Source organism: Salvelinus namaycush, chromosome 9 (genome assembly GCF_016432855.1).
Source record: "Salvelinus namaycush isolate Seneca chromosome 9, SaNama_1.0, whole genome shotgun sequence".
Classification (NCBI taxonomy): Eukaryota; Metazoa; Chordata; class Actinopteri; order Salmoniformes; family Salmonidae; genus Salvelinus; species Salvelinus namaycush.
Window position 1 is genome coordinate 21,837,862 of NC_052315.1, and position 144,179 is coordinate 21,982,040.

The 144,179-nt window shown below is 42.6% G+C and overlaps 1 protein-coding gene across 2 annotated transcripts; it reads right to left on the reverse strand.

Annotated features, from left to right (window-relative positions):
* Nucleotides 1–10,068: 10,068 nt before the first annotated feature.
* LOC120053817 (NT-3 growth factor receptor-like) lies at nt 10,069–66,561 on the reverse strand. Of its 2 annotated transcripts, none has more exons than XR_005477548.1 (3): nt 59,737–59,831; nt 12,856–12,930; nt 10,069–10,544 (listed from the first exon to the last, which is right to left on the reverse strand). XR_005477548.1 is itself a non-coding variant. In XM_039001078.1 (3 exons), the coding sequence occupies exons 1-3, from the start codon at nt 66,242–66,244 to the stop codon at nt 10,469–10,471; spliced, it is 390 nt and encodes a 129-aa protein (XP_038857006.1). In that variant the 5' UTR covers nt 66,245–66,561; the 3' UTR covers nt 10,069–10,468. The 2 variants fall into 2 exon arrangements, 1 of the variants encoding a protein (XP_038857006.1); XM_039001078.1 differs by lacking the exon at nt 59,737–59,831 and adding an exon at nt 66,006–66,561.
* Nucleotides 66,562–144,179: the final 77,618 nt, after the last annotated feature.

The following is a 144,179-nucleotide window of genomic DNA, read 5'->3' on the forward strand; positions in this document are numbered from 1 at the left end:
ACATATGCTAAGCAGTTGTTGGCCGCTTTTCCTTCACTCTGCGGTCCGACTCATCCCAAACCATCTCAATTTGGTTGAGGTCTGGGGATTGTTGAGGCCAGGTCATCTGATGCAGCACTCCATCCCTCTCCTTCTTGGTAAAATAGCCCTTACACAGCCTGGAGGTGTGTTAGGTCATTGTCCTGTTGAAAAACAAATGATAGTGGGACTAAGTCCAAACCAGATGGGATGGCGTTTCGCTGCAGAATGCTGTCGTAGCCATGCTGGTTAAATAAATCACAGACAGTGTAACCAGCAAAGCACCCCCACACCATAATACCCCCTCCATGCTTTACGGTGGGAAAATACACTTGCAGAGATCATCCAATCACCCACACCGCGTCTCACAAAGACACGGCGGTTGGAATCAAAAATCTTCAATTTGGACTCCAGACCAAAGGACAAATTTCCACCAGTCTAATGTCCATTTCTCGTGTGTCTTGGCCCAAGCAAGTCTCTACTTCTTATTGGTATCCTTTAGTAGTGGTTTCTTCGCAGCAATTCGACCATGAAGGCCTGATTCACACAGTCTCCTCTGATCAGTTGAGGTTGAGATGTGTCTGTTATTTGAACTCTGAAGCATTTATTTGGGCTGCAACTTCTGAGGCTGGTAACTCTAATGAACTTATCCTCTGCAGCAGAGGTAACTCTGGGTCTTCCTTTCCTGTGGAGTTCCTCACGAGAGCCAGATTCATCATTGCGCTTGGTGGTTTTTGAGACTGCACTTGAAGAAACTTTCAAAGTTCTTGAAATTTTCCGTATTGACTGACCTTCATGTCTTAAAGTAATGATGGACTGTCATTTCTCTTTACTTATTTGAGCTGTTCTTGCCATAATATGGACTTGGTCTTTTACCAAATAGGGCTATCTTCTGTATACCCCCCTACCTTTGTCAAAACACGATTGATTGGAAAGAAATTAAGAAGGAAGGAAATTCCACAAATTAACTTTTAAGAAGGCACACGTTAATTTAAATGCATTCCAGGTGACTACTTCATGAAACCGTTTGAGATAATGCCAAGAGTCTGCAAAGCTGTCATCAAGGTAAATTGTGGCTATTTAAAGAATCTCAAATATAAAAAATATTTTGATTTGTTTAACACTTTTTTGGTTACTACATGATTCCATATGTGTTATTTCACAGTTTTGACGTCTTCACTATTATACAATGTAGAAAATAGAAATAATAAAGAAAAACCCTTGAATGAGTAGGTGTTCTGAAACGTTTGATCGGTAGTGTACATACAGTAGGTATACACAAAATACACAAGAGCAGTGATGAATACGACAAAAGATCTGGGACTGCTATACTGTAGTGTGTGATTGACAGCTGAGATTACATACTGGTGAGTCGAGGTAGTAGACTGCTATTAAATTTCTTCCTCACTGTTTACTCTGGGAAAACATTTTAATAACAGAGCTGTCACACAGGAAAAGTGTCACCTTTCTCATGGAAATCACCAACACTCTGCTGCCACTCTGCCCATGCATACAGTCCACTAACCACCTTTAATTCCCTCACTCTTTACAGAAACCACTGCACTTATCAACAACCTGAAATTGGGTTCATTCTGAATATGTACACAGCCAGTGAAGAGTGTACTCATATTAAAGAATACAATGGAATAAATGCATCTGCTTGAAGGCCCAGCCTTGCTTACGAACCACATACAGTACATGCATTAGGTCACCGGGGTCAATAGTATGGTTAAACAGTACAAATACAAACTATATAGATCAATCAAGATGGCGAAACACGCGTATAGGGACAAAGTGGAGGAGTAATTCAGCGGGTCGGACACAAGGCGTATAATGCAGTGGCTCCTAAAGATCACGGATTACAAAAAAGAAAGCCAGCAGTGTCGCTAACAGCTAAGTACTTACGGTCTCCACGGAGGACGTGTGTAAGTCATTCAAACGTATTAACCCTCGTAAGTCTGCTGGCCCAGACGGCATCCAAAGCCGCGCCCTCAGAGCATGTGCAGACCAGCTGGCTGTTGTGTTTTCAGACATTTTCAATCTCTCTAGCTCAGGCCGCTATCCCCACCTGCTTCAAGATGTCCACTACCATCCCTGTGCCCAAGAAAGGGAAAGTAACTGAATTGAATGACTACTGACACATTCGCCATCATGAAGTGCTTCGAGAGGCTAGTCAAAGACCACATCACCTCCTCGACATACTCGGCCCTCTCCAATTTGCTTACCGCCCCTGACAGATCCACGACGCAATCGCCATTGCACTGTCCACTGCCCTCACTCACCTGGACCAAAATGAATGCATATGTGAGGATGCTGTTCATCGACTACAGCTCGGGGTTCAATACCATAGTACCCTCTAAGCTCACCACAAAGCTCATGGCCCTGGGTCTGAACACCTCCCTATGCTATTGGGTCCTGGACTTCTTGACGGGCCGGCCCAAGGTGGTGAAGGTAGGCAACATCACCTCCGCCACACTGACCCTCAACACAGGAGCCCCACAAGGGTGCGTCCTCAGTCCCCTCCTGTACTCAGTCCTCTCCTGTACAGGACCAAGCATGGCCTGTTGAGGAGTGACGGACTCCATCCTAGCTGGAGGGGTGCTCTCATCTTATCTACGAACATAGACAGGGCTCTAACTCCCCTAGCTCCACAATGAGATAGGGTGCAGGCCAGGCAGCAGGCTGTTAGTCAAGCCTGCCAGCTTAGTGGAGTCTGCCACTAGCACAGTCAGTGTAGTCAGCTCAGCTATCCCCATTGAGACCGTTCTGTGCCTCGACCTAGGTTGGGCAAAACTAAACATGGCGGTGTTCGCCTTAGCAATCTTACTGGATTAAAGACCTCCTCCATTCCTGCCATTATTGAAAGAGATTGTGATACCTCACATCTCAAAATAGGGCTACTTAATGTTTGATCCCTCACTTCCAAGGCAGTTATAGTCAATGAACTAATCACTGATCATAATCTTGATGTGATTTGCCTGACTGAAACATGGCTTAAGCCTGATGAATTTACTGTGTAAAATGAGGCCTCACCTCCTGGTTACACTAGTGACCATATCCCCCGCGCATCCCGCAAAGGCGGAGGTGTTGCTAACATTTATGATAGCAAATTTCAATTTACAAAAAAAAATGACGTTTTCGTCTTTTGAGCTTTTAGTCATCAAATCTATGCAGCCTACTCAATCACTTTTTATAGCTACTGTTTACAGGTCTCCTGGGTCATATACAGCGTTCTTCACTGAGTTCCCTGAATTCCTATCGGACCTTGTAGTCATGGCAGATAATATTCAAATTTTGGGTGACTTTAATATTCACATGGAAAAGTCCACAGACCCACTCCAAAAGGCTTCCGGAGCCACCATCGACTCAGTGGGTTTTGTCCTACATGTCTCCGGACCTACTCACTGCCACAGTCATACTCTGGACCTAGTTTTGTCCCGTGGAATAAATGTTGTGGATCTTAACTTTTTAAGGCTAGGGGGCAGTATTCGGAAGTTTGGGTGACTGAGGTGCCTAAAGTAAACTGCCTGTTACTCAGGCCCAGAAGCTAGGATATGCATATGCATGGTAGTAATGGATAGAAAACACTATAAAGTTTCTAAAACTGTTAAAATAATGTCTGTGAGTATAACCGAACTGATTTGGCAGGCGAAACCCCGAGGACAATCCATCCAGGAAAAAAACATTGAGATCATTGGACTTTTCAATGCTTTTCTATTGTAAAGTCTAAGAATTAGGACCCAGATTGCAGTTCCTATGGCTTCCACTAGATGTCAACAGTCTTTAGAAATTGTTTCATGCTTGTTTTTTGAAAAACTAAGAAGTATCCATATTCTTTTGAAGTATCCCTCAGAAGGACTCTATTCTTTTGGCGCACTCCTCGTTCTTTTTCTCCGGTATTTCTCCGGTTGAACACAGTTTATTCCGTCTTAAATTTTATCGATTATTTACATATTAGGGTACCTGAGGTTGGATTAGAAACATTGTTTGAATTGTTTGGGTGAAGTTAAGAGGTAATTTTTTATGTTGGGCGAGATGGAACAGGTGTATTTCTGAATCAAACATGCCAAATAAACTGACATTTTTGGGATATAAAGAAGCACTTTATCGAACAAAATGACCATTCTGGGTAACTGGGACCCTCTGGATTGCAAAAAGATGATTTATTTTATCGCTATTTCTGACTTTCGTTATTCCTCTGCTTGGTTGGAAAATGTTTGTGGCGCGCTCCGGTGAGGGCGCGCACTTTGTTATTTATCTCCGGGAATGAATATACTATTTTCTGTCTTAAATTTGATCGTTTATTTACATATGAGGGTACCTGAGGATTGATTAGGAACGTTATTTGACTTGTTTGGACGAAGTATATTGGTAATGTTTGGGATTCATTTTGTATGCATTTTGAACGAGGGGAAACCGGTGGATTATTGAATGAAGCGCACCAACTAAACTGACTTTTTGGGGATATAAAGAAGGACTTTATTGAACAAAATTACCATTCATTGTGTAACTGGGACCCTTTGGATTGCAAAAAGATGAAGATCTTCAAAGGTAAGTGACTTATTTTATCGCTATTTTTGAGTTTTGTGACACTTGTGCGGGTTATGAATTCATGTTAATGCAGGAAGTGGGTGATGCGCTGTCCTCAGACGATCAAATGCTATGCTTTCGCCGTAAAGTCTATTGTAAATCGAACAAAGCGGTTTGATTACGAAGATTCTAAGCTAAAGAATGATGTATAACACTAGGATTTTTATGAATGTTTAATATTACTACTTTTGTTTTTTGAATTTTGCGCTCCGCAATTTCAGCGGATGTTGTCGAGGCGGGACACTCGCGTCCCAATGATCCGAAAGAGGTTAATGTTTTTCCACATAATCCTGGACTATCGGACAACCATTTTATTACGTTTGCAATCGCAACAAATAATCTGCTCAGACCCCAACCAAGGATCATCAAAAGCTGTGCTATAAATTCTCGGACAACCCAAAGATTCCTAGATGACCTACCAGACTCCCTCCGCCTATCTAAGGACGTCAGAGTACAAAAATCAGTTAAACACCTAACTGAGGAACTCAATTTAACTTTGCGCAATACCCTAGATGCAGTCGCACCCACCCCTAAAAACCAAAAACATTTGTCATAAGAAACTAGCTCCCTGGTATACAGAAAATACCCGAGCTCTGAAGCAAGCTTCCAGAAAATTGGAACGGAAATGGCGCCACACCAAACTGGAAGTCTTCCGACTAGCTTGGAAAAACAGTACCGTGCAATATCGAAGAGCACTCACTGCTGCTCAATCATCCTATTTTTCCAACTTAATTGAGGAAAACAAGAACAATCCCTAATTTATTATTGATACTGTCGCAAAGCTAACTAAAAAGCAGCATTCCCCAAAAGAGGATGGCTTTCACTTCAGCTGTGATAAATTCAAGAACTTATTTGAGGAAAAGATCATGATCATTAGAAAGCAAATTACGGACTCCTCTTTAAATCTGCGTATTCCTCCAAAGCTCAGTTGTCCTGAGTCTGCACAGCTCTGCCAGGACCTAGGATCAAGGGAGACACTCAAGTGTTTTAGTACTATATCTCTTGACACAATGATGAAAATAATCATGGCCTCTAAACCTTCAAGCTGCATACTGGACCCTATTCCAACTAAACTACTGAAAGAGCTGCTTCCTGTGCTTGGCCCTCCTATGTTAAACATAATAAACGGCTCTCTATCCACCGGATGTGTACCAAACTCACTAAAAGTGGCAGTAATAAAGCCTCTCTTGAAAAAGCCTAACTTTGACCCAGCAAAAATAAAAAACTAATCGGCCTATATCGAATCTCCCATTCCTCTCAAAAAAAAAAAAAAAAATGTTGCACAGCAACTCACTGCCTTCCTGAAGACAATCAATGTATACAAAATGCTTCAGTCTGGTTTTAGACCCCATCATAGCACTGAGACTGCCCTCGTGACGGTGGTAAATGACCCTTTAATGGCGTCAGACCAAAGCATCTGTCCTTGTGCTTCTAGACTGCATTTGACACCATCGATCACCACATTCTTTTGGAGAGATTGGAAACCCAAATTGGTCTACACGGACAAGTTCTGGCCTGGTTTAGATCTTATCTGTCGGAAAGATATCAGTTTGTCTCTTTGAATGGTTTGTCCTCTGACAAATCAACTGTACATTTCGGTGTTCCTCAAGGTTCCGTTTTAGGACCACTATTGTTTTCACTATATATTTTACCTCTTGGGGATGTCATTCGAAAACATAATGTTAACTTTCACTGCTATGCGGATGACACACAGCTGTACATTTCAATGAAACATGGTGAAGCCCCAAAATTGCCCTTGCTGGAAGCCTGTGTTTCAGACAGAAGGAAGTAGATGGCTGCAAATGTTCTACTTTTAAACTCGGACAAAACAGAGATGCTTGTTCTAGGTCCCAAGAAACAAAGAGATCTTCTGTTGAATCTGACAATTAATCTTGATGGTTGTACAGTCGTCTCAAATAAAACTGTGAAGGACCTCGGCGTTACTCTTGACCCTGATCTCTCTTTTGACGAACATATCAAGACTGTTTCAAGGACAGCTTTTTTCCATCTACGTAACAATGCAAAAATCAGAAACTTTCTGTCCAAAAATGATGCAGAAAAATGAATCCATGCTTTTGTCACTTCTAGGTTAGACTACTGCAATGCTCTACTTTCCGGCTACCCAGATAAAGCACAAAATAAACTTCTGTTAGTGCTAAACATGGCTGCACAAAGAATGTGATCATATTACTCCAGTGCTAGCCTCTCTACACTGGCTTCCCGTTAAGGCAAGGGCTGATTTCAAGGTTTTACTGCTAACCTACAAAGCATTACATGGGCTTGCGCCTACCTATCTTTCTGATTTGGTCCTGCCGTACATACCTACACGTACGCTACGGTCACAAAACGCAGGCCTCCTAACAGTCCCTAGAATTTCTAAGCAAACAGCTGGAGGCAGGGCTTTCTCCTATAGAGCTCAATTTTTATGGAACGGTCTGCCTACCCATGTGAGAGACACAGACTCGGTCTCAACCTTTAAGTCTTTATTGAAGACTCATCTCTTCAGTAGGTCCTATGATTGAGTGTATTCTGGCCCAGGATTGTGAAGCTGAACGGAAAGGCTCTGGAGCAACAAACCACCCTTGCCGTCTCTGCCTGGCCGGTTCCCCTCTCTCCACTGGGATTCTCTGCTTCTAACCCTATTACAGGGGCTGAGTCACGGGCTTACTGGTGCTATTCCATGCCGTCCCTAAGAGGGCTGCGTCACTTGAGTTGGTTGAGTCACTGATGTGATCTTCCTGTCTGGGTTGGCGCCCCCCCTTGGGTTGTGCTGTGGCGATCTTTGTGGGCTATACTCGACCTTGTCTCAGGATGGTAAGTTGGTGGTTGAAGATATCCCTCTAGTGGTGTGGGGGCTGTGTTTTGGCAAAGTGGGTGGGGTTATATCCTGCCTGTGTCTCCCGACCCCTCCTGTCTCAGCCTCCAGTATATATGCTGCAGTAGTTTACGTCTGTCACGTTCCTGACCTTATTTCCTTTGTTTAGTCTTTGTTTAGTTGGTCAGGACGTGAGCTGGGTGGGCATTCTATGTTTTGTGTTTCTATGTTGGGTTTGTGTTTGGCCTAATATGGTTCTCAATCAGAGGCAGGTGTTTGTCATTGTCTCTGATTGGGAACCATATTAAGGTAGCCTGTTTGCACTGTTGGTTTGTGGGTGATTGTGTTCTGTCTTTGTGTTCTGCACCAGATAGGACTGTTCACGTTCTTATTCTTTATTAAACATGTTGAACACTAGCCGCGCTGCGTTTTGGTCCTCTCTTTCATCCCAGGAAGAAAGCCGTTACAGTGTCGGGGGCTTGGGTCAATCTGTTATATCTGGAGTATTTCTCCTGTCTTATCTGGTGACCTGTGTGAATTTAAGTATGCTCTCTCTAACTCTTTCTTTCTCTCTCTCGGAGGACCTGAGCCCTAGGACCATGCCTCAGGACTACCTGGCCTGATGACTCCTTGCTGACCCCAGTCCACCTGGCCGTGCGGCTGCTCCAGTTTCAACTGTTCTGCCTGCGGCTATGGAACCCTGACCTGTTCACCGGACGTGCTACCTGTTCCAGACCTGCTGTTTTCAACTCTCTAGAGACAGCAGGAGTGGTAGAGATACTCTGAATGATCGGCTATGAAAAGCCAACTGACATTTACTCCTGAGGTGCTGACCTGTTGCACCCTCGACAACCACTGTGATTATTATTATTTGACCCTGCTGGTCATCTATGAACATTTGAACATCTTGGCCATGTTCTGTTATAATCTCCACCCGGCACAGCCAGAAGAGGACTGGCCACCCCTCATAGCCTGGTTCCTCTCTAGGTTTCTTCCTAGGTTTTGGCCTTTCTAGGGAGTTTTTCCTAGCCACCGTGCTTCTACACCTGCATTGCTTGCTGTTTGGGGTTATAGGCTGGGTTTCTGTACAGCACTTTGAGATATCAGCTGATGTAAGAAGGGCTTTATAAATACATTTGATTTGATTTGATTTACTCCATGCATACATGCGTTGGTCCAGTAATTAAAAGATTGCTGGATTGAATCCCCGAGCTGAGAAGGTAAAAATCTGTCATTCTGCCCCTGAGCAAGGCAGTTAACCCACTGTTCCCCGGGGCCGAAGACGTGGATGTCGATTATGGCAGCCCCCCGCACCTCTCTGATTCAGAGGTTAAATGCGGAAGACACAGTTCAGTTGAATACATTCAGTTGGACAACTAACTAGGTATCCCCCTTTCCCTTTCCCTTTCCCTTTCCCTTCCCACAACTGCGTGGCCTCACACAGTTCCAACGCCATCATCAAGTTAGCTGATGACACGACAATAGTAGGGCTGATTACCAACAACGACGAGACGGCCTACAAGGAGGAGGTAGGCACTCTGACGGCGTGGTTCAAGGTAAACAACCTCTCCCTCAACATCAGAAAAACAAAGGAGCTGATTGTGGACTTCAGGAGGAACCAGGCTGGGCATGCCCCCATCCTCATCAATGGACGTTGAGACGTTCAAAAACTTCAAGTTCCTGGGCGTACACATCTCCTCGGAGCTGAAATAGTCAAACCACACGGACACCATGGTGAAGAAGGCATGACAGCAACTCTTCAATCTCAGGATGCTGAAGAAATTCGGCCTGTCCCCGAAGGCCCTCACAGTGTTCTACAGGAGCACCATCGAGAGCATACTGTCAGGATGCATCACAGCCTGGTACGGCAACTCCACCGCCGCGGACTGGAAGGCGCTACAGAGTGTGGTATACTCCGCCGAACGTACCATTGGATACACACTGCCTACCCTCCAATACACCTACAACACCAGGTGTCGCAGGAAGGCCAAGAAGTTCACCAGAAACCCCAGCCACCTGAGTAATGGCCTGTTCTCCTCATTTCCATCACTCAGATGCGGGCAGTACAGGAACATCATGGCAAAAACTGTAAGACTGGCCAATAGCTTCCACCCCCATACCAACAGACCATCAGGCAGCTGAATAGACCCGACGGACTTCCTATCCCCCCGTGCCTCTCCCCCGATGAACATTTCCCCTCTCCCACCTCCAGGGGGGGGGGGGGGGGGGGGTTTACCCTGCCCCGCTCCAATGGACATTATCATGCTGAATAGTCACCACTAGTAAGCCACCTGCGCCCCCACCCCAATGGACATTTACCATTGTACAGTTGTTAATATGTATATATTCAAATTTGTTTTATTATCTATTTTTATTATATTTTTGTATTTTTATTTCACTTTGTGTTGCATTGGTGGAGCTTGAAGCTTAAGAATTTCACTGTACCATATAATTACATCTGCAACCCTGTACATGTGACTATTAAACTCTCTAATCTAATCATTATGAACAGACACAGCAAACATAACATGGTGAACCTGTGTGTGTTCAGCCATATGTGAAGCACCAGGAAGAAGACTGCAGAAGGAACATGCTTATTTCCTTCAAGAGGAGATTCATCTGGGTGAATTATGTATGTAAGGATAATGTATGCCTGGGATGGGACAGGGTCACAGGGAGAGAGCTAGAATGGTTTGTGGGTCTCATGTGGAACAGTATGCCGGCATATAAACAATCAGGATTACAGTGTAAATGGCTGCTCTGTCATGACGCTCCCAAGCTTGTGCTAAACTAAACTCTGCTTGCTTTGGTAAATATGTGGCATAGTCAATCTGAATATTTCACTGTTGAATGAAGATCAGTCAGTCAGTGTGCACAGTCAGACGGCGGTGAACTGTGAACAATGCAGTCTGCCAAAAATAATTGTAAAAAAGGAAGGGGGAGAATCCACACGATGAGGGGATGAATGGCAGATGTGATGTATGTTCTCATTTGTGTTTACCAGTCAGCCTAGAGAGAGAGAGAATGAGGTAACAGTAACACCACTCACATGTAGCGCAGGTGGGGGTTCTGGGAGAAGGCTCTGGCCTGGATACCTCGCAGGTTGCCGTTCATGATTGTTCTGGAAGAGACAAACAGTGACACACACACGTAAGGCATGTAAACAGTTTACTGAAAGTTACACATATGGAAATAATTATACACAGGCATGAGCTCGTGTCAATGTACATTCGTGAGATGTTTAGCATAAAGGGGAAAAAACTATTCCCTCGAAGTTACTATTGTTGATACTAACAGATGTTTCCTCCTACGTTTACAGATAAAGTAAGCATGAAGAAAAATAAAATGCTATTCCACAATTATAACCACCAACATATTCCTGCCAGTGTGTCCATGGAAACCAGGGTTTTTCAGTGTGGCGTGGCTACACCCACACTAAGGAGTAGGCACACAGGTTGCACAAGCTTCACAAAAACAGCAATTGTCTGCTGATTGGTCGAAGATAGGTTTTCATAAATGCATCATTTACAGTTAATCATGGGCTGTGAAAGTGTGAGTGTGTGAGGGAATATTTTTAGCTCTTAACTGAATTTTACACCGGCCAAGCTAACCAGTCAGATCATTGCCAGATCCGCTACCGGACAAGCTAACCAGTCAGATCATTGCCAGGCCCGCTACCGGTCAAGCTAACCAGTCAGATCATTGCCAGGTCCGCTACCGGTCAAGCTAACCATTCCGATCATTGCCAGGTCCGCTACCGGCCAAGCTAACCAGTCAGATCATTGCCAGGTCCGCTACCGGTCAAGCTAACCAGTCAGATCATTGCCAGGTCTGCTACCGGTCAAGCTAACCAGTCAGATCATTGCCAGGCCCGCATTTGGCGACATTTGAGTGAAGAGGGAAGCATTCTAAAAGCCATCTAATCTTATCTTCCAACCTGTCTCCCCTGCTCCTCTCCCTCCACACGGGGCATCATTATAGTCAGAATAGTATCAAGAGCCTGCATCTTCTCTCTCTCTCCTTAGCTGAGATCAATTATGTATATTGAATGCATTTGTATTATAGGCATCTGCAAGCTGTTTATTTGCATTGAGCACTCAGCTATTTTCATTAGAATCCATCTGAGAGAATGATTACATCAGAACAGTCCTGATGGCATCATACAGTATGGCTAACAGTGATGTGAAACTGTAACACTGGGTGTTTGGTAAGCATAAATAGGCATGTTAAGACATTTATTCCCCCATATTGAATTTAGCTTAAACAAAGGCAGCCCAGTGGGTAATACAGTGTGGTCAATGTCAGACACATCAGGACCTGGGAGTGAAGGATTTAACAAGGCCAACACATGCGTATGTGTCACATGTCCCCCTGTGGCTTGTACTTAAATATTAATCAGCGAGGTGGGCTGGCTGAGGCTCTGAGGCCTGTATTGCTGACCCAGCGGGTGCCCAGAGTAGCTCCTGCTCCGGTCTGCCTGTGTAGCACACTACCTGGTGAGTCATCCCTATCATCTAGCCCTGGCTGCTGCTGGAGGAGAGGGAGGGAGGGAGGGAGCAGAGGAGCCAGAGCCCACTCCAGGTGAGCCTGATGTTAATGAGAGGAGCTGTTAATCAGCCTTGTTCAACTGCTTTGGGTGTCCCCTAATAGGACCAGTGTTTAGACTGGGGGAGGCTGAAGGAGTTTGAGGGAGGCTGAGGGACACTGGTGGAAGCTCAGGCAGACTGGGGGAAACTGGGTGAGCCTGGAGGAGACTGGGGGAAACTGGGGGAGACTGGGGAAGGATGGGTGAGATAATAGGAGAGCCTGAAGAAGAGGGGAGGTGGGGGGATAACTGGGGGAGGATGGGAGAGAGACTTTCAGGATACCATCTCCTTCCCAGAGGGAAGTGTTCCCCACAGGTCCAGAGGGACCAGGATGTCTGGCCAGGATGTCGGAGGGTGGGCAGTAGGCATGGGGGGAAGGAATCAGCAAAGCAGGGAGGAAGAAAAGAGACTTATTGTAGTGTTTAGCTTAGGCTAGGGTGTTTAGGGATGTAATTACATTTCCTGGCCGCTATTCCAGCGTTCTTTGATCAGTGTAAAACGGGCCGTAGGGAGGCCCTGTTGTTTGAGGCTGGCTGCAGTGCATTAAAATAAACACGCCTGCAACATAAGCAACTGCTAGTGGTCAATAGTTCTGATAGAGTATGTGTGCCAACCAGACCTGGTGCCATGTCACTGGGTGGTGGGATAAGGATCATTGTATACCATTAAATATGTCTTGCATATAGCACGTTTCAGGCCAAGAAACAGCCCATGGTCTCACATCCATATGGTATACTATCATAACTGGATCAACACTGGGCTCACTCTGGGCTCTGCAGCAACCACAGATCACCATCAGTATGTAAATAGTTTATGTTCCTGCTCTCTTCCCAGGTTGATACTCACAGTCTCTGAAGTCCAGTGTACAGCTCCATGTCCACATCTTTCAGTGTCTGCAGGCCAGTCCAGTTCTCAATGTGTCTGGAACACAGGGAAAGAACAGAAGACAGTCAGTTTAAAAATCTACTTTTAACCTATATGTTTATTCTGTGAATTTATGTGGATTTTATCTCTCGTATTTGTCAGATGTACAGTTCAGCTCAGTTGTAAAGTACATCCTTCCAGTCCCATCTGAGGAAGCTACAAGGCAATACTGTAAATAAAGTAAATTAATATAGTCTCGTAAAGATACTATATTTACAAAAGTATGTGGACACCCCTTCAAACTAGTGGATTCGGCTATTTTAGCCACACCCGTTGCAGACAGGTGTATGAAATTGAGCACACTTCCATGCAATATCCTTAGACAAACATTGGTAGTAGTATGGCCTTACTGAAGAGCTCAGTGACTTTCAACGTGGCACCGTCATAGGATGCCACCTTTCCAACAAGTCAGTTTGTCAAATTTCTGCACTGCTAGAGCTTTCCCGGTCAACTGTAAGTGCTGTTAATGTGAAGTGGAAACGTCTCGGAGCAACAACGGCTCAGCCAGAAAATGGTAGGCCACACAAGCTCACAGAACGGGACCTCCAAGTAGGCTGAAGCGAGTAGCCCGTAAAAATCACCTATCCTCGTTTGCAACACTCACTACCGAGTTCCAAACTGCCTCTGGAAGCAACGTCAGCTCAAGAACTCTGTTTCCAAGGCCGGGCAGCCTCACACAAACCTAAGATCACCATGTGCTATGCCAAGCGTCAGCTGGAGTGGTGTAAAGCTTGCCGCCATTGGACTCTGGAGCAGTGAAAATGCGTTTTCTCGAGTGATGAATCACGCTTCACCATCTGGCAGTCCGACAGACAAATCTGTGTTTGGCGGATGCCAGGAGAACGCTACCTGCCCGAATGCATAGTGCCAACTGTAAAGGTTGGTGGAGGAGGAATAGTGGTCTGGGGCTGTTCTTCATGGTTCAGGCTAGTTCCAGTGAGGGAAATCTTAATGCTACAGCATACAATTACATTCTACACGATTCTGTGCTTCCAACTTGTGGCAACAGTTTGGGGATGGCCCTTTCCTGTTTCAGCATGACAATGCCCCCCGTGCACAAAGCGAGGTCCATACAGAAATGGTTTGTCGAGATCAGTGTGGAAGAACTTGACTGGCCTACACAGAGCCCTAACCCCAACCCCATCGAACACCTTTGGAATTGGAATTGGAACGCCAACTGCAAGCCAGGCCTAATCGCCCAAAATCAATGGCCGACCTCACTAATGCTCTGGTGGTTGAATGGAAGCAAGTCCCCGCAGCAATGTTGGAAGCAAGTCCCCGCAGCACCATCTAGTGGAAAGCCTTCCCAGAAGAGTGGAGGCTGTTATAGCAGCATAGGGGGGACCAACTCCATTTTAATGCCTGTGATTTTGGAATGAAATGTTCAACGAGCAAGTGTTCATATACTTTTGGTCATGTAGTGTATGTGGTATACACTGTCTGGTAGAATAATTTTCCTGGGATGTCCCCCAGTGCAAGCACATTCACATGATTTACTGCTGGCTTAAATGAGCTACAATGCAATAACATCCTGTGTAATGAGGGGACGTTTAATGAAAGCGAATGGCTGGAGGTCCCCAGAGCATCTCCACAACACTGAACTAAAATCACTCTGGGTGCTCCATGCTGACTATTGATGCTCTCGAACTGTACTAAAACTGAAACTCAGCATTATTCAGTGTCCACTAGTTACCCAAGCCACAAAGTCAAAATTGAATAAATCGTACAAATATTATTTTTAAGGTTAGGGTTAGGCATAAGATTAGCAGTGTGTTTAAGGTTAGATTTACAGTTAGGGTTAGGTTTAAAATCACATTTTAAGAAGATAAATTGTGGAAATAGGCGGGTTTATGACTTTGTGATTGTGGTAACTAGTGACGACCACATTCTGGTAAGAGCAAGACACTTCCTTAAAAGGTAGTTGTTACCTTTGGGCCTGGTGAAATTGCAATGCCTTATTATTTATGTATTGTGGGCAATTAACTTGGTGAGTAACTTTATGAGTTAACGTTAAAAGACTCACCACAGTGTCACCACCAGTGTCATGATTCTAATTCCATCTGTCTCCTACTTTTACTTCTCTCACTTCAAACTCTCACGTCCATTATCTCATTCCCATCTATCTGTTCAATTACTCTGACTTTCATCCTTTCTTCTCATATACACTCTTTTATATTTGTCTCTACCCTCATAAAAAAGGGATTTCAAAAGGGTTCTGCGGCTGTCCCCATAGGAGAACCCTTTTTTGTTCCAGGGAGAACCCTTTTTGGTTCCAGGTAGAACTCTTTTGGGTTTCATGTAGAACCCTCTGTGTACAAACACATAAAAACATTTTTCACAAAACCGCTCAACACAGGAGCACACACATCCATCAGCACTCAAGCTGCTGTACAACATGTATTGCTGATCGCTGAGCTCAGGAAATTACAGCCAGCCTCTTTTGGCATCAAATTTTGAAATTGGCCTCAAATATTTACATCATCCATACAAATTTAAAATGTAACCCATCTCTGGTCTGTTTCGAATCAGTGCAATGTTCCCTTGGTTCAGACCAGGAAGACCATCTTGATCTCTCTGCTTCTCTTTCCATGTGATGCGTACATGTGAAACAACATCCTGAGCAGCTGCTAAGAAATGCCTCAGAACCCTGACTGTTTAGCATGCATGAACAGGTCCATAAATATGAGAGAAATCAGATGGCAGGTGAAATGTGAGATTTTGTCCAGGTGGCAGGGAGGTTATGTGCACGGTTGGGGCCACATGAAGCTAAAACGGGACCAGTGAACACTGGACAGTATAGCTGACCTGAGACTGGAATCTGCTGTGGGTGTTATGCACTGAAATTGTGCATGTGTACTACATGTAGCCTACACTACAGTATGTATTATGTAAACAACAGTTTATAAGCATAAAGTCACACATTACTGTATACACACACATACAGCACATACTGTGTATCGACTGATGGACAGGAAAGCAGATACTGTCTTATTCAAGGAGAATATAAAAGGACATGTAGATGGCAGTAAGTGGAGAGTTAACATTGCAAAGTACAAAACTATGGCAATCCATTTGACATTCCTACTTGCTTAAAATGCAAATGTATGAGACAACGTGATGAACAACAGCTATGGTGCATAATGTATCACTCAGATTTGGAGAAAAAAATCTTCTATAGTTATATTCATGGGCATTTTTTCTGGCAATTCATCTTAAAGACAAAATACTAAGACTATCCCGCTCACATCTTGTTAAAACAGCGTTATGTAACCTAGCAACTCTGCTTTCCAAAGCAGTAAAGTGGGTCGTCATTTGGGGAGGCAATGTAGAACAACAAATCCCCTCGACAGAGCAACGATGGACTCAACATGTAAAACAAAACCAAAAGCTATTATTCTTATTATTTGGTGGGTGCTTATATTTCTCCAATTTCACACATGTACAAGTGTGTATTAATATGCGTGTGAATTGGAAATGTGTTTTTTGCATATCCCAACTCCCCCTGAGAGGAGAAGAGAGGGAAACCGCCTCACACAAACCTGAATCATTCAATACCCAGAGATTCAATTCTTAAGTAAAAAATTAGTTGTGGAAATTCTGATTGATTGGCTGAGTTTATTTTAAACTCTGCATGAGGCCTATCCTCAGTGGTGTAAAGTAACTAAGTAAAAATAATTTTAAGTACTACTTAAGTTGTTTTTTGGGGGTATCTATATTTTACTTTGCTATTTATATTTTTGGCAAATTTTACTCCACTAGATTCCTAAAGAAAATGCATTATGAACATTTTACATTTTCCCTGACATCCAAAAGTACTCATTCCATTTTGAATGCTTAGCAGGAAGTGAAATGGTCCAATTCACACACTTATCTAGAGAACAACCATGGTCATCCCTACTGCCTCTGATCTGGCAGACTCACTAAACACATATGCTTAATTTGTAAATTATGTTGTGTGTTGAAGTGCGCCCCTGGCTATCCGTAAATAAAAAAACATGAAAATTGCGCTGATTGCGTAATATAAAGAATTTTAAATGATTTACAGCGTTTGTTTTACTTTTGATACTTAAGTATATTTTACCAATTACATTTACTTTTGAAACTTAAGTATATTTAAAACCAAATACTTTTAGACTTTTACTCATGTAGTATTTTACTGGGTGATTTTCACTTTTACTTGAGTCATTTTCTATTAAGGTATCTTTACTTTTACTCAAGTATGAAAATGTTGTACTTTTTACGCCACTGCCTGTCCTCCAGGGCCTAATTGAATGATTGACTGATTGAGTGATTCACCAATTAGCTGTCTAAAGGGGCTGTAATGAGACTGCAAGGGGCTACAGAGAGGGAGTGGTCGGAGAACTGCAGAGGAAGAGAGGGACATTAACACACACCTACTGTACAGAGAGTATAGAGTACCAACTATCTATAGAGTGGAGTGGATCATAAAACAAAGTATATGTTTATCAAACGTCAAACCAACATCACTTTGTTTGGTATTTTGGAGCAGTAGAGTACAGTGTAGGAGCTGCAGTGAGGGGGGGTTGGATTGGGTTGACAACTACAGAGCACCCCCCCTTTCCTCCTCTGTTGTATATGACTGGGAGCTAGTGTTAACCAGGAGTGCTCGGATAATGTAGGCTAACAGCTTTTACATTTTTTGTAGTTAACAGGTGCTTTGCATGTTTCCAAACCAAAAATCACCCCGTGAGCAAATTGAACACTGCTACTTATAACTTTGTATAATAAAGCGTCCTCACTTTAAAAATATTCAGACTGAAATCCGTCTTTGCCCCATAAATATAAAATATTGCAGATTTATTTTAGTGTAGGCCTACCTCTAGTGCCGAGAGCCCACTGAGCCACAGCAGGAGTGATGCACTGAACCAAGACCCGCCAATGACAAAGTGAGAATTCATCAGTTGAATACATTCTGGTTCTCATGCCTTATACAGTATTCATAGAATAAATTGTTTCCTTAAGTCTCTTCCTTGGAACAACAATATAATGATTTTCTTTCTTTCCTATGCTTTTGCAAATGACTTTAAAATACACTGAAGGATTAGCACTGATACATGGGTTACAGTTTATAGAAAAATATGCTTGATTAGTTGCTCAAAAAGTTGTCAGGTACTGTAGATGTAGGAAGAGAATTCAATGCCACTGTCAATCAGTTTGGCACAACAAGTGAAGTGATCAGAACCAAATGGTTGAACCGGAAAGCCTATTTCTGCAAAAACTTTATCCCCTGACAACAGTATGCTTAGACACTGCGACCCATCTTCTGATGGTGAGGAATACAGTATGGCACTCAGGCAGCACTGAATGTCTGCAGGTCTGATGGTGAGGAATACAGTTTAACACTCAGGCAGCACAGAATGTCTGCAGGTCTGATGGTGAGGAATACAGTTTAACACTCAGGCAGCACAGAATGTCTGCAGGTCTGATGGTGAGGAATACAGTTTAACACTCAGGCAGCACTGAATGTCTGCAGGTCTGATGGTGAGGAATACAGTTTAACACTCAGGCAGCACTGAATGTCTGCAGGTCTGATGGTGAGGAATACAGTTTAACACTCAGGCAGCACTGAATGTCTGCAGGTCTGATGGTGAGGAATACAGTTTAACACTCAGGCAGCACTGAATGTCTGCAGGTTTGATGGTGAGGAATACAGTTTAACACTCAGGCAGCACTGAATGTCTGCAGGTCTGATGGTGAGGAATACAGTTTAACACTCAGGCAGCACAGAATGTCTGCAGGTCTGATGGTGAGGAATACAGTTTAACACTCAGGCAGCACTGAATGTCTGCAGGTTTGATGGTGAGGAATACAGTTTAACACTCAGGCAGCACTGAATGTCTGCAGGTTTGATGGTGAGGAATACAGTTTAACACTCAGGCAGCACTTAACACTCAGGCAGCACTGAATGTCTGCAGGTCTGATGGTGAGGAATACAGTTTAACACTCAGGCAGCACTGAATGTCTGCAGGTCTGATGGTGAGGAATACAGTTTAACACTCAGGCAGCACTGAATGTCTGCAGGTCTGATGGTGAGGAATACAGTTTAACACTCAGGCAGCACTGAATGTCTGCAGGTCTGATGGTGAGGAATACAGTTTAACACTCAGGCAGCACTGAATGTCTGCAGGTCTGATGGTGAGGAATACAGTTTAACACTCAGGCAGCACAGAATGTCTGCAGGTCTGATGGTGAGGAATACAGTTTAACACTCAGGCAGCACTGAATGTCTGCAGGTCTGATGGTGAGGAATACAGTTTAACACTCAGGCAGCACTGAATGTCTGCAGGTCTGATGGTGAGGAATACAGTTTAACACTCAGGCAGCACTGAATGTCTGCAGGTCTGATGGTGAAGAATACAGTTTAACACTCAGGCAGCACAGAATGTCTGCAGGTCTGATGGTGAGGAATACAGTTTAACACTCAGGCAGCACTGAATGTCTGCAGGTCTGATGGTGAGGAATACAGTATAACACTCAGGCAGCACTGAATGTCTGCAGGTTTGATGGTGAGGAATACAGTATAACACTCAGGCAGCACTGAATGTCTGCAGGTCTGATGGTGAGGAATACAGTATAACACTCAGGCAGCACTGAATGTCTGCAGGTCTGATGGTGAGGAATACAGTATAACACTCAGGCAGCACTGAATGTCTGCAGGTTTGATGGTGAGGAATACAGTTTAACACTCAGGCAGTACTGAATGTCTGCAGGTTTGATGGTGAGGAATACAGTTTAACACTCAGGCAGCACTTAACACTCAGGCAGCACTGAATGTCTGCAGGTCTGATGGTGAGGAATACAGTATAACACTCAGGCAGCACTGAATGTCTGCAGGTTTGATGGTGAGGAATACAGTTTAACACTCAGGCAGCACTGAATGTCTGCAGGTCTGATGGTGAGGAATACAGTTTAACACTCAGGCAGCACTGAATGTCTGCAGGTCTGATGGTGAGGAATACAGTATAACACTCAGGCAGCACTGAATGTCTGCAGGTCTGATGGTGAGGAATACAGTTTAACACTCAGGCAGCACTGAATGTCTGCAGGTCTGATGGTGAGGAATACAGCATAACACTCAGGCAGCACTGAATGTCTGCAGGTTTGATGGTGCCACCCACGGTGACAGACTCATTTAAAGCATGGAGAAGCACAGTGCCTATTCTCTGAAGCCTGCGGCTATCTGTGTGACTGGGGCGACGACCCAGCTGGAGGATGGGATTTTTACCCTTTGCCTGCGTCTCAAATGGCACCTTATTCCCCATCTAGCGCACTACCCATTGTGCTCTGGTCAAATATAGCACACTAAATAGGGAGCCATTTTGGATGCTCATTCTCTCTCCTGATCTTGGCAGTGGGTTAGACTTTCAACCACTAACGCTGTTGTGCTGCAGAGAGAGACAAAAGCAGAAATCAGCATGAGACCCACCTACATAAACATACCAGAAGGAGGTTGAAAAAAAAAAAATCCTACCTTCTCAGCAGTTTACCTCTGTGAACATTGGAACAAACCCCTTCAGTTTTATTGAGACTGTCAGCTGACTCCATCACAGCGTCATTACTCCATTCTATCACCACCATGTGCGAGGAGGGCAACTTCACAACTACCTCATCGCTTGAAATGGAGTAGAAACAAATGTATACAGTAATAACAAAAAGGATATTTGCATCTTGCTTTTATCGCTGCACTGCAATGTCAATTTCTTCTACACGGTTGTATAGTACCGTACCTACTACCTACTTATTTATTTATTGATTCCATTCTTTTGCTTATGGATTTGTGTGTATTGTTGTAAATTGTTAGATTACACAAGCATTTCGCTACACCCGCAATAACATCTGCTAAATATGTGTATGTGACCAATAAAATTGGATTTGATTTGATTCCACAAGTCATTTAAGCCTACCTACTTGTATAAGTAGTGAAATACAGGATGTACTGTGTAAGTAATGATACAACAATATATCCTTAGCTAACATGGATTTTGTGTCATGTCACATTAAAATGAGAATCCAAAATCAATCATTTACATATCATGACCACCATGTTTGACTGTTACTGATTTAACCCTATCAGTGTGAAGGCACATGGGAGAGGGGGCTTATTGAACTACTGATCAGGTGACAACCACATAACACAGTGTCCATTGTTAACAATGAGCTAAATCAAATAGGACACAGTCTTTAACATGTAGTGGATGAGCAGATGAACAGTGTCACACCCTGATCTGTTTCACCTGTCCCTGTGATTGTCTCCACACCCTCCAGGTGTCGCTTATTTTCCCCAGTGTATTTATCCCTGTGTTTCCTGTCTCTCTGTGCCAGTTCATCTTGTCTGTTTCAAGTCAACCAGTGTGTTTTTCCCATGCGCCTGCTTTTGCTATTCTCCCTTTTGCTAGTCCTCCCGGGGTTGATCCTTGCCTGTTTTCTGGACTGTACCCGCGTGCCTGACCAGTCTGCCTGCCCTGACCTCGAGCCTGCCTGCCACTCTGTACCTTCTGGACTCTGATCTGGTTTTGACCTTTTGCCTGTCCACGACTATTCTGACAGCGCATTTTTAAGTTGATTGACCGCCATTTAGCTTAGGCTATTTGATTGGATAAACCTGCATGATGTAAAAATGTCTATTACATTGTCATAAATTTTTATCTCCAGCCAGTAGCCTACAGCAAAGTCTACATACTCTTTCTACCATATCCTATATCTGCAACATGATTTATGTTCGATTATTTTCTTGACAGAACGTTAGTGGAGCGCTGCAGAGATGCGTCTCTCCAACAGGACCCTGGAGAGGCACGCTGGGACTTCACAAGTAAAATATTTTGCGCCCCTGCCTTTGACAAAGGGGGCACTGCTTATCAAAGGCAGCATCAACGCTCACCTAAAAAGCCCATATGCCACTGGTTGAGAGAAATTGTCATGGTCTGGGCAGAATTATGTGAGGTTTTATGTGTTGTTGGTGTAGGTCCGTCTTGGGTAGTTTATCTCGAAAAATGCCGCCCCGGTCAATCTGCCTAATGAACGGGCCGGATGTGGGAAAAAACATCTGCTTTCTTTTTTCCCCCATAGAAATAACAGCATTCTCCATGCACTGTAATTTACAACTTGATAAGACCTATTGATAAGAGCTATGTAAATTTGTCATTTGTTTGGATAAGGGAATTGTAAATATAAATGACACTTGTTTTAGATATATTTTACCTTATAATCGTTGGAGACAAATGTGAAACCAGTCATATGGCAGTAAAATGAAGAATATCAACATATCAACTTTCTCACAGTACAATTTATGAAATGCTGTGCCATTATGCAAAATTTTAATTGTAGCCTTTTAACTTGCAGGGATGGGAACTCTCGAATGTTTAGTTATAGGCTACCCCGACATTCACTGTTTCCTATGTCTATCATGTTAAATATTAGCCATTATCAGCATAGACTGTCAGAAGGCCTAATAACAAACACATATTCAACTGCCAATTTACTGTTAGTTCCCTTCAGTTGGTATAGACTACATTATCATTCCATTTAATTACATTGTTTTGTTTACCTTCATTTGCTTCCTCTGTAAACGCCATCACGGCCATGTGGTTGTTGCTGAGGTTCATTAGTAACGGTTGATAATATATAAAAAATGTAAAAAGTAAGCTAATTAAATCGCTATGGAGCAATACTTGGCTGTGTCATCACAGTTCCATGGTTAGTGCAGGCAATAGAGGTTATAGTCTACTATTGTACAGTCGTGGGCAAAAGTTTTGAGAATGACACAAATATTAATTTTCACAAAGTCTGCTACCTCAGTTTATATGATGGCAATTCGCATATACTCCAGAATGTTATGAAGAGTGATCAGATGAATTGCAAAGTCCCTCTTTGCCATGCAAATGAACTGAATCCCCAAAAAACATTTCCACTGCATTTCAGCCCTGCCACAAAAGGACCAGCTGACATCATGTCAGTGATTCTCTCGTTAACACAGGTGTGAGTGTTGACGAGGACAAGGCTGGAGATCACTCTGTCATGCTGATTGAGTTCGAAAAACAGACTGGAAGCTTCAACAGGAGGGTGGTGCTTGGAATCATTGTTCTTCCTCTGTCAGCCATGGTTACCTGCAAGGAAACACGTGCCGTCATCATTGCTTTGCACAAAAAGGGCTTCACAGGCAAGGATATTGCTGCCAGTAAGATTGCACCTAAATCAACCATTTATCGGATCATCAAGAACTTCAAGGAGAGCGGTTCAATTGTTGTGAAGAAGGCTGCAGGGCGCCGAAGAAAGTCCAGCAAGTGCCAGGACCGTCGCCTAAAGTTGATTCAACTGCGGGATCGGTGCACCACCAGTACAGAGCTTGCTCAGGAATGGCAGCAGGCAGGTGTGAGTGCATCTGCACGCACAGTGAGGCGAAGACTTTTGGAGGATAGCCTGGTGTCAAGAAAGGCAGCAAAGAAGCCACTTCTCTCCAGGAAAAACATCAGGGACAGACTGATATTCTGTAAAAGGTACAGGGATTGGACTGCTGAGGACTGGGGTAAAGTCATTTTCTCTGATGAATCCCCTTTCCGATTGTTTGCGGCATCCGGAAAAAAGCTTGTCCGGAGAAGACAAGTTGAGCGCTACTATCAGTCCTGTGTCATGCCAACAGTAAAGCATCCTGGGACCATTCATGTGTGGGGTTGCTTCTCAGCCAAGGGAGTGGGCTCACTCACAATTTTGCCTAAGAACACAGCCATGAATAAAGAATGGTACCAACACACCCTCCGAGAGCAACTTCTCCCAACCATCCAGGAACAGTTTGGTGACGAACAATGCCTTTTTCAGCATGATGGAGCACCTTGCCATAAGGCAAAAGTGATAACTAAGTGGCTTGGGGAACAAAACGTTGATATTTTGGGTCCATGGCCAGGAAACTCCCCAGACCTTAATCCCATTGAGAACTTGTGGTCAATCCTCAAGAGGCGGGTGGACAAACAAAAACCCACAAATTCTGACAAACTCCAAGCATTGATTATGCAAGAATTGGCTGCCATCAGTCAGGATGTGGCCCAGAAGTTAATTGACAGCATGCCAGAGCGGATTGCAGAGGTCTTGAAAAAGAAGGGTCAACACTGCAAATATTGACTCTTTGCATCAACTTCATGTAATTGTCAATAAAAGCCTTTGACACTTATGAAATTCTTGTAATTATACTTCAGTATTCCATAGTAACATCTGACAAAAATATCTAAAGACACTGAGGCAGCAGACTTTGTGAAAATTAATATTTGTGTCATTCTCAAAATTTTTGGCCAAGACTGTACACTATTCTCCCTATTATCATTATATGTACACTAATCTTCCAACATTACCATGGCTTAAAGAACTGAATGTGACAATTTTCAGAATTAATCAAACATCAAAACACTGAGTGTACAAAACATTGAACACCTGCTCTTTCCATGACATAGACTGACCAGCTGAATGCAGGTGAAAGATATGATCCCTTATTGATGGAACTCAATATTAGGAAGGTGTTTTTAATGTTTTGTGCACTCAGTATATATTTTTCGTGCATAAAGGCTCTCCAAACCAGATATATAGAAAATTATGTGGACACCCCTTCAAAATAGTGGATTCGGCTATTTCAGCCACACCTGTTGCTGACAGGTGTATACAGCCATGCAATCTCCATTGCCAAACATTGGCAGTAGAATGGCCTTACTGAAGATTTTAGTGACTTTCAACGTGGCACCGTCATAGGATGCCACCTTTCCAACAAGTCAGTTCGTCAAATTTCTGCCCTGCTAGAGCTGTCCCGGTCAACTGTAATTGGTGTTATTGTGAAGTGGAAACATCTAGGAGCAACAATGGCTCAGCAGCGAAGTGGTAGGCCACACAAACTCACAGAACTGGACTGCCAAGTGCATAGTGTGTAAAAATCGTCTGTCCTCAGCAGGGTTGGAGAGTAACGGATTACATGTACATGTAAGGGATTACAAAAAAACAGTAACTGTAATCTGTTACGTTACCAGCTAAAATATCGTAATCAGATTACAGATATTTATAAAAATTATTACTTAGAGGATTACTTTTAAATTCAGAAAGGATGTTTGTGAGAAAAAAAAATCTGTCAATTCTCAATGATAATCAAATTAGCATTAAACAAAGGCGCAAGTTTAAGCTTGTTCCACCTGAGCGAGTCTGACTACAAGTCAGAGACCACTATGATGACACACCAAATGTGTCTGATGGATCATGGGAAAAGAGCAGGAATAGGCTTTTGTAGGCTACAGTCTTGTCTGTATTGTCTGCTATGTCTTCCAATGGTTGGCATCCAAAGATTATCCAACTTGAATAAACGCTTGGAGGTAAGGATGACAGCAGTGGTGTAGTCAACGGCGATACGGATATCACTTAATATTGATATCTACATAGCGCGTTGATGTGAATCACACTGCTGCTCTCTCATTTAGCTATTTGTGCCTTATGGATTGTGGTTATTGTGGATGGCTGTTCACACATCTAAATGTGTATTTGAACCCAATAATTCAAGAGGTTTAAGCTGCCTATCAATCACTGTTTTTGAAATGAGGGGATAGTCTCATCTTTCCATAGAAGGGTCATAATACTTTTTGTGACATAGGCGGATGCGTTTGATTGAAATTCATCCAATGCAAAAAACATATCTCTAGTTTAAACTGACAGATTTTTCTGGGGATGTTTTAATTATTCTAATTAGATTTCCACATGGACATCAACTTTAGGGGGTACACCGTATTTAAAGGGATGGCTTAAGATACAGTGGAGCAAAAAAGTATTTAGTCAGCCACCAATTGTGCAAGTTCTCCCACTTAAAAAGATGAGAGAGGCCTGTAATTGTCATCATAGGTACACTTCAACTATGACAGACAAAATGAGAAAAAAAATCCAGAAAATCACATTGTAGGATTTTTAATGAATTTATTTGCAAATTATGGTGGAAAATAAGTAAAAACGCTGTTTTGTTAGAATATGCATACAGTAATTTATATTTTAAAATGTACCAGACACGTACACATTGAGTGATCTGTTGAATATAAAAAGCTATTTGGATTAGTTTATGCATTGTGGGAAAATGGAGTGGGGAATAAAGCTCCACAGACCCATTATAAAGTTGTAATACCTTAGAAAACACACAACATGGAAAAATATCTGTGACTCCACTAATAACTGCATCTTAATTAATTATACAAAATCACTGTTACTGTTCCGAAACCTATTTTGCAGTGGCATTTAATGTAAATCAACTAAAAGATTATTATTTATACTCAAAGCTAGCTTCTAGGTAAAGTAGAACAGTTAAGAACAGGGATGGGCAACTGGCAGCCCACCTTTTGTAGGCCCGCACACCAGTAAAAAATGTAATAAATTGATCATCAGTTGTCATATTAAAAACTGCAAACATTTGTCTCCACCCTATGGCAAAATGTGTAGAACTGCAGGTAATTTGCTGTAAAACCACACATTTGTCTCTCTGTCCCATGGAAAAATGAATAGAATAGCATGAAATTAGTTATCAAATAGCAAAATCTTCTCTCCACCCCATAGCAATGTGTATAATTGCAGAAAACTTGCTTTAAAATGGCAACATTTTCTCTATGCCCCATTGCAAAATGTGCAGAAATGCAGGAAATGTGGTCTTTGCGGTTCGAGAGGGGGGCCGTTAAAATTGGATGTGGGTACGCAGACCCACGAGTCACTGCAGCCCCTCATGGTGAGTTCTGTTTTTTGTGGCCCCCACCCCTATCAAAGTTGCCCATCCCTGGTTTAGAAACACCGAAAACTAAAACGTTATAATAAGGGCGAGTGTTTTCAATTCTTGAATCTTACTCACTAAACCCAATGTACTGTGTAGTTTGATAACTCCACACAATTCCGGTGCAATAAAACAACATATTAGCCCACTTTAATTTTCAAATCTCTTTGAAATAATCCTGTCAGAATGTAAAGTGAGTGTGTGTAGTGTGTGTAGTGTGTGTGTGTGTGTGTGTGTGTGTGTGTGTGTGTGTGTGTGTGTGTGTGTGTGTGTGTGTGTGTGTGTGTGTGTGTGTGTGTGTGTGTGTGTGTGTGTGTGTGCGCGCATGTCTGTGGTTGTCAGACAGCAGTAATTACCTAGCTGCATGGTTCAGGGGCCAGGACAACAGGTCTGGCATGGATGAAGGTGTGTATAACACCCTGCTAGAATCGGATTAAACCATCACCCTTCCTCATTCCCCCGTCTTCTAGTCAGCAGTTCTGCAAATATTTTAACTGCAGCTCTCAAAGCGTCAGTCAGATTGGCTTATAGCATGCTGCATGGAGCTGCTGGATTTTTCAATGAACTGGGGATCACTCCTGGCACATGTCCAGAAGTGCTGCACTGCCTGCATACTGATGGCTGAACTGCCAATCTACTCTGCCACTCCTCTTAACTGGCGCAATGATAACCGGATTCAAAGGCCTCTCATCTGGAAGCCATGATAAACAGTTTGGTGGTAGAGATGCAAGCCAAGCTGAGCCAAGCCCCCTTTCCAGCATGGCTGATGAGACATACACATAGTTTTTAGCAGTAAGATTTGCATCAAACAGTACTCTCCAGAGGGTGGTGCGGTCTGCACAATGCATCGCCGGGGGCAAACTACCTGCCCTCCAGGACACCAACACCACCCGATGTCACAGGAAGGCCAAAAAGATCATGAAGGACAACAACCACCCGAGCCACTGCCTGTTCACCCCGCTACCATCCAGAAGGCGTCGTCAGTACAGGTGCATCAAAGCTGGGACTGAGAGACTGAAAAACAGCTTCTATCTCAAGGCCATCAGAATGTTAAACAGCCATCACTAACACAGAGAGGCCATATTCAATGCGTGTTGAGCGTTCGTAAATTCGGCAGTTATTCTGCTCTCTGGCACACTGAGACGAGAGCGCTCTGATATCGGAGTAGATGGTCAGAGCGAATTTACGGATGCACCATTGGACTAAGAAAATAAACTTTATGACACCGTCAAGAAGCATTATGACCATCATAATCATATAAGCCACGTACATGCCCTTATGATAGTCATCAGTCAAGAAGAGGGTGTGTTGTCCTGCTCCTAAAATATGATCCTACATTCATACCAGTCATCAATGTGTGCGCAAATTCAATGATAATTTAATATGGTAAACATAACATTTTGAGGACAACACAGTGCCACCGACATGGCCCGCTACTTAAGACTGTGGGCTCTCCTTCTCCGTGGCCGACGTGAGCAAAATATTTACACGTGTTAGCCGGCATCCCTAGCCACGTCCTCAGAGCATGCGCAGACCAGCTGACTGGTGTGTTTACAGACATATTCAATCAATCCCTATCCCAGTCTGCTGTCTCCACATGCTTCAAGATGGCCACCATTGTTCCTGTTCCCAAGAAAGCTAACTGAACTAAATGACTATCGCCCCGTAGCACTCACTTGAAGGTAGGAAACAGCATCTCCACTCCGCTGATCCTCAACACTGGGGCCCCACAAGGGTGCGTTCTCAGCCCTCTCCTGTACTCCCTGTTCACCCATGACTGTGTGGCCATACACGCCTCTAACTCAATCATCAAGTTTTCAGACGACACTACAGTGGTAGGCTTGATTACCAACAATGACGAGACAGCCTACAGGGAGGAGTTGAGGGCACTCGGAGTGTGGTGTCAGGAAAATAACCTCTCACTCAACGTCAACAAAACTACGGAGATGATTGTGGACTTCAGGAAACAGCAGAGGGAGCACCCCCCTATCCACATCGACGGGACAGTAGTGGAGAAGGTGGAAAGTTTTAAGTTCCTCAGCGTACACATCACGGACAAACTGAAATGGTCCACCCACACAGACAGCGTGGTGAAGAAGATGCAACAGTGCCTCGTCAACCTCGGGAGGCTGAAGAAACTTGGCTTGTCACCTAAAACCTTCACAAACTTTTACAGATGCAGATGCACAATTGAGAGGATTGTAGGTTTTGTGGGTGTTTACACTTATGTAGGTATCATAATCAGCCATAAATTACTATTGTAGTATTGCAAGTGTGTTATTTCTCCTCTTAACCTGTCATATTCAGTGGTTTAGTGGAGGCTATAAGCAGGTATACGCCGTATACCCACTTATTTTTCAGTTGGCATTGTGTATACTCACTTCTTAATCCCCACTGATGTGTATCAAAGTAGTGTAGTGGAGGTATACTATACATCGCATCAATTATGTAGTACAATAGAGAAACCATGCAGAAAATAGCGTACTCAAACGCAAAGCATGTGAAATATCACGTGTGCCGCACAAATAGCCTAGTTTCGATGGAATATCATCTTTCAGGTAGGAAGAGCGTTGTTTTAACTTATGACATCTACCAGTAAATGCTAACTAAGGCAACAACGGGTATACAAACCAGCTATTGAAATGGTTTTGGTTGAATCTTTGCGATGCGCAATTCATTCATCATTTCTAGTCTTTCAAAAAAATAAAAATCCCAATTATATATTGACTGCAAAGTAGGCCTGCCAAATTCATATCATGATGATTTGAGTTTTTCAAACTTTCCCATAACATGTAGGCCATTGTACAGTACAGAAACACCACTAGCCAAATGGTCTCTTGCTAGGTGCACAAATGAGTTAAAAGGCAACTAGATCCTCCAAACAATATTGTATTGGTGCAGCGGTCTAAGGCACTGTATCTCTGTGCTAGAAGTGTAACTACAGACCCTGGTTCAATTCCAGTCTGTATCACAACCAGCCATGATTGGGAGTCCCATAGGGCGGCACACAATTGGCCCAGCGTCGTCCGGGTTAGGGTTTGGCCGGGGTAGGCCATCATTATAAATAAGAATTTGTTCTTAACTGACTTACCATATTAAATAAAGGTTCAATAAATTTAAAAAAAGGTCAACGGCATCATGAACTTTACCCAATACCAGGACATTTTAGCCAAAAACCTTGTTGCTTCTGCCAGGAGGCTGAAACTTGTGGATCTTAACCCCAAGCACATATTAAAATCGACAAAGACAATGTTAATCGGCCACAAAAATCAACATTTTACAATGGTCATCTCAGTCTCCGGACTTGAAACCCAATGAAAACCTGTGGTTTGAATGAAAGAGGGCAGTCCATTATCACAGACAAATGATAGCGAGCTTCTGGAACGATTCTGTATAGAGGAATGGTCTAAGATCCCTCCCAATGTGTTCTCCAATTCATTAAACATTTTAGAAAAAGGCTGAGTACCCTTATCCTTGCAAGATGAGGCATTGACAGGTGTTGAAAAAAACAGGAGTGTCAATAATTTTGACTCCTACCTTTTTGAGAAAAAAAGTATTATTATAAACAAAATCTCTTTCTCTGAGCAATTGTATTTGAATAAAATAATATAATTTCTCCATTTATTTACATACAATATAGCTCAGTATTTTAATTATTTATTTTATGCAGTGTCAATATTTTATGCAGTGTCTTTATCAAGGGTGTCAATAATTTCAGATGGCACTGTACCGTCTAATATAGTAGTCTTGTTAATCTTATTGTTAGTAAGAGTGCTCTACATGTTCATCTTAACTTGGAGATGGGCATACTATGCATTGTAAGTTTCTGATTTTTTCAGAATCTACTCCTGTTTATCTAGAAGTTCTGTCCTCTAAATTTACAAGGTGTGAAATTGCCTCAGCATGCATAGAAAGAGCTCCTAACTGTCCCTAATCCTCCACAACTCCACAGCACACAGACAGGGCTGTAATTCAATCAGCCAAAGCTGTATTTACTCTTTATTTACACCATATCAACAAATTTACAATCCACTTTTATTATATCATGCTGTTTAGCATGAATGCTTTGGGAATAGTTACTCTGCCGAAACAATAAAACAGGCAATCACTTGCAGGTCCATGTAAATCGACATACAGTACAAGTATGTTATTTTTATTTAACCTTTATTTAACCAGGTAGGCCAGTTGAGAACAAGTTCTCATTTACAACTGCGACCTGGCCAAGATAAAGCAAAGCAGTGCGACACAAACAACACAGAGTTCCACATGGGATAAACAAACGTACAGCCAATAACATAATAGAAAAATCTAAATACAGTGTGTGCAAATGTAGTACGATTAGGGAGGTAAGGAAATAAATAGGCCATAGTGGCGAATAATTAATAATAATAATTACAATTTAGCATGAACACTGGAGTGATAGATGTGCAGATGATGATGTGCAAGTAGAGATACTGGGGTGTAAAAGAGCAAAAACTAATAACAATATGGGGATGAAGTAATTGGGTGGGCTATTTACAGATGGGTTGTGTACAGGTGCAGTGATCTGTAAGCTGCTCTGACAGCTGATGCTTAAAGTTAGTGAGGGAGATATAAGTCTCCAGCTTTAGTGATTTTTACAAATCGTTCCAGTCATTGGCAGCAGAGTACTGTAAGGAAAGGCGGCCAAAGTAGGAGTTGGCTTTGGGGATGACCAGTGACATATACCTGCTGGAGCGCATGCTACGGGTGGGTGTTGCTATGGTGACTCGTGAGCTGAGATAAGGCGGAGCTTTACCTAGCAAAGACTTATAGATGACCTGGAGCCAGTGGGTTTGGCGACGAATACGAAGCGAGGGCCAGCCAACGAGAGCATACATGTCACAGTGTGGGTAGTATATGGGGCTTTGGTGACAAAACGGATGGCACTGTGATAGACTGATTCCAATTTGCTGAGTAGAGTGTTGGAGGCTATTTTGTAAATGACATCACCGAAGTCAAGGATTGGTAGGATTGTCAGTTTTATGAGGGTATGTTTAGCAGCATGAGTGAAAGAGGCTTTGTTGCGATATAGGAAGCCGATTCTAGATTTAATTTTGGATTGGAGATTCTAAATCTGAGTCTGGAAGGAGAGTTTACAGTCTAACCAGACACCTAGGTATTTGTAGTTGTCCAAATATTCTAAATCAGAACCGTCTGGAGTAGTGATGCTAGTCGGTCGGGAGGGTGCGGGCAGCGATCAGTTGAAAAGCGTGCATTTACTAGCATTTAATTGCAGTTGGAGGCCATGGAAGGAGAGTTGTATGGTATTGAAGCTCGTCTGGAGGTTTGTTAACACAGTGTCCAAAGAAGGGCCAGAAGTATACAGAATGGTGTCGTCTGTGTAGAGTTCGATCAGAGAATCACCAGCAGCAAGAGCGACATCATTGATATATACAGAGAAAAGAGTCAGCCCGAGAATTGAACTCTGTGGCACCCCCATAGAGACTGCCAGAGGTCCGGACAACAGGCCCTCCGATTTGACACATTGAACTCTATCTGAGAAGTAGTTGGTGAACCAGGCGAGGCAGTCATTTGAGAAACCAAGGCTGTTGAGTCTGCCGATAAGAATGTGGTGATTGACAGAGTCGAAAGCCTTGGCCAGGTCGATGAAGATGGCTGCACAGTACTGTCTTTGATCGATGGCGGTTATGATATCGTTTAGGACTTTGATTGTGGCTGAGTTGCACTCATGACCAGCTCGGAAACCAGATTGCATAGCAGAGAAGGTACGGTGGGATTCGAAATGGTCGGTGATCCGTTTGTTAACTTGGCTTTCGAAGACTTTAGAAAGGCAGGGCAGGATGGATATAGGTCTATAACAGTTTGGGACTAGAGTGTCTCCCCCTTTGAAGAGTGGGATGACCGCGGCAGCTTTCCAATCTTTAGGGATCTCAGACAATACGAAAGAGAGGTTGAACAGGCTGGTAATAGGGGTTGCAACAATTGCGGCGGATCATTTTAGAAAGAGAGGGTCTAGCCCAGATTGTCTAGCCCAGCTGATTTGTAGTGGTCCATATTTTGCAGCTCTTTCAAAACATCAGCTATTTGGATTTGGGTGAAGGAGAAGCGGGGGTGGGGGTCTTTGGCAAGTTTCTGCGGGGGGTGCAGGGGTAGGGGTAGCCAGGTGGAAAGCATGGCCAGCCGTAGAAAAATGCTTATTGAAATTCTCGATTATTGTGGATGTATTGTTAGTGACAGTGTTTCCTAGCCTCAGTGCAGTGGGCAGCTGGGAGGAGGTGCTCTTATTCTCCATGGACTTTACAGTGTCCCAAAACCTTTTGGAATTTTTGCTACAGGATGCACATTTCTGTTTGAAAAAGCTAGCCTTTACTTTCCTAGCTGACTGTGTATATTGGTTCCTAACTTCCCTGAAAAGTTGCAAATCGCAGGATCTATTTGATGCTAATGCAGTACGCCACAGGATGTTTTTGTGCATGGTCAAGGGCAGTCAAGTGTGGAGTGAACCAAGGGCTATATCTGTTCTTAGTTCAATTTTTTTTGAATGGGGCATGCTTATTTAAGATGGTGAGGAACTTTTAAAGGACAACCAGGCATCCTCTACTGACGGGATGAGGTCAATATCCTTCCAGGATACCTGAGCCAGTTCAATTAGAAAAGCCTGCTCGCTGAAGTGTTTTAGGGAGCGTTTGACAGTGATGAGAGGTGGTCGTTTGACCGCGGACCCATTATGGACGCAGGCAATGAGGCAGTGATCACCGAGATCCTGGTTGAAGACAGTAGAGGTGTATTTAGAGGGCAGGTTGGTCAGGATGATATCTATGAGGGTGCCCGTGTTTACAGATTTGGGGTTCAACTCTGAAGATAAGTGGGGCCAACTGGGGGCTGAGGGGGGTCTATAGCAAGCAGCAACAGTGAGAGACTTATTTTTGGAAAGGTGGATTTTTAGAAGTAGAAGCTCGAACTATTTGGGCACAGACCTGGATAGCATGACAGAACTCTGCAGACTATCTCTGCAGTAGATTGCGACCACGCCCCCTTTGGCTGTTCTAACTTGGCGGAAAATGTTGTAGTTTGGGATGGCAATTTCAGAAGCCAGGATTCAGACATGGCTAGGACATCAGGGTTGGCGGAGTGTGCTAAAGCAGTGAATAAAACAAACTTAGGGAGGAGGCTTCTGATGTTAACATGCATGAAACCAAGGCTTTTACGGTTACAGAAGTCAACAAATGATAGTGCCTGGGGAATAGGTGTGGTATTGGGGTCTACAGGGCCTGGTTTAACCTCTACATCACCAGAGGAACAGAGGAGGAGTAGGATAAGGGTACGGCTAAAGGCTATAAGAACTGGTCGTCTAATGCGTTGGGAACAGAAAATAAAAGGAGCAGATTTCTGGGCGTGGTAGAATAGATTCAGTGCATAATGTACAGACAAGGATATGGTAGGATGTGAGTACAGTGGAGGTAAACCTAGTGACGATGAGAGAGGTTTCGCCTCTGGTGGGACCAGTTAAGCCAGGTGAGGTCTCCGGATGTGTGATGGGGTGGGACAAAAGAGCTATCTAAGGCAAGGTAAGCAGGACTGAGGGCTCGAAAGTGAAATATACAATAAGGACTAGCCGAGACAGCAGTAGACAAGGCATATTGACATTAGAGAGAGGAATATTGACATTAAAGAGAGGCATAAAGCAGTTACATGTGTTGATCGGGAGAGCTCAGACAACAACGGGTAAATGGCGATGAATGTGCAGAGCGGGTCATTTAGGTACATGCAGGACCTGAGTTCGAGGCTGGGGCCGACAGATAAACATAATGATCACTCAGCTGTGTAGCCGAGTGATCATAGGGTCCAAAGAACAGCAATAGGTGAGTCAAGGAGCCGTTCAGTAGGTCAGTACTACGCTAGGCGAGTGGGAGACACGGCACTTTGAAAGCTAGCGGGCCAAGGCAAGAAGATGGGTCTTTGGCGACGTCGCAACGGAAAAGCCCGTTGAGACCACATCGGACGACCATGTCGGCAGACCAGTCGTGATTGATCGGCGGGGCTCCGCGTCGACAAAAAAGGGTCCAAGCCAATTAGCAAAAGAGGTATTGTAGCCCTAGAATTAGCTGGTATATGGGCCTAGCTCGTGGCTAGCTCAAGGCTAACTGGTGCTTGCTTCGGGACAGAGTTGTTTGCTAGCTGCGATGATCCAGTGTAATGATCCAGAGCGGCAGGAATCCGGTGATGTATGCTCTGGGTTGATATCGCGCTGTGCAGGCTGACATGTATTGTGCGAGCTAAAGCTGGCGGTGTCTGAGCTAAAAGGTGAAGACTGCTTGCCGTGGCTAACAAAGACTAGTAGCTAGTTAGCTGGATAGCTCCTGACGGAGGTTCCAGTTATAAGGAATAAAAATAGCAGATCCGTACCACATTGGGTGAGGCGGGTTGCATTAAAGTATATTTCGTTTATAGATAGAAAGTGAGATTAAAATGTATACGAGAAGAAGAAAAAAAGGTCTATTTACACGGGATAAGACAAAGACAAAAACAACACACAACCGACTGCTACGCCATCATGGAATGAAGTGGTTGGCTGAAGATAGTTGACTGAAAATAGGGTCACGCTTAGGGCTGGCACAATTACCGTATAACTGTGTAACCGACCGTTATCGATGAAGACCGTCGTGAAAAAGATAACCGTCAAAAGATAACCATTATAACCGTAGATGCGGCTGAATCCGTTTCTGCTGTAACATGGACTCTTAACATGATGAAACTGATACTCCTTGCCTTAAACAAGCACATGCAGTCAGAAGAGGAGAACATTTATTTTTGTTTTTGCTATTTGAACGGTTATAACAGTGACCGCGGTCATTTGGCTGACAAATAACCATCATCCAAAATTCCATTACCTTCACAGCACTAGTCACGCTCATGAATTCCATGACCAGGTTACAGCATATCAATGTGCCAGAGTTGATTCATTCTGTCTGCCCTCACAGTCGTGGTGGTTGAATATATTCATACAGCTGACCCAACAGTACAAATGCACTCATTGAAGTACAACTTCAAACACATCCATAGCTACTGTCTCCTCTGGCAGGGATAAAATATGCAATGTCCAAAATAATTTCATCTCAGCAGATACAAAAGGAGTCCTGTCACTGGTCAGTAAAATCCATGTTCCAGAAAATGTTTTATATTAACACTAAACCCAATTATCATTTGGGTCTATGAAATCAAAATATGTGTAAAAGCAGCACTAATTAGTCTTAGCATATGACATTGTTTAATCGTCATTAGAAGAACAATGCCTCCTAAAGCAGTTCAACTAATTGTAATAATGTCAGAGCATTTACTCATTCAGCTTTCTCCTCACGGCACAGAATGATGTAGTCATACAGTCTATGCTGCTGTATGGTTAAGTAATGTGTTTTAATGTGGGACCACATACACTACTAACTGATTGCTCAAGCCTGCAATCTTTCCCATACAGTTTGTTTCAATAGTCTATAATGCTATTTATAATGTTTTATGTGTGTGTGCCATAAAGGTAGTTGATTTGCCTACATTCATCCATGCAACAGACTTAATTTGGCAAAAATATGACAAAAACATCAGCAGAGACTAAAACTATTCAACCGTAACATAAAAAAATCACAAATATTACTGAATTGATTTTGATTAACAACTGTGTTAAAACTGACGAGACAGAACAAACCTCCACAGGCCCACAGTAATCTGAACACACTCTGCCAGGTGGCAGCTCTCATCTCATCCAATCCACACATTCATAGTCTGATCCAACTGGACCACTACCCCTGGTAACTAGCCACTTATTTTCATATCATCCAAATGCAGAAAAAACACTGGCAGAGGAAAGCCAGTTTAATGCAAATATCTTTGTTTTCCAACCTCTAAATTGGGCCTGGTGGGAAAAACTGCACTGATGCAATGAGTACCCCATCATCAGTTGAAATGTGTGGGGTTCTTGGGAGATGGGTAGAGCTATGACACATTATATACATTATATAATTAATGTGTAGCTACTAGCTAGCATCCTCTCCATCTGAGCAACTCTACAGAGTACGTATTGTAGCCTAAAGTATGCGTGTGGATTCATGGAAATGATAAACCGCCATGTTGGCCCTCAGAACGTTCTGAGGCAGGCAGTGAGTCAAACTCAAGGCCACTTCAGCCCACCTTTTACCAATCACATCACATCAGGCAATCTGCTGCTGTTACCCACACTCCTCTCCACTCCAAAAACACCTCCACCCCTCCTCATTCTTCAGTCATCCCTCACTAACAATCTCTAACAAGTGATCCATGACTTCGATAACAACCTAAAAAGAGCAAAGTGACATACAGAAAGTGACTATACACTACCAGAACAGATGATACAAAACCACATCCATTTGGGAGGTGAAACCATGACAACGGATGTGTCATGAAAGCACATTGTCTTCAGTGAGAGACAGGAAAACTCCCAAACATCACCATTGCCGATTCAGACACCATGTGATACCTGCACACAAGGAGAGGGCATGTTGAAATACAGTATGTCTGGTTGACTGGCTGACTGACTGGCTGGCTGGCAGGCTGGCCTGGGCGACTGAGAATCACCCTGGGCTGAGGCTGCATCATAAGTCACTACAGTGATTGAAGGTGCCGTCCCAGAGTGAGAACGCTTTTAAATGATTGATTGCACTCTGGACTAACAAGAGGATCTCGTCAGCACTGTAGACTCTTAGGCATGATTGACGTCTCCCCTCCCTGCATCCTCCCCCCCCCTACACACCAACGTGACCCCCACCCCATTAGCTAACACAGTGAATATGCCAGCAGCGTTTTCTCTTGACAGTGCAGGTACTGTAGTCTGCCTCTGTGAAGGTGAGCATAGAGAATCAGAAGATTTCTTATTATCAGGACTCATGCATCACTATTCAAAGGCTACCTGAGCCCTATAAGCTCACTAGATACAGTAACACAGACATCCACACAGGGATTACACACACAAACACACACACATCTATAGTTGGTAACAGCTACAATACAAACAATGGGGATGTAGAATGCTCAAGAACGGCCTGGGTTTAATAAGCAGTGTTATGAGGGCTTCATTATTGAGGAACTCTTCTTCCAGAGGGCATAAGGCATCAGCCTCAGACCATGGCTCTTTGATTTTTAACATGTTTTTAAGCATGCATCACCTTTGTTCATCTGCCTCACAGCCGTCTCAATGTTACCTCTAAAGGAGCACATTGAAGGAGGGGGTATTTCTCCCCTCAAAGGGATTAAACTACTTTGAAAAGGTTCTCTCGAGGTTTGAAAGGAAGGGAGCAGTCTGAGGAAAATAAGACGTACGTGTCTGAGTTATGATGAAAGAATGTTGGAGGATAAAACAACTGGGAGGGATTTCCATTATATTTGGAAGAAGAGCCAATTAGAGACTAATAATGGACAATCTGGCACTGGAAAAGGCCAGTCGACCCTCTCCACCCTCTCCTGGGCATCAGCATAGCATTGTAAGGGAAAAGCCACTTCAGAACACAACTTGAAGTTAGGGCTGGGAGTTGCCAGGGACCTCACGATACTATATTATCACGTGCTTACTTGCCGATACGATATGTATTGCGATTTTCATGATTCTATATGTATTTCGATTTGATACCGTTATTTTATTGTGATTCGATGTTCCAAACATATTGCTCACCATATGTCTGCTGCAGAGGGACAAGAGAGAGTCATGAGAAAGCGCGTTTTGATCAGTCGTGGAAATAAGTGCTGAAAACAAATTGGCTCCCTATTTAAAAAGAAGATGGAGAACAAGCTATGAAGGAAATATTCAGGCGTTTTGGTGCAGGTACGGTAAACTTGAGCAAAAATAATATTGCGATATTGTCAAAACTATACGATATATCGTCAAAAATATTATCCCGATATGTAACTGTGTACATTTCTTTCCACATCACTACAGGAAATATGGTAATATTTCATAGAGCCAACACACTATTGAGAGGTTTCCATAGCGCCACTGTTCTTTTTGTGCAGTGCATTTAACACACCAGCATACACCAGCAGCATTTTATACAAACTGACGGAAATTCAAGATCTGACAGCTCTGTATTTTTAGCGGTGGATAAGTAAGTTGGTGTTCTGATGCACTGACCCCTCCGCCTCACTCAGAGCACATGGGGCTGACGATAACACACAATAGGACAAGGCAAAAACATAATCTACCCTACTCCACCTCTCCACTTCCATCTCGTATGAGACGAGCATGACATGTCTGTCAATACAGCATCCAGAAATAACCCTGGCCTCATGAATAGATGAATAATGCAACAGAGGTCTGCACTCTCTGTACAAAGGCCCACCTGGGAGGGGAGGGGCAGCCACCTGGGAGGGGCTAGAAGGGGAGTGGCAGCTGCCTGGGAGGAGCTGGGAGGGGAAGGGCAGCCGCCTGGGAGGACCTGGGAGAGGCAGTGGCCTGTGAGGGGTGACAAGGATCTGGGCTCTCTCCTTCTCCCTTCAGTCTCTCTGTGCAGACGTGGGACATGTTTCTATCTCCTCCATTAGAGGACTAGGGTTCAGTACCTCAGTGCCTATGCTCAACAAAGTAGAACCTCAGAAGTTCAGGTTAGTCAAGCACTATGAAAGGCAATCGCCCACACAGAACAGCGGAACTCTCAAATGCATTTTGTGTTAAATTGCTTAGATCATAAAAATCATTATGCTGCCTTATTTATAAATCTTTCCAAGGCCTTCGACACTGTTACCGCCACATTTGAATTCAAATGTTTACTGAAATAGGCCTGGATCAGGCTTCTTTTAAGTGTTGTGAGAATGATCTGTCAGACAGGACACAATGTGTGATTTCTGATGGTGTTAAGTCTAGTTTCCTGGATATTATGAAAGGTGTATCGGTATTGGGACCTGTTCTCTTTTCTATTTACATAAATAATATTGGTCCATCTGTTAAAACTTGTAATATTCAGCTGTATGCAGACGATACTGTTATGAACTGTATGCCATTGCCCCAATTGTAGACAAGGTGTTGTTAGAGATCGGACTTTGTTGCCTTACAAAAAGCCCTGGTTGGTTTAAAACTTGTACTTAATGTGGGCAAGACAAAATAGATGTTGTTCTCTAGTTTTCACAACAACAACAAAAATCAGATTGGCTCCATATGTATTCATTGAACGGTTCTCCCATTGATCAGGTTCCCGCCTATAAATATCTGGGTAAATGCCAAATGGATTGACAAGGATTTAACATAGTTTTTTAACTAGCTCATTCACTAAGATTTAAAATGGCCTTATTTTTAAGAAATAGATCTTTCCTCTCCCTAAACAGCAGGAAGCAGATTGTTCAGTCAACTTTCCTTCCAGTTCTTGACTATGGTGACACCATTTACCAGATTGCAGCAGCCACTACTCTTAAACCTTTGGATGCCGTCTACCATAGTGCCCTTTACTTTATCACATGGGACAGTTTTAATACTCATCACTGCATCCTGTATGAAAAGGTTGGCTGGTCCTCATTAAAGTTATGTAGATCACTTCACTATTCCCTTTTTGTTTACAAAGCTCTACTACACAAGCTTCCGACTTACCTAACTTCCTTGTATAAAAACCTGAGTTACCATACCCGTTCACAGGGTTGGTTAACTCTTGAGGTTCCTCGGATCTCCACCGGATTAGGTACATGTATATCCACTTTTAGATTGAATGCAGCTCACTGCTGGAAATCCCATAATTGAACAGAATACTAATCTTCCATTTCAACTTTAAACATGGCAGCGAGTGTGTATGAATGAATTAATTACATTTTATTTTCGTGTCAAATCGCCAATTAGCAATCCCTTATGGGATTAAATGACACAAACAAACATTACAATAATTCACTGTGGTAATTCAATGAACATTCTTCTTCTGGTGTGTATGTGTGTTGCTGCAGGAGTGACTTTGAAGAATTGAACAAGGTAGAGGGATAGATCTGCTGGGGTGTTAGAGCAGTAGGGAGCTCCTCTCTAAAGGTTACTGGTACAGTGTATGCACTGCAGGAAGGGGAGGGAGGAAGTGGCTGTGTGAATTGTTCTGTGCTGCCTGAGATTGAGGGCAGGAGCAGTGTTGAATCCTCCATCCTCTCTCTCAATGGACCTGCTATCAGCATACCTTCCCTCTGGAGTCTGTAAAATAGCTTTTTCCACCAGGCAGGCGCAGCCATGAGCTTGGCTTTAATTCTGTCTGTACAGTACCACAGCCCTACTGTATGACGCTGCAGCTTCTGCTGCCCACACATTTCACATTGCAAAATGCTTGAAAGATGGTACAGATGTAGGATCTTCATTTGAGCCAGTTTGCTACAGTAGGGAAATAATACTGCAGCGACAGGAAATTTGAATTATTATGTGGATTATAATTAATGGACATTTTTGTATGGGGTTGATACATTTGCATCGTTTCCTATGACCTTCCACTTCTGCCTCTATTTGTGTGTCTTTGTGTGACTGTAAAGTCCAATTCTTGACCCACATCATCTGTCGTACACGCATGCACACACACACTGATATACTACATCACTTCAGCGTGTCCTGATACTTTAGTGTTTTCAATTAAGTTATTCTACCAAATGTGAACAGCTTTCCAGGTGATCTTTAATTCATTGGATACTTTTTTTTTGCAATTTGGCGAAGCCTTAAAAGGGTCTGGGGCTTTTGGGTACTCTCCCTCCCTAATCAACAGAAAGGCTAAATCATAACATACATTTCTTCATATATTGATGTATCGGTCGGTCATACATCCAGACTCTCACCCAAATTGATTTTAATGCACTCTAAACCGATCACACACTTGATATGCCATTTCAGATGGTGCCTCGACCACTTGGTTAAACCTGTTAAAGGGAATAGAGGGAAAGCTAACAAAGATTTCATAGCAAATCCTTGCATTTGCACACATTAACAGTCATATTGAATAATGAGAACCTAGTGTAATGTTACTGGTGCTGAGACTGTTATTGCATTATAATGACTCACAGGCTGAAATATAATCACTGCTCTTAAATGTAATAGCATATTTTATTCCTTGGGTTTGAAACATTTAAAAAGTAATTTACATTGGAATCCAATTACCAGTCTCAAACATCCCATTGGGTGACACAGTTGTAATTATTTGAGAAACAGTAACAGTGCAGAGCTCTCAGAGTTGCCAAAGCAATTATGAATGAATTAAAACAAGATATCCCAATTTAAGATAAATATTCATTGTTGATGTGCTGCACCCATATCAATAGTAAAACCTTAATTAGGGTAAATTACTCTTAAATCATACTAAATTGTCACTTAGTGAACGCTACAATGGGAAGAAGTAAAGACAACATGGGAATTTGATTGAGAAAAACAGCTTCACAAACAGACAAGAGTTAAGAATATTGCATAGAGAAAACTCAGACTCACAAATGAAAGCAAATGAACAAAGACCTTTTGAATTGATCAAACCAGGGAAACAAGTACAAAACGGCTTGCTGACTGTGACACCAGCTGTGGTCACACATACAGAACATTAAGATCCGTTTGAAAGTGAGGTATTGTAGCAAAATCAAATGAGACAAATCCACACAAAATAATCTACATGTAGATGTTAGCAAACAACACAGGGATTGCTGTGGTCTGGCTAACAGTAACAAATAGGTTGTTTTGTAGGGTGAGTGTTGGCTGTAAGAGCCATCACCACTCAGGCTCAGACAAAAATAACTGCACTGAACAGAAAATGCTTAGTGAGACTAATTGACAGGGACAAATAGTGAAGCAAAGCAGAGAAAACGAAAACAGTTAGTGGATTTAAACCGCAGTATTCCTGCTCTCATCACTGGAATATTACAATGATCGTGCTAATGAGAACAAATAAGATGTACCTGCTTGGTAAAGATTTCTGTTTGTGTGCCTCACTCTCCTTCCTGTTTAGATGAGGGGGTTGGAGAGCATGGGGGCGGGGAAGGGGCTGGTGAAGGAGCTCTTTATTCATGTAGAGGACATGAAGCTTCTCCAGACTCATTAAAACCCATGTCACGTTGTCTGGGAACACTCTCTACTCACTCCACACCCTCTGTGTGGCCTTTACTTTTCTGGTCCCAGTCTTGCCTGAGAGAGAGAAGCTCTGCTCGCCAGCACCAGCTAATGCATGGTTGTTCTAGCTGTACACAGGTCGGGTAGGCTGCCCTGCTGATTCGTCAAGGCACTGGTTACGTTTTAATACGACCAAGGGATTTTTGGGGTAGGATCAATATAAAACTAACTTGCCAGAATGACTTCTTGGTCTCATTCTGTCAATCTGAAAATGTTTAAGCTCTCCAAACATCATCTGGGCAATGAGACATTCCGTCCTTGGACCTTAGCCATTCTCTTGACCACCAGCCCAAAATGGTTTCCATAAAAGTATTGGCGGTCAAGACGCCGATCTGACAGCTCGAAAACCTTTCATTAACAAGAACAGCTTAGCACCTCCCTTAGAATTAAGGGGGATAAACACTGAACAATCATTTCTTCACAAAACCAACAATAGTGGGGGAAAACAATGCACACATAAATACCTTTGTATCATGTTGTTTATGGCTATCAAACTGCGGGGGGACTTGTTTTACTACTACAGTATATTTCCTTTCCCAAACATTTAAATAAAATGCCATAGGCTCTCGATTAGACTTCTGCCTAGAGTATTATGACCTACGATATGTCTCAAAGTAACAATTCTATCTCAATCTATATCAGCAACCCACCATTCCTAAGAGAGAGACAAGCCCTTGGAAGTCCCCCCCCTCCACAATGTAGAAAGTCAAAGTGAGGAACAAGTAGAGTGCAGCTGAACCAGAGTGTGAGCTGAGCAGGTGCCTCCTGAGATATTCCACTGGCTGTGTGACGCCTTCTCCCTTGTTTACCCCGTTCAGAGGCTCTTGCTGCATATCAATGAGTGTCACGGAGCCTGGGGGCTGTCTGCACAGATACCCACCAAGCTCACTGCCACCTTACTGCTTCAGGTTCAAACAGACGCTATTAGACAGCAGTTGCCATTGATCTTAGCGCACCCTACAGAGGTAGATTCAATCATAAAGTGCCTTAATACTTTTCTAAGAAAAGTACATTTGGGAGGTCAATACAAAAGGATCGTTTTATAGAGATAAAATATACACCGTTGGAACTTTTCTAACTACTGCAGTGTCCTGGAAACTGGCCTATTTTTCCACTTCTGCAAGTGTTGAGGTTTACAGGTCAATGAGGAGGTTATTCAGGGATTTGTTGAAAGATGTATAGAACCATAGAACTGGGGCTAGCAGAATGAAGGCTGTAAACGCCAATCGTCACACGCCCTTCATCTGCCAGCTGCCAACTAAACCAAGAAATGAACTGCTCAGGATCATCCACAGTGCTCTACAGTCTATCAGGCACTTCATCAGCCATGCAATGAATAAAATATCAGCAAGAACCAAGAGAGAGAAGGGGGATAAGGGAGATACTACAACTGCGGAAAGAACTGAAAAATACAACAACAACAACAAAAATATGTAATTTATATAAATTATTTAAATATTGTTTCAATCACCACAACACTTTTTCTTAGAATTAGATCACTAATTCAGTGTCATTGTTATTGAATTAGATTCCCAGATTTTTATTTTCTATTAGAAACCAGAGAGATGAAAGTACATTCAGACTTCCCCCAGACACATGACATGAATATGTCACACCCTGATCTGTTTCACCTGTCTTTGTGATTGTCTCCACCCCACTCCAGGTGTCACCCAACTTCCCCATTATCCCCTGTGTATTTATACCTGTGTTCTCTGTTCGTCTGTTGCCAGTTTGTCTTGTTTGTCAAGTCAACCAGCATTTTTGCCTCAGCTCCTGTTTTTTTCCCCCCAGTCTTTCTTTTTCTCGCCCTCCTGGTTTTGACCCTTGCCTGTCCTGACTCTGAGCCTGTGCCTTTGCTCCACCTCTGGATCATTGACCTCTGCCTACCCTGAGCCTGCCTGCTGTCTGGTACCGTTGCCCTACCTCTGTTTTACTGACCCCTGCCGACCTTGACCTGTCTATTGCCTGCTCCTGTTGGATTATTAAACCATTGTTAATTCGACGTTGTCTCCATCTGGGTCTTAACTTCATACCTGATAGAATAACACACATGATGTCCAGTGACGTGCTCAAGATGGAAGTGGTCCAATGAAGCGGATGCTAAACTACAGGACTGTTTCTCGAGCACAGATTGGAATATGCTCTGGGATTTATCCAATAACATTGATGAGTTTACCACATCAGTCATCGGCTTCATTAATAAGTGCATTAACCACGTCGTCCCCACAGTGACCGTACGTACATATCCCAACCAAAAGCCATAGATTACAGGCAACATCCGCACTGAGCTAAAGCCTAGAGCTGATGCTTTCAAGGAGCGGGACACTAATCCGGACACTTATAAGAAATCACGCTCCGACCTCCAACGAGCCAACAAACGGGCAAAGCGTCAATACCGGACGAAGATCGAATCCTAGTAATCCGTCTCTGACACTCAACAGATGTGGCAGGGCGTGCAAACTATCAGGGATTAAAAAGGGAAACCTAGCAGGGAGCTGCCCAGCGACACGACCCTTTCAAACGAGCTAAATGCCTTCTAGGCTCGCTTCGAGGCAAGCAACACTGAACCATGCATGAGAGCAAAATCTGTTTGGACGACTGTGTGATCTCTCTCTCCGTAGAGATGTAAGCAAGACCTTTTAACATTTGCAAGGCCGTGGGGCCAGACAGAAAACCACAACGCTTACTCAGAGCATGCACTGACCAGCTGGCAAGTGGCTTCACTGACATTTTCAACCCATTCTAACTTCTTTCAAATGGACCACCATAGTCCCTGTGCCCAAGAACGTGAAGGTCACCTGCCTAAGCTCCCCACTATCCAGAACTTCTATACCAAAAAGTGTCTGAAGAAGGCAAAAAATTGTCAGACTCCAGCCACCCAAGCCATAGAATGTTCTCTCTACTACCACTCGGCAAGCAGTACCAGTGCACCAAGTCTGGAACCAGCAGGACCCTGAACAGCTTCTACCTCCAAGCCATATGACTGCTAAACAAGGCTGCTACATAGCCAATCAAATGGCTAACCTGACTACCTGCGTTTACCCTTTTACCCGTTTACCCCCTTTTTTACTTTCTTGCAATAACTCTATGCACACACACTGGACTCTACCCACACACTCACACATCCTTACACTGACACCCCAACACACACACACTGGACTCTACCCACACACTCACACGTTCTTACACTGACACCCCAACACACACACATACACAGTACACACCCAGTACATACGCCCACAATCAAATAATATGCACACACATACACTACATTACCAAAACTGTGTGCTCATCGAACAACTCATTCCAAAATCATGGCCATAAATATGGAGTTTGTCCCCCTTTTGCTGCGCCAGGTAGCCTAGTGGTTAGAGCATTGGACTAGTAACCGAAAGGTTGCAAGATCGAATCCCCGAGCTGACAAGGTAAAAATCTGTTCTGCCCTCACTGTTCCTAATCCGTCATTGAAAATTTGAATTTGTTCTTAACTGACTTGCCAAGTTAAATAAAAGGTAAAAAAAAAAAAAAAAAAATAGTAAACTATGATTCTCCGAATTATATTTTAAGAGGAAGAGGATTATTTTAGGTAGATTCTCTTTTCCGTCTCATCCTCTCACACTGAATGAAGATTACGGTAAGGAATTCTTTCCAAATAATATAAAAAATTGAAAATTAACAAATGTACAGAAAGATCAGTGCGAAGGCCAAATTACAGAAGAAGAACTTCTTGAGGCTATTAAACCCCAGGGCTTGATGGCATACCGGTAGAGGTATATCAAGTATTTTTTTGATATATTTAAAGCTCCATTGTTAGATTGTTTTACCTACTCCTATAGAAATGGTAGTCTGTCAGGTACTCAGCAGGAAGGTCTGATTTCTCTATTATTAAAACAAGATATAAAGACCCAGTATATCTAAAAAACTGGAAGCCCCTTACACTTCAATGTTGTGATGCAAAAATACTAGCAAAATGCATAGCACTCAGAATTAAAAGGGTTTAACCAGGTATTGTTCATCCTGATCAGACAGGTTTTTTACATGGACGATACATTGGAGATAATATACAACAACTACTAGAAATAATAGAACATCATGAAACATATAAGAAGCCAGGAATGGTATTCATAGCGGATTTTGAAAAGGCATTTGATAAAGACTGGATTTTTTTTATAAATGCCTGGATTTTGGGTTAAAATAATGTATAGCAACCTCAGGTGTAAAATAGTAAAAAACGGCTACTTCTCAGGAGAGTTTTGAATTGTCAAGAGGAGTTACCATATCACCATATCTATTCGTTATGGCCATCGAAATGCTAGCTATTAAAATCAGATCAAATAACAACAGAGGATTAGAAATCCAAGGCTTAAAAACAAAGGTGTCCATGTATGCCGATGACTCAAGTTTTATGTTAAGTTCGCAAGCTAGATCCCTGCAATGTCTCATTAAAGATCTAGATAACTTTTCTGTGCTCTCTGGACTAAAACCTAATTATGATAAGTGTACAATATTACGTATTGGATCCTTAAATACAACTTTTACATTACCCTGCAGCTTACCTATAAAATGGGCTGATGATGAAGTAGACATACTCGGTATTCATATCACAAAATATATAAATAAGCTCTCCACGATGACTTTCAATAGAAAACTTGTAAAAATAGACAAGATCCTGCAACCATGGAGAGGTAAATACCTGTCTATTTATGGAAAAATTGCCCTGATTAACTCCTTAGTCATATCTCAGTTTACTCACTTACTTATGGCGCTGCCTACTCCTGATGATTCGTTTTTCAAATCATATGAGCAAAAAATATTTCGCTTTATCTGGGACGCTAAACCAGACAAAATAAAACGAGCCTATCTATATAATGAATATGAATTGGGTGGGTTGAGATTATTAAATATAAAAGCACTAAACCTCTCTCTAAAAGCCTCACTCATTCAAAAGTTTTATTTGAACCCTAAATAGTTCTCAAGTAGATTAATAAGAAAAGCTCATCCATTGTTTAAAAATGGCCTTTTGCCTTTGTGCAGATTGCCATGTCTCATTTTCAATTAATTGAAAATGATACTTTGAAAAAAGTATCTGTCTTTTTCAAACAAGCATTGCAGAGCTGGCTACAATTTCAATTTCATCCCCCTGAAAAGAACAAATATTATGGCTGAACTCAAATGTGCTGGTTGATAAAATACCTGTATTTATGGGAAAGATGTTTGAAAAGGGTTTTTGTTGTTAAATGATATTGTAAATTGTAATGGTAGAGTTATGTCCTTCGTGGAGTTATCAGAATTGTATGGGAAGGTCTGCTCAATCCAATTGATTACAGCATTGCCCCAAAAATGGAGGAGGCGGGTGGCAGCGGGAGGAGGTAGGGAACTGGTCTGTCTGCCCAATATAAAGAATCAAAACTGGCGAAGGAATAAAAATAGCATAAATAGGAAAGTATACCAGTTTCATTTGAGGACCAGGATGTTGACAACTGTGCCATACAGTTTGCAAAATAGTTGAAGAGATTTTTGATGTACCGATTCCATGGTACAGGGTGTATGAGTTTATATATAAATATGAGTTTATATGTGTCTTGATGCTGTATTGTTTGTCCTTCATGTTCTAATGCTTTAATGTTACCCCTTCCTTGTGTTTTTTGTAATAAATAAACATTTAAAAAATAAAATAACAGCCTCCACTTCAGCTTTCCACTAGATGTTGGAACATTGCTGCGGGGAATGGCTTCCATTCAGCCACGAGCATTAGTGTGGTCGGCCATTGATGTTGGACGATTAAGCTTGGCTCGCAGTCGGCATTCCAATTCATCCCAAAAGTGTTCGATGGGGTTGAGGTCATGGCTCTGTGCAGACCAGTCAAATTCTTCCACACCGATCTAGACAAACCATTTCTGTATGGACCCCTCTTTGTGCACAGGGGCATTGTCATGCTGAAACAGGAAAAGGTCTTCCCCAAACTGTTGCCACAAAGTTTGAAGCACAGAATCATCTAGAATGTTATTGTGTGCTGTAGCATTAAGATTTCCATTCACTGGAACTAAGGGGCCTAGCCCGAACCATGAAAAATAGCCCCAGACCATTAATCCTCCTCTTCAAAACTTTACAGTTGACACTATGCATTCGGACAGGTAGCGTTCTTCTGGCAACCGCCAAACCCAGATTCATCCGTCAGACTGCCAGATGGTGCATATTCTTCACTCCAGAGAACACGTTTCCACTGCTCTGATGTACAATGGCGGTGAGCTTTACACCACTCCAGCTGACACTTCAAATCAAATGTATTTATATAGGCCTTCTTAAATCAGCTGATATCTCAAAGTGCTGCACAGAAACCCAGCCTAAAACCCCAAACAGCAAGCAATGCAGGTGTAGAAGCAAGGTGGCTAGGAAAAACTCCCTAAAAAGGCCAAAACCTAGGAAGAAACCTAGAGAGGAACCAGGCTATGAGGGGTGGCCAGTCCTCTTCTGGCTATGCCGGGTGGAGATTATAACAGAACATGGACAAGATGTTAAAATGTTCATAAATGACCAGCATGGTCAAATAATAATAATCACAGTGGTTGTCGAGGGTGCAACAAGTCAGCACCTTGGCATTGCACATGGTGATCTTAGGCTTGTGTGAGGCTGCTTGGCCATGGAAACCCATTTTAAGAGGCTCCCGACAAACAGTAATTCTGCTGACGTTGCTTCCAGAGGAAGTTTGGAACTTGGTAGTGAGTGTTGCAATGGAGGACAGACGATTTTTAAGCGCTACTCGCTTCAGCATTCGGCGCTCCTGTTCTCTGAGCTTGTGTGGCCTACCACTTCGTGGCTGAGCTGTTGTTGCTCCTAGACGTTTCCACTTCACAATAACAGCACTTACAGTTGACCGGGGAAGATCTAGCAGGGCAGAAATTTGAAAGTTGGAAAGGTGGCATCCTATGACGGTGCCATGTTATAAGTCACTGAGCTCTTCAGTAAGGCCATTCTACTGCCAATGATTGTCAATGGATATTGCATGGCTGTGTGCTCGATTGTATACACCTGTCAGCAACGGGTGTGGATGAAAGCCAAATTCACTAATTTGAAGGGGTGTCCCACATACTTTTATATATAAACAGTTGAAGTCGGAAGTTTACATACAGTTAGGTTGGAGTCATTAAAACTAGTTTTTCAACCACTCCACAAATTTCTTGTTAACAAACTATAGTTTTGGCAAGGCGGTTAGGACATTTACTTTGTGCATGACACAAGTAATTTTTCCAACAATTGTTTACAGACAGATTATTTCACTGTATCACAATTCCAGTGGGTCAGAAGTTTATATACACTAAGTTGACTGTGCCTTTAAACAGCTTGGAAAATTTGAGTCAATTGGAGGAGTACCTGTGGATGTATTTCAAGGCCTAACTTCAAACTAAGTGCCTCTTTGCTTGACATTATGGGAAAATCAAAAGAAATCAGCCAAGACTTCAAAATTTTTTGGGGAGACCTCCACAAGTCTGTTTCATCCTTGGGAGCAATTTCCAAAAACCTGAAGCTACCACGGTCATCAGTACAAACATTAGTACGCAAGTATAAACACAATGGGACCACGCAGCCGTGATACCGCTCAGGAAGGAGACGCGTTCTGTCTCCTAGAGATGAACGTACTTTGGTGCGAAAAGTGCAAATCAATCCCAGGACAACAGCGAAGGACCTTGTGAAGATGCTGGAAGGAAACAGGTACAAAAGTATCTATATCAACAGTAAAACGAGTCCTATATCGACATAACCTGAAAGGCCGCTCAGCAAGGAAGAAGCCACTGCTCCAAAACAGCCATAAAAAAAGCCAGACTACGGTTTGCAACTGCACATGGGGACCAAGATCGTACTTTCTGGAGAAATGTCCTCTGGTCTGATGAAACAAAAATAGAACTCTTTGGCCATAATGACCATCGTTATGTTTGGAGGAAAGAGGGGGGTGCTTGCAAGCCGAAGAACACCATCCCAACCGTGAGGGGTGGCGGCAGAATGTTGTGGGGGTGCTTTGCTGCAGGAGGGACTGATGTACTTCACAAAATAGATGGCATCATGAGGTTGGAAAATGATGTGGATATATTGAAGCAACATCTCAAGACATTGGTCAGGAAGTTAAAGCTTGGTCGCAAATGGTTCTTCCAAATGGACAATGACCCCAAGCATACTTCCAAAGTTGTGGCAAAATGGCTTAAGGACAATAAAGTCAAGGTATTGGAGTGGCTATCACATAGCCCTGACCTCAATCCTATAGAAAATGTTTGGGCCAAAGTTAAACAATTTAATGGCAATGCTACCAAATACTAATTGAGAGTATGTAAACTTCTGACCCACTGGGAATGTGATGAAAGAAATACAAGCTGAAATAAATCATTCTCTCTACTATTATTCTGACATTTCACATTCTTAAAATGAAGTGGTGATCCTAACTGACCTAAAACAGGGAATTTTTACTAGGATTAAAAGTCAGGAATTGTGAAAAACCGAGTTTAAATGTATTTGGCTAAGGTGTATGTAAACTTCTGACTTCAACTGTATAGTGTACATCCTGATGCCACACACACTTTCACACGTTCACACTCACCATATATGCTGCTGCTACTAATCTATGCACTGCTGCTACAGCGCGGTCTATTATCTATCCTGTTGCTTAGTCACTTTGCCCCTACCTATATTTACATAGCTACCTCATAACACTGCACATCGACTCGGTACTGGTACTCCCTGTATATAGCTATGTTATTTTTACTCGTTATTGTTATTCATTATTTATTCCTCGCGTCACTATTTGTGTTTTATATTTTTTATCTTTAACTCTGCATTGTTGGAAAAGTAAGTAAGCATTTCACTGTTAGTCTACACTTGTTGTTCAAAAAGCAAATAAAATTTGATTTGATTAAATAGTGGAAATACACTATATATCTATATGTCCCTAAAAACAAATCAGTGAGTTGCAGCAGAAGATGGTGTTTTAGGGGAGAGAAAGGGGTGGATTGATCAATATTTCAAAGCGGTCTGGAAGCCGTGTTCAAAAGGCAGGCTAAGGCTCCTCAGAGAGCGAGGGAGAGAGAGCAAGAGAGAGGGAGAGGGAGAGAGAGAGAGCGAGAGAAAGAGCAGACCGTGTTTGTAGATGGCACGGTGGCAGAGAGGATTGTTACCCACTCATCTATAGTGAAACAAGAATTGGGTAAGGCCAGATTCCATCAACCAACCACAGATAGTTTACAAACTTTACAGTTTAACAAACAACATGAAGATCCATTTAGGACTAGGTGATATGGCCCAAAAATCATATCTCAATTATTTTTTAGTTATGAGCAATTCACGATATACACTACCGTTCAAAAGTTTGGGGTCACTTATAAATGTCCTTGTTTTTGAAAGAAAATCACATTTTTCATCCATTAAAATAACATCAAATTGATCAGAAATACAGTGTAGACATTGTTAATGTTGTAAATGACTATTGTAGCTGGAAACGGCAGATTTTTTTATGGAATATCTACATAGGCGTACAGAGGACCATTGTCAGAAACTATCACTCCTGTGTTCCAATGACACGTTGTGTTAGCTAATCCAAGTGTATCATTTTAAAAGGCTAATTGATCAAGAGAAAACCCTTTTGCAATTATGTTAGCACAGCTGAAAACTGTTGATCTGATTAAAGAAGCAATAAAACTGTCCTTCTTTAGACTTGTTGAGTATCTGGAGCATCAGCATTTGTGGATTCGATTACAGGCTCAAAATGGGAAGAAACAAATAACTTTCTTCTGAAACTCAGTCTATTCTTGTTCTGAGAAATTAAGGCTATTCCATGCGAGAAATTGCCAAGAAACTGAAGATCTCGTACAACGCTGTCTACTACTCTCTTCACAGAACAGCGCAAACTGGCTCTAACTAGAATAGAAAGAGGAGTGGAGGCCCCTGTGCACAACTGAGCAAGAGGACAAGTACATTAGAGTGTGTAGTTTGAGAAACAGACGCCTCACAAGTCCTCAACTGGCAGCTTCATTAAACAGTACCCGCAAAACACCAGTCTCAACTTCAACAGTGAAGAGGTGACTCTGGGATGCTGGCCTTCTAGGCAGAGTTGCAAAGAAAAAGCCATATCTCAGACTGGCCAATAAAAAAAAAAAATTAAGATGGGCAAAATAACACAGACACTGTACAGAGGAACTCTGCCTAGAAGGCCAGCATCCAGGAGTCGCCTCTTCACTGTTGACGTTGAGAAATTTTCAGCCTTTGCCAAACCCCTTCAAAAAAAAAAAAACATTAATTCAGGTGCGAAGTTGTAGGTGAGGGAAATTGCTGATAAATATTCATTTTGGGGGTGCATAAATGTAGTTGTACCTGATCCCAACATTTTCTCACTAAAGCATACTTACCAGAAGACCACTGGAACGTATTCATGTCACTGAGGGAGAGAAGGTAATGTATAACGTTTACATTACGTTAGCCATCAGGGATCCTATGGGAGGGATCCTTTGGGAGGAGAAGAGACACAGTCTGGTACCAGTCACCATGACAGCTGTGAGTTGGGGAGGAGTAAGCACTTTGGGGCTGAGGTCAGGTCAGATGAAGTGAGGAAGAACAGATATCACTAAGGTTCTGTCTAGCAACAGAGATGCATTGACTGTTCAGATATGTAGGAAGAGACTCAGCATAGGAGAAAGGGTTAAATATCAGTGCTTGTGTAAATATGTCGTCGTCTGTACAGCTGTTTGATCCTTTGGGATAAATAAACTTGGTTTAAGCTTTCATAGTGTCCGTCGAGTTCTTACTCTAATAATTAGAACCTAACAAGGTGTTAAGATTATTAGTTCACCTTTATTTAACCAGGTAGGCCAGTTGAGAACAAGTTCTCATTTACAACTGCGACCTGGCCAAGATAAAGCAAAGCAATGTGACACAAACAACACAGAGTTACACATGGAATAAACAAAAATACAGTCAATAACACAATAGAAAGTCTATATACAGTGTGTGCAAATGAAGTAAGATTTGGGAGGTAACGCAATAAATAGGTCATAGTGGCGAAATAATTACAATTTAGCAATTAAACACTTTAGTGATAGATGGTAAGAAAATGTCCAAAACATTATTTAGCCTCCCCTGTGCTTACTACCAGTTGAGTAGAGGAACACAAAACATTGACTCAAAGGGAAGCTCCAAATGGTAAATATTGTTATGTCACTCAAAAATAAATAAATATGGATTATTATAGAAACTGCTTAACGTACTGTTTGGCCCATGAGACTATAGAATAATCTACAACAGGAAATGTACGTGAATTCCCGCAATGACCAAAATCTAGTTTAGAGACCAGGGCCATTTCTACTTGAATGTGGGCCATCTCTACTTGAATGTGCAAGTAGAGATACTGGGGTGCAAAGGAGAAAAAAATATATAAAAAATAAATGTGGGGATGAGGTAGTTGGGTGGGCTATTTACAGATGGGCTATGTACAGGTGCAATGACCTGTAAGCTGCTCTGACAGCTGATGCTTAAAGTTAGTGAGGGAGATATGAGACTCCAGCTTCAGTGATTTTTGCAATTCCTTCCAGTCAATGGTAGCAGAGAACTGGAAGGAAAGGCGGCCAAAGGAGGAGTTGGCTTTGGGGGTGACCAGTGAAATATACTTGCTGGAACACGTGCTACGGGTGGCTGCTGCCATGGTGACCAGTGAACTGAGATAAGGCGGCGCTTTACCTAGCAAAGACATAGATGACCTGGAGCCAGTGGGTTTGGCGACAAATATGAAGCGAGGGCCAGCCAACGCGAGCATACAGGTCGCAGTGGTGGGTAGTATATGGGGCTTTAGTGACAAAATGGATGGCACTGTGATAGACTGCATCCAATTTGCTGAGTAGAGTGTTGGAGGCTATTTTGTAAATGACATCGCCGAAGTCAAGGATCGATAGGATAGTCAGTTTTACGAGGGTATGTTTGGCAGCGTGAGTGAAGGATGCTTTGTTGCGAAATAGGAAGCCGATTCTAGATTTAATTTTGGATTGGAGATTCTTAATGTGAGTCTGGAAGGAGATTCTAACCAGACACCTAGGTATTTGTAGTTGTCTACATATTCTAAGTCAGAACTGTCCAGAGTAGTGATGCTAGACGGGCGGGCAGGTGCGGGCAGCGATCGGTTGAAGAGCATGCATTTAGTTTTAATTGCATTTAAGAGCAGTTGGAGGCCACGGAATGAGAGTTGTATGGCATTGTATTGGGGTTGAGAGTTACCCTTTTAGTCAGGCATGTCATACTTATTCCATGGAGGCCCGAGTGTCTGCAGGGTTTTAGTTTTTCCTTTCAATTAAGACCTAGACAACCAGGTGAGGGGAGATCCTTACTAATTAGTGACCTTAATTCATCAATCAAGTACAACGGAGGAGTGAATACCCTCAGACTCTCGGCCCTCCATGGAATGAGTTTGGCACATGCTTTAAGTCATCAGATGCAATTTCACAGAACATATGTGCATTAATTCTTTACAATAGATAAATGAAGGGTCCAGTCTTTGCTCATGTTCTCCACAGAAGGGGGTGGCAGCAGGCATATGACGCACATACCACTGAGGTTGACGAGTTGAATGAGAATGACATGGATCATGTTAATAAACAGACAGGAATGCAACAACGATTAAACAGGAACTCAATGCATGTATTCTGCACATTGAGAGATTAATAGTTGTATAAATTCAGTAAGAGCTAGTTCTGTAACATGACACAATATGACCTATCCATTATCTACAGTGAACATTGTGTTCTGTACAATTAGATAAGGGGATATTGCGAACTGGAAAACGAACACACATACAGTATCTGGGTTTTTAATAATTAGGCCATCACTGACCATCTGCAATTGATCTGTGCTATTACCTATTTCATAAACAGTGCTGCCCCCGGCATAATGCATATTAGGGGTCACACACATACCACAAAGGGGACAATAGCATAAGGCTCTGTCACGGATCCCTCCGGAACTTTCATCATGTACACCTGGCCCCTATTCCCACTGATTGTATTTGTATATCTGTGCCCTTTGTTCACCATGGTGCTGTCGATTATTGTTAAAATGTCTGTTGGTACGTGTGAGTACCTGTGCTGTGTGTTTTGGGCTTTCATGCCCTTGTGGATTGCACAGATGATTATGGGTCTCGTCCCGTGTGTTAATCATTGTGCGCGTGTGTTATTTATTCAAGGTACTCCTCCCTCTTTTGTTTGGGTTTCAACCCTGTGTTTTTATTGCGTGTTTGTTTGGTCTTCGCCCCCGTGCCTTTACACAGCACGCCGTAATTTGGGCTTAATAAAAAAAACTATTACGCATTCCTGCGTCTGTCTCCCGATCCTTCATGCCATAGTGACAGAATAATCAATCATTAAGGGAGACAGCGGGAATGGCCTGTCCGACGACGCTGCGACTGGTCGGTCCGGTGCCGCCACAACTTCGGCAGCTGCAACTAGGCCGTCCAACGTCGCCACAGCGGGTCCGTCCGACGACGCCACTTCAGCAGCCACAACTGGCCCGTCCGACGCCGCCACAACCGGTCCGTCTGACGCCACTGCTACTGGTTCGTCTGACGACGACGCTACTTCGGCTGCTGCATCGGATTCTGATCGACCCGCACTGCGTTCCAGTTATCGTCCTCGAGGCTGATGTCATTGCGCCACATCATGGGGGGGGGGGGGGGGGGGGGGCACTGTCACGGATCCCTCCGGAACTTTCATTACGCACACCTGTCCCCTATTCCCACTGATTAGTACTTCTATAAGTCTGTCCTTTGGTTTCCATTGGGCTGTCGATTATTGTTACAATGTCCGTTGGTGGGTGTGAGTACCTGTGCTGTGTGTTTTGGGCTTTCGTGCCCTTGTGGATTGCGCAGATGATTACAGGTCTCGTCCCGTGTGTTAATCGTTGTGCGCGTGTGTTATTTATTCAAGGTACTCCTCGCTCTTTTGTTTGGGTTTCAACACTGTGCTTTTGTAACGTGTTTGTTTGGACTTCGGCCCCGTGCCTTTGCACGGCACGCCGTAATTTGGGCTTAATAAAAAAAACTATTACGCAATCCTGCGTCTGTCTCCCGAATCTCTTCATACCAACGTGACAGGCTCTCTCTACACGGGGCCGAAGTCAAATCCATAATATATTTTCACTAGGGGTGGACGACAGGATGAAGGAGTATGCTTTTTGTTGTCAATTTAAAAAGGGGACATAATGGTAGCTAATGTTATTGGAAATCATAATGAGTAATATAAAGGGTCGGTCATGCATGCAGACATTTCCATCCCAGTAGTAATGGTGAACAAAAAGCTTTTTAATCCCTCAAGGTCATCAGGGAGGTTATTGGACTGGCCACTCACTGTCCTAGTTGGCAGAGCATAAAATACAATAGCAACTGTTTCAACCCCAAAATGTATGGACAAGGTAGTTGTCTTTCTTAAAATCATCACATTTGATTTGCTAAAGGCTATGCAACAGTATATAACCAACCTACTGTTCTTGACTGTGATGTTTTCATGTTTACCCAATGTTCACAAAAGGGAGCATACCACATTCATCATAACATTATGTCTGTGTTTTTTTTTACATATGGTTCTGAAACACAAAACCTATTGGACTATATACTGTATCTTTCCCAGTCATCCATGAAGTGGCTTCCTCACCTCGGTGCACATTATGCTATCCACACAGTGTGCTGCTGCTATGCCATGGAGAAGCTAAACGCCTCCAGATTCAAAACATTTGATGTACGCAGTGATTTCTGACTTCATCTTTTCAACTGATAGAGTGACTTTTAATGGAGTACTCGGTTGGTTTTCTGCATGACTGACAAGGTGGCCGTGCAATCAGTGAGTTAACTCCAACACGGATCACTGTGAAGCCAATCCTCAGAGAACAGCACAGGATCATAGATAGCCTAGCAGTAAATATAGATCTGGAAGCAAAGCAGAAGCTGAAGATGTTTATATGCCATTTGATGACAGTTTATTTCCTAGATCCAGCTCTCAGATCTCGTAAAGCGGACCTCAGCAGAGAGACACCCGGTTGGGTTTAAAGATTTGTCCAAAGAGATACGGAGAAATCAGGGTCCAGTAATATACTTCAGCTGAACAAACCCACCCGGATCGATCACTCAACATTCAAGCAGGCAAAGCACAGCCATGTTTACTCAAAGATAAACCATCTTTCAACCAGGTAAGGGGCAGGCATGGGTACTTTGGTACACTGGTACACACTGCCTTTAAAAAGGGCCTCACACAGATGGCACTTCCACATGCAACATGAATCATAAATGATGCACTCCACACTGGGCAGTCACCTCCCCCTCTTACTCACATACTGTATAGTATGCCTCAATCTTTTTGAATTATGTTGAATAAAAATGTGTGAAAACACTGACAGTCCTTCCATCTGTCTGTCTGTACACAACTCCATGTACTGTACTCTATACTCCACTATGGCTGGGAATTGTCAGGGACCTCACGATATGATATTATAACAATACTTTAGGTGCCGATACAATATGTATTACGTTTGTCACAATTCTAAATGTATTGCAATTCGATACTGCGATTTGATGTTTCAAACATATTGCTCACTATACTGTATGTCTACTGCAGAGAGACAAGAGAGAGCATGAGAAAAGGAGTTTTAATTGTTTAGGGAAATAAAAGTGCTGAAAACATGCTGGCTCACTATTTAAAAAGATGGAGAACAAGCCATAGAATTAAAAATACCTGAGTTGTGGCGTAGGTACAGCTGACTAGACCTACAGTAACAAAAAATTATATATCGATATAATATCGTTCAGAAATATCGCAATATGAAACTGTATTGATTCCCCCCCCCCATCTCTATACTCCACTGTGCTTTTAATTAGGTCGGATTTAAACGAGGCCCTCCATCTTCCTTTGAAGCATAGCAGGGGTGTGTGGGAGGAGTGACATCACTCAAAGGTAGCCTCCTTTTCATAGCTTGCCCACGTTTTTGTGAACATGTGCTGGCTCACTCCCACTCTCTTAAGTGTACGATTTCTGAGAGACCATGGAGGGACAGCAAATGGATTTGGCATGGCATATTTCAACATGTCTAATGCTCAAATAACCTTCAAAGACTTCAAAGTACTGGGCTAGTGGTTTTAGGTACAAAATGCAGCCTGACTGCTGACCATGGCCTCTGCATTCCATTATGGAAGATAAAGAATCTACAGAGAACAGCCTTACTAAGTACAGAGAAAAGACAATTAGCCTAATGGATGAAAACAAATAGTCTCTTCTTAGGGTACTAAAATAGGTAAGTTATATAGAGGACAAATATGAGGTGAGGCAGACTGACAGATAATCCTACACACATCCTCCCACACACACACAAATGTGCGCCCAGGGTGCGTAGGGTTGGGCGGTGTCCTGGTTTTCATATCGTCATACCGTCCTTCTCTCATCCCGGGAATTATGCTATTAGTACACAAGGAGTTGCTAAAAATGCAAAAGAAACTCCATTGGACATCTATTACCAGAATGATAACAAAATTAGCACAAACGAATAGCGAATTTCAACAGAGGCTGCTATCTAAATAATGCCAACGAGCGCAAACAAAAATAAACAAATTGCAAAGACAAGCAATCCAGCTCATAAAGCTATATCTGTGTCTGTGTGGAGTCGCTAGGGCAACGGACCTTCCTGCTCTGCTCGGAGAATAGGGGGAGGAGTAGACGGTCGGAGAACGGAAGAAATTACGGAAAGAATTAACGTAAATAAATCTAGATAGCAGGAGTAGCAGCTGTACAGATAACTCATCCAAAGCGCTTTGACTTCTCAAACACGGCAGAAAGCTAACACTATATGATAACCCGTCTCCTTATTAATTCAGCCACTTACTTAGCTAACTAGCAAGTTAAACCAAATACAGAGCTGAACTCACCAGCTCCAGCTTTCTCCGGTTGTGCTTAGTTATATATAAACAAACACATGACTGGCTCAACTATTCTGGGGAACTACGGTGAGCTTCATAATGTGACAGGTGAAATGAAGAACGCATCTGCTTTGTTCCCTAACGTATTGCACAAGTTGACTGCAGGTATTATCTTGATAAGCTACAAATATTAAAATGTATTGTAACGACCCTGGGTTTATAAACACGGATATCGACTCTGCCGCACGAGCATGTTTTTGAGGCACAGACGATAGCGCGCAGGACTTCGGGCTAGAAGGTCGAGGGTTCGAGACCTGCTCCCTGCTGTTTCATTACATTGGTGTCAGAAGTGATCGGACCTTGCATCCACGACAGAGCGTGTGCTTGACCGGTGAGCACGTTCCTGTAAGATGTAGAGTCGCAAGCTAGCGCGAGGACGCGCTCTTTGAAAGGAGGGAGTAGTGTAACGACCCTGGGTTTATAAGCACGGATATCGACTCTGCCGCACGAGCATGCTTTTGAGGCACAGACGATAGCGGGCTGGAAGGTCGAGGGTTCGAGACCTGCTCCCTGCTGTTTCATTACAGTATTGAAAAACTTCAATTAAATAGTTTTGACGGTAGTGAAAAACCACCCGTGGCTATTTCCAAATATCCTGGTATATAAGGCATACCGCCCAAGCCTTAGCAGGAGTAATGAAAGGAAATATAAAATATACAATTTCTGAGACTGCGCGAAAAGGGTGTTACTGATAGCACTGTGATAGGAAGGTCTTTATCTTAAAAGCGAAGCACAAATAAAACACCAACAGCATTCCTATGACAGCAAAAGTACAAAACCGTGTCTTTGCCACTTCCTCTATAGAGAACTTGATGAATTCAATGGATACATACTAATATATGGATATATCATGCATCCACCTGTTGTATGGTGAATGTGAACATTTAAGACTGGTCAAAGAACAAGACCGCTTTAGTCTTGTGTGAGATAAAACAAATGTGCCTCTCAAAGAGAATCATTTCATCCTCATTGTCCATGCAGCAAAACAACACAGCCTAATCCATTTCAAACACACTTGGTTCTAGAGAAATTAAAATGTTCATAAGGATTAGCTCGTTCAAACATGCTCCAGACGCCAGAGCATTCATACCTCACTAACAGTAAAGCCTAAGAAGAAGAAACCTTGGTCACAGAACACTCCAAACAGTATGGCATTACCATGCCACTGGATGATACCCCCCATGCTACATACTAGTCTTCCATTTTCAGGGGGAAATCATGTACTGCCAACAAAGTAAACCTAGGCCTACTGCCTGTCAATTATCTATGTAGGGCATTATTTCTCAAACATAATAACACGTCATCCATGGGGATTTAGTGCAATATTAGATTTAAAGCATTACATACAGTTGAAGTCAGAAGGTTAGTCACCTTAGCCAAATGCATTTAAACTCAGTTTTTCACAATTCCTGACATTGAATCCTTGTAAAAATTCCCTGTCTTAGGTCAGTTAGGATCCCCACTTTATTTTAAGAATGTGAAATGTCAGAATAATAGAGGAGAGAATTAATTATTCCAGCTTTTATTTATTTAATCACATTCCCAGTGGGTCAGAAGTTTACATACACTCAATTAGTATTTGGTAGCATTGCCTTTAAATTGTTTAACTTGGGTAAAACATTTTGGGTAGCCTTCCACAAGCTTCCCACAATAAGTTGGGTGAATTTTGGGCCATTCCTCCTGACAGAGATGGTGTAACTGAGTCAGGTTTGTAGGCCTCCTTGCTCGCACATGCTTTTTCAGGGCTGCCTGCAAACTTTCTATAGGATTGAGGTCAGGGCTTTGTGATGGCCACTCCAATACCTTTACTTTGTTGTCCTTAAGCCATTTTTCCACAACTTTGGAAGTATGCTTGGGGTCAATGTCCATTTGGAAGACCCATTTGCGACCAAGCTTTAACTTCCTGATTTCTTGAGATGTTGCTTCAATATATCCACATAATTCTCCAACCTCATGATGCCATCTATTTTGTGAAGTGCACCAGTTCCTCCTGCAGCAAAGCACCCCCACAACATGATGCCGCCACCCCCGTGCTTCACGGTTGGGATGGTGTTCTTCGGCTTGCAAGCCTCCCCCTTTTTCCTCCAAACATAACAATGGTCATTATGGCCAAACAGTTCTATTTTTGTTTCATCAGACCAGAGGATATTTCTCCAAAAAGTACAGTTGCAAACCGTGTGCAGTTGCAAACCGTAGTCTGGCTTTTTTATGGCGGTTTTGGAGCAGTGGCTTCTTCCTTGCTGAGCGGCCTTTCAGGTTATGTCGATATAGGACTCGTTTTACTGTGGATATAGATACTTTTGTACCTGTTTCCTCCAGCATCTTCACAATGTCATTTGCTGTGGTTCTGGGATTGATTTGCACTTTTCACACCAAAGTACGTTCATCTCTAGAAGACAGAACGCGTCTCCTTCCTGAGCGGTATGACGGCTGCATGGTACCATGGTGTTTGTACAGATGAACGTGGTACCTTCAGGCATTCGGGAATTGCTCCCAAGGATGAACCAGAGGTGTGGAGGTCCACATTTTTTTTCTAAGGTCTTGGCTGATTTCTTTAGATTTTCCCATGATGTCAAGCAAAGAGGCACTGAGTTTGAAGGTAGGCCTTGAAATACATCCACAGGTACTCCTCCAATTGACTCAAATTATGTCAATTAGCCTACCAGAAGCTTCTAAAGCTATGACATCATTTTCTGGAATTTTCCAAGCTGTTTCAAGGCACAGTCAACTTAGTGTATGTAAACTTCTGACCCATTGGAATTGTGATACAGCGAATTATAAGTGAAATAATCTGTCTGTAAACAATTGTTGGAAAAATTACTTGTGTCATGCACAAAGTAGATGTCCTAACCGACTTGCCAAAACTATAGTTTGTTAACAAGAAATTTGTGGAGTGGTTGAAAAACAAGTTTTAATGACTCCAACCTAAGTGTATGTAAACTTCCGACTTCAACTGTATACACTTGGATTCAAATGATGTGGGAAAGTAGCCTATATTTGAGGTAGGCTACATAATTTTACATGATCATTATGTTACACAATACCTGACAGAATTGTTGGCTTTTAGAAATCTGAACTTGTGTGCAGCGAGACAAATGTAGCTATAGTTGAGGCAGACAGCCGTCAAATGTACAATTCATTCAAGGTATATTCAAGGACATCCAGAAGTAGCCTAAAACAAATATTCCAAAGGGAGATAAAAAAAATAAAAAAAATGCTTCTCACAATTTCTTAGGTCTACTCTGAAATCACATTGGTGCATGTGCTGTAACAACTTCTGCATTTCAAGACTGACGATTCTCTTCAAATAGCCTACACGGCCCACTCCCAAGCGAAATGAGTGTGTTGGAGCTGTCCAGTAATAGGGGCTGCTGAATGATTCCTTATAACAGCAACAGCCATGAGATGCGGTTCTCTGCGACAGCGCTCAACAAAAATCATGCCATGAAAAAAAATTATGGATTCCAACATTCTGATAAAGCTGGCACATAAAATAACTTTTGTAATTGTTTCAATCTATCGAATGACAGAGAGTTCTCGTCTTTGTAAAAGAACAACCAGCAGCCCCTCTAGTGGCCTTCTGGAGAGAGTGGAGGCAGCAAGCACAAGAATGAGTTGACCTACAAAGTCAAGACAAACTGACTGGTGTTTTAAAGTGTGCTTATTTATAACCAGGCGGCATAGTTAGGATAATATCGTTGGAATTATGCATGTGTTTGGAACAGGTTTTTTCTGGCCCTTATGCCCACACATGGGATCTACATCCTACACACTAGGCAAATCATCACTTCTCAGGGTATGGACATTTTGTGGATTCAGTTCAAAGCAGAGAGGTTGTCATGGCACCCTCATCCTTGGCAAATCAACAAAGAATCAATAATGAATTGAGGTTTTGTTCTACCAAAATAGTCTCTTCAGCTTGAGATGTAACAGCTGGGATCCAACATCTCTCAGTGTATTGGGTATTGATGATCTTGTTTCTACTACTACTACTATTGTTCCGTTTTCTTTTCAAATCATTTAGAGGTGAATAAAAATGGGTGCAATACAAATTTACTGTGCTATAAGAGCCCTACATGGCTTAACATTTCAGCCGAGAGAGCTAGGAGCAGTGGGGGAGATTGTTCTTTAACAGAACTAATGGCATTTCTAAAAGAAAGTATGTCATCAGTGTCAATGCTCTATTTTTACGAACACATTACTTTTAGAGTCCAAAAATACTTTCCATTGGGAATATAAGAGGGGAAACCTTCTGCCAAGAACATTTCACTTTACTGGGTGGAATATCCTATTAATGTTTTCAATATGAGATACATTCATCAGAATAGGCTCTCTACTGAGTTAGTGACATGGCTAAAAATAGGACAATCAAATCAGAACAAAATCTAACGGGCTGATAACATAAACTTGACAGGGTGGCAACCAAATCTAACTAACAATGATTATTTAGGATTAGCCTAATTTAAACTGTCCGGACTAAAATGGTCAATTGTGTCATGATCAAGAAGCCTTATAATAAAAACTGACATGGCCACACTTGGAGAGTGGATCTAAAAATATAATCTCTGTCTCTTGGTTGATTAATTTCAGTAAACAAAGCACCTTTTCAGACATTTGCAAATGTTATAAATTATTTTGAGTCCGTGAGAGAATGCAAAGCAGTTAAAAAAAAGAATAAAACTGCCTATTCTGAGTTGTGGTTAGCCTACATTTTGTTATGTAGGGTCGTTCCATTTGATTTCAATTGTTTTTTGACCACACCCCTTTTGATTTGAACAAAACTTTCCGTACATGTATGCCCATGGTAGAAGTGGTCAGAAAGTAACTTTTTGGGCCTGAATGCCAAAACATTCAGGAGATAAAGGTGCTCAAAGTTTACCCATTTTGCATACCCCACCATACCATGAGACATCCATGTCTTCGTCCCTGGAAAATATTAATGGTTGAGTTTGATATCGATTAAAAGCTTATAACCAGGGTTGTGAAAATATTTTCTAATTTAATTTTAAAAACATATTTTTTTAACCTTTAAAATCAATCATCATAAAATGGTTAAACTTCAATTTTTTTTCTTTTGCATATGTTGTAGTTTAGATGCTAATTTACATAATCTGAAGGGTTTCTGTTGCGCCCACAATCGTTGAGACACAGCATACTCTTGAATACAGAGTACAGTATGTGTCATTTCAATCAGAGAAATAGAATTCATACAATGGATATATATCTTCAGACCACTGCAATCTAGCTGGTACACCATTGACATTTACATTTTTACTTCCAATTGCTCCCACAAAAATAGCTGCCGGTCCACCCACCATCAAATGTCACCATAGAATGTCTGTTCTATTATTCTGTTCTATTCCATATTTCTATTATTTCAATAGGTTTCCTGTAGTAGATTGACAGTATAATTTAAAACAACTGATATTCCCATTTAAGTCAACAATCTGTGATGACAAAAAAATTACATTGTTATTCAAAAAAAAATATATATATATATTATAAAGTAGTTTGTGAGCTTTTAAATGATATTAAAATCAACAGTTTATATTTTCCAGTGATGAAGACCTGGATGTCTCATGGTATGGTGAGGTATGAAAAATGGGTCAACTTTGAGCACATCCATCTCATGAATGTTTGGCCATTCAGGTCCAAAATGTCACTTTCTGACCACTTCTACCATGGGCAAATATTTATGAAAAGTTTCATTCAAATCAAAAGGGGTGAGGTCAAAAAGGTTTTTGTATTCAAATGGAATGACCGAGCATATCAAATGATATTGCTTCTTGTGGTAGGTATTAATCCAAACCTTTGATTTCTTTAAACTGAATCAAGTCCTGCATGCAGGCTCTTATAAAGGAATAGCAATATTGCTGTTTGGGGGTTATTTACGGGCCAATGCACCAACAGGTCTATTTTTGAAATGACATTGAATTCAGTTCTTATTGATACCGCATTTTACTTGTGGCTGAAGGGCTTTGCAGGGTTAATGTATTCCACGGAGATAACGGTAACGATATAACGTGAAAGGGATGTATAGGTAGCCTATTAAATGTTACACACTCAGCAGAATCACAGTTTTGCATTGCTAAATATATCACGTAAGGAGGTGCGGCAGAAGTAAAACAAATAAATTACAGGGAGAGTAGGCCTACGCTAAGTTGTGACTCACATGGATTCAACATGTGATGGCCACTACAGTGGGCACAACGACTTACATTGAGGTGATGTTCTTGAACACATCTTCGATACTGTTATTTCCATTGTTTCCAGTATCTTGCAGTGCAAGCAGGGGAAAGAATTTTCCATTGTCAGACTTATTGCAATAGATCTCAGTTGGAGAACAGCTGCAGGTTGGCGGGCAGTCCAGCATATTGCTCAAGTAGTCCTGAAAGATGGTCAAAATAAACAATACCCTCCACCAGCAAATTCGTGGTGGAATAAAAAATGAATCCATGACTCAACGTTTATTAGGACAATATCCTTGAGATGTTTTTGAACCTCCAAATCGGAGACCGTCTGAATATGCAATTTTGTGGCGCGGGCGAGTGAATGTATGGAGGTATGTCAAATTGATGCGAATGCGCTAATGTCCATCTATTTCACAGATGAGGAAGAAGGGGAAAAAAATACTCCGTCAAAGTGGAAATGGTTCAAAAGCAGTACTCCAAGCTTGTCCTCCTCTCTAGAATGCATAGTATATGTTACCCTGTATTCATGCTGCCGTTAGCCGCTTAGTTCCAGGTTGTACTAGCACCGCTCCAAGACTCCGAGAGATAGCGCGTTGAAGAAAGTGACGAGAGAGAAAGCGAGGTCCATGCTCCAAGCATTAAGTCCCACCTACAGGGCAGAATGGAAAATGACACACCTGCAACTCAGGATGCAGCTCAAATCAGATCATAACAGCAATTGCACACAGAACGTGGGCTATACTATAGCACAATAACAATAGGCTACACATTTATGGTGATTTATCATTAGGCCTATGGTTGGATGTTCATTTACACATCGGGCGTCCAGGCCACAATGTATCATTTTTAGAGGGCTACGCCTACACAATCAAGTATGGCAACAAAACAAAAACATCTAAAGCCAGTATGATGAAGATTAACTTGAGTTAAATATCCACAAAAATATTTCTCATTGACGAATATCTCATTTACGACTGCATATACAGTGCATTTTGAAAGCTTTCAGACCCTTTGACACATTTTGTTACTTTACAGCCTTATTCTAAAATGGATTAAATATTTTTTTTCCCCTCATTAATCTACACACAATACCCCATAATGAAAAAGCAAAAACAGGTTCAGAAATGTTAGCAAAATTACTAAAAATAAAAAACTGAATTGTGACATTTACATAGTATTCAGATACTTTACTCAGTACTTTGTTGAAACACCTTTGGCAGCGATTACAGCCTCGAGTCTTCTTGGGTATGATGCTACGAGCATGGCACACCTGTATTTGGTGCGTTTCTCCCATTCTTCACTGCAGATCCTCTCAAGCTCTGTCAGGTTGGATGGGGAGAGTCGCCTCACAGATATTTTCAGGTCTCTTCAGAGCTGTTCGATCGGGTTCAGGTCCAGGCTCTGGCTGGGCCACTCAAGGACATTGAGAACTTGTTCTCAACTGGCTTACCTGGTTAAAAAAAGAAAACATTTGTGGAGTGCTGCAGAGATTGTTGTCCTTCTGGAAGTTTCTACCATCTCCACAGAGGAACTCTAGTGAATCTGTCAGATTGACCATCGGGTTCTTGGTTGCCTCCCTGACCAAGGCCCTTCCCCCCCGATTTCTCCGTTTTGCCGGGTGGCCAGCTCTAGGAAGAGTCTTGGTGGTTCCAAATTTCTTCCATTTATGAATGATGGAGGCCACTGAGTTTTTGGGGACCTTTTTTTATTTCACCTTTATTTAACCAGGTAGGCCAGTTGAGAACAAGTACTCATTTACAACTGCGACCTGGCCAAGATAAAGCAAAGCAGTGCGACAAAAACAACAACACAGAGTTACACATGGAATAAACAAAAGTACAGTCAATAACACAATAGAAAAATCTGTATAAGTGTTTGCAAACCTTCAATGCTGCAGACATTTTTTGGTACCCTTTCCTAGATCTGTGCCTCAACACATTCCTGTCTTGGAGCTCTACGGACAATTCCTTCGAACTCATGGCTTCGTTTTTGCTCTGACATGCACTGTCAACTGTGGGACCTTATATAGACAGGTGTGTGCCTTTCCAAATAATGTCCAATCAATTGAATTTACCACAGGTGGACTCCAATCAAGTTGTAGAAACATCTCAAGGATGATCGATGGAAACAGGATGCACCTGAGCTCAATTTCAAGTGAGTTTCATAGCAAAGGGTCTGAATACTTATGTAAATAAGGTAATTCATTTTTTGTTTTGTAAAAAATGTACACTTTGTCATTATGGGGTATTATGTGTAGATTGAAGAGGGGGGGAAAGTATTTCATCCATTTTAGAATAAGGCTGTAATGTAACAAAATGTGGAAAAAGTCAAGTGGTCTTGTAACGATCGTTCTCGCAGCGTTGTTATATGACATACTGATTTATTTAAATGATATACGAAACACGAAAACACTTAAACAAACTACCAAAACAAATAAACGATGTAGACAGACCTGGACTTGAGAACTTACAATAAACGAAGAACGCACGAACAGGAACAGACTACATGAAACACATACGAAACAGTCCCGTGTGGTAGACATACAGACACGAGATACAACCACCCACAACAAACAATGTGAAACAACCTACCTATATATGGTTCTCAATCAGAGGAAAACGACAACCACCTGCCTCTGATTGAGAGCCATACAAGGTCAATTAACACTGACACTTAACATAGAACAAACAACACAGACTGCCCACCCAGCTCACGTCCTGACCCACTAAACACAACTATACAAAAGGAAAACAAGGTCAGGAACGTGACAGGTCTGAATGCACTGCATTAATTAGATACTGACTGTTAGCACCCAAAAGAAAGGCTTCAGATGTGCCAGGTGAACCTGCAACCACAACACTTCAATTACATTTGACATACAATCATCTCTAAGCATTAGAGGGATATGGCTCTGAATATATACAGCAACACATCCCCCATAAGCATTCATGACTCTTCTATGAATTTTATATCCTTGTATTGCTACTGCTGTATCAAATTAATTATCTAAGTGAGTCTCAGAAATGGTTAATATATGAGTCTTATATGATGTTAGCAAGTTATTGATTTCATGATCCTTATTTCTAAGACTACATATATTATTATGGGCTATTTTCAGCCCTTTCCTTATCAGAGATAGAAATAATGTGGAAAAGAGCAAACAAAGCAAGATAAAAAATATACACCACCGTTCAAAAGTTTGGGGTCACTTAGAAATGACCTTGTTTTTGAAAGAAAAGCAAATTTTTTGTCCATTAAAATAACATCAAATTGATCAGAAATACAGTGTTGTCACGTTCGTCATAATGAATGGACCAAGGCGCAGCGTGCGTAGAGTTCCACATATTTTAATAAATCGAAACTCACCAAACAAAACAAACGAGCACAAACGAAACATGACGTTCTGGGCTGCTCACAGGCAGCTACACAAACACAAGATCCCACAAAGCAAAAAGGGGAAATGGCTGCCTAAATATGATCCCCAATCAGAGACAACGATTAACAGCTGCCTCTGATTGGGAACCATACCAGGCCAACATAAACATATAAACACCTAGATGACCCACCCTAGTCATGTAAATGACTATTGCAGCTGGAAACGGCTGATTTTTAATGGAATATCTACATAGGTGTACAGAGGCCCATTATGAGCAACCATCACTCCTGTGTTCCAATGGCATGCCTTTTAAAAGGCTAATTGATCATTAGAAAACCCTTTTGCAATTATGTTAGCACAGCTGAAAACTGTTGTTCTGATTAAACAAGCAATACAACTGGCTTTCTTTAGACTAGTTGAGTATCTGGAGCATCAGCATTTGTGGGTTCGATTACAGGCTCAAAATGGGCAGAAATAAAGCACTTTCTTCTGAAACTCATCAGTCTATTCTTGTTCTGAGAAATTAAGGCTATTCCATGCGAGAAATTGCCAAGAAACTGAAGATCTCATACAACGCTGTGTACTACTCCCTTCACAGAACAACACAAACTGGCGCTAACCAGAGTAGAAAGAGGAGTGGGAGGCCCCTGTGCACAACTGAGCAGGAGGACAAGTACATTAGAGTGTCTAGTTTGAGAAACAGATGCCTCACAAGTCCTCAACTGACAGCTTCATTGCATACCAGAGCTTTCATGCCTGGGATAAGTTATTTTCTGTTCTGGCGTTTCAGAATAGTCCTTGTTGGGGAAGATGTACATTCCTCTCAAGTTCTTGGCTCTTTCCAGAACAGCTACCTTGTCCTTGAACCTAATTAATTCTGCAATTCCATCCCTTGAGATAATCAGATTTTTCTGTCATTCTTATCATGGATTCACAGACAGAACTGATGTCCTCTCTCAATGACATACATATTGCTGTCATCTTGCCGTTGTCCTGTTTAAACTCATCGAGCAGACCCTGGGAGTACTGAAAACTGTTCTTCAGGTCCGGGACCGCTCTGGTTAGGTCGTCCATTCTTTTATTAGTTGACTTCACCAGTATTTGGACACAACTCTTGAATCTATTTTCTTGTTGTAACAACTGCTGGTAGAATTATTTTTGTTTGTTTAAAAGATCCTTCACCTGTGATAGAGAGACACCACTGTCCTCAACGGTACTCCCGCCAGCTTTGGCCTTTATCATGGTAGCAACGTAGGTTACGCTGTTACTCCTCGCAGTTCCAGACAGGGCAGGTCGCAGGGAAGATTGGAAACAACAACAACAAACAGCAGGGATCTAGACAGCCACAAGCTCGGGACAATTCGCTGTCTCAGCCACAATTGCTAACCGCGTCGGGGGCTGCGTTCAAGTCCTCAAGAAAACCCTGCTAGCCTGCTAGCAAAAATAATTATACCAGCAGTTGTTACAACAACAAGAAAATAGATTCAAGAGTTGTGTCCAAATACTGGTGGAGCTAGGCTAGCTGCTACGCCAAGCAGCTCCTCAGACCCGACCTTAGTCGGCAGGATCACTGGACAGATAGTAGCGGTCCCAGCATTAGACTAACTGAGATAGATACACGGGAATGGTGGTTAGTGTGTCTGTCACCAGGGTGGTATACTACAAAGAAAGCTAGATCTACTCAGGTTTTTATAAACCTAGCCAGCTTTTAGAAGTGCCGTCTTTATTATATTACTTATTGTTAATGCCGTCTTTCGTGCCTGAGGTCATAATGACAGATGGCGACATGCTCACCTCTATTGTGCCTTGCTGTGCCTCTACCTCTTTCTTCTGTTTTTTTTCTTCTGGTGCCCACTCCTGGAAGAGAGATTTCATTAGACTCCATTGAACAACAAGGCAGACCCGGTCCAGTATATTACCCTCCAGCAGTCTCTAATGATGGTCACATTGTTGGACCATACACTACTATTTTACAGTCTGATACATTAACTTGTAACAATGGTCACTACATTAGACTAACTCTGACAGTAACAAAGGGGCTGAAGACTGCATCATCCCATATTACGGTATACTCCATTAAGCCTCATTAACTTCCATTAGCCCACTGTGTGTGTGTCAGTGTGTGTGTGTGTGTGTTTTGCACCTGGAACTGAGGCCATTCAGTGTTTTTTTTCCACCAGTGCAGTTTGTCCTGCTCATTGATGGCCATGAGAGTGTTGTGGAGCTCATTATACACACACTGGGAGAGAGAAGGATAGAGGGAGAAAAGGGGGAGAGAGAAAGATAGAAAAGGGGAGGTAGAGAGAGGAGTGAGAAATGATGAGAAATCATAGCATGAAAGAAATTATCAGTGAGAGATGAGATAAAGACCAACCACATCCACACACTCCCTCAAACCTGGTATTTTTTTATACAACTTTTCACATAACACACATTACCGTGGTTGATGAAGCCGTCTGTATCATCAGGTCAGTAACTCGGGTCAAGCAAATTCTAGGTCGTCACTTGTTACCACAGCCACAAAGTCATCATCCCCGCCTACTTCTAAAATGTATCTTCTTAAAAAGTTTGTGATTTTAAACCTGACCCTAACCTTAAATTAAGCACATTTTTGTTATCATGAATTTTTACAATATAGCCTATTTTTACTTTGTAGCTGTGGTAACTAGTGGAAACCCAAATTCTATGGTTTACAGATGTAGACTGGCTGTAGCTCCAGATTGGATTGTTGCTCCTAGTTCACAGAATACACTTGTATGAGCTACGAACTAACTTGCAAATCTGAATTGTAGGCTAACATTAGCTAGATAGCTAGCCAGCTAATGTTAGTTAGCTTGCAGCTAGCTGACCTGCCTTGCTAGCATTATCAAAAACATATTAACATTATCAAGTACATTAATGGGGTAAACCTACTCTGAGAGTGTGTATTAAGGTGTTTGAGAGACTGTTTGTATCCTAATCAACTCATCCAATGTGAGTACATCTGTTGTTGAAGTACAGTAGATCAATAAAGTTACAGTACTCTAGTAGTAGCTACTGTACAGCATAAGCAGTACTCTAGCTGCTTATAATGAAAAGCCTTGTTAGTGCATAGGTCAAATTCGCTTCAGAATTTCCTGTCTCTTTCAGCTTCAGACAAAAGCGAATATTTCACTTAAAACATATTTTTGTTGTATTAATAAATATGGCTCCATTTATTTGAATGTCGAGAAAGGAATGCATCCAAAACGGAGCTTGAATGCAAAATAAAGATGTTTATTAAGTGTAAATCGTCAGCCATTTATTTTAATGAATAGGCTACATTCAAATGCAATGCATACAACTACAAAGTTCAGCACTATGTCACGCCCTGGCCTTAGTATTCTTTGTTTTCTTTATGTTTTTTAGTTAGGTCAGGGTGTGACATGGGGAATGTATGTGTTTTGTAGTGTCTAGGGGTGTTGTATGTGTATGGGGCAGAGTAGAGTGTAGTTGTCTAGTTATGTCTATGGCTGCCTAGATTGGTTCTCAATCAGAGACAGCTGTCATTCATTGTCTCTGATTGGGAGCCATATTTAAGGCAGCCATAGGCAGTAGGCTTTTGTGGGTAGTTGTCTATGTTGTACGTTTGTAGCTTGTGTTTGCACTTACGTCTTTAGCTTCACGTTGGTTTGTTTTGTAATAGTGTTCGTTGCGTGTTTTTCCCTCTTCTAAATAAAGAGATGTATTTTGCACACGCTGCGCCTTGGTCCACTCTCTCTCACGAAGATGATCGTGACACACTATTACAAAATAGCATGATTTAGTATATTTTGAAATGTTTGAATGAATGACTCATGACTGACAACTAAAGGACTGCTTTTAATTATCTTTATGTTCTGTTCAAATAACTTGTTTCATTGTTGAATTGTGGCATAGGAGTCACTGGAAGGATGCATCTGAAAAACAAAATATGTACAAATTACCTCTGTGCATTTATCATCTGTATTTGAAAATTAGGTCTTTAAACATCACATTGATACTTACAATGTAGATTTGTTCAATTTGTCCATTTTCAGAGTAAGTTGAAAGTTACCATCTGGATAATGCAGAGACGGAGAGTCAATGAATACAAAATTCAGACAAGATGAAGAATTAGGTGTTAATGTTCAGGAACATCGAAATTATACTTAACATGCAGATTCCTCAACCTCCAGTTTCCATTTAAGACTCACATGTTGACAGTTACCCTGTGGATAATGCAGAGACAGTGAAACAATTCCAAACAATATGAAGAAATAGGGATTATTAATGTTCATGAACACATTTTCATTTAATTGGAAACTTGCTTGCTAAATGATACTTAGATTGGCTGGGGTCTATCCATAGGCAGTTGAGTCTACAAACCAGAAGGATCCACTGCATTGGAAAATATTATTTTCAGCTAGAAATAATCTAGGTAGCTAGCTAGCTAGACAGTTATAGCTAGCTAGCTATATTTGTGACAGAGAAACCACAAATAGAACAAAGAGCTAGGGTTAGTTATATAAATCTTTGGTGAAACCCAGCCCTCACTATAAAGCTAGCTAGCTAATAACAAGCACCACATTGCTTGGCAAGCATAATTTAACATTGTCTAGCTTTGGCAATGAAGTTATATCTAACACATGCATGACATATTAACTCAGAACTTTAATATCCAAAAACAATTCTTACCTTGGTCAGTCACAGTGCACGTTGTGAAACTAGATGAGTTAGATAGCTCGGTGAAAACTCTTGCTTGCTTGATGAAAACATACAGTATTTTTCCTCTGTCTCTTGCCAGGTGAAAAATATATATTTAAATCAATGTTATGAATATAAAATCAAATTAAATGCCATTATATTTTTGGTGGTGACAGCTGCTCTTCTTCATCTGAAGAAAATTGCCACGGCTGCACTGTCAGATGAAGGTGGGACGGGGCATAGGAACTCTTTTAGAAATAAACATAGCTAGCTAATCTTACTAACGTTAACCTTCATAAGTGGCAGGTAGGCTATACCCTGTGCTTCATTTGTAAATTGGGAGGTGCTGGAACAAAAAGTGAGCGCAAGAGGGGGGTGACCTAGGGATCTCAGAGGTACCAGAATGCATGAGAAAAAAAATCACCCGAATAATAAAGCATTGCATGCATATCATTGCATTTCAAATTAAACTTTATTTGTCACATGCGCCGAATACAACATGTGTAGACCTTACCGTGAAATGCTGACTTACAAGCCCTTAACCAACAGTGCAGTTAAAAAAAAGAGTTAAGAAAATATTTACCAAATAAACTAAAGTAAAAAAATATAAAAGTAACACAATAAAATTACCATAACGAAGCTATATACAGGGGGTACCGGAACTATTTGCATAGTGGCATAGAGCAGTAGAGTAGAGCTACGTATAGAAGTTGCACACATGGAGTTTTTTCTGATGTTGTGCCAAAGCCCCGGGAAAAATTTTGCATTTTCTAAACGCATTTCATGCAATTCTGCTTCATTTTACATGATTGGAGACTTTGGTATAATCTTTTTTAATACCACACAAATGAATGCAATGACAGGCTACTTCGACACTGACACACTGAGAATCTGAGATCAATAAAAACAAAGTTTGTTTTGAATCCATCAATAGCCTAGGCCTAGGTGTGTGGAGACACATACTGTATTGTAGGCTACAATATGAGAATTAAATTATAGTCCTAAAAATACTTTGTAAAACAATTTGTAAAAAAAAACTTTGTAAAACTATTTGTTTTACTTTGTACAACAATATTTGGAAGTTGATCAAATATTTTGGTAGCCTACAGCAAACAGATTAGTGTCTGCTCTTTTCAGCAGGAGCCATTTGCTTTCCAAGCTGTGTTTTCCTGCGATTGTATTTAAAACATTGAGAATTTGTCTGCATGATGTTTACTGACAGATTTGCTGCGTGTTCCCGACTGTAGGCTATGCCTTGTTATTGGGCTAAACACAATCCACAGCAAGGCATTTTTTTCTTAAAGAAGCTATTGATCCTCTGTGGCTAAATTACAGGCCTTCTCATGGTGTAGTAGGCTATTCTAAATTATTTCATTTCTGAACAGTCAGCAGTAATTCTATAACTATGGCAAATTAGAGGTGCCAGCTCCTCCAGAACACTCTGCGCAGCTATGATTCAATAAGGAAAGTGAATCTTATTCTAGTTCCGTGAGAGATACAGGCCCAGCCAGCACAGTGGATTTTTGAGCCAATTCAGGCTGAGAGTCGGGGCACTCGGCTGAGATTCAGACTCGGCCGACGTCATGTGGCCCGAGTCTGGGCAGCCTTAGGCAGTATTACTTATGTCTAGGATGCGGGGATGGAGCTCAGGCTGAATCCGGTGTGAGTTATCTGGCCCAAATGTATTACTTGGGGCTCGGGCCGATTGGGGCTAGTCTCTGGCAGATGATTACACGGGCTACTTTATATAATTAACATTTCATTATTTATTTATTTTCCCATATTTTCTCATTGTTTCTGTGATCAAAAAATACAATTAACATTTATATTAAATTCTTTAAGAGTCCTGTTTAAGTTGTATTATAGTATTTTGACACTTTGAGCAAGGCAATTGATAAGCTTTGTGGATGGAGCCTCCCAAGCTACCCGAGTGGCGCAGCAGTCTAAGACACTGCATCGCAGTGCAGACTGCGTTGCTACAGATGCTAGTTCGATACCCATGCAGGCCGTGACCGGGAGATGCATGAGGCGATGCACAATTGGCCCAGCGTCGTCCGAGTTAGGGGAGGGTTTGGCCGGCTGGGATGGCCTTGTCCCATCGCGCTGTAGCAACTCCTATGGCGTGCCAGGCTTATGCACGCTGACACAATCACCAGGTGTACGGTGTTTCCTCCGACATACATTTTTTGGGGGTGGATGGGTATTATTTGTATGCATAAAATGTATAATAGTAATATTTAAAATTACTACGTTGGGTAATTTTGTATACATTTCTTTACATTTGCATCGGGCCACTTCTGGGAGGATTCTAGTAAGATGCCGGCAAAGTCGACTGAATTCCGATAGATGGAAACCGGCCGACACCCAATTCCAGCCCGATTCAATCAGTTCCGGTACCCCGGAAATGGGCCGCTTCTGGGCCGATTCCTCATTGCTAGCTGGGGAGCTTCTCACACAGACAAGGCCACGTGTTGGTTGCTTACCAAGTCACATAATAACTTATGTAGTTTAATATAGTTTTTAACATGATTTTTTTATGACTACCTCATCTCTGTACCAATTATCTGTAAGGTCACTCAGTTGAGAAGTGATTTTCAAACACAGATTTAACCACAAAGACCAGGGAAGTTTTCCAATACTTCACAAAGAAGGCTATCTTATTGGTAGATGAGAAAAATGTAAAAGCAGACATTGAATATCCCTCTGAATATCCCTTTGGATGGTGTATCAATACACTTACAGTAGTTACTACAAAGATACAGGTGTCCTTCCTAACTCATTTGCCGAAGTTAAAGGAAACCGCTCAGAGATTTCACCATGAGGCCAATGGAGACTATTAAACAGTTAGAGTTTAATGGCAACATTGTAGTTAAGCCTACACAGAATACAAATATTCAAAAACATGTATCCTGTTTGCAACAAGGCACTAAAGTAACACTAAAAAAAAGACAGTAAATGTTCCTGAGAGGCAGAGTTGTAGTTTTGACTTAAAATCGGCTTGAAAATATATGGCAAAACACGAAAACGGTTGTCTAGTAATGATCAACAACCAATTTGAAAGAGCTTGAAGAATTTTTAAAAGAATAATAGTAAAATGTTGCACAATCCAGGTGTGGAAAGCTCTTAGAAAGACTCACAGCTATAATCGCTGCCAAAGGTGATTCTAACATGTATTGACTCAGGGAGTTCAATACTTATCTAATCAAGATAGAGTACCAGTCAAAAGTTTGGACACACCTACTCATTCAAGGGTTTTTCTTTATTTTGAATATTTTCTACATTGTAGAATTATAGTGAAGACATCAAAACTATGAAATTACATGATTCCATTTGTGTTATAACCAAAAAAGTGTTAAACAAATCAACATTTTATATTTTAGATTCTTCAATGTAGCCACCCTTTGCCTTGATGAAAGCTTTGCACACGCTTTTGTGTAGATTGTTGACAAAAATTACAATTAAATCAATTTTAACTCCACTTTATAACACAACAAAATGTAGAAAAAGTCAAGGGGTGTGAATATTTTCTAAAGCCACTGTATATGTAAATATATTTTGAATTCCCAGACCCCTTGACTTTTTCCACATTTTGTTATGTTACAGCCTTATTCTAAAATTGATTAAAACAAATATAACACCCATAACACCCCATAATGACAAAGCAAAAACAGTTTTTTTGCTAATTTTAGCAAATGTATAAAAAAAAACTTAAATACCTTATTTACATAAGTATTCAGACCCTTTGCTATGAGACACAAAATTGAGCTCAGATGCATCCTGTTTCAATTGATCATCCTTGAGATGTTTCTACACCTTGACTGGAGTCCACCTGTGTTAAATTCAAGGAAAGGCACACACCTGTCTTTATAAGGTCCCACAGTTGACAGTGCATGTCAGAGCAAAAACCAAGCTGTGAAGTCGAAGGAATTGTCCACAGAGCTCCAAGACAGGATTGTGTCGAGGCACATATCCAAGGAAGGGTACCAAAAAATTTCTGCCGCATTGAAGGTCCCCAAGAACACAGTGGCCTCTATCATTCTTAAATGGAAGAAGTTTGGAACCAACAAGACCCTTCCTAGAGCTGGCCGCCAGGACAAACTGAGCAATCAGGGGAGAAAGGCTTTGGTCATCAAGATGACCAAGAACCCGATGGTCACTCTGACAGAGCTCTAGAGTTCCTCTGTTGAGATGGGAGAACCTGCAAGAAGGACAGCCATTTCTGCAGCACTCCACCAATCAGGCCATTATGTAGAGTGGCCAGACGGAAACCACTCCTCAGTAAAAGGCACATGACTGACCTCTTGGAGTTTGACAAAAGACACCTAAAGACTCTCAGACCATGAGAAACAAGATTCTCTGGTCTGATGAAACCAAGATTGAACTCTTTGGCCTGAATACCAAGCGTCACGTCTGGAGGAAACCTAGCACCATTCCTACGGTGAAGCATGGTGGTGGCAGCATCATGCTGTGGGGATGTTTTTCAGCGGCAGGGACTGGGAGACTAGTCAGGACTGAGGCAAAGATGAACAGAGCAAAGTACACAGAGATCCTTGATGAAAACCTGCTCCAGGGCTCTCAGGAACTCAGACTGGGGTGAAGGTTACCCTTCCAACAGGACAACGACCCTAAGCACACAGCCAAGACAATGCAGGAGTGGCTTCGGGACAAGTCTCTGAATATCCTTGAGTGGTCCAGCCAGAGCCAGTACTTGAACCAGATCAAACATCCCTGGAGAGTCCTGGAAATATCTGACAGAGCTTGAGTTGATCTGTGGAGAGGAACAAGATAAACTCCCCAAATACAGGTGTGCCAAGCTTGTAGTGACATACTCAAGAAGACTCGAGGCTGTAATCACTGCCAAAGGTGCTTCAACAAAGTACTGACTAAAGGGTATGAATACTTATTTAAATGTGATATTTCCTTCTTTTTTTTGTTGACATTTACAAAAATGTATAAAACCCTGTTTTGGCTTTGTCATTATGGGGTATTGTGTTTAGATTGATAAGGAAAAAAAGCAATTTAATCAATTTTAGAATGAGGTTGTAACATAACAAAATGTGGAAATGCACTGGACACTGAGTATACCAAACATTAGGAACACCTTCATAATATTGAGTTGCCCTCTCCCACACAATCCATGTCTCAATTATCTCAAGGCATAAAAATCCTTCTTTAATCTCCTCTCCATCTACACAGATTGAAGTGGATTTAACAAGTGATATCAATAAGGGATCATAGTTTTCACCTAGATTCGCCTGGTCTATGTCATGGAAAGAGCATGTGTTTTTGTTCTTTTGTTTTGTATACTCAGTGTATGTAGATATATTATAATACATCAGTTTTTCAAATGGGAGGCTACTATACACCTGTCTGTTCCCATCCTTCCAACCCGAAGGCCTAAAACTGATTTAAATACCCTCTGTGCCAAGAAGTGTGCCCTAGTGGAATATACTATCAACACGTGGGTTCAGGTAAATATCCTCACCTTTCTCTTTCTTACATTACCATGTTTCCATAAAATGGCTAAACACATGAATCTGTGCCTGAGCCTGAAACTGAAACAGGTAGCCAGGCTACCAGGAGAGGAAAACCTGACAATAAACACTATTACGAGAATTACAACCTTTTCTCAAAAAGAAACTCCCCTGTTGTGACGGTGGATAGGCCTAAAATCATTCCCAAACTACTACACAAACTCCCCTGGGCGCATGCATCCGAATCCTTTGACCTGTAGAACCAGCAAGAGTTAGCCTACCGTTAAGAAACGATTTTCATGAATACCGGAATGATAACAAAAATTATTAAATTATTCAAGGGCAGGGAAAATATTGACAACAGCATAACTGTAATGAGAAGGGATGTAGCTAAGACATGAATGTTGCCAAATCATGGTCTGCATGGAGATGAGTAGGCTAGCCTACCTGTCGGACCCACTGGTCTGACCATTTGTCAATGGCATTTGCAAAACCAATGTGACGTGTTTGAAAATCCAATGGCCTAAATCAACTAGACATCAAAAACGCTGCAAAACACTCAACAAATTGGTTTCAGTTGGGGGGGTAAAGTCCACATTTTAATTGAATGTCTGAGTGCCTATAACAATATGAACGTGTAGGCTATGTAGTATGTAGAGAAAATGGCGGGAAAATTGACTCATGCATCCATCAATATTGTAGCCTGGCAGGCTACTGAAGAAAGCATTATCGGTCCATGTGGTAGAGGCCAATGAAATCCCATGACTGAAACAGAGTGTAGTCTATTAGAAGGAATCCATTGTCTCCTTTCCTTTCTCCGTCTGGCAGGTAGCCCAGAGGTTAAGAGTGTTAACACTCACACTTGACTCCCCCCCACCCCTTACTAGCTCTGACTTTGCTGATAGCTACTTTATTGAGGAAAAATGTACTTACTATGACTGTGATATGTCGTTGTCCTACCTAGCTATCTTAAGATGAATGCACTAATTGTAAGTCGCTCTGAATAAGAGCATCTGCTATATTACTAAAATGTCATCGAAAGGTCCCTGGTTCGAATCCCCAAGTTAACTAGGTGAAAAATATGTTGATGTGCCCTTGAGCAAGGCATGTAACCTGAATTGCTCCTAGCGTTATTTAACTAGGCAAGTCAGTTAAGAACAAATTCGTATTTACAATGACGTCCTACCCCGGCCAAACCCTAACGACATTTGGCCAATTTTGCGCCGCCCAATAGGGCTCCAAATAACAGCCGGTTGTGATACAGCCTGGAATGGAACCAGGGTCTGTAGTGACACCTCTAGCACTGAGATGCAGTGCCTCAGACCGCTGTGCCACTCAGGAGTTATGCCTAAGAGTGTCTGCTAAAATGTAAAATCTGCACTGATCTGAGACCAGACATTGATGAAAGCAATATAGTTGAGCCTCTCCTGGCATTTAAAAAAAACAACTATTTTAGACTATTGAGATGAATCGGGAAATATAGCCTACTGTAGGTCCAAGTTGTTGTATCACAGCTACACCGAACATTCAGAAGTAAAATTGGGATTTTGTAAGCAATGGAATTGTCCACATAACTTGTTGCCAATTTAAACTGCATGGTCTCTGTCTGGTGTTTGGTGAAACTTGTGTTTATTTTGTTAACTTAGTGCTTTGAACCTGGTTTTAAACTGGATTAGCCAGGGGATGACAATCAATGAAATGTGCAACTGAAATACGTGCTGGCGATAGCAATTTTCTTAATTTATGATTCTCTGTTAAGTGAGAAAATATGCATTTATTTTGTTAAGATGAGATATATTTCAATGCATGTTCCTTGTGCTGACATGGCATGTATGAGCCTTACTTACTGATTTCTGTGACAGAATAAGTTAAAAGAGTGGCATAAATAGCATGACCTAAGCTCTCTGCAGAAAATATCTGTTTAGCAGACTTGGGAATTCAACAGAGATGGCAATTGGCAATTGTAGTTCAACTGTATATTATTTTTGTTTATAATGTCTTTCCCTCTACTTTTTTTGGAGTCCTAAAACAGATAGTTGGTCTATACGTCCTTACATTGGCAAAGATCTGGCTGCTACAATGGGAAAATCTGACCAGGTGCATGTCAAACATGTATTTATTTAACCTTATTTTATCAGGGAGTCATACTGAGACCAAGGTCTCTTTTACAGGGGAGCCCTGAATTACATAAATTGCAGAAAATACACACAATATAAATACAAAATGCAGGTAGAAAGAAAAACATGGTTATAAAAAAAACGAATACATTCATCAGTAATAAGGTCCTCAATCAGCCTTCTGAATTGCCCTAGAAGCATAAATGTAAGAATATTTTGAAGATTGTTCCACAAACAAGGTGCAAGAAAACTAAAAGCTGATTTACCTAACTCTGTAGAGACCAAAGGAATTTCCAGAGTTAACCATCCCTGAGACCATCAAATTGTTGCCCTTAATAAAGCGCAGTGCGCTATGATAAACTGCATCTAAAGGCTTTAATGAAGTGGCCGTTGCATTCATATAGATAATGTCGCCATAGTCTAGGACCAATAGAAACATTGATTGAATAATCTGCTTTCTACTATTTAGCGAGAGGCAGGACCTATTTCTATAGAAGAAGCCCATTTTTATTCTCAGCTTTATAACTAACTCATCAATATGCTTTTTAAAAGGCAGCTTTTCATCTATGCAGATGCCCAGACATTTGTAAGCAGGGACACGATCAATATGGACACCATCCAAAGTATGCTTAAATCATCAGTTCTTTTTATAAGCTTTAGAGAACAACATATACTTAGTTTTACCTGCATTCAATACTAATTTCAGGTCAATAAAGTTTTTCTGTAATAGAATGAAGGCGGACTGTAGTTCAGATAGAGCCTGTTTAACCGTGGAGGCAATAGCATACTCAACAGTATCATCGGCATACAAGTGCAGGTTACAGATTTTTACAAACAAGTCGATATTGTTAATGTAAACAGTAAAAAGTACAGGACCCAGAATCGACCCCTGCGGGACACCTTTCGTAATATCCAGGAAACTTGATTTAGCACCATCAGTAGATACACATTGAGTTCTATCTGTCAAGTAATTTTTAAACCGGTTACATGCAGCCTGGTCAATGAAGAGAGCAGCACAATGTTGCCTTTTATCCATACAGGTAACCACCTCCTTTATAACTAGGGATGCAGCAGAGATAGTGCTATTACCTGGTCTAAAACCCAACGGATGTACATTTAGAATACATTTCAAAGATTAGAAAGATCTTAGCTGAGAATGAATCAAGGATTCTAATATTTTAGCTAGGCAAAAAAAGTTTGCAATTATGGTGATAATTATTTAGGTCACAAGTGTCACCACCTTTGTGAAGGAGGGGTACATGGACCACCTTCCAAACCTTGGGAATAGTACCAGATATAATTGTCAGGGTAAAAATATGGGTTAATGATTCAGCAATCAGGGGGGCAGAGAGCTGCAGCAAAAAATGGATCAAGCATATCAGCCCAATTGGATTTATTTTACATCAATCTTAAGCAAGGCATCTAGCACATCACAGATAGTAAATTGTTGAAATGAAAACAAAGATTCACTATAAGTTGATGGGTTAACTGTCGGGTCAACTAGTGGCTGGCAGAGGGAAGAGCAGTCGATTTACTGACCAGGGTCAATTAAAGCACCGTTTCTCTCAAATAAAAAGCCTGCTGAGATAAAATGATGATTAAAAGCATCCCTTATTCCATTCTTCTCAGTTATGATGCCAGAGTCAGACAGAACTTGTTAAAGAACAATTTGCACTCTTCAGTGCATTTACTGTTTTCCAAAATTTATAAGGATCACCAACTGGCTCAGTGATAAACCTTAAAAAATAGCTTGATTTAGTTTATCTTGATTAAGAAAGCTATCTGTTTCTCAATTGTCTAAAAGATTGCCAGTCCACTACAGAGTCAGTTTTCCTTGCTTTGGCCCGGGCCTGATTTCTCATCTGAATGAGCTCAGATAGCTCAGAAGAAACCAAGGGTTAGCGCTATCGTTGACTCTGAATTGTTTAAAAGGGGCGTGTTTATCTGCCAGAGAAATAAATATGGAGGAGAAATGTTCTGGAAACAACTCAGGGTCAGGAATACAGGAGAGAGTGGCTAAATCAGAGTAAAACATGATGTCATGTAAATCCCTTGAGGAGAAAGGGTAAATCCCTGCAACAAATAAATGTATTCTGGTTTATGGACACATCTACAACCAGGAGCTAAAACTTATTGGGAAAATAAATATTTAAAGATTGGAATGACATGAAATTTGATTTTACATACTGTATATGGCCACTCCTCCCCCTTTCTGTAATCTGTCACATCTAAATACATTATAATCATTTATTTCAATGTCCTAATCAGATACAGAACCATTTAACCATGTTTCCGAGAGAACCAGCATGTACCCAAATATCAATTTGGTTCATTTTGTTATGATACTTTGCACATTTAGGTACATTAGTCTAAGCCTCCTATGAGATTGAACGTCTGAGGGGGTATTCAGCTCATTCCCATAAGAGCTAAAAGGCATAGGGTCATCTGCAGCTATTTGTTGAGTGAGCTGAGACTTTGCCAAATTCCTGGCCAACCACGTGAGAGCTGAGCAGACTGAGCATTTGACAGACCTCCCTCAAGTCGCTGCATGCAGGGGCTGGGGCAGGAGAGCAGTGTTGGCAGAACTCAGTCCACCTTGATGAAGCTCCCGCCAAAGGAGTGGAGCTGCTGCAGGGGATCGGAGTGGCTGCCAATGCTCCATTCTGGGTGTGCACAGTAGACCTCATCCAACATATCTATACTATTTATTTCCCATATTAGATTTAGTCATAATGCCATGCTTATATCCAAAAACAATAATAATGAATCTAATACATTTTGCATGTCCACGCCTAGGTTGACTGTGTGAACTCATACTTGTGTAATGGTCTTGTGTAATGTGATTTGACAAACAGAAAAACATATCTGGTAATGGCAAAGTTACCTCTTTGCTTATATGTATCATCTGCTTGACAGCAGTAATCATGAAGATCAGTGGTCAGAACATAGTCCAAAACACACCATGCTATTTTCACACTAACACATGAACGCATATACACACACATAACTTCCTCTCCACCGAGACTCTGACCTGCCCTCTTGATGCTTATCGTATGAGATATGCAGAGCTCTCTCTCTCCAGACCCGTAGGGCTGAGGCCTGTTTGACAATGTGGGGAATCAGGACCATCTGTCACCATCCGATTGTATGTGTTACACAACAGAGTAATCAGAGACTGCCTGCAAACGTATAGAGTGCATTCAGAAAGTATTCAGACCCCTTGACCTTTTCAACATTTTGTTACTGTAACGATTGTCGTCTGGAGAAGGAACAAAAGTGGGAAAACAGGCTACCTAAATATGGCTCCCAATCAGAGACAACGATAGACAGCTGCCTCTGATTGGGAACCACACCAGGCCAATCACACAGAAACAGAAAACCTAGACCTACAACATAGAATACCCAGACATAGAATACCCACTCACATCACACCCTGACCAAACTAAAAATAGAAACATACAAAGCAATCTACGGTCAGGGCGTGACAGTACCCCCAAAGGTGTGGACTCCGGCCGCAAAACCTGAACCAATAGGGGAGGGTCTGGGTGGGCATTTCACCGCGGTGGTGGCTCTGGTGCGGGACGTGGACCCCGCTCCACCTTAGTCTTGGCCCACTTAGGTGGCGCCTCTGGAACGGGGGCCCTTACCGCCGACCCCGGACCGGGGACCCTCGCAGCGGGCCCCGGACAGGAGGGAGACTCTGGCTGCTCCGGACAGGAGGGAGACTCTGGCTGCTCCGGACAGGAGGGAGACTCTGGCTGCTCCTGACTGAAGCCCGTCGCTGGAGGCTCCGGACTAGAGAGCGTCGCTGGAGGTTCCGGACTAGAGGGCGTCGCTGGAGGCTCCGGACTAGAGGGCGTCGCTGGAGGCTCCGGACTAGAGGGCGACGCTGGAGGCTCCGGACTAGAGGACGTCGCTGGAGGCTCCGGACTAGAGGGAGACGGTGGAGGCTCCGGACTAGAGGGCGTTGCTGGAGGCTCCGGACTGACGTCCTTCGTTGGAGGCCTCGTGCCATAACTCCTCACTGGAGGTTTCGTGCCATGGATCCTCACTAGAGGCTTCGTGCCATGGATCCTCACTGGAGGCTTTGTGCCATGGATCATCACCGGAGGCCTCGTGCCATGGATCATCACCGGAGGCCTCGTGCCATGGATCATCACTGGAGGCTTCGTGCCATGGATCACCACTGGAGGCTTCGTGCCATGGATCATCACTGGAGGCTTCTTGCCATGGATTATCACTGGCGGCTTCTTGCCATGGATTATCACTGGAGGCTTCGTTCCATGGATTATCACTGGAGGCTTCGTGCCATGGATTATCACTGGAGGCTTCGCTCTGGGAGAAGGCACAGGACTTACCAGGCTGGGGAGACATGCAGGAGGCCTTGTCCTTGGCCGAGGCACCGGATACACTGGGTCGTGGAGGCACACTGGAGGTCTCGAGCAAAGAGCCTGCACAACCCGTCCTGGCTGTATGGTGACTTTGGCCCTGCACGTGCGGGGCGCAGGCACAGGACGCACTGGGCTGTGCAGACGTACTGGAGACACAGTGTGCAGAGCTGGCGCAGGATAACCCGGGCCGAGGAGGGCACGGTGTCTCCAGTACGTGTTCATAGCCCGGTACGTTACATCGCAGCTCCTCGCATCTGCCGGGCGAGAGTGGGCATCGAGCCAGGAAGGAGTGTGCCAGCCCTGCTCTCCAGGCCTCTAGTGCGTACTAGAGGCCTGGAGAGCAGTGCTGGCACACTCCTTCCTGGCTCGATGCCCACTCTCGCCCGACAGATGCGAGGAGCTGCGATGTAACGTACCGGGCTATGAACACGTACTGGAGACACCGTGCTCTCCACCGCATAGCACGGTGCCTGACCAGTACGACGCTCGCCACGGTAAGCACGGGGAGTTAGCTCAGGTCTCCTACCTGACTCCGCCAATCTTCCCGTGTGCCCCCCCCCCAAAAAAAAATCTGGGGCTGCCTCTCAGGTTCTTGCCAACCATGTTCCCTCATACCGCCGGTTCCTTTCTCCTGCTGCCTCCGCTCTCCTGGCTGCCTCCACCTGTTCCCATGGAAGGCGATCCCTTCCAGCCAGAATCTCCTCCCATGTGTAAGATCCCTTGCCTTCCAGAATGTCCTCCCATGTCCATTCCTCCTTTTTACCACGCTGCTTGGTCCGTTGTTGGTGGGTGGTTATGTAACGCTTGTCGTCTGGAGAAGGAGAGGAGGACCAAGGTGCAGCGTGGTAAGTGGTCATATTTTTTTATAAAATACGAACACACTTGACAAACAACAAAAACGACAAACGAACAGTCCTGAAAGGTGAAACAAAACACTAAACAGGAAACAACCACCCACAAACAAAAGTGGGAAAACAGGCTACCTAAATATGGCTCCCAATCAGAGACAACGATAGACAGCTGACTCTGATTGGGAACCACACCAGGCCAAACACACAGAAACAGAAAACCTAGACCTACAACATAGAATACCCAGACATAGAATACCCACCCACATCACACCCTGACCAAACTAAAAATAGAAACATACAAAGCAATCTACGGTCAGGGCGTGACAGTTACGTTACAGCCTTATTCCAAAATTGATTAAATAATTGTTTTTCCTCATCAATTTACACACAATAACCAATAATGACAAAGTGAAAACAGGTTTTTAGAAATGTTGCTACTTTACTACAAATAAAAACAGAAATACCTCATTTACATAAGTATTCAGACCCTTTGCTATGAAACTTGAAATTGAGATCAGGTGCATCCTGTTTCCATTGATCATCCTTGAGATGTTGCTACAATTTGATTGGAGTCCACCTGTGATAAATTCAATTGATTGGACATGATTTAAAGAGGCACACACCTGTCTAAAGTTGAAGTTGGAAGTTCACATACAGTTAGGTTGGAGACATTAAAACTTGTTTTTCAGCCACTTCACAAATTTCTTGTTAACAAACTATAGTTTCGGCAAGTCGGTTAGGACATCTACTCTCTGCATGACACAAGTAATTTTTCCAACAACTGTTTACAGACAGATTATTTAACTTAAATGTCAATGTATCACAAATCCAGTGGGTCAGAAGTTTACATACACTAAGTTGACTGTGCCTTTAAACAGCTTGGAAAATTCCAGAAATTTATGTCATGGCTTTAGAAGCTTCTGATAGGCTAATTGACATAATTTGAGTCAATTGGACGTGTACCTGTGGATGTATTTCAAGGCCTACCTTCAGTGCCTCTTTGCTTGACATCATGGGAAAATCAAAAGAAATCAGCCAAGACCACAGAAAAAATATTGTAGACCTCCACAAGTCTGGTTCATCCTTGGGAGCAATTTCCAAACACCTGAAGGTACCACGTTCATCTGTACAAACAATAGTACACAAGTATAAACACCACGGGACCACGCAGCCGTCATACCGCTCAAGAAGGAGATGCATTCTGTCTTCTAGAGATGAACGTACTTTGGTGCGAAAAGTGCAAATCAATCCCAGAACAGCAGCAAATGGCCTTGTGAAGATGCTGGAGGAAACGGGTACAAAAGTATCTGTATCCACAGTAAAACAAGTCCTATATTGACATAACCTGAAAGGCCGCTCAGCAAAGCAGAAGCCACTGCTCCAAAACCGCCATAAAAAAAGTCAGACTACGGTTTGCAACTGCACATGGGGACAAAGATCGTACTTTCTGGAGAAATGTCCTCTGGTCTGATGAAACAAAAATAGAGCTGTTTGGCCATAATGACCATTGTTATGCTTGGAGGAAAAAGGGGGAGGCTTGCAAGCCGAAGAACACCATCCCAACCGTGAAGCACGGGGGTGGCGGCATCATGTTGTGGGGGTGCTTTGCTGCAGGAGGGACTGGTGCATGTCACAAAATAGATGGCATCATGAGGAGGAATATTATGTGGATATATTGAGGCAACATCTCAAGAAATCAGTCAGGAAGTTAAAGCTTGGTTGCAAATGGGTCTTCCAAACGGACAATGACCAAAAGCATACTTCCAAAGTTGTGGCAAAATGGCTTAAGGACAACAAAGTCAAGGTATTGGAGTGGCCATCACAAAGCCCTGACCTCAATCCTATAGAACATTTGTGGACTGAACTAAAAAAGTGTGTGTGAGCAAGGCCTAAAAACCAGCTCTGTCAGGAGGACACCAGCTCTGTCAGCAGGAATGGGCCAAAATTCACCCAACTTATTGTGGGAAGCTTGTGGAAGGCTACCAAAAATGTTTGACCCAAGTTAAACAATTTAAAGGCAATGCTACCAAATACTAATTGAGTGTATGTAAACTTCTGACCCACTGGGAATGTGATGAAAGAAATAAAAGCTGAAATAAATCATTCTCTCTACTATTATTCTGACATTTCACATTCTTAAAATAAAGTGGTGATCCTAATTTACCTAAAACGGGATTTTTACAAGGATTAAATGTCTGGAATTGTGAAAAACTGAGTTTAAATGTATTTGGCTAAGGTGTATGTAAACTTCCGACTTCACCTGTATGGTCCCACAGTTGAAAGTGCATGTCAGAGCCAAAACCAAGCAATGACGTGGAAGAAATTGTCTGTAGAGCTCCAAGACAGGATTGTGTCGAGGTACAGATCTGGGGAAGGGTACCAAAAAATGTCTGCAGCATTGAAGGTCCCCATGAACACAGTGGCCTCCATCGTTCTTAAATGGAAGAAGTTTTGATCCACCAAGACTCTTCCTAGAGCTGGCCACCCGGCCAAACTGAGCAATTAGGGGATAATGGCCTTGGTCAGAGAGGTGACCAAGAACCCGATGGTCACTCTGATAGAGCTCTAGAGTTCCTTTGTGGAGATGGAAGAACCTTCCAGAAGGACAATCATCTCTGCAGCACTCCACCAATCAGGCCATTATGGTCTTTGGCCTGTATGCCAAGCGCCACGTCTGGAGGAAACCTGGCACCATCCCTATGGTGAAGCATGGTGGTGACGTTTTTCAACGGCAGGGACAGGGAGACTAGTCAGGTTTGAGGGAAAGATGAACGGAGCAAAGTACAGAGAGATCCTTGATGAAAACCTGCTCCAGAGCGTTCAGGACCTCAGACTGAGGGGAAGGTTCGCCTTCCAACAGGACAACAACCCTAAGCACACAGCCAAGACAATGATTTTTTATTTTTTTAATCAATTTTAGAATAAGACTGTAACGTAACAAAATGTGGAAAAGGTCAAAGGGTTTGAATACTTTCCGAATGCACTGTACATACATTGCAAGAGTCATTGTCCATTAAAACAGAAAGAGTGAAGCCCGTCTGAATATCAGTCTGTCTGCTATATCTAGATTTCCCCTTATTCCTAAATCAATACTTTTGCATATTGACTGCTACAACCTGCCCTTAAGGACCCCAATGACTGACAAAGTGCTGCAATAATCAAGTGTTTTTCTCCAGATCATTTATTTTTTCTGTTCTCACGGTACCATTAATCGAAATTCAGCTCCAGAAAGGAGCAACCCCTTTGAAGCTAGTTTAAAGCTATTAGCCTGAAGCACTGATGGGAATGTGGCATCATCAAGGAGAGTCATTGTGTAATGAGTGTAATGAGTATTCCAGGTGTAATGAGTATTCCAACCCTTTTCCTGTTAAACAAGGACCTCCTTACTGATGCAACTTATTCCAATAGATTACAATTGTTAATTTCCCAAATGCAGACTCAATGCAGAACCATCTTTGAAGTAGCTCACAAACTGATTACATCCTCTAGTAATGTAACGTTTCATGCTATTCATAGTCCATATGTCATTGAAGTACTGATGAAAAAATAATGTCACAGTAATGATATGACATGCAGAACCGTAGTAATTGTAGATAAGGGCTCACTATCATTAGAAACAGTAGGTGTGCAGTATATAGTATGCTATTAGTATACATACACAGTTATAATATATGTATAGCTGCAAGACCTTTAGCATTGTCCTCTGAACTTGTTTTCTCTTTGCCATTGAAATTTGGTAGGATTTTTAAGACACTTTTGTTGCCTTGATTACCAACTGACCTCATCTACTGCCCTCAATCCCAATTGACCTCATCTACTTCCTGCCTAATTCATGCAGTAACCCATACCAAATTTGATCAGCCTTCTGCCAACTTGGTCTAGGCTTGTGTGTGTGTCTGAATGATGAAGGGAATGAGCTTGCCAATCTCTCTGCCTTTTTAACTTGTCACAGCTATTGATGGCTTGCACAAAAAGCTATAGTCTCTCTTTCTGTCTGTAGTCACAAAAACACCATGTCACCTACATGCCAGTCAATAGCACAATCACGTCTCTTCATGGAAGGAGAAATTAATAGCCAGTCTTTGTCACTGTTCCTTTTTGTCCTTAATTACTTCATTTCTTGGAGTCTCATTCTGCCTGTGGAGTAACTCCACATCATTCATGTGTGTGTTTGAAGCCATGCTGTGTGTCAGAGGCTTTCTAGTATACATCCCATCTCCTCTACAGGTACTACAGTAGCTTGGCACAATGTTAACCTCACAGTCAATCAATGGACAGAAAAACTGATTTGACAACTACACATACTGTTAAAAAAATGGTGGCTTATTACAAATCATAGGATGGATTATTTTGCTTCTGTTCAAAACAGTACTGAACCTCTTTCAACAGTACTGTGCTTGTCTTTTGTAGCTTCCAATTCTGTTATGGAACTAGCCTGTGAGTGTATTACTTTGCCCACATTTTCTCATTTGTGTGGAAAATGGCTGCAATGGAATTTTAGAAAATTAGAATTTCTGACTCAAGGGGAAGCGTTCATTGTTGGACTAGACAATGATTTAGGATAGTGTTTGATCAGTCTAAACTGCATCACTACAGATGCGGCCCTGAAAACCAAAACAGTCTGTGCATCGTTGAGAGAATAAACAGTCTCCCCTCTTGCAGAGTGTGGTCTTGCTTTACCCACTGTCTAATCTCTGTCGAAGTTTACCTGAGCCTCTCGTGCTGCCATGGTGATGACACAAATCAGAAAACAACACAGAAAGGCTGCTGCTTGGAGGGGCTCTTTGGGAAAGGAGAGGAAGCACGATTGCCTGCATGTCACATGAATTAATTTGCAATCACTGAATAAGATATTAAATTAATAAGTTGGCGCCGTAACGTGATGTTCTCTTGTCGTGCTGCCAGGTCTTAAAGTACATCACTGACGGTGGATTACTGCAGCGCAACGCTACAGTGTGGGTGTTGCAGCAGATATATACTACTGCATAACAGAAGCACCTTTAGCACAAAATCACTGGCATGTTAGACATGTTTTCACTGGTGTGTTTTAGACTAGCACAGGAAATTACAGTTTTGATGTCATCTGTTTAATCAACTCAAACCTTATCCACATACATCAACCAATGTTCTAAAGGGATTGTGGACAGACGTTCATGTAGACATAGCTAGATGTCCTCAACCCGCTCAAAACAGGTCAAAACAAAACTCTGATCAGTCAGAAGCATAGGCTACTGTAGCCCACTAATGTTACAAGCGTGATTCAGAAATTAGAGAGATATTTTTAATTGTAGAAGGGATTAACTTGTTCAATTCTAATTAAGGATACTATAGTTATCACGTTTCACATTGAATTTATTAACTATGAAAAGGTAAGATGTGTTTTTATTTTATTTCTGGTGCAGCTCTGCACACACAAGCTTGTTAGCTATCTAGCTAGCTCTGGTCCAACGTTAAGACAACTCTTGGAAGTTCAAAGACATTCAAATGTCCTTCATAGAAGCCACCCCACCATATATATAATTCTGTGGGCCTAATTCATATAATGCATGTCATAACAAGATGCTCTTCAATTCAAGCCTCCTCCACCCTCCTTCGCTGTATAGTGCACAAACAACTTCTAGAGGAATATTTTAAAATCAGACCCTTTGAAGTAATTTAAAATGTAAAACCGTCCCAGATTCAACATCACACAATGTTGGGGTGTGTAGATCAGAATTGGTTGAGAAGTGTGACAGTGGTAGAGACAAGATCACACTTTGTCAGTGGAAGTCCTGTGGGAGAAAACTACTCATTGATGAGAGAGGTCACAGGAGAATGGCAAGAATTGTGCAAGCTAACAGGCTGGCCAGAAACAGACAAATAACGACACGGTATAGAATGGCATCTCGTAACGTACAACTTGTGCATTCTTGTCACGGATGGGCTATTGCATCAGACAACCCCATCGGGTTCCACTCCTATCAGCTAAAAACAAGAAAAAGTGTCTCAAGTGCGCAACCGATCACCAACACTGGGTAATTGTAGTGGAAAAACATTGCCAGTTCGTTTTGTTCATCAAGCTTACAAGCGTTTTTCTCCTTCCTCTTGTCTTTTCTATAGTTCCTGTTTTCTAGTTTTCCCAGTTTTGATCATTCTGCCTGCCCTGACCCCGAGACTGCCTGCCCCCTGTTCTAGTAATAAACTTTTGTTACTTCGACACTGTCTACATCTGGGTCTTCCCTAAAACGTGATAGTACAAACTGGCCATGACCGACCCAGCAGACTCAGACAAGCTCCACAATGCTGTCTCCCTGCATGGAGCCACCATTGGATGACACGAGGAGTTACTGCAATGTCTAATGGAGGGACTCCATAACCTGGCAGTACGCCTTTATCAGGAGTTTGAGACTTTGCTGGAGCAATTCCGCACATTCCCCACTGGGCAGCGAGTCACACCCGTAATCTCCCAGCCTACCCCAGTGTCCCGAGAACCCCGCTTCCCGCCTCTGGACGCTACACTGGAGATTCCGGAACCTGCCGGGCTTCTCTCCCAGTGCTCCCTCATTTTCGAGCTGCAGCCTTCTTCGTTCCCCTCAGACCACTCAAGGATAGCATACATCATAACGCTGATGTCCAGGAAGGCACTCGCCTGGGCTACGGTGGTGTGGGAGCAACAGTCTGCCATCTGCTTCAGTCTAGAGGAGTTTGTGGCGGAAGTTCGGAAGGTGTTTGATTCTCTGTTGTCCGGGAGAGAGGCTGCTACGAGAGCTGCTACGTCAAGACTCCCGTAGTGTGGCAGACTACGTGATGGATTTTTGCATGTTGGTGACTGAGAGTGCCTGGAACCCGGAAGCATTGATCGACATGTTCCTTCACGGATTATCGGAGGTGGTCAAATATGAGCTTGGAACCCGGAAGCTGCCCATGGACCTTGACTCCCTCATAGCCTTGACCATCCAGATCGATTGGCGGCATCGAGAACATAGGAGGGAGAGGGAATCTCTGCCCTGTCGCCCTCGTTCGCCCTCGATTCCCACCTTGCCTCTGAAGAATCCCGGAGAACCCCGAAGTCTACGTGTCCGAGTGAACCCGGCATCACCTGAGATTGACTCTGGCTGAGCGCTTACGCCAACTCCACACCCAGAGCTGTCTATATAGTGGAGTTACGGGACACTTCGTAGCTACCTGCCCATTAAAAAACCAGGCTCATCAGGAAGCGGCGAGTACTCTGGTGGGCCTTATGGAGAACTATTCCTCTTTCCTTACTCGCACCCCTCCGCCATTCTCGCCGAGTACCAGGACCTCCAGGAGCTGTTCAGTATGTCCCGGGCCACTTCGCTTCCATCGCATAGACCCTATGATTGCAGGATTGACCTTCTCCCAGGCATCACTCCACCCTGGGGACGACTGTACTCCGTCGGGTCCGGAGACCAAGTCTATGGAGACCTACATTGAGGATTCTCTATCTGCAGGGTTAATCCGTCCTTCTGCCTCCCCTGCCGGCGCAGGGTTCTTCTTTGTGGCGAAGAAGGTCAAAACTCTGCGCCCGTGTATTGACTACTGGGGCCTCAATGGCATCACAGTGAAGAACCGCTACCCGCTACCACTCATCTCCTCGGTGTTCAAGCTGCTCCAGGGGGCCACTGTGTTCTCCAAGCTGGACCTACTGAACGCCTACCACCTGTTGCGGATACAGGAAGGGGACGAGTGGAAGACTGCCTTCAACACAGCAAGTGGTCACTACGAGTATCTGGTCATGCCATTTGGCCTTATCAAAGCCCCAGCTGTGTTCCAGGCTCTGGTTATTGATGTTCTCCGCTACATGTTGAACCTCGTCTTCTCCCGCTCCGCCCAAGAACACGTGCTCCATGTCCGACAGGTTCTCCAATGCCTCCTGGAGAACCAGCTTTTTGTGAAAGCAGAGACTGCCTGCCGTTCTGTACCTTTTGGACTCTGATCTGGATTACCGACCTCTAACTGCCCCTGACCTATCGTTTTGCCTGCCCCCTGTTCTAGTAATAAACTGTTGTTAATTCAACACTGTCTGCATCTGGATCTTCCATAAAACATGATAGTTTCAGTGTTTGTCTACACCTGTTGTTTACGAAGCATGTGACAAATACAATTTGATATGTTTTGATTTTTAAGTTGCAAAGGAAATAGAGAGGGAGGGAGGTTTTGCTTGGCCACTGTGCCCAGGTTAATGAAACCACATTGTTTACAAAAAGGCATCCAAAAAGTAAATTAATCCATACAGAAGAAGAAGAATTAATAAATATCAATAATTTACTTCCATACATCACCTGTCAAAAGTTTGGACACACATACTCATTCAAGGGTTTTTCTTTATTTGTACTAGTTTCTACATTGTAGAATAATAGTAAAGACATCAAAACTATGAAATAAAAATATGGAATCATGTAGTAATGAAAAAAGTGTTAAACGAATCAAAATGTATTTTATACTTTTGATTCTTCAAAGTAGCCACCCTATGCCTTGATGACAGCTTTGTACACTCTTGGCATTCTCTCAACCAGCTTCATGAGGTAGTCACCTGGAATGCATTTCAGGTGTGCCTTTTTAAAAGTTAATTTGTGGAATTTCTTTCCTCCTTAATGTGTTTCAGCCAATACGTTGTGTTGTGGCAAGGTAGGGGGGTATACAGAAGATAGCCCTGTTTGGTAAAAGAACAAGTCCATATTATGGCAAGAACAGCTCAAATAAGCAAAGAGAAATGACAGTCCATCATTACTTTAAGACATGAAAGTCAGTCAATCCTGTACATTTCAAGAACTTTGAAAGTTTCTTCAAGTGCAGTCGCAAAAACCATCAAGCGCTATGATGAAACTGGCTCTTATGAGGACCGCCACAGGAAAGGAAGACCCAGAGTTACCTCTGCTGCAGAGGATAAGCTCATTAGCGTTACCAGCCTCAGAAATTGCAGCCCAAATAAATGCTTCAGAGTTCAAGTAACAGACATATCTCAACATCAATTGTTCAGTGGAGACTGCATAAATCAGGCCTTCATAGTCAAATTGCTGCAAAGAAACCACTGCTAAAGGACACTAATAAGAAGAGACTTGATTGGGCCAAGAAACACGAGCAATGGACATTAGACCGGTTGAAATCATTCCAAATTTGAGATTTTTGTTTCCAACCGCTGTGACATTGTGAAACGCAAAGTAGATGAATGGATGATCTCCGCATGTGAGGTTCCCACCTTGAAACATGGAAGAGGTATGATGGTGGGGGTGCTTTGCTGGTGACACTATCTGTGATTTATTTAGAATTCAAGGCACACTTAACCATCATGGCTACCACAGCATTCTGCAGCAATACTCCATTCCATCTGGTTTGTGCTTAGTGGGCACAAATTTGTTTTTAAACAGGACAATGACCCAACACACCTCCAGGCTGTGTAAGGGCTATTTGACCAAGAAGGAGAGTGACGGAGTGCTTCATCAGATGACCTGTCATCCACAATCACCCGATCTCAAACCAATTGAGATGGTTTGGGATGAGTTGGACCGCAGAGTGAAGGTAAAGCAGCCAACACGTGCCCAGCATATATGGAACTCCTTCAAGACTGTTGAAAAAACATTCCAGTTGAAGCTGGTTGAGAGATTGCCAAGAGTGTGCAAAGCTATCATCAAGGCAAAGGGTGGTGTCACAACTTCCGCCGAAGTCAGCCCCTCTCCTTGTTCGGGTGGTGTTCGGCGGTCGACGTCACCGGCTTTCTAGTCACCACCGATCCATGTTTCATTTTCGTTTTGTTTTGTCTGTATTACACACACCTGTTTCTAATTCCCATATCATGTTCCTTATTTAACCCTCTGGCATACCTTTCTGTTTTGTCCGTGATTGTTGGTGTCTTAGTGATTGTCGTTGGTGTTAGTTTTTGTATTTTCCTTATTGGAATATTGCCTGTTTGTTTTATTGAGTAAACTCGTTTGTTTTACTCTAAACTGTGTCCTGCGCCTGACTCCGCTACATCTCTGCACCCAATCACTGACAGGTGGCTACTTTGAAGAATCTAAAATCTAAAATATATTTAGATTTGTTTAACACGTTTTTTGGTTACTACATGACTCCATATGTGTTATTTCATAGTTTTGATGTCTTCACTATTATTCTACAATGTAAAATATTATACAAATAAAGAAAATCCCTTGAATGATTAGTTTGTCCAAACTCTTGACTTGTACTGTACATATCAATATTAATATAATCCACAATTTTCTCATAATAGTAGAAACAAGTGTCATTAATCACCCGCAGACGGGTTGATAATAATGGGCTGTTCCACCCTGACAGAGTTCCCATGAATTATTTCACATGATATGATAACGAACGTTAAAAAAAATATGTGTGGGATTGGGGAGTTAATAGATGTTAAACCATTAAAGGAAAGTTCTTTATATTGGGCCACATTTAATGAATTATTAACAACAAAAAAATTGTGACAACTATAATTTCGTAAGATGCTCCATCAGTGCTTGCACTGAGAGAGAGCGGCGATAAAGTAGGATGTATGCACAAGAGTAGGCACAAGAGAAAGACAATGTCCTGCAAAAAAAGATCCCTCTCATCAATATGTCATGGAGTCAGATGTGTGAGAGTTACCTCATTATTGTGTACCCTGCCACAGTGAGTGGAAGTCAGCCAGGTGCTTGGATTTTCCATTGGTGTGTAGTGCATTATGTGTGTTTTGTAGGAGACAAACAGTCCCTCATCAAGCATTTCCCACCATGCCTTCCACCTCACCACTCCTCTGTGCCCTTGGAGGTTGGATGCAAGGTACTAGTGCAAACATCCAGGTTATTTTTTATTTAATCTTTATTTAACCAGGTAGACCAGTTGAGAACAAGTTCTCATTTACAACTGCGACCTGGCCAAGATAAAGCAATGCGACAAAAAACAACAGAGTTACTATCACGATCGTCTTCTTGTGAGAGAGTGGACCAAGGCGCAGCGTGTGCAAAATACATCTTCTTTTATTAAAGAGAGAAAAAACAAGAAACGAACAACTATACACAAACTAACAAAATAACAACACTGACGACCGTGAAGCTATACATATAAATAGTGCTGACACAAACACTACACATAGACAATTACCCACAACAGCTAAAGCCTATGGCTGCCTTAAATATGGCTCCCAATCAGAGACAACAATAACCAGCTGTCTCTAATTGAGAACCAATTCAGGCAACCATAGACTTTCCTAGACACCTACACTGAACACTAAACCATCTACTCTACTTAACCCCCTAAACCATACAACACCCTAGACAATACAAAAACACACAAAGACAACCCACCCCAACTCACGCCCTGACCAACTAAATAAATAAAAGAAAAAGGAACAATAGGTCAGGAACGTGACATAACCCCCCCACTTAAGGTGCGAACTCCGGGCGCACCAGCATAAAGTCTAGGGGAGGGTCTGGGTGGGCGTCTGTCCACGGTGGCGGCTCTGGCATTGGTCGTGGTCCCCACCCCACCATAGTCACTACCCGCTTTCGTAGCCTCCTCCAAATGACCACCCTCCACATTAACCCCACTGGATTAAGGGGCAGCACCGGACTAAGGGGCAGCACCGGACTAAGGGGCAGCACCGGACTAAGGGGCAGCACCGGACTAAGGGGCAGCACCGGACTAAGGGGCAGCACCGGACTAAGGGGCAGCACCGGACTAAGGGGCAGCACCAGGATAAGGGGCAGCACCAGGATAAGGGGCAGCACCAGGATAAGGGGCAGCACCAGGATAAGGGGCAGCTCCGGACTGAGGGACGGATCCTGGCTGGATGGCGGATCCTGGCTGGCTGGCTCTGGCGGGTCCTGGCTGGCTGGCGGATCCTGGCTGGCTGGCTCTGGCGGATCCTGGCTGGATGACGGCTCTGGCGGATCCTGGCTGGATGACGGCTCTGGCGGATCCTGGCTGGATGACGGCTCTGGCGGATCCTGGCTGGACGGCTTATGGCTGGCTGACGGATCTGGCTGCTCATGGCTGGCTGACGGATCTGGCTGCTCATGGCTGGCTGACGGATCTGGCTGCTCATGGCTGGCTGACGGATCTGGCTGCTCATGGCTGGCTGACGGATCTGGCTGCTCATGGCTGGCTGACGGATCTGGCTGCTCATGGCTGGCTGACGGATCTGGCTGCTCATGGCTGGCGGAAGGCTCTGGCTGCTCATGGCTGGCGGAAGGCTCTGGCTGATCCTGTCTGGCGGAAGGCTCTGGCTGATCCGGTCTGGCGGAAGGCTCTGGCTGATCCGGTCTGGCGGAAGGCTCTGGCTGATCCGGTCTGGCGGAAGGCTCTGGCTGATCCGGTCTGGCGGAAGGCTCTGGCTGCTCCTGTCTGGCGGAAGGCTTTGGCTGCTCCTGTCTGGCGGAAGGCTCTAGCGGCTCCTGTCTGGCGGAAGGCTCTAGCGGCTCCTGTCTGGCGGACGGCTCTGAAGGCTCATGGCAGACGGGCGGCTTTGCAGGCTCAGTACAGACGGGCGGCTTTGAATACTCAGTACAGACGGCCAGTTCATGCGGCGCTTGGCAGACGGACAGTTCAGACGGCGTTGGGCAGACGGGCAGTTCAGGCGCCGTTGGGCAGACGGGCAGTTCAGGCGCCGTTGGGCAGACGGGCAGTTCAGGCGCCGTTGGGCAGACGGCAGACTCTGGCCGGCTCAGACGCACCGTAGGCCTGGTGCGTGGTGCCGGAACTGGAGGTACCGGGCTGAGGACACGCATCTCAGGGCTAGTGCGGGGAGAAGGAACAGGGCATGCTGGACCCTGGGGACGCACATTAGGCCTAGTGCGTGGTGCCGGAACTGGTGGTACCGGGCTGAGGACACGCATCTCAGGGCTAGTGCGGGGAGCAGCAACAGGACGCACAGGACTCTGGGGACACACAGGAGGCTTGGTGCGTGGTGTAGGCACTGGTGGTGAAGGGCTGGAGACACGCACCATAGAGCTAGTGCGTGGAGGAGGCACAGGGCTCTGAAGACGCACAGGAAGCCTGGTGCGTGGTGTAGGCACTGGTGGTACTGGGCTGGAGCGGGGAGGTGGCGCCGGAAATACCGGACCGTGCAGGCGTACTGGCTCCCTTGAGCACTGAGCCTGTCCAACCTTACCTGGTTGTATGCTCCCCGTCGCGCGACCAGTGCGGGGAGGTGGAATAACCCGCACCGGGCTATGTAGGCGAACCGGGGACACCATGCGTAAGGCTGGTGCCATGTAAGCCGGCCCGAGGAGACGCACTGGTGGCCAGATGCGTTGGGCCGGCTTCATGACATCCGGCTCAACGCTCAATCTAGCCCGGCCGATACGTGGAGCTGGAATGTACCGAACCGGGCTATGCACGCGTACAGGAGACACCATGCGCTCTACTGCGTAACACGGTGTCTGCCCGTACTCTCGCTCTCCACGGTAAGTACAGGGAGTAGGCGCAGGTCTCCTACCTGACTTCGCCACACTCCCTTTAAGGCCCCCCCCAAGAAATTTTTGGGTTGTACTCACGGGCTTCCAGCCTTGCTTCCGTGCTGCCTCCTCATATCGCCTCCTCTCGGCTTTAGCTGCCTCCAGCTCTTCACGAGGGAGGCGATATTCTCCCGGTTGTGCCCAAGGTCCCTTACCATCCAGTATCTCCTCCCATGTCCATGAATCCTGTGTAGGTGGGTCCTGTTGCCGCTTGACACGCCGCTTGGTCCTAGATTGGTGGGTAATTCTGTCACGATCGTCTTCTTGTGAGAGAGTGGACCAAGGCGCAGCGTGTGCAAAATACATCTTCTTTTATTAAAGAAGAGAGAAAAAACAAGAAACGAACAACTATACACAAACTAACAAAATAACAAACTGACGACCGTGAAGCTATACATATAAATAGTGCTGACACAAACACTACACATAGACAATTACCCACAACAGCTAAAGCCTATGGCTGCCTTAAATATGGTTCCCAATCAGAGACAACAATAACCAGCTGTCTCTAATTGAGAACCAATTCAGGCAACCATAGACTTTCCTAGACACCTACACTGAACACTAAACCATCTACTCTACTTAACCCCCTAAACCATACAACACCCTAGACAATACAAAAACACACAAAGACAACCCACCCCAACTCACGCCCTGACCAACTAAATAAATAAAAGAAAAAGGAACAATAGGTCAGGAACGTGACAGTTACACATGGGATAAACAAAAGTGCAGCCAATAACAATTGAAAAATCTATACAGTGTGTGTAAATGGAGTAATGAGGTAAGGCAATAAAAGGCCATAGTAGCGAAGTAATTACAATTTAGCAAATTAACACTGGAGTGATAGATATGCAGATGATGATGTGCAAGTAGAAATACTGGTGGGCAAAAGAGCAAAAAAAGTAAATAAAAACAATATGGGGATGAGGTAGGTAGTTGAATGGGCTATTTACAGATTGGCTGTGTACAGCTGCAGCTCAGGTAGCTGATGCTTAAAGTTAGTGAGGGAGATATAAGTCTCCAACTTCAGTGATTTTTGCAAATTGTTTCAGTCACTGGCAGCAGCAGAGAACTGGAAGGAAAGGTGACCAAAGAGGTGTTGGCTTTGGGGAAGACCAGTGAGATATACCTGCTGGAGCGCATGCTACGGGTGGGTGTTGTTATGGTGACCAGTGAGCTGAGATAAGGCGGAGCTTTCCCTAGCATTATAGATGACCTGTAGCCAGTGGGTCCGGCGATGAATATGTAGCAAGGACCAGCCGACGAGAGCATACAGGTCACAGTGGTGGGTGGTATATGGGGCTTTGGTGACAAAACGGATGCTACTGTGATAGACTGCATCCAGTTTGCTGAGTAGAGTGTTGGAGGCTATTTTGTAAATGACATTGCCGATGTCGAGGATCGGTAGGATAGTCAGTTTTACGAGGGTATGTTTGGCAGCGTGAGTGAATTAGGCTTTTGTTGCGAAATAGGAAGCCGATTCTAGATTACATTTTGGATTGGAGATTCTTAACACGAGTCTGGAAGGAGAGTTTACAGTCTAGCCAGACACCTAGGTATTTTTAATTGTCCACATATTTTAAGTAAGATCCGTCCAGAGTAGTGATGCTAGTCGGGCGGGAGGGTGCGGGCAGCGATCGGTTGAAGAACATGCATTTAGTTTAACTAGCATTTAAGAGCAGTGGGAGGCCACGGAAGGAGTTTTGTATGGCATTGAATCTCGTTTGGAGGTTTGTTAACACAGTGTCCAAAGAAGGGCCAGATGTATAAAGAATGGTGTCGTCTGCGTAGAGGTGGATCAAGGAATCACCAGCAGCAAGAGCGACATCATGGATATATACAGAGAAAAGGGTCGGCCCGAGAATTGAACCCTTTGGTACACCCATAGAGACTGCCAGAGGTCCGGACAACAGGCCCTCCGATTTGACACACTGAACTCTATCTGAGAAGTAGTTGGTAAACCAGACGAGGCAGTCATTTGAGAAACCATGGCTGTTGAGTCTGCCGATAAGAATTTGGTTATTGACAGAGTCGAAAACCTTGGCCAGGTCGATGAAGACGACTGCACAGTACTGTCTTTTATCGATGGCGGTTATGATATAATTTAGTACCTTGAGCGTGGCTGAGGTGCACCCGTGACCAGCTGGGAAACCGGATTGCACAGCGGAGAAGGTACGGTGGGATTTGAAATAGTCAGTGATCTGTTTGTTACCTTAGCTTTTGAAGACTTTGGAAAGGTAGGGCAGGATGGATATAAGTATAAAGGGAGTGACACTAGACAGTTTGGGTCTAGAGTGTCACCCCCTTTGAAGAGGGGGATTACCGTGGCAGCTTTCCAATCTTTAGGAATCTTGGACGATACGAAAGAGAGGTTGAACAGACTAGTAATATGGGTTGCAACAATGGCGGTGGATAATTTTAGAAAGAGAGGGTCCAGATTGTCTGGCCCAGCTGATTTGTACGGGTACAGGTTTTGCAGCTCTTTCAGAACATCTGCTATCTGGATTTGGGTGAAGGAGAAGGTGGGGAGGCTTGGGAAAGTTGCTGCTGGGGTGCGGAGCCTTTGGCCGAGATTGGAGTAGCCAGGAGAAAAGCATGGCCAGCCGTAGAGAAATGCTTATTGAAATTCTCGATTATCATGGATTTGTCAGTGGTGACATTGTTTCCTAGCCTCAGTGCAGTGGGCAGCTGGAAGGAGGTGCTCTTATTCTCCATGGACTTTACAGTGTCCATGAACTTTTTGGCGTTAGAGCTGCAGGATGCAAATTTCTATTTGACAAAGCTAGCCTTTGCTTTCCTAACTGACTGTGTGTATTGGTTCCTGACTTCCCTGAAAAGTTGCATATCTAGGGCTATATCTGTTCTTAGTTCTACATTTTATGAAAGGGGCATGCTTATTTAAGATGGTGAGGAAATTACTTTTAAAGAACAACCAGGCATCCTCTACTGACGGGATGAGGTCAATATCCTTCCAGGATACCCGGGCCAGGTCGATTAGAAAGGCCTGTTCGCAGAAGTGTTTTAGGGAGCGTATGACAGTGATGAGGGGTGGTCGTTTGACCGCGGACCCATAACGGATGCAGGCAATGAGGCAGTGATCGCTGAGATCCTGGTTGAAGACAGCAGAGGTGTATTTAGAGGGCAGGTTGTTCAGGATGATATCTATGAGGGTGGCCGTGTTTACAGATTTGTTGATCATTTGTGGGAGACGGAGGGCATCTAGCTTAGATTGTAGGATGGCCAGGGTGTTAAGCATATCCCAGTTTAGGTCATCTAGCAGAACGAACTCTGAAGATAGATGGGGGGCAATCAATTCACATATGGTGTCCAGGGCATAGCTGGGAGCTGAGGGGGGTCTATAACAGGTGGCAACAGTGAGATACTTATTTCTGGTGAGATATTCTTTTAAAATTTGAAGCACGAACTGTTTGAGCACAGACCTGGAAAGTATGACAGAACTCTGCAGGCTAACTCCTCCTCCTTTGGCAGTTTTATCTTGATGGAAAATGTTGTAGTTGGGGATGGAAATCTCAGAATTTTCTGTGGCCTTCCGAAAGCCAGGATTCAGACACGGCAAGGACATCAGGGTTGGCAGAGTGTGCTAAAGCAGTGAGTAAAACAAACTTAGGGAGGAGGCTTCTGATGTTAACAAACACAAAACCAAGGCTTTCACGGTTACAGAAGTCAACAAACGAGAGCGCCAGGGAACAGACAGGGCCTGGGTTAACCTCCACATCACCCGAGGAACAGAGGAGGAGTAGGATGAGGGTACGGTTAAAGGCTATCAAAACTGGTCGTCTAGTGCGTTGGGGACAGAGAATAAAAGGAGCAGATTTCTGGGTGTGGTAGAATAGAATCATAATGTACAGACAGGGGTATAGTACGGTGCGGGTACAGTGGAGGTAAACCCAGGCATTGAGTGACGATGAGAGAGGTTGCATCTCTGGAGGCACTATTTATGCTGGGTGAGGTCACCGCATGTGTTGAAGGTGGGACAAAAGAGGTATCTGAGGCATGTTGAGTGGGGCTAGGGGCTCAGCAGTAAAATAAAACAATGATAACTACCCTAAATAACAGTATACAAGACATATTGACATTAGAGAGAGACATAAAGCGAGGCATAAAGCAATCACAGGTGTTGATTGGGAGAGCTAGCTAAGACAACAATGGGTAAGACAACAACAGCTAACCAGCTAAGACAACAACAACAGGTAAAATGGCGATGAATGGGCAGAGAGGGTCAGTTAACTACACACAGGGCCCGAGTTCGAGGTTGGGGCCGACAGATAAACAAAATAAACAAAATGGAGTACCGGCGTAATGAACAGTCCAGCAGGCATCAGCTATGTAGCCAGGTGATCATAGGGTCCAGTGAACAGCAATGGATGAAACAGGGAAGCCGTTAGGTATTACGCTAGCAAGCGGGAGACATGGCGTACATAAAGATAGCAGGCCGGGGCTAGCAGAAGCGTCTTCACTGACGTCCGGCAAAGGCCGGTTGAGGGCACAACGGACGGAATTACGTCGGCAGACCAGTCGTGATGGATTGGCGGGGCTCCGTGTCGACAAGGGGTCCAGGCCAATTGGCAAAAGAGGTGTTGTAGCTGGAGTTATTTTGTGCGCTAGCCAGGAGAGGCTCCTGGCTCGAGGCTAACTGGTGCTAGCTTCGGGACAAGGGCGTTAGCCACTATATCAAATCAAATTTTATTTGTCACATACACATGGTTAGCAGATGTTAATGCGAGTGTAGCGAAATGCTTGTGCTTCTAGTTCCGACAATGCAGTAATAACCAACGAGTAATCTAACCTATCAATTTCACAACAACTACCTTATACACACAAGTGTAAAGGAATGAAGAAAATGTACATAAAAATATATGAATGCGTGATGGTACAGAACGGCATAGGCAAGATGCAGTAGATGGTATCGAGTACAGTAAATACATATGAGCTGAGTAATGTAGGGTATGTAAACATATAAATGTGGCATTGTTTAAAGTGGCTAGTGATACATGTATTACCTCAAGATGGCAAGATATAGCCACTCGGTAGCAGCTAGCTAGCTGCGAAGCATCCTTCGCTCATGCTGCCAGACATACCTGTAAAACTGACCGTCCTACCGATCCTCGACTTCGGAGATGTCATTTACAAAATAGCCTCCAATACCCTACTCAATAAATTGGATGCAGTCTATCACAGTGCCATCCGTTTTGTCACCAAAGCCACATATACTACCCACCACTGCGACCTGTACGCTCTCGTTGGCTGGCCCTCGCTTCATACTCGTAGCCAAACCTACTGGCTCCAGGTCATCTACAAGACGCTGCTAGGTAAAGTCCCCCCTTATCTCAGCTCGCTGGTCACCATAGCAGCACCCACCTGTAGCACGCGCTCCAGCATGTATATCTCTCTGGTCACCACCAAAACCAATTCCTCCTTTGGCCGCCTCTCCTTCCAGTTCTCTGCTGCCAATGACTGGAACGAACTACAAAAATCTCTGAAACTGGAAACACTTATCTCCCTCACTAGCTTTAAGCACCAGCTGTCAGAGCAGCTCACAGATTACTGCACCTGTACTGCACCTGTACATAGCCCATCTATAATTTAGACCAAACAACTACCTCTTCCCCTACTTCCCCCTACTGTATTTATTTATTTATTTAGCTCCTTTGCTCCCCATTATTTCTATTTCTACTTTGCACATTCTTCCACTGCAAATCTACCAAATCTACCATTCCAGTGTTTTACTTGCTATATTGTATTTACTTCACCACCATTGCCTTTTTTTGCTTTTACCTCCCTTATCTCATCTCATTTGCTCACATTGTATATAGACTTATTTTTTGACTGTATTATTGTCTGTATGTTTGTTTTACTCCATGTGTAACTCTGCTTTGCTTGTTTTACTCTATGTGTCGAACTGCTTTGCTTTATCTTGGCCAGGTCGCAATTATAAATGAGAACTTGTTCTCAACTTGCCTACCTGGTTAAATAAAAGTGAAATATTTTTTTTTTAAATGAGGGCCACCATTGTTCCTGTTCCCAAGAAAGCTAAGGTAACTGAGCTAAATGACTACCGCCCTGTAGCACTCACTTCCGTCATCATGAAGTGCTTTGAGAGACTAGTCAAGGACCATATCACCTCCACCCTACCTGACACCCTAGACCCACTCCAATTTGCTTACCTCCCCAAATGGTCCACAGACGACACATCACACTGCACACTGCCATAACCCATCTGGACAAGAGGAATACCTATGTAAGAATGCTGTTAATCGATTACAGCTCAGCATTTAACACCATAGTACCCTCCAAACTCGTCATTAAGCTCGAGACCATGGGTCTCGACCCCGCCCTGTGCAACTGGGTCCTGGACTTCCTGACGGGCCGCCCCCAGGTGGTAAGGGTAGGTAACAACATCTCCACCCCGCTGATCCTCAACACTGGGTCCCCACAAGGGTGCGTTCTCAGCCCTCTCCTGTACTCCCTGTTCACCCAAGACTGCGTGGCCATGCACGCCTCCAACTCAATCATCAAGTTTGCAGACGACACTACAGTGGTAGGCTTGATTACAAACAATGACGAGACGGCCTACAGGGAGGTGAGGGCTCTCGGAGTGTGGTGTCAGGAAAATAACCTCACACTCAATGTCAACAAAACAAAGGAGATGATCGTGGACTTCAGGAAACAGCAGAAGGAGCAGCCCCCTATCTACATTGACGGGACAGTAGTGGAGAGGGTGGAAAGTTTTAAGTTCCTCGGGGTACACATCTCGGACAAACTGAAATGGTCCACCCTCACAGACAGCGTGGTGAAGAAGGCGCAGCAGCGCCTCTTCAACCTCAGGAGGCTGAAGAAATTCAGCTTGTCACCAAAAACACCCAAACTTTTACAGATGCACAATCGAGAGCATCCTGTCGGGCTGTATTACCGCCTGGTACGGCAGCTGCTCCGCCCATAACCGTAAGGCTCTCCAGAGGGTAGTGAGATCTGCACAACGCATCACCGGGTGCAAACTACCTGCCCTCCAGGACACCTACACCACCCGATGTCACAGGAAGGACAAAAAGATCCTCAAGGACAACAACCACCCGAGCCACTGCCTGTTCACCCTGCTATCATCCAGAAGGCGAGGCCAGTACAGGTGCATCAAAACAGGGACCGAGAGACTGAAAAACAGCTTCTATCTCAAGGCCATCAGACTGTTAAACAGCCACCACTAACATTGAGTGGCTGCTGCCAACATACTGACTCAACTCTAGCCACTTTAATAACGGAAAAATTGATGTATTCAATTCTTCACTAGCCACTTTATAATGCTTACATACCTTACATACAAACCTTCATGGTCTTTGTGGTTGAATTTCACTGCTCGACTGAGGAACATTACAATTATCTGTATATGTTGGGTACAGAGATGAGGTAGTCTTTCAAAAAGCTCACACACAGTGGTGCACAATTTTTCATTTTACTAGACAAGTCAGTTAAGAACAAATTCTTATTTTCAATGATGGCCTAGGAACAGTGGGTTAACTGCCTTATTCAGGGGCAGAACGATATATTTTTTTACCTTGTCAGCTCGGGGATTTGATCTTGCAACCTTTTGGTTACTAGTCCAATGCTCTAACCACTAGGCTACCTGCCGCCCAATGGGTATACCTTTAGCAATGGATGCCGATGGCGAGATGTGTCTAGAAGCCTAGCTACGTGAACCAATTACTGGGACGCACCGACTGTATTAGCCGCTGAAGAGTGAGAATTTTGAACTTTTGTGTTTAAGGATCCAAGGAAGCAGCTACTCTTCCTGGGGTCGAGCAACATTAACGCAGTTATATACAATTTTAAATATTACATGAAATTACATTTCATAACCCTTTGCACAACACATCAAGTGTGTTCTCTCAGGCCACTACTCTACTATCACATACAGTATCTACAATGCAAAATCCATGTGTACGTGTGTGAGTGCGTGTCTTATCATTTGTATGTGTGTCTGTATCTCTTCACAGTCCCCGCTGTTCCATAAGATTTATTTTTATTTGTTTTTTAAAATCTGATTTTACTGTTTGCATCAGTTACCTGTAGCTATGGCTCTATGTAGTACTGTGCGCCTCCCAAAGTCTGTTCTTGACTTGGGGATTGTGAAGAGACCTTTGGGGACATGTTTTGTTGGGTATGCATTGATGTCCAAGCTGTGTGCTAGTAATTTAAACAGACAGCTCGGTGCCATGGAACTCTATTCCACTCCTCCAATTTGAGCCATGAGAGATTTACATGCGTATTATTAATGTTAGCTTTTCGTGTACATTTAAGTGACAGCCGTGCTGTCCTGTTCTGAGCCAATTGTACGTTTCCGAGGTCCCTCTTTGTGGCACCTGACCACACGACTGAACTGTAGTCCAGGTGCGACAAAACTAGAGCCTGTAGGATCTGCCTTATTGATATAGTTAATAAAAAGGCAGAGCAATGTTTTATTATGGACAGACTTCTCCCCAACTTAGCTACTGTTGTATCAACATGTTTTGACCTTGGCAGTTTACAATCCAGGGTTGCTCCAAGCAGAACTTGCACAACTTGAGGTGCTTGTCAAAACCACGCAAGTCCAGGATGGGACGCAGCATTCCATTGCTCTTCGGAACTAGGAAATACTGGCTGTACCAACCGCTCCGTACTTCCAACACCGGAACCACCCAAATAGTCTGTTTCCAAAAAAGAGAGGAAATCTTTGCTCTCAAAACAGCCACTAGGACACACCCACGGTGACACGTCACATGCCCGCCACTGGGCGGAGCACACAACCAACCTCCCATACATTGTCATCTGCAGGGGCGGCGCACCAACTTGAGGACTGGGATAATGTGGTTATTTTCTTATGTCCTCTCACACCCACCAACCTTGTGTCCGACTGCGGGGAAGAGACTGATTTATGCTCACATGGGGTGATACCATACTTTCAATACCCTTGGACACTATAGGCCCTTGGGTAGAAGCACAGCACTCACTACTGCAATTCGCTCTGGATAAGAGTGTCCACCAAATTACCAAAATGCAAATGCACAATGTCACCATTGACAGTCAACAAACATGGCCCTGTTTGTCATTCTCAATGGTGCATGACAATATAGCCCTGCATATTAAAAATATCGGGGTCCAGATATTATACCCGAGTGTCCTAGTCATAAAACAGAGTTGGACGGGCGTTCACGTGCATTTTCCCAGCAGGAAGGTCATATTGCTTCCTGCTGGGAAAATGCATTACTTCCCAGCATTACTTGAATGCAGCAAGAAAGCACTGCTACTTCCTGCTTTCGCTTCTCCTCGGAACGCAACTGCATGGACTCCATACCTGAACCAAACATTCCTTTTGGTAAAATTGGCTCGCCCAAAACACATTCCCCCGCTTCGGTAGGCTATTTGTGACAAAGTCAACCAGAGATGATACTGGTCCACCGGAACCAAAAAGGCTAAGGTGGTAAAACTTTCCCCAACCTGGGATACCTCCATTGCGAAGGAGAAAAGAGCCGTATTGCCAGGCCACTGCTCTGCAGCCCAGTGCAATATCCATGGCAGAGACATGAAGCTACCAGAGATAGATCATCCATTTCTTTCTCAGAAGAAAACCCAGAACCAGTCAGACACCACATCCTTTCCAGAATCTGGTTCCCGAAGCAGAGAACCCAGCCAACCCACTAAACAGCCCCTCTCCCCCTGTCTCCGGCAGCCATGAGGCCACTGTAACACCGTTTTTCTTTCAGAGAGAGCCTTCTCCAGTAACCCAAATCTTTTGAAGAAATCAGCATAAAAGAGAGTTTTAACTCAGCGGGTGACACTGGTCACATGAACTGAACAGAGCCAAGGCATCCTGAGCGTGTTTCCACTCCAGGTACATAGGACAGCACTTGTGAGTATCTATCTTAAAACCATATACCCTAGGGCATGGTCGGAGGTCGGCATGGTTTGAGGTTCATGGTCAGCTGGTTAGCCTTTTTGAACTTACCACTTACCCAAGCAAGGAAGCATTAGCTCCAAAAGCAGAGCAGAAAGTGGTTCGCTTTTAGAAAACACATGAACCGATACCAAGACCCCAAACTCGCAACATCTAGGGGGACACGTTTTCAATCCCCACTAAAAGACACCTGCAGCACCAGTCAAAAGTTTGGACACACCTACTCATTCAAGGGGTTTTCTTTATTTGTACTATTTTCTACATTGTAGAATTATAGTGAAGACATAAAAACTATAAATAACACATATGGAATCATGTAGTAAAATGAATAAAGTGTTAAAACAAATAAAAAAACATGTTATATTTGAAATTCTTCAAAGTTGCCACCCTTTGCATTCTCTCAACCAGCTTCACCAGCTTGGGCTATCCTCTACTCTCTTCACTGCCTCAACATAGGAAACTGTATGCCTCATTTGAACTCTGGCAATCTCAACATGTCTCTCTCTCACAGGGCACTTCGGATCCCCAGCTGCATGGACACCCCCATAGTTGACACACAGTGCTATCCCAACTGTACACTCCCTCTGACTGTGCACTCCTGCACATTTCTCACATGGTGGGATCTCCCTTCACAGTGCTGCATGTACTAATCCTTGGCACCTAAACCACCGAAGCTTGAGGGCGCCAGGCTGCCCTGCATCACTCACTCCTATCATCTATTACGCACACCTGCCTTCCCTCGTCACGCGCATCAGTGATATTAGACTCACCTGGACTCACTCATCATCTGTTTATTTCCTCCCCTATATTTGTCAGTTCCCTTGCTCTGTTCCACACTGCTGCATTGATTGTCTTTTTTTTGTGTTACTGGTTTGCTGACGCTGTTACTGTCTCGGTCCATGTCCGTTCTACATTAAATGTTTGACTCCCCGTACCTGCTTCGTCTATCCAGTGTCATTCCATGTGACAACAGGACCGCTCTCCCATCATAATTGATTAGAAACGGATTAATTAGAACTTAATTCGAAGCAAAAGGAGGGATTCAATGAATCAATCGAGTCCATTTAAAATGTAGTTAAGTAGCAATAGATTCAGTAGATTTTGAACAAGACAAAAATTGCTGTTTCAAATTAACACGAGCAAAAATACTTGTTGATCATCTCCTTCACCCTCTCTTTTATGTAGTCTGTACTGCATTTTCTACTCACACATACTTTTTGATTCTTTGCAATAACATTACCACCAAGTGCTTACTATACAGTACTGTTTTTTACGCTAAATGTAAATAGTGAGGCAATAAAAATATATATTTTCAGCCAACATTAATCTCTGCTTATCTTCTCTGCTCTCAAAGATGCAAGAATACACAGAGATCAGGTTTTTCCGGGTTCTGGGTATAAAATGCATACTCTACTAAGTATTCTCCTGCTTTCCCTATGTAGTTAGAGCATGGAGGACAAACAGTTTTTCGAGTGTGTCTGAAATAACCTTGACAACCCCATAGAACACTATTAGCCGAGCCTCTACCACGCCACAAATGAGTTCACTGTATCATAGTCTACACTGAACCCTGCTAGGGGGGCATTCTAGTATCATCTGCTTCCAGATAATCTGTTTATATCCCCAAAACCCTTTGAATACACACCAAAACCACCCCAGCTCTCATGGCTGCTTCCCTGGGCTATATTGGTAGAGTGGCGATTAGTCTTTGTTTGACCAGTTAAAATTGAACATTGGCTGAACTCTCATAGCCTCTTTGGGGAAAGTCCCACAGGATTTATAGCAGTTGTCTGTAACTCAATCAATGTGTTTGTAGTTCAGGGCATCACTTATGTATCTTTTTGGGAGGGCAGAAAAGACACAAGTCACGTTAGATGGGAAAGTTTAAAAAAAGTCCTTCCTAGACAAATTAAAGCTGGAACAGATTGTGTTTCACTGTAATGGCCATTTAATTGGAATCAGCAGTTTGGTTGAATGGCTTTTGTTCAGGGGTAAAATGGGTGTTTAAATTACCCCCTTTGTCTTCTGTCTGTACATCTAAACTTTTTACCATCTTTCTGCTGGTCCAAGTGCATGCTACAGCTAGAGATCCATTAATCCCATCAGTGTGATTGCGGAGGAAAAATAAGCACTCAGTCAGTAGATCAATTAGGTGAGGTGGAGGCTTTGTGATGCTGCTGAACAATCTATGAGAGAGACACAATGTTAGCACCTAAACTCTCTGTAGAAGCCACAGAAAAAAATATATAAAAGAGACAAGTTCCTTCTGGAGATTGTTCTCTGTACTCAAAGAAAGCAGAACAAATACAGAACCCTATATCTCAGGGCATCTTGATTGAGTTAAATGCAGTTAGTATTTTTATACATCACCTTCCTTCCTCCTCCTGCTATTCCTCCCCCTCTCTCTTCTCCCACTTTGTCTCTCTTTCTTTTTTACACGTCACAGACAGAGACCAGAGAAGTAAGGGATACCAGCGGCAACCAGCAGATAGAGATATACTGTGGCGCTCCCTGTCCCACTTGTAACGGAATTCGAAGAGGAGGAGTAGTGATTCGACCAAAGTGCAGCGGGGTGTGAATTCATAATGATTTATTTGACAAGACAAAAAACGAACTAACTTGAATAACTAACAAAATAACAAAACGGAGTAGACAGACCTGGACATGCGAACTTACATAAAACGAAGAAATCACGAACAGGAAAATGACTACACAAAAGAACGAACGTACAAACAAACCGAGACAGTCCCGTGTGGAGCGACAAACACAGACACAGGAGACAACCACCCACAAACAAACAGTGTGAAAACACCTACCTTAATATGATTCTCAATCAGAGGAGATGAAAACCACCTGCCTCTAATTGAGAACCATATCAGGTACCCAAAACCAACATAGAAACAGAAAACATAGACTGCCCACCCAAAACTCACGCCCTGACCAATTAAACACATACCAAACAACAGAAAACAGGTCAGGAACGTGACACCACTAGAGAATGGAACAGAGAGGAGGGGTGTTAATTATCAGTGTGCAGGCAAAGGAAGAACTCTATCTATTAGAACGGCACACTGATGACAGCGTCATTACCGGAAGTTGCGCTTGAGAGCTGAGAAATGTGCCTTTTAATGTACAGTGCCTTGCAAAAGTATTCATCCCCCTTTGTGTTTTTTCTATTTTGTTGCATTACGACCTGTAATTGAAATTGATTTTTATTTGGATTTCATGTAATGGACATACACAAAATAGTCCAAATTGGTGAAGTGAAAAAAAATCTAAAAAATTACAACTGAAAAGTGGTGTGTGCATATGTACCCCCTTTTCTACGAAGCCTCTAAATAAGATCTGGTGCAACCAATTACCTTCAGAAGTCTCATAATTAGTTAAATATAGTCCACTTGTGTGCAATCTAAGTATCACATGATCTCAGTGTATATATACACCTGTTCTGAAAGGCCCCAGAGTCTGCAACACCACTAAGCAAGGGACACCACCAAGCAAGTGGCACCATGAAGACCAAGGAGCTCTCCAAAAAGGTCAGGTACAAAGTTGTGGAGAAGTACAGATCAGGGTTGAGTTATAAAAAAATATCAGAAACTTTGAACATTCCACTGAGCACCATTAAATCCATTATATAAAAATGGAATGAATATGGCACCACAACAAACCTACCAAGAGAGTGCCGCCCACCAAAACTCACGGACCAGGCAAGGAGGGCATTAATCAGAGGCAACAAAGAGACCAAAGATAACCCTGAAGGAGCTGCAAAGCTCCACAGCTGAGATTGGAGTATCTGTCCATAGCACCACTTTAAGATGTACACTCCACAGAGCTGGGCTTTACGGAAAAGTGGTCAGAAAAAAGCCAATGCTTAAAGAAAAAAGTAAGCAAACATGTTTGGTGTTCGCCAAAAGCCATTTGTGGGAGACTCCCCAAACATATGGAGGAAGGTACTCTGGTCAGATGAGACTAAAATTTAGCATTTTGGCCATCAAGGAAAACGCCATGTCTGGCGCAAACCAAACACCTCTCATCATCCCGAGAATACCATCCCCACAGTGAAGCATGGTGGTGGCAGCATCATGCTGTGGGGATGTTTTTCATCAGCAGGGACTGGGAAACTGGAATGATGGAAAAAGGAATGATGGATGGTGCTAAATACATGGAATATTCTTAAGGGGAAACCTGTTTCAGTCTTCCAGAGATTTAAGACTGGGAGGTTTAAGAGGAAACATTTAAATGTCTTGGAATGGCCTAGTCAAAGCCCAGACCTCAATACAATTGAGAATCTGTGCTATGACTTAAAGATTGCTGTACACCAGCAGAACCCATCTGACTTGAAGGAGCTGGAGCAGTTTTGCCTTGAAGAATGGACAAAAATCCCAGTGGCTAGATGTGCCAAGCTTATAGAGACATACCCCATGAGATGTGCAGCTGTAAATGCTGCAAAAGCTGGATCTACAAAGTATTGACTTTGGGGGGGGGGGGGGGGTGAATAGTTATGCACGCTCAAGTTCAGTTTTTTTGTCTTATTTCTTGTTTGTTACACAAGAAAAAATATTTTGCGTCTTCAAAGTGGTAGGCATGTTGTGTAAATCAAATGATATAAACCCCCCCAAAATCTATTTTTATTCCAGGTTGTAAGGCAACAAAACAGGAAAAATGCCAAGGGAGGTAAATACTTTCGTAAGCCATTATATATTCTTACTGGACAGCTTTCGTTAAGGGGTCTGGACTAGAGACCACCAAAATAACTCCCACTGGGCAGACGTCAGTTCAACATCTAGTTTTCATTTACATTAGGTTGAGCTGTCAACTAATGTAAATTAAGCGTGAAATCCAAATATAAATCACCATGTCATTGGTTTTAAATTAAAAGATGGGTGAATAAAAGAAAATTCCCTTACGTTGATTACTTTTTTAGAATCCAATCAGTTTTCCCCATTCTTTTCACGTCAGTTCAACAAACAAAAACATGATGACGTTGAGTCAATGTTGATTCAACCAGTTTTTGCCCAGTGAGCTGTCTATGTGTGTATCATTAGGCCAGATAGTGAGAGACAGTGTCCTTGTATTAGTCTTCAAGTAAAAAATATATTATTTGGCAACTATAGGCATTCTTTCCACCCACCGCACTGGCAAGAATGGTGGCAGGGTGCAAATAGCCTTTCTCTCGCCCTCTTGACAGATGCACTTGAAAACATGTGAATGTGATAGCAAAAGGTGAGAGAGCCTTTCTACGAGCCCCAGACTTCAGGCAAGGTTTTTTGTATCCGTGAATATACAGCATTCATCTTGGGGTTGAGAGGTCTGGGTAGCAGGTAGCACGCTTAATCCCATCCTCTGTCCTAGCAGTAGGCATTTTGCCTCTTGGTAGGCCATCATTGTAAATAAGAAATTGTTCTTAATTGACATGCCTATATAAATAAAAATAAATGTTAAAAATGTATCTAAACCTTATGGTTGAGAGAGGTCCATAACCAGAAACAGACTCCAACTCTTGATGAGGAAAGACCTTTGTGACACTTATCACAGTAGCTGTTATGAACATGGAATACAGTTGGGCAATTATCACAAGGTGAGACATACAGTACATGTAGCCTATTAGCCAATCACTAACAGAATAGATACTCTGCATCGCTTTCTTGTGTCACTGCCTCATTGTCCCACACACTGATATGTCTCTGTACTTTTGCCTCTTTAATTAACAATAGTTTGTTCTCTGTCGTGTACTTACATCTAGTCCTTATAAATGAAGTCTCAGATGGGCATTGTCGTCATTTAGATAATGGCGTTAGCAGCAACTGCCACCAGGAGGTTTCTCCACAATATGTTAATCTTGTTCTGTGGTGTTCTTCTCTAATGGCTCTTCTCTCTGCCTGGTGCAAAGACTGAGTGCAAAGACTCTGAGTGTCAGCTAGTATCATTAGTGGGACCTGAATAATAAAACATGCGTGACATACCCCACCTTATCCATCAGGTGGTGATCCCGATCCCACCACCACTACAGGCAGGATAAGGCATAGCAATTGAACATATAAAGACTCTGAGTCACTCTCAAGGCTGTGTGAGGTGATTATGCTTTGAATGGAGGCCTTTGAAACACAGGTTCTACCTGAGTGGCCTTGGGTTTAGCCAGGGAATGAAGAGGAGAGACATTGTTCATGTTGGCATGAATTTGACTGAAGAAGGGGCTGCAATCAAATCAAAGTTTATTGGTTGCATACACAGATTCACAGATGTTATTGCAGGTGCAGCGAAATCCTTGTGTTTCTAGCTCCAACAGTGCGGTAATACCTACTGTAGCAGTAAAAAAACAAACAATACAACCTTAATACAGAAAATGTGACAACACTGTCAGATAACCTGATATCACTACAGAGCCTCAGTAGATCACCAACATAACATATTTGTTCAATTAAGTGGCTACAAAAAGAGACATTTAATGGCTAAGTTGTGATTGGAGTGAAATTGGCTTATAACCACATATGGTTTATATTCAGAACTCAATTATACATTGAATCTTGTTAAATAAAGTTGTACATGTTGAAGGATGAGATTCCTGCTAACAGTAAATAGAGGAGTAAAACATGACAGAATGGATTTTTGATTAATTTGCAAAGCTGCAAGTCACAGCATAAGCTAGAAATCTGGCTATTGGCTGGGCAGAAGCTGCAGTCCTGGTCAAGGAGCAGTGCTTAGGTCAGCATAATGAAGAGGAAAACTCACATCAGAGGTGCTAGATGGTAAAACCTAAAATAAACAGACAGTATGTACTGTATCTAATTTAACATGACACTGTATATAGGAAATAGTTTGTTATTTACTGCCAAATTACCAAGTTGTAAATTCAGGGTTCCATGCTCTGATGTATACAATATATGGTCTTCTTCCCGATTGGTGGGAGAATGAGCCAATATTACCTCCTAGCCCTGAGGAGAATCAGAAACCATCTGACATGACTTTCATAGTGGCTTTATTTAATCTGAACAAGGTTTCAGCAAACACTGAAAAATGATTTAATGTATAATTTAATGGCACCAAACTTGTCGTTTATTTAGGTTTATTTCATTTGTGCTGATTGTTATATACTGAACAAAAATATAAACGCAACATGCAACAATTTCAAAGATTTAACTGAATTACCGTTCATATAAGGAAATGAGCCAATTGAAATAAATTAGGTCCAAATCGATGGATTTCACATAACTGAGAAGGGGCACAGCAAATCAGAATTTGTTTTCTCCACAAAAGGGCTTTATTACAGACAGAAATACTCCTCAGTTTCATTAGCTGTCTGGGTGGTTGGTCTCAGACAGGTGAAAAAGCTGGATGTGGAGGTCCTGGGCTGGCATGGTCTGCGGTTGTGAGGCTGGTTAGATGTACTGCCAAACTCTCTAAAATTACATTGGAGTTGGCTTATGGTAGAGAAATGAACATTCAATTCTATGGCTACAGCTCTGTTGGACATTCCTGCAGTCAGCATGCCAATTGCATGCTCCCTCAAAACATGAAAAACATTTGTGGCATTGTGTTGTGTGACAAAACTGCACATTTTAGAGTGGCCTTTTATTGTCCCCAGCACAACGTGCACCAGTGTGATGATCAAGCTGTTTAATCAGCTCATTGATATGCCACACCTGTCAGGTGGATGGATTATCTTGGCAAAGGAGAAATGCTCACTAACAGGAATGCAAACAAATTTGTGCACAACATTTGAGGGAAATAAGCTTTTTGTGCGGATGGAAAATGTCTGGGGTGTTTTATTTCAGCTCATGAAACATGGGACAGAGATATTACATGTTGTGTTCATATTTTTGTTCAGTATACTTTAAACTACTCCTCATATAGGCAGACTGAGAGCTATATAACACCTGTGACGACTTGCAGTCTGAGACAGTCTAGTGTAAAGAAGCGTTAGCTTTGGCCGTCATCTGACATCAGAACAAGCCCAGTGTAAGTGAGACCGTTGTTTTATGTCTCTAATACTAATGTCACTTTCACTTTCAGCTCTGTTTCTCTAATTTGAATCCAGCAAGCAATTAACTGAGTGCGGATGAATGAATAGATGTGTTTCCAGAGGGTAGGCCAGGAGTGGAGCAGGAAGACTGATTAATTGACCTCTGGTACAGCTTACAGACAGATACGTTCATAGACGTTTTTGAACACATTTGATTTTCATATTCCAGATATAAAACTGTTCTCCAATTATTATCACATTCTGCAATCATTCCCCACCAAAATAAGTCCTAACAGTAAGATTAAATTATGTATTATCAGGTCCATACTTCTGTATTAAAGACCCTCATATTGGTATCGTGTAATCAGTCCAACCCGTGCTTTATCAGAGAGAAAGAAAGACAGTTCAGTTTCCATACTGTCTAGGTCTCCATACTCCAATGAACATGTTTCATCCTTAGCTGGGAGACAAGATGATCACAGTCAAGCATGGCTGATTGCTTTCATAATCAATCCAAATCACTTTGATATCTACAGTAATATTATTGGATTTCCTAGCTCTTCTGTCGTTAATGAAGTGTGATCTAGAACCAGGGTTCTGAAGGGGCAATGTTCCTGGCTAATAGGGTGTTTCACAAGTAGGTCCATACCCAAGGGCTCCAAGGGGTCACTCAGGCTGAACACTCACAAGGTTCAATTGGCTCCATCTTAGAGGAAGTCGAGATGACATAGGACCAGCTGTTTGAAAAAGCTTATTATCTGCAAAACATATTCTCCCTGTTATTCTTTTTCTTTCATCTACCTCACATCTGAGACTCTATACAGAACATAGAATCATGATCAAGTAAAAATTATTAAATGTGTCTGGTTGTAGATACATCTTGTATTTTTTTATTTAACTTTTATTTAATGAGACAAGTCAGTTAAGAACAAATTCTTATTTACAATGACGGCCTAAGCAAATACATTAGTATTCTCTAGATGTATGTAGTGATATGAAAAACAGCACCACAAAATCCCCCTAATGTTCATACACGTTAGTTTATCAAAAATGAATCCGTAAGGCCAACACTACTCCTCTACTATTCTCCAGTGTGTTGTTTTTAACATTAGGGAATCTTATGCTGAGAGTGAATGTCAGTTAGATGTGAACAAATAGTTTAACTAATTAGTTTAGCTTTTGTATATTTTGTATATTTTGTGTATAGTCTACTCTAGATAATGTATTCTATTGTACTAGGTACTGATTTATAGATTTTCTGATGTATTTTCTTGCCCGATCATGAAGTATATGCAATTATCATTGAAAGGTGTGTGTGCCGACAATTTACACTGATGATGGCCTGAGGAAGAAATGTTTGTGTTTCATTTTCACCTTCTATTTATCCACTTTCCTGAACTATGAAATATTATTTCGGCACCATGATGTTTCAATAAACATCTTTATTTTGCATTTGTCTCAGTTTCGCATTCAAGCCTCAGTTTTGGATCCATTCCTTTTTTAGACAGTGTGCGGGTCTCTATTTCTTCCAGAAATCATTATACAGACATGTACGGTATAAAGAAACATTATACAGACATGTTACATTACTCGTGAAGCGAAGCGATGGAACTTAGAATTCACTAACTGAACACAAGACATGCTCGTCTAACTGTTTCAGTAAATTGTGGATGTCTATTTGGAAGTTAATATTTCTGCATAAATTAGGAATTTTGTTACGAGAAAAAAAATATCTAACTCTCTCTCAAAATATTTCAAGTTTGAACATTTGCTCAGCTTAGCAAATGTAGCCTCTGGCAATTGCACCCGTCTCTTTCAAACAGTGTGTCAGAAGAGCAAACAACAAACTGTGGAGAGATCAGAGCAGATGGCTGGAGTGGTAGGAACAGTGGGCTGTCTCCCTGACAGGAAATGAGGATGTCTATGGAGGTACTAGCCTTTGAGCCATTTAGAGGGGGATTTTGTCTCACTGTCTTACTGCAGGGTCTCACAAAGAGTGGGAAACTGCAGTTCAAGAGATTTCCTGATAAGGATCCCACCTGTTTTCACGTTCTCCAAACAAGCCAATCCAAAATGTCACGCTACAGGCCCACTTTGTGAGCTGTAAACACTTAGAATCATTATTTCTCCAAATAGGCCTCTCGATGATGTAGGCACTTCAATGCTTGGGTGACTCCTCTCATACTCAATTAAACAAATTTGTTTGTCCAGGAACAGATTCCAGCATACAGCTGGCACAGATTTGAGTCGCTAAAAAATACCATGAGTTCAAACAAGTTGTTAGAACGTTTTGCTTCCTGTTACAACTTAACAAAATATACATAACCATTGAAGCAGTATATCAATTAAATTATAATTAGAGTTAAATAATTAATTCAAAAAAGCATCAGCTACTACACCACAAATAATTTTAGGACAGATTCTGTAGGGCTACTAAACAAGGTTCAACAATGATAAGCTGGTCCTGTAAGAGTGTAAGACTTCAACAACTGAAGCTCCATGATGAGATTAAAGCCTAATATACACTGAGTGTACAAAACATTAGGAACACATGCTGATTACATGACATAGACAGATTAGGTCAATCCAGATGAAAGCTATGATCCCTTATTGATATCACCTGTTAAATCCACTTCAATCAGTGTAGATGAAGGGGAGGAGAGGTTAAAGAAGGATTTTTAAGCCTTGAGACAATTGAGACGTGGATTGTGCATGTGTGCCATTTAGAGGGTGTGGGCTAGACAAAATATTTAAGTGCCTTTGAACGGGGTATGGTACTATGTGCCAGGCGCACCGTTTTGAGTGTATTAAGAACTTCAAAGCTGCTGTGTTTTTCATGCTCAACAGTTTCCCGTGTGTTAAAAAGAAAGGAGGACCAAGGCACTCTTCATATAATTAATTAAAATGCCTTTATTCGTATGGCATGTTCAATAGAAACATTTAAAAAAAAAAAAAAAATGTAACGACTGCATGGCCTTCGTCAGGGAGTACAAAAAAAATAATACAATGTCCTCTTTTGAACAGCTTTTCCAATTAGCCCTAATTAGAAGAGGGAGTGGTTACAAAATTGATTGGACACACCTAGTAAGCAATACTATACACATTAAAAGGTGAAATACTGTAGCTATGTTATCATAAAAATACAACTCCAAGCTAGAAGTATCAGGACACTTAGAAAGGTAGTTCTAACCTTAAATATGACTGGGAGAAGTGTCAAGAATAAGACAGCAATATATTCCATAGTACACAAGAACACAGAAAAACATGAACAACAACAGTCTAAACATAGCTGAGGGCAATTGAGCAAAATGTCCACTAGGTGACAGCAAATGGACCCATCATGACCCTACAGGAAGGGTGAGAAATCCATATCTTCATTTAAACCAGGGTATTTAAATCCAAAAACTTTCCCTTTGGTTTAACTGTTTAAGACGGTCCCCTTTTCTAATAGAGGCTGGAATATGATCAATACCCATAGCTTGTAGGGAGGCAGGGTTGCCATGGTGTAGGGACTTGTAGTGCCTTGCCATGGGGTAGTCTTCATTGCCTACCCGTATGACGTACTTGTGTTCCGCTAAGCAGTCTTGAAGTTGTCTCTTTGTCCGTCCAATGTAGAACTCCTTGCACTGTGGACATTCCAATCTATAGATGACATGAGTGGTTTTACAGTTAATGAAATGCTTGACGTAATACTCCATTTTGGAAGCTGTGTCAACAAAATACTTCTGTGCAATATTACTGCAATGGTTACATTTAAAAGAGCCCTTGGGTTTGTGGTCAAGCCAAGTTTGAGAGTCAGCCGGAATATAACTGTGGACTAATTTGTCATTTAGGGTAGGACATCTCTTAAAGCTTATGACTGGTGGCTCAGGAAAGACTTGGCGTAGTAGCGTATCACTTTGGATGATTCCCCAATTATTTTAATGTTCTCTGCTTCAGTGCTGTATTTTGTAACAAAATACACTCTCTCTGATGTATCACAAGGCACTCCCCTTCGCAACAACTTCTCTCTGTCAAGTAATCCAGCCCCTATACCGGCATCTTTCAGGACCTGAACGCTGTAGCCCCGATTCAAGAAGCGATTCTCCAATTCAGCAGATTTGACACTGTAGTCTGTTTCCTGATCGCAAATTCTGCGGACTCTTTGGAATTGGCCATATGGAATATTCTCTTTAACCTTTTGGGGTGAAAGCTGTCTGCCCTCAGAATGGTATTCCCATCTGTAGGCTTCCTAAAGATTGATGTGTGCAAACAACCTTTGTCATTTTTACTAATGTCAAGGTCCAAAAAATTTATGTTATCCTTGCTGTACTCCATAGTTAGTTTGATGTTAGGGTTAATGCTGTTAAGGTATTGGTGGAAAGAAATAAGTTCATCTTCTGAGCCGGACCAAAACAGGCAAACATCATCAATATAGCGTCCCCACCATATAATCCGGTCAAAGAAATGGTTATTAGAAGGATCCAAAATGAAGTCATTTTTCCATTTACCCAAGTACAAACCAGCATAGCTGTAGCAAGCTCCCATGGCACATCCTTTGACCTGTTTAAAAATACGGTCCTGAAAGATAAAGATGTTATGATTAAGAGTCCATTCAGTCAGTGAGACAATGAATTCTAGCTGCCAAACCTTGTTCATGCTCAATGGTGGTGTATAGAGACTCCACATCCATGGTGACTAAAAAGGAAGCTGTACCTATATTGTTCAATTCCTTAATTTTGTTCAACACATCTGTGGTATCTTGAAGATAGGCTGGGAGTGACGTCAGAAAAGGCTTAATAAAGTAATCAATGTATCAAGAATGGTCCACCACCCAAAGGACATCGAGCCAACTTGACACAACTGTGGGAAGCATTGGAGTCAACATGGGCAGCATCCCTGTAGAACGCTTTCGACACCTTGTAGAGTCCATGCCCTGATGAATTGAGACTTTTCTGAGGGAAAAACGGGGTGCAACTCAATATCAGGAAGGTGTTCCTGATGTTTTGTACACTCAGTTTACATCTTATAGTCACATCCCAGACGCCGAGATCTGCAAGTGTGTCACTGTGAAGATCTATTTAATTTATTTTTATTTAACAGGTAGGCTAGTTGAGAACAAGTTCTCATTTACAACTGCGACCTGACTAAGATAAAACAAAGCAGTGCGACACAAACAACACAGTTACACATGGAATAAACAAACATGCAGTAAATAATACAATAGAGTATATATACAATGTGTGCAAATGAGGTAGGATAAGGGAGGTAAGGCAATAAATAGGCCATAGTGGCGAAATAATTACAAATATAGCAATTAAACACTGGAATGATAGATGTGCAGAAGATGAGTGTGCAAGTAGAGATACTGGGGTGCAAAGGAGCAAAATCAAATAAATAACAGTATGGGGATGAGGTAGTTGGATGGGCTATTTACAGATGAGCTATGTACAGGTGCAGTGATCTGTGAGCTGCTCTGACAGCTGGTGCTTAAAGCTAGTGAGGGTGATATGAGTTTACAGCTTCAGAGATTTTTGCAGTTCGTTCCAGTCATTGGCAGCAGAGAACTGTAAGGAAAGGCGGCCGAAGGAGGAATTGGCTTTGGGGGTGACCAATGAAATATACCTGCTGGAGCGCGTCCTACGGGTGGGTGCTGCTATGGTGACCAGTGAGCTGGGATAAGGCGGGGCTTTACCTAGCAAAGACTTATAGATGATCTGTAGACAGTGGGTCCGGCGACGAATATGAAGCGAGGGTCAGCCAACGCGAGCATACAGGTCGCAGTAGTGGGTAGTATATGGGGCTGTGGTGACAAAACGGATGGCACTGTGATAGACTGCATCCAATTTGCTGAGTAGCGTGTTGGAGGCTATTTTGTAAATGACATCGCCTAAGTCCAGGATCGGCAGGATATTCAGTTTTACGAGGGTATGTTTGGCAGCATGAGTGAAGGATGCTTTGTTGCGAAATAGGAAACCGATTCTAGATTTAATTTTGGATTGGAGATTCTTAATGTGAGTCTGGAAGGAGAGTTTACAGTCTAACCAGACACCTAGGTATTTGTAGTTGTCCACATATTCTAGGTCAGAACCGTCCAGAGTAGTGATGCTGGACAGGCGGGCAGGTGTGGGCAGCGATCGGTTGAAGAGCATGCATTTAGTTTACTTGCATTTCAGAGCAGTTGGAGGCCACGGAAGGAGAGTTGTATGGCATTGAAGCTCATTTGGAGGTTAGTTAACACAGTGTCCAAAGCAGGGCCAGAAGTATGCAGAATGGTGTCCACAATGCCCACAATGTGTTGGCTCTCATCATTTCCACTTGTTTCTCGTAGTGTATGAGACTCCAGCCATAACTGTATTTCTAGAACACTGACAAATCCTCATAATGGAGTGAAATCAGTCCAATGTCTGCAGATCTTCAGATTAAGTGCAGGAGTATAATTGTCCAAGGAGAGACTGAGTGTTCTTAGTGGATGCATACAGTATGATGGAGCCAATCAACAGTTAAAGTGAGAAGACTGTAGGAGTCTAGGCAAGGTTGCGTAACTGTAACTGAGTTGAGTCAGTGAGTGAAGAGCTGTAGAGAGTTAATGAATCATGCTCTATATATGTGACTTGTTTCAGGAAACTAGGCGTATGTCACACGTCACAGGAGTGGCATTCGAACGTAAACATTTATTTTAGGGGGGCAGAAATGCCTTCTGGAACATGTGAACTTTCATGTGCCTTAATAACAAACTTGTATTCCATCCTCAAATACAAATAAAATTACGAGCCTAGTTGGTTTAGACACAGAAAAAGACAGGAACCTTCCATCTAGCCATGATTGGCTAAGATAATGGATGGGCTGGACATGCCGGGAGATGAGTTTGGATTGATAAGCTGCTCAGTATGTGTTGATAGTCCTTTCTACCTTGCCGTTTTTGAAAGATATAACGTTGCATACGGTACTGTTAACTAGCTAGCGAACAGTAGCTTGCTGGATCGCTAGCTAACATTGCGTGTATGATCTGTGTAGTAATATTATTTGAATCAGAGACCTAGTTGGTTAGCTTTAACTACCTGCAGATTCATACAACAGCTATGACAATGTTTTTATTGGTAGTAATATGAGTTGGGATTATGCCGGTTCATTGTTAAGCCAATGTAAACTCACTCACTTTTGTACATCGCGCTGGTCCGTACAATTGACCTTATTTTAGCACCCAAAAAACGTAATACTTCCAGATCAACTAATATCAATACCAATGTAAAGCACAATTTCCTTTCTAACAAAATCAATGACGAGGCCTTCATGATGCCCATCTCTGCATGATTCAAGAAGGCAATAAACTCCGTCGGGTCTTTTTAAAAATGGCGGGTGGGAAGCTAAACCTATTGCGTGATAGTGAGAAGGAGAGATGTGTGGGGAAATGGCTTTTTTCACTCGATCGGTCTAACTTATCACCTTATCGCCTCTTTATAGTATTTTATTTACATTTTAGAGTTTATATGTCATTACATACCTATTTGAAGGTTTTGTGTCGAATTTGAATCAGGTTTTTAGAGCCTGCTCGTACATAGTCATTAAACACAGGTTACTGTAATAATGTTTACATACTATTTTACCCACTTTATATATATATATACTGTATTGTAGTCACGGCTCATCCTATAGAACTACTGCTGTACATACCTTTTCTATTCAATTAGACCGCAATGCTTCCCATAGTTGGCTGGATGTCCTTTGGGTGGTGGACCATTCTTGATACACACGGGAAACTGTTGAGCGTGAAAAACCAAGCAGCGTTGCAGTACGCACTCAAACTGGTGAGCCTGGCACCTACAGCACTACCATAACTTGTTCAAAGGCACTTAAATCTTTTGTCTTGCCTATTCACCCTCTGAATGGCACACATACACAATCCATGTCTCAAGTGTCCTTCTTTAACCTGTCTCCTCCCCTTCCTCTACATTGGTTGAAGTGGATTTAACAAGTGACATCAATATGGGGTTAACAGCTTTCACCTGGATTCACTTGGTCAATCTATGTCATGGAAGAGCAGGTGTTCCTAATGTTTTGTAAACTCAGTCTCTCTCTCTCTCTCTCTCTCTCTCTCTCTCTCTCTCTCCTCTCCTCTCCTCTCCTCTCCTCTCCTCTCCTCTCCTCTCCTCTCCTCTCCTCTCTCATTGAAGTTTAGATAAACTTATGTTGGAGTCATTAAAACTCGTTTTTCGAAAACTCCACAAATTTCTTGTTAACAAACTATGGTTTTAGACGTCGGTTAGGACATCAACTTTTGTGCATGACACAAGTAATTTTTCCAACAATTGTTTACAGACAGATTAGTTCACTGTATCACAATTCCAGTGGGTCAGAAGTTTACAAACACTAAGTTGACTGTGCCTTCAAACAGCTTGGAAAATTCCAGAAAATGATGTCATGGCTTTAGAAGCTTCTGATAGGCTAATTGACATCATTTGAGTCAATTTGAGGTGTACCTGTGGATGTAGTTCAAGGCCAACCTTCAAACTCAGTGCCTCTTTGCTTCACATCATGGGAAAATCAAAAGAAATCAGCCAAGACCTCAATTTCCAAACGCCTGAAGGTACCACATTCATCTGTACAAACAATAGTATGCAAGTATAAACACCATGGGACCACGCAGCCATCATACCGCTCAGGAAGGAAACGTGTTCTGTCTCCTAGAGATGAATGTACTTTGGTGCGAAAAGTACAAATCAATCCCAGAACAACAGCAAAGGACCTTGTGAAGATGCTGGAGGAAACCGGTACGAAAGTATCTATATCCACAGTAAAACGAGTCCTATATCGACATGACCTGAAAGGCCACTCAGCAAGGAAGAAGCCACTGATCCAAAACCAACATAAAAAAGCCAGACTACGGTTTTCAACTGCACATGGGGACAAAGCTCGTACTTTTTGGAGAAATGTCCTCTGGTCTGATGAAACAAAAATAGAACTGCCATAATGACCATCGTTATGTTTGGAGGAAAAAGGGGGATGCTTGCAAGCCGAAGAACACCATCCCAACCGTGAAGCACGGGGGTGGCAGCATCATGTTGTGGGGGTGCTTTGCTGCAGAAGGGACCGGTGCGCTTCAAAAAATAGATGGCATCATGAGGATGGAAAATGAAGTGGATATATTGAAGCAACATCTCAAGACGTCAGTGAGGAAGTTAAAGCTTGGTCACAAATGGGTCTTCCAAATTGACAATGAACCCAAGCATACTTCCAAGGTAGGGGGCAGCATTTTCACGTTTGGATGAAAAGCATACCCAAATTCAACTGCCAGTTACTCATCCCCAGGAGATAAGATATGCATATTATTAGTAGAAAACTCTTTTCAATTAGTTTTCATTGGGAAACCAGATTTCTAAGCGAATTGCTTGCACTAGATGTCAACAGTCCTGAGAAATAGGTTGAGGTTATTCCTTTGTGTAATGAAGAAATACGGCCATCTTGAAGTCGAGGCACTCCAGGTGTCCTGGACATGCGCTTCAATCAAACAGAAGGCATGCAACATATCGTTTTAATCCTGTATTGAACACATATCATCCTGTCTTCAATTTTATTGATTATTAACTTTAAAAAATACCTAAAGTTGTATTACAAAAGTAGTTTGACATTTTTTGGCAAAGTTTACAGGTAACCTTTGAGATATTTTGTCGTCACGTTTGAGCAAGTTGGAACTGGTGTTTTTCTGGATCAAACGCGCCAAATAAATGGACATTTTGGATATATATCGACGGAATTAATCGAACAAAAGGACCATTTGTGATGTTTATGGGACATATTGGAGTGCCAACAACAGAAGCTCGTCAAAGGTAAGGCATGAATTATATTTTTATTTCTGCGTTTTGTGTCGCGCCTGCAGGGTTGAAATGTTTTCTCTCTTTTGTTTACTATGGTGCTATGCTCAGATAATAGCATTGTATGCTTTCGCTGAAAAGCCTATTTGAATTCTGACATGTTGGCTGGATTCACAACCAGTGTAGCTTTAATTTGGTATCTTTCATGTTTGATTTAATGAAAATTTGATTTTATAGTAATTTTCATAGTAATTAATTTTAATTTGGCGCTCTGCATTTTCTCAGGCTTTTTGCCAAGTGATACAGTAGCGTCTTGCCTAAACTCAGATTTTTGGATATAAATATGAACTTTACCGAACAAAAAAATACATGTATTGTGTAACATGAAGTCCTATGAGTGTCATCTGATGAAGATTATCAAAGGTTAGTGATTAATTTTATCTCTATTTCTGCTTTTTGTTACTGCTCTCTTTAGCAGGAACAATGGCTGTCTTTTTCTGTGACTCATAACTAACTAAATCGTTTGGTGTTTTTTCGTCGTAAAACCTTTTTGAAATCGGACACTTTGGCTGGATTTACAACAAGTGTAGCTTTAAAATGGTGTAAAATACTTGTATGTTTGAGGAATTTAAATTATGGGATTTCTGTTGATTTGAATTTGGCGCCCTGCAGTTTCACTGGCTGTTGACGAGGTGGGACGCTACCGTTCCACATACCCTAGAGAGGTTTTAAGGACAACAAAGTCAAGGTATTGGAGTGGCCATCACAAAGCCCTGACCTCAATCCTATAGAAAATGTTTGGGCAGAACTGAAAAAGCGTGTGCGAGCAAGGAGGCCTTGCAAACCTGACTCAGTTACACCAGCTCTGTCAAGAAGAATGGGACAAAATTCACCCAACTTATTGTGGGAAGCTTGTGGAAGGCTATCCAAAACGTTTGACCCAAGTTAAACAATTTAAAGGCAATGCTACCAAATACTAATTGAGTGTATGTAAACTTCTGACACACTGGGAATGTGATGAAATAAATAAAAGCTGAAATAAATCATTCTCTCTACTATTATTCTGACATTTCACATTCTTAAAATAAAGTGGTGATCCTAACTGACCTAAAACAGGGAATTGTTACTTGGATTAAATGTCAGGAATTGTGAAAAACTTCCGACTTCAACTGTATAGTAAACCATATAAATATTGTGCATGTAAATTGTAATAAATATTTAATTGCATCTTCATTCTTAAAGTTGTTGAAGCTCAAATATTTTTTAAGCTAAATCTTGATTTAAGTCAAACCCAAAATATTATCATTCTGTCTGAAAAGACTAAGACATTCGACTCTTCATTCCCTGAGGAGAAATCTATAAACAGAATGAAAGAGAATGGGTTATTAATGTGTGTTTTTAATCTTAAGTCTCCAAGCATCAGTGAATAAAAAATAAATATAAACTGTCACAAAATAAATAATGAAATAAAAATCTAAGAAGGGATTGTCTTGAGAAAAAGTTGAGGACATGTTTAATTTACAGCACATAACATCATCCAATTGGAATGGAAAAGACTGTAAAGCGACTGGTTCTGTCTTCAGAAGTTGCCGTCTGAAGAGTGGGGTTCAGCGTACTGTCACTGGCAATAGAATAATGCAGAAGAACACAATGGACAAAGAAGAATCCTTATACAGTATACTGTATGTCTCTTTCTATGGTGTCAATGTAAAACACTTTGGACTGATAAAATATGCTTAAATATTTCACTCTAATGTGAATCAATGTAATGAAAATACTGTCTCTAGCTTTCATCTCAGTTACAGTGCAATTATTGTATCACTTTGGCTGTTTTTGAAATGTAGGTTTATGTAGTGCAGTAAATCAAAGACCAAAAGTCCACCCGTTGCTTTATCTCGTCACACCCACCACACATGGAGTTTAGAAGTTAAGCACAGGTTCATTCAAATACATTATTCCAACAACGTTTCCCACGTCAACATAGCACATTTGTCAGGAAAGTAACACAGCGGGAACTAAGAGATCCTTTGACCTTATGTATGACTTGCCTGCAGCTCCCAGCGACCCAAACAGATAGTGATATAGTGATAAACTAGAGTCCTGCTCTGATGTCGGTCAGCCTCTTATCTTGTTAACATTGTCAATATCAGGGCTTTGACCAAATCCAAATGTATTTGTACACACCCTATTCAGTTATTTCTTCTATCTGAAATCAGAGTGGAGCCAAAAAAGGAAAAATGTCCATTAATCGACTAAGAAGGTCCTGTCTTTACTGTCCACGTCGCTCCATTTCATCTTCAGTGAAAAGCCATGAAGCAAAAAACCTCAGCAATTATGTTTTTAATGGCTCCGCCAGAACCAAGAAATCCCATCCCACAACAGAGACCACATCCTCCTCCATCCTCCCCAAACATCCTCCCTTCCTTTAATGGCAGGGAAGAGAGACAAGAGCCTTGTTAGTGCACAAGCTGATCTAATAACTATCTTACCCTGCACTAATGTATTCTGCCTGCCTGCCCTCCCCTGTCTGTTTTCAGCTTGGTACTGCAGAGACAGCTTCTTTGAGGTCATTATGCCCCAACGCTGGCTGGCACTGCCCACGCTCGGCTCAGTAACATGGGACCCAAGTAGAATAATTGCAGGGGAAGTGTGCAGCCAGGTGCAAATGAGGTCACCCTCCTAGAGGTATTTACTGCCATCCAGAACTAGTCCACTCAGGACAGGGAGCCATGAAGGATGGACCTGGGCTACTGGGGGTGCTGAGTTGGCCGACATTATTCCCTCACCACGCATGCATGCACGCACGCACGCACGCACGCACGCACGCACGCACGCACGCACGCACGCACACACACACACACACACACAGAGGTACACATACCAACACTGTCACACAGGTGTCACCAAGCAACACAGTCCAGATTCATCACCTAGACACCCCAGGAGGCCCCAAAAGGCCGATTTATAATTATGATATATTTTCACAACAGGATCTTCATTATCATCCAAACCTGTGCATGATCCACCATGTCATATGGGGTTTAGAGTGTTGTGGGGAGAAGAGGAGGCTGGCATGGGTCTTTAACCTGTTTGGGCTGCAGGGGGAGTATTGAGTAGCCAGATAAAAGGGTGCCCATTTCAAACGGCCTCGTACTCAATTCTTGCTCGTACAATATGCATATTATTATTACTATTGGATAGAAAACACTCTCTAGTTTCTAAAACCGTTTGAATTATGTCTGTGCGTGAAACAGAACTGGACTTAGAGCAATTTCCCTATGTGGAGTTGAGAATGCAGATTTTTCCAACCTGTTCTCAGACCTGTGTATAACTCTGTCTGTCTTCTATTGGTTGAGATGCACTGCATACGCCTTCCCCTGGGTGTCAGCGAATAGAGGGCCTTGAAATGGAGTCTCTAGGCAGATCCGAAAGTCTATAAATTGATTGGAATCGATGTGTCCCCCCTTTTGGATCTTCGCGCTGACGCAGTGAGGGTCTTGGCATGTCGTTTTAGAAGCTCATGTTTTAGCTCCTAGATATATCCGGCTCTGTTTTTATTCGATATAGGCTTTAAAGACATCATAATCTTGTTATTTTAAACCGATTTATATCAGTTTATGTCAGTATATTGCGATTTTCGGGTATTTCATTTTCTGCCGTTGTAGGAAGTTGGGTATCTCTCGCTCGCATGCCATTGTTTACTGCTAATTGCAACGTGGAAGATGACTTTCTCCAACCCAGCAACGATTCTTTTGGACAAAGGACACCTATCCCAAGATTCTGATGGGAGGTCATCAAAAAGTAAGAACTATTTATGCTGATAATTCATTGTTCTGTTGAAAAAAGTCAAATGCATAAGACGCCATTACTTGCAGTGTAGCCTTGCTTCATCGCACCCTGTATTGCGCAGTAACGTTAATTTTAAAAGTGTAATTCAGCGATTGCATTAAGAACTAATTTGTCTTTCAATTGCTGTCCAACCTGTATTTTTTTAGTCAAGTTTATGAATAGTTTTCGATAAGAATAGGTGTCTTTCCAAGATGGCGCCGGACAGATTGCTTGAGTATTTGGACACTATTGTCATTGTATAACCACGATTTGTGCCGCTAAATATGCACATTTTCGAACAAACTCTATATGCATTGTGTAATATGATGTTACAGGACTGTCATCTGAAGAATTCTGAGAAGGTTAGTGAAAAAATTAATATATTTTGGTGGTTTATACGTAATCGCTATGTTTGGCTTGAATCAATACCGTTGTGATGTTTGCTATTGTGGTATGCTAATATAACGCTATATTGTGTTTTCGCTGTAAAACACTTAGAAAATCTGAAATATTGTCTGGATTCACAAGATCTGTGTCTTTCAATTGCTGTACGCTGTGTATTTTTAAGAAATGTTTTATGATGAGTAATTAGGTAATACACGTTGCTCTCTGTAGTTATTCTAGTCGCTTTGGTGAGATTTGTGATGGTGGCTGCAATGGTAAACTATGATTTATACCTGAAATATGCACATTTTTCTAACAAAACATATACTATACAATAAATATGTTATCAGACTGTCATCTGATGAAGTTGTTTCTTGGTTAGTGGCTATTTATATCTTTATTTGGTCGAATTTGTGATAGCTACTGATGGAGTAAAAAACTGTTGGAGTAAAAAAAGTGGTGTCTTTTGCTAACGTGGTTAGCTAATAGATTTACATATTGTGTCTTCCCTGTAAAACATTTTAAAAATCGGACATGTTGGCTGGATTCACAAGATGTGTACCTTTCATATGCTGTATTGGACTTGTGATTTAATGATATTTAGATGCTAGTATTTACTTGTGACGCTATGCTAGTCAGCTTTTTTACTGATGGGGGTGTACCGGCGTCGGGCTTGCAGCCATAAGAAGTTAAGCAACATAGTCTCATATCTACTGTAGTACAGCCCTTTGGTGTTATATCCAAAGATGTGTCAATATCAGTCCTCAGTGGACCCCAAAGCGAGTTGCTATGACCTCAGACAACCTGGTGTTCTTGGAGTGTACAGTCATTCCACCCAAGTCTTTCTAATGTTTCCACTGAAAGTCAAAAACAAATCCCCTACAGGCCGTTGGAGACGAGCAAAAAGAGAGAAACTAGCAGCACATAATAATGTGAGGCTGCAGACTTCTGATACCAGCCTCCCAACGTGCTAAAACAATATTGACCAGAGCTGTATATGACAGATTTCCCTCCTGCTACATTTTACTTTCAATTGCAGCCCTGTCAATTACTGCAGTGGGCATGTTCACCAATAATCCAGAGTGCTGGACTTCCCAGAGTTCATTAACTGGCAGTTCCCCTGTAGGAACCCTGGTGTATGTGAGGCTGGCCAGCATGATTAAGTGGGACTCCAGGCCAGGGGCTCCGGGAGACAGCAGGATGGTGGACTGAGTCTTCCACGCATGACTGAGTGACAGGTCAAGACAGAGAGGGAGGGAGGTGACTGATGAAATGACAGGGGAGACCATCTGTCTACTCTTCAACTATTATCCTCTGTCGAGTCATCATGGGGTATATCAGAACACTGTGAAATAATCACTTCTAGAACAAAGCAACATAGCTTGTGAAAACATACAGTAGCTGTCCACTTTCCTCTTTGAAGTTATGCCGAAGTTATTAATAAATAAATTAAGACTTACAATCCTCTGTTTTATTTAACTTTCTTTCTGAAGGCACGGGACTCAAAGGAGCTCATTACTATAGCACAGTGGTTTAATTACAGCTAATTACAGATACTACTGTATCTAAGAACAGCAGAAATCTGGTTATTTGGACAGTTTTGTGGTCTGCGTAGGCTTTTAGCACTTGTTTGGGATGGTTATTTTTATTGGAGATAATTTGTATAGCTGAAGTAGAGAGAGAGAGAGGTCTTATTATTATGCTAACAGTGGCATTGAAGAGCCTTGATGGGACACCGCAGTCTTTGAACATCAAGTCAGCGCCACAATGAAGTTATTTTTTACTTTATTTTTTTATTTCACCTTTATTTAACCAGGTAGGCTAGTTGAGAACAAGTTCTCATTTACAACTATGACCTGGCCAAGTTAAAGCAAAGCAGTGCGACACAAACAACAACACAGAGTTACACATGGAATAAACAAGCGTACAGTCAATAACACAATAAAAAAAATAAAGTCTATATACAGTGTGAAATGGATGTGTCACTCAGAACAAATGAAATAATTTTTCTTGCTTAGGTCACTATGTCAGCCATGTCACGTTGTGAAACCTTGGAGAGTCTGATGCTTTAAAAAAATCCCTTTTCACTCTTTCTTTGCTGCCAAGACACCTGTTATTTTACCATACACATAAAAGTGAATGCTCTTAGGAGATGCTTTATTTTGTTAGGGGGCACTCTTAGAAAATAGCCTTTTAATATCCCAAAAGCAATGGTTAGCTATGTTGTAAATAAGACTACATCAAGGAGTACGAAGCTGGATTTATGATCTACCTGTACTGTTGAAAAACCACATAACCACCTTATTTAGTCAAAATGGGTTTCATTATGGGTTTTAAAATGTTTATAACAATTACAAGTCTGCTGAGATAAGGCATTTTTCAGAAAAAGTTGATGTTATTCAATCAAACATCTGGGAGAGAGTGATGGTCCCCTTTAAATTCACTATTCATGGTATACAAATCAATTGCATTTTCCCTATCAACTCTGTGTCAATTTCCCATAAGATTCATCAGCAAGTTCCTCATTACCCTAAGGCTCACATCAGTGCCTTTACAGAGACTTTTTTCCGTTTGCCGTTAGTGCAAACCTGAGAAACCTCAAGGGGACTTGATACATGGAAAATTGAGCAACCAAGCAACCAAAACCTTTACATGTAAGTGGAAAACCCCATTAGTAGAATATGCTTCTTGTTTGTGTCAGAATGTAATGCTGTTTTGATTTGCATCAGCATTATAATGCTGAACTGAGAGCCACTTTTGAAGTGCCTTTGCTGGAAGTTGCAGATCTGACTGGTTATGTTTGTGTGATTTGTCATGGGTGATTAATATGGCTGGGAGTTGAAAGGGAGCTTGTCTTCACACTGAGAATAAATCAGGAGGAGTCAGCAGGCAGACAGGCACAATGAGAGGAGTAAAGAACAGGAACCACCTACAGATCTAATAACTTACCATCGCAGTGCTGCTTTGCAACTTCTCAAAGGAGGCTGTAGGTGACACCTTGCCAATCACCTCCCCTACAACCTCCATTCATTTGCTGTTCAAGGGACAGATCCAGACTATAAGGCAAATGGTGTCTTTTCAGCTAGTTTAGGAAACAGATTTTTTTTTTAATTAAATGCATAGAACATTTTGTACAGATGCTGTATTTTTAAGTGTGCATCACGGCACAACAGACTGTAATCTAAACAACTAAACCATAAGGATGTATCCATTAGTAAATGTTCTGGGCACCATCTTCTTGTAGGTTGACTGAGTCTCCCCAGGCAGGAAGACAACACTGCTATTAGACCTCCTCTTTCAGAGTGAAAGCCTTGTTCATTAGTCATATGCAATATGAGAGCAAAGGGTGTGGAAGGGGCTGCTTCCATTGTTGGGCCACTCTGTGTACTTAATGAATAGCTCCAGCTAAGAGCCATTAACGTGGCCTGTGATAGGCTTTATGAGTTTCTCTCTGCCTGCTCAGATAGGTCACTAAACAGACGGCTTCCATTAAGGAGTTTACACTGAGCTTGTTATGATCCGATAGCATTCACGCTCGATAAATGGCACTGTGATTGGACCCATGGGTAGGATCAAATCTACTCTACTAGTGGAGATGTTATAACAGTCACAAAAACTGGAGTACAATCAGGCTTTTCCTCCTGTGTGTGGTGTCCTATTGTTAACTGGCAATGTAATCATATTTTACTAAAGAGAAAGAGTTCTAATACATCAATTCAAAAACTAAAACAACAACTGTATAAATATTGACTGCTAATAACCTTCTAGCCATAGCAAAACATTTCCAGAAATATAGAACACCAGAACGATTCTCTATGTTCTCTATTTCTGGATGATTTTGTATGGTCAAGGGAAATCAACCAGCGGTGTTCTTTACATTGTTTGATGTATTAAACCTGTAATAGTGCTCTGCCCTCCTGCCTCACCTACTCCAACCAACTTGACTAGGATCTAATATAAATATGCTGTGAGACGTAGGATCTAGCAACATTATAATGAAAGGTCATTTTAATAGGGGTTGATACATTTTTCATAAGGGAAAATCAAGTCTGAAATTTGAAAGTTTAAATTACAAACCGCAAATACACTACAAGTGTTAAATGTTCTGCAGTGAAGGAAAGTTCTCCTGCAACAGGGTGATCAAATTAAGATCTTACATCTGTACAGCAAAATAAAATCAGTTAAAATTACATGTTATTCTTCACATGCTTTGTCAACAACAGGTGTAGACTAACAGTGAAATGCTCACTTACGGGCCCTTCCTAAAAATGCAGAAAGAAAGAAAATAGAGAAATAATAGAAAACTAATAACATGTAAAAATAATAATAAATACACAATGAGTAACGATAACTTGGCCATATACACTTGGTACCAGTACCGATATGCACATATAACTAAGAATAAAATGACTAGGCAACAGGATAGATAATTAACAGTAGCAGCAGAATTTAGCATTTACAACTAGATTCTGCCGCAGGCCGATTTTATTCTTGAGCGGATGGTCAGAGGGCCGGAAAATAATTACAAATAATTTGTAGACTGCAACTTGACCGCAAGAAGCCCAAACAGATATAATATTTGACTAAAACATAATTATTTCAAACCTTGCCTAAATGTGTATATGACTACATATACCTCTCTATTATGCATGGGAATACTTTGGAACAGATCTCATAAATTAAATCAGTTGGAACTGATTTGCTGGTGTTTTTACAGTCGTTTATGTCCAACAATCAATCAATCAATCAATCTCTTGCTCACGCTCTCTCTCTCTTTCTCTCTCTCTTTCTCTCTCTCTTTCTCTCTCTCTTTCTCTCTCTCACTCTCTCAGCAGCCTTATCTTCCTAGAAGTGCCCCTGTTAACTGAGGGAGAGCAGAGGTAAGTTGCCAACCGCAGGATGTAGGTAATATCCCGTCACACCCCCTCACACCCGCCGACAGGGTGCCTTTCTCTGATAGGGGTCAAGTGCAGTCAAACAGGCAGTTGGAGGGCCTCTAAATAAGGGGTCAAGGAGCAGTGGAGCTCTGATGTGGGCCTGGCGGAGAGAGAAATTGCATAGGTGTGAACACAACACCTCCCCACCAGTTCAGTGTGCAGCCCTCAGCCAGGTAAAATCTGTAGCATTCTGAACCATTACAATGGCTTTCTTATAGGCAGTGTGCTGAGGGATCCCCGCTGGTCACCGTCAGTGTTGCCTGCAGGCCTGCCTGGACTTTGTCCTGAGTAGTTTATATTTCTATATACTGTACCTTTCTCGCTTTCCATCCCTCTCTCTGTCCATCCCTCTCTCTCTCTCGCCATCCCTCGAACTCCCTCCCTCCCTAATGTTGCTCAGAGCTTTCTCCCAGAGGGCCAAGCAGAAAGGCACAAACAAGCAGCCTCCGTAAATCAATAAAATACTGTAGTTTCAACTCCAGCCAAAATCAATGGCATCGTCTCCTGCAGCAAATATGTCTGTGAACAATCTGTCTTCCATATGTTTTTGCTTGAATGGCTTATTTCACTTCTTATTTCCTCTCATCCTGCAGTTTTAAGAAACTATTTGGTATGGATTTATTTAGTCAAATTGACTTTGAGTAAACGTCTTAGTGTTTCCTCCAAAACAGCTTAAAAGGAACTCCATTTAGATTTCCAAGCCCTCTAGTGGGACAATACACACTGGTAATCAAATTTGCTGGTCCTAATTCTGTGTTACGAACACAGTCTGTCTGGAACACACATTTCCAGGTGATGATGATACACCAAGAAAGTAGTCAGAGATGTTGTAATGGACTTTTTACCCAATTTGAGAAAAATGCAGAGGGAGACGTAACTTTACCCAGGAGGGCAATAAGGAAATCCGTTATTTTATACCTCTGGCCTATCAGTAAAATATGTTCTTGATGGAACTACTACCCATCTTGTCATATTAATTTGTCTTCCAGCAAAGTTATACCAATCCACTAATGCTTTTCACCACCACAACTGAAACGTCAGCACATTTGGCCTAATCAAGCCATTAGAGCAGGCACCTATTGTTTTCATGATGACTTCATGAGCAATTTCAAAGCCACGAGGTACTTTTTCTGGGTGCCAGTGGTTTCAAATGTTCATCAAGTTAGCATTTTGCGATGCATTATGTGGTTGTTTTATGGCCCTCGTCTGACTCTGAGGTGAACAGGAGAGTCTTACGAGGTTGCCTTGGAAAGCACTGAAGACTGTTGTTGTCTGGCTGGTAATGTATTGTGTGGGTTCTCTCAAGACATCCATATTTCCGTGCCACAGAAACAATTAGGGGGTATTTATGGTGGACGGATGGGGTGGTTTGTAATGCCCCCCTCCCTTCCTACGAATCTAAGGGATCCCTTATGGACCACTGGGGTGATTTGTGCTAGTCAATGCATTGAGTTCATGGTCCATACACAATGGACCTGAACAGTTACATGAGCAGCAGAATGAGCAGCAGCAACATGAGCAGTAGCATGAGCAGCAACATGAGCAGCAACATGAGCAGCAACATGAAAAGCAACATGAGCAGCAGCATGAACAGCAGCATGAACAGCAAAATGAGCAGCAACATGAACAGCAACATGAACAGCAACATGAGTAGCAGCATGAGCAGCAGCATGAACAGCAACATGACAGCAACATGAGCAGCAGCATGAGCAGCAAAATGAGCAGCAGCATGAGCAGCAACATAAAAAGCAGTTGAGCAGCAACATGAGCAGCAACACGAACAGCTACATGAGCAGCAGCATGAGCAGCAACATGAGCAGCAACATAAAAAGCAGTTGAGCAGCAGCATGAGCAGCAACATGAGCAGCAACACGAACAGCTACATAAGCAGCAGCATGAGCAGCATCATGAGCAGCAACATGAGCAGCAGCATGACAGCAACATGAGCAGGAACATGACAGCAGCATGAACAGCCACATGAGCAGCAGCATGAGCAGCAATATGACAGCAACATGAGCAGTAGCATGAGCAGCAGCAAAATTAATAGCAACATGAGCAGCAACATGAGCAGTAGTATGAGCAGCAACATGAGCAGCAGCAAGAGCAGCAACATGAGCAGCAGCATGAGCAGCAACATAAAAAGCAGTTGAGCAGCAACATGAGCAGCAACACGAACAGCTACATGAGCAGCAACATAAAAAGCAGTTGAGCAGCAGCATGAACAGCAACATGAGCAGCAACATAAAAAGCAGTTGAGCAGCAGCATGAGCAGCAACATGAGCAGCAACACAAACAGCAGCATGAGCAGCATCATGAGCAGCAGCATGACAGCAACATGAGCAGGAGCATGACAGCAGCACGAACAGCCACATGAGCAGCAATATGACAGCAACATGAGCAGTAGCATGAGCAGCAGCAACATGAATAGCAACATGAGCAGCAGCATGAGCAGCAACATGAGCAGCAACATGAAAGCAGTATAAGCAGCAACATGAGCAGTAGTATGAGCAGCAGCATGAGCAGCAGCATGAGCAGCAACATGAGCAGCAGCGTGAGCAGCAACATGAGCAGCAGCATGACAGCAACATGAGCAGCAACATGACAGCAGAATGAGCAGCAAAATTAGCAGCAACATGAATAGCAACATGAGCACCAACATAAGCAGTGCATGAGCAGCAACATGAATAGCAAGATGGCAGCAACATGAGCAAATATATGATTAGAAACATGAGAAGCAAATTAAGAAGAACCACAAGCAGCTGCATGAGCAGCAACATGATAGCAGCAAGAGCAGCAACATGACAGCAACATGAGCAGCAGCATGAGCAGCAGCATGAGCAGCAACATGAGCAACAGCACGAGCAGCAGCAAAATGAGCAAATACATTATTAGCTACATGAACAGCAGATTCAGAAGAAACATGAGCAGCAGCATGCACAGCAACATGAGCAGCAACAGCAGCAACATGACAGCAACATGAGCAGCAGTGTGAGCAGCAGCATGACAGCAACATGACCAGCAGCATGAGCAGCAGTTTGAGAAGCAAAATTAGCAGCAGCAACAGCAGCAACATGACAGCAACATGAGCAGCAGAATGAGCAGCAGTGTGAGCAGCAGTATGAGCAGCAACATGACAGAAGCATGAGCAGCAGCATGAGCAGCAACATGACAGCAGCATGAGCGACAACATGACAGCAGCATTAGCAGCAGCATGAGCAGTAGCATGAGCAGCAGCATGAATAGCAACATGAGAGGCAGCATAAGCAGCAACGTGAGCAGCAACATGACAGCAGTATAAGCAGCAACATGAGCAGCAACATGAGCAGCAACATGGGCAGTAGTATGAGCAGCAGCATGAGCAACAGCATGAGCAGCAACATGAGCAGCAGCATGAGCAGCAACATGAATAGCAACATGAGCAGCAACATAAGCAGTGCAGGAGCAGCAACATGAATAGCAAGATGACAGCAACATGAGCAGCAACATGAGCAAATACATGATTAGAAACATAAAAAGCAGTTGAGCAGCAGCATGAGCAGCAACATTAGCAGCAACATAAAAAGCAGTTGAGCAGCAGCATGAGCAGCAACACGAACAGCAGCATGAGCAGCATCATGAGCAGCAACATGTGCAGCAACACGAACAGCAGCATGAGCAGCATCATGAGCAGCAGCATGAGCAGCATCATGAGCAGCAACATCACAGCAGCATGAGCAGCAACATGAGCAGCAGCATGAGTAGCAGAATGAGTAGCAGTATGAGCAGCAATATGAGCAGCTTCATGACCAGCAACATGAAAAGCAACATGAGCAACAACATGAGCAGTAGCATGACAGCAACATGAAGAACAACATGAGCAGCAACATGAAAAGCAACATGAAAAGAAAGATGAGGAGCAGCATCAGCAGCAACATGACAGGAGCATGAGCAGCAGCATGAGCAGCAACATGAGCAGCTTCATGAGCGTCAACATGAACAGCAGCATCACAGCAGTATGAGCAGCAGCATGAGTATCAACATGAGCAGCAACATGAGCAGCTTGATGAGCAGCAACATGAGCAGCAACATGAGCAGCAGCATGGCAGCAACATGGACAGCAGCATGAGAACAAAGATGAGGAGAAGCATGAGCAGCAACATGAGCAGCAGCATGAGCAGCAACATAAATAGCAACATGAAATCAGCATGAGCAGCAACATGAGCAGCAACATGACAGCACCATGAGCAAATACATTATTAGCAACATGAACAGCAGATTCAGAAGAAACAGTATGAGCAGCACTATGAGCAGCAGCATGAGCAGCAGCATGAGCAGCAACATGACAGCTACATGAGCAGCAGCATGAGCATCAACATGAGCAGCAACATGATTAAAAACATGAGCAGCAGTATGAGAATAAACATGAGCAGCAGCATGAGCAGCAGCTTTAGCAGCAGTATGACCAGCAGCATCAGCAGCAGCATGAGCAATAGCATGAGCAGCAACATGAGCAGCATCATGAGCAGCAACATGACAGCAACATGAGCAGCAGCATGAGTAGCAGTATGAGCAGCAATATGAGCAGCTTCATGAGCAGCAACATGAGCAACAACATGAGCAGTAGCATGACAGCAACATGAAGAACAACATGAAAAGCAGCATGAAAAGAAAGATGAGGAGCAGCATCAGCAGCAACATGACAACAACATGAACAGCAACATGAGCAGCAGCATGAGCAGCAGCATGAGCAGACACATGAGCAGCAACATGAACAGCAGTATGAGAATAAATATGAGCAGCATCAGCAGCAGAATGAGCAATAGCATGAGCAGCAACATGAGCAGCAGCATGAGCAGCAACATGAGCAGCAACATGAGCAGCTTCATGAGCAGCAACATGACATCAGTATGAGCAGCAGCATGAGCAGCAGCATGAGCAGCAGTGTGAATAGCAGCATGAGCAGCAGCATGAGCAGCAACATGAGCAACAACATGAGCAGTAGCATGACAGCAACATGAAGAACAACATGAAAAGCAGCATGAAAAGAAAGATGAGGAGCAGCATCAGCAGCAACATGACAACAACATGAACAGCAACATGAGCAGCAGCATGAGCAGCAGCATGAGCAGACACATGAGCAGCAACATGAACAGCAGTATGAGAATAAATATGAGCAGCATCAGCAGCAGAATGAGCAATAGCATGAGCAGCAACATGAGCAGCAGCATGAGCAGCAACATGAGCAGCAACATGAGCAGCTTCATGAGCAGCAACATGACATCAGTATGAGCAGCAGCATGAGCAGCAGTGTGAATAGCAGCATGAGCAGCAGCATGAGCAGCAACATGAGCAGCAACATGAGCAGTGGTATGAGAATAAACATGAGCAGCATCAGCAGCAGCATGATCAGCACCATGACCAGCAACTTCGCAGCAATATGAGCAGCAACATGAGCAGCAGCATGAGCAGAAACATGAACAGCAACATGAGCAGTAGCATTGGCAGCAACATGAGCAGCTTCATGAGCAGCAACATGAGCAGCAACATGAACAGCAACACGAGCAGCAGCATGAGCAGCAACATGAGCAGCAGTATGATAATTAACATGAGCAGCAGCAGCATGAGCAGCAGCATGAGCAGCAACATGAACAGCAGTATGATAATTAACATGAGCAGCAGCAGCAGCATGAGCAGCAACATGAGCAGCAGTATGAGAATAAACATGAGCAGCATCAGCAGCAGCATGAGCAGCAACATGAGTAGCTTCATGAGCAGCAACATGAACAATAACATCACAGCAGAATGAGCAGCAACATGAGCAGCAACATGATATCAACATGAGCAGCAGTATGATCAGCAAAATGAGCAGCAACATGAGCAACAACATGAGCAGCAGCATGAGCAGCAACATGACAGCAACATGAGCAGCAGCATGAGTAGCAGTATGATCAGCAACATGACAGCAACATTAGCAGCAGCATGAGCAGCAGCATTGTTAGAAAGACGAACAGCAACATAAGCAGCAACATGAACAGCAACATGAGCAGCATTATGAGCAGTAGCACGAGCAGCAACATGACAGCAGTATGAGCAGCAACATGAGCAGCAGCATGAGCAGCCCCATGAGCAGCTTAATGAGCAGCAACATGAACAGCAACATGAGCAGCAATTTGAGCAGCAGCATGAGCAGCAACATGAACAGGAACATGACAGCAACAGGAGCAGCAGCATGAGCAGCAACATGAACAAATACATTATTATTAACATGAGCAACATGAACAGCAGCATGAGCAGCAGCATGTGCAGCAGCACGAGCAGCAGCACGAGCAGCAGCACGAGCAGAAACATGAGCAGCAACATGAGCAGCAGAATGAGCAGCAGCATGAGAAGCAACATGAGCAGCAACATGTGCAGCAACACGAGCAGCAACATTAGCAAAAGCATGAACAGCAACATGAGCAGCAACATGAGCAGCTTCATGAGCAGCAACATGAACAGCAGTATGAGAAAAAACATGAGCGGCATCAGCAGCAGCATGAGCAGCAGCATGAGCAGCAGCATGAGCAGCAACATGGGCAGCAGCATGACAGTAACATGAGCAGCACCATGAGCAGCACCATGGGCAGAACCATGAGCAGCAAAATCACATCAGTATGAGCAGCAACATGAGCAGCAGCATGAGCAGCAGCATTACAGCAACATGAGCAGTAGCATTGGCAGCAACATGAGCAGCTTCATGAGCAGCAACATGAGCCGCAACATGAGCAGCAACATGAACAGCAACATGACAGAAACATGAGCAGCAACACGAGCAGCAACATTAGCAGCAGCATGTGTAGAAACACGAACAGCAACATGAACAGCAACATGAGCAGCAACATGAGCAGCAGCATGAGCAACGACATGAGCAGCAACATGAGCAGCAACATGAGCAGCAGTATGATACTTAACATGAGCAGCTTCATGAGCAGCAACATGAACAGCACTATGAGAATAAACATGAGCGGCATCAGCAGCAGCATGAGCAGCA

What these genes read in the sequence shown, in the direction of transcription:
- LOC120053817 (XM_039001078.1), bottom strand. Translation starts at nt 66,244, where the DNA reads ATGGATTCATTTTTTATTCCACCACGAATTTGCTGGTGGAGGGTATTG. An exon ending in TTCAAGAACATCACCTCAAT is followed by an intron (nt 12,931 to 66,005) that starts GTAAGTCGTTGT and finishes CCTGTGTTCCAG; the next exon opens with ACACATTGAGAACTGGACTG. An exon ending in TACACTGGACTTCAGAGACT is followed by an intron (nt 10,545 to 12,855) that starts GTGAGTATCAAC and finishes TGTCTCTTCCAG; the next exon opens with AACAATCATGAACGGCAACC.